The sequence below is a fragment of the Pteropus medius genome, unplaced genomic scaffold (assembly GCF_902729225.1).
Source record: "Pteropus medius unplaced genomic scaffold, Ma_sr-lr_union100, whole genome shotgun sequence".
Classification (NCBI taxonomy): domain Eukaryota; kingdom Metazoa; phylum Chordata; class Mammalia; order Chiroptera; family Pteropodidae; genus Pteropus; species Pteropus medius.
The window spans coordinates 19,890,203-20,034,381 of NW_024340849.1; the positions used below are offsets into that span (position 1 = coordinate 19,890,203).

General features: G+C 37.7%; 2 protein-coding genes across 10 annotated transcripts; one reads left to right on the top strand and one right to left on the bottom strand.

Annotated features, from left to right (window-relative positions):
• Nucleotides 1–20,734: 20,734 nt before the first annotated feature.
• Nucleotides 20,735–37,933, bottom strand: LOC120585790 (basic proline-rich protein-like). Of its 5 annotated transcripts, none has more exons than XM_039842169.1 (2): nt 35,452–37,933; nt 20,735–20,775 (listed from the first exon to the last, which is right to left on the bottom strand). In XM_039842169.1, the coding sequence occupies exon 1, from the start codon at nt 37,673–37,675 to the stop codon at nt 36,779–36,781; it is 897 nt and encodes a 298-aa protein (XP_039698103.1). In that variant the 5' UTR covers nt 37,676–37,933; the 3' UTR covers nt 20,735–20,775; nt 35,452–36,778. The 5 variants fall into 5 exon arrangements, with proteins under 5 accessions (XP_039698103.1, XP_039698129.1, XP_039698112.1 ...); XM_039842195.1 differs by lacking the exon at nt 20,735–20,775 and having other exon boundaries at nt 29,710–35,557; nt 36,667–37,933; XM_039842178.1 differs by lacking the exon at nt 20,735–20,775 and having other exon boundaries at nt 29,710–35,623; nt 36,667–37,933.
• SMAD2 (SMAD family member 2) lies at nt 37,040–111,558 on the top strand. Of its 5 annotated transcripts, none has more exons than XM_039842119.1 (13): nt 37,133–37,181; nt 37,512–37,596; nt 61,884–62,172; nt 64,672–64,740; nt 86,682–86,771; nt 87,783–87,976; nt 88,779–88,913; nt 91,792–91,866; nt 96,936–96,989; nt 98,154–98,366; nt 101,111–101,248; nt 101,434–101,578; nt 105,206–111,558. In XM_039842119.1, exons 3-13 carry the CDS (start codon nt 61,937–61,939, stop codon nt 105,327–105,329), a joined length of 1,473 nt encoding a protein of 490 aa, XP_039698053.1. In that variant the 5' UTR covers nt 37,133–37,181; nt 37,512–37,596; nt 61,884–61,936; the 3' UTR covers nt 105,330–111,558. The 5 variants fall into 5 exon arrangements, with proteins under 5 accessions (XP_039698080.1, XP_039698063.1, XP_039698086.1 ...); XM_039842136.1 differs by having other exon boundaries at nt 98,202–98,366; XM_039842146.1 differs by lacking the exon at nt 64,672–64,740 and having other exon boundaries at nt 37,040–37,181.
• Nucleotides 111,559–144,179: the final 32,621 nt, after the last annotated feature.

A 144,179-nucleotide genomic window follows, 5' to 3' on the forward strand; every position in this document is an offset into this window, starting at 1 on the left:
AAGGGATGAAACGGCAGGTGCCCAGATCCAAGGACCCAGAGGGGGTTTGGATACAGAGTGCACAGGGCCAAGGGCTGGCTCAGGATCCCTCTGATTCCTTTTTTGGGTTTTCATGGTTTTGGCAGTATCGGGACTGGTAACGTTGAAGTGGCTGAATGGGAAACCAAGCTGAGCACACGTCGGAAGCTGGTTGAGCCTAGGCGAAGTACACCGGGTCAGGCATCTGGCTTCCTTTCAGGGCAATGGCCTTGACCTGGCTGGCACCCAGTGCGTGGAATTGGGTGGGCCTGGAAGCAGGGACCGGCAGGGGCTGCCGCAAACCCAGCAGTACCCAGGACAAATCCAGCCCTTCTAGGAGATGGGAGCCGCCACTGCCGCCCCTGGGGACGATAGGTGTGAGCTGGTACTCCTGAAAGCGGCAGTAGCATCATAGAGCCCAAGACTTTCATGAGGGTTCAGATAAGTTTGGTTTAGGGCACAAAGTCCACTGTGGTAAAGGAGGAGCACCAAGACTGAAGGCGGTTCAGAAATGGACGGGAGGTGGCGAGTAAAGCCAATCATCGCGGTCACCTCTGAAGGGAGGATTGCCAGATAACATGCAGACAACACAAAAAATTTAAATTACAGATAAACAAATAAATTTTTTAGTATATATATGGCCCAAACATCACATTTCTATTTTTCTTTGCTAAATCTGGTAACCCTATCTGAAGGGGATTGCAGGTGCTTTTTATTTCCTCCTTCGATGCTTTATTTATTTGCTAAATTATCTCATAAACAGGTATTACTTTGGGATCAGGGGAAAATAATTCTAATCCAAATCCTACCATCTAATATCGGAGAAAGTGGCAGTTCGATCGTTGGGTCAGGCTAAGGGGATGGACAGTGTGGAGACAAGGAGGACGTGGAGTAGCGGGAACCCCCTGCCGGCAATCTGTCTGGGTCCAAGGCCCAGCCTTCCAGCAGCTTCCAGTCTTAACATCCGTACCATCGTGAATCCGTTTCCTTCACATCCAAACTCCTAAAAACTCTGTTTTTCCCTTCCTTCTCCTCTAAATTTATTAACAGCCTCTGTATCTTGAGTCCTGAGGCCTTATAAATCTTTCTTGTTCATCAAGCCTTTCTTGGGAGAGAGGGCCCTCGAAGGGTACCTATAAAATCATATGGATACCGAAATGCGGACTCTTACTCCAAGGTTCAATCCTTGCTCATTTTTTTAGCCTGTTTGAATTCTTAATGAAATTCTGTTTAAATATACATACGTATGTATTAAAAGAAAAGCATCTTCAAATATTTAACATCTAGACCATTGTCAGAGCACCCAGCTGGATCTCACTATTTAGCACTAATTATAAACAATCCAGTCTAGCCTTTGTCTTTAATGGTTTTATAAGTGCAAGGCTTGTCTTCCTAATTAGACGATAAACTGGTCTTCTGCTTCTCTAATCTCTCAGCACCTGCCACAGAGGGGGATCCACGGCAGAAGTTAAATGACATGTCTCCAACCACTTGATTCAAGTCTTCCGTTTGCTCCTCCCTGCCTAAGACCCCGGTCCCAGTCTAGTCTTCCCCCTCCCACCCCATTATAAACAGGCTCAGTTTCCTTACCCATCACCATAACATCTGTATCTCCTGATGGACAGGTTACACTCTTAATTTAGCTGGTACATTACTCAGAATCACACTTCTTAAGCTATTAGGTACACCCAGAATAAACCTCTACTTCTCTCAAAATGGGGGGAAGAGGATGTGAGTCTCTCTGATTTCCTAGTGTTTGTGAGAGTACTAATTAACATGTATTAGTTATTCACAGTATTGTTGTCGATATAAACTTGATAGCAATATCGCCATATAATATCATTTAAAGAAATAAAATATATTTTCCCTAAATACAAAAGCAATGCAAACTTTAAAAATAAATAAAAGAACACACAAGGGCAAAAAACAAAACCGAACTTTAATTCTTTTATATTGTAATCACTTCCTATGTATCTTTCCAATATTTTTCTATTCATAGAGATATATGTATATATCCACCTAAATACGTATACAGATACAGAAAAACATATTTTTATTACAAAACTCAGATATAATTTTGTCTTACTTTCTTCATTAAACAACTATAGTAAATGTTTTTCTGCAACCAGTCCCTTATTATTATACATTCAGGTTATTTCTTATTTTTCTCTCCTGTAAATAATGCTATGATAAAAGTCCCTGTTCAGCCACCTCGTGCCTACGTCTGCTGTATTCCTTTAAGGAACCAGTTCCTAGATAGGAAATAGTTGGTACTGCATGCTTGTAAGGCTTTAAGTATTTATCTAAACTGTTTTTTCAAAGAGGATTGACCTCACACTGGGCCCTTGGGAATCTTGGTGAAAAGGAGGGGGCTTTGCATTCCTATTCCTGCTGTTCACTCATATCTTATTAGGGGGACAACAGCTTTTCCCAGTTCCCCCACCTGCCACCCTGTACTTCAGTATTTCTAGCCACTAAATTCCATGCCAGCCTTTCTTTTAAGTGCCTTCATTCATCCATCCAACAATTATTTTTTGAGCACTTACTATGTATGTGCCAGGCACTGTTCTAGCTGCTGGTGACATCGCAGTGAACAAAATCAAAGGTTGGTACCGACTCTTCCCATCTCATAGAAAATCCCCACATCATTCTCCCTTCACAAAAGTTTTGGTGATTCTGAACCGGATGCCCAGCACCGCATTAGGTGTGTGGGGCACAGGAAGTACAGGGTGGGCCTCTGCCCTCTGGGAACTTTCCAACAATTTGAAGGAGACAAATCACAAACACACACACACACACACACACACACACACACACACACCAGCTAATCTCTGGGTAGAGGATGTGACTGAGTGCTAAATTGTTGAGTACAGGTGGTACAAAGGCTGCGGAAGTTCAGGAGAGGAGCTGTATTTATTAGTAACTTTCTAGGTGCAGCAAGACCTTTGACCTGGGCTCTGGCCCAGTCCCTTCTGGATGCAGATGCTGAGGGCCCGAGAAGGGAAGGCAAAGAGCAAGGCTGTGCACTTTTTGCATGTACCAAAAACACACCCTTGTCTGAGGCAGGGACTTCTTAGAGGCCAAACTCAGCAGGGGGATAAGGCAAGCTAGGAAGCAGGACACTGAAAACATCTCAGAAATGTAAAAGGAGAGTGGTAACAATTTGGGCTCTCCCTACCCCATAGAGCTGAATCCTTGAGTGCAATTCCCTCTAAATCATGCACCCAGTCTGCGGTGGACAGCCCAGCTTTTTTCCCATGAGGCCTGCCAGGTAAAGCCTTTATAATTGCCCATGGTTCTGCTGGAAAAGTCACACATAGGATTTTGGGCTTGATATATGCAAGTGAAAAGAAATCATGGCAACAACAGTCATAACTAAGCTGATCTAGAAGTTTCCAGGGCTGTTCTGCTCCACCTAGATATGAAAGGCCAAGAAAGAGTTATTACCTATTTGATATTTATAAAAATATTTTCTCACCAAAACTTCTAATTTTGTTAATTTTGTTATTAAAAAAAAAAAAAAAAGTTCATTGCTTGCCACGCTAATTTCTCCAGAAGCAACCACTTTTACTCTCTTAGCTGACTTTTTTTTTTTTTTTTTGGTCACTCATCTCTAGATATTATGCTTGTATTGTACTTTTTTGCTGTTTCAGTTTTAGCCATTGTCTAATGATTTCCTATTATGGATGATAAAGACCTAGCTTCTTTCCTCCCACTGCCCTTACTGCATACATGCTCCCTTCCCAGCCCCAGCTTCCCAATCTAACAACACTGTAATTTGGGTCAGAGCAATATTTATTCTTTACATCATTATGGCTCAGTGAAAGTTATCTGCAGCCAAGCCATATACTACACTATGATTACCTCTCTGTACTCTGTTTTCACAAGAATAGTTATCTTGTTTTTTGTTTGTGTAATTGTCTGAGTTTCATAATTCATCCCCAAATTCTTCTGCCAGTTGTCCAAGTCTTCTCTCAAGAGGATCACATGGGTCAGTTTCTCTAGTCGTTTAATCTTCATGAAGCACCTCTCCTAGCGCCTTCTGACCTGCTCCAGCCTGGGCTGGCCGCTCTCTACCACTGGTACCCATCTCTCCTCCCAACGTCTCCCTTCCCCATCATCTGCGTTCCCTTCATCCTTTCAGTTGCCTCTTGGGTTTCCTGCATCTCGAGTCTTCCTCTAGGTTTACTACCTCTTTTTGATGGAGCATATCCTCTAGCAGCTTTCAGAAAACACTGAATGGGAAAGAAATTCTTCGGACTTTGACTATGTAAGAACGTCTTTGTTTTTCTTTTACATTTATGATAAAAATATTTTTTATTATATTATTTGACCAAATATTCTGTTATTTCATTCCACTTCTTTTACATTTTTTTCCGGCCTTATTGTGATATATCTGACATATAACACTGTAAGTTTAAGGTATACAACATGATGATTTAATATACATTTATGTTGCAAAATTATTACCACAATAAGGTTAGTTAACACAGTGGTGTTTTGATTCGTTGTCTGGCTGAATATAGAATTCTCTAGCTTGGAAATAATTTCCTTCCAAAATTTTGAAAATTTTGTTTCATTGCCTTCTTGCTTCTAGTATTGCTGTTGGGAAATTTGTGGGTCCATCTAGACCTTTCCAATCCAGACGATGTCTCTGGTATGGGAAATTTTATTGAATTATTTCTGTGATTTTTCTTTCTTTTCTCCATACTCTCTCTTTCTGGAGTTTCTATGCTCAGTTCTCAGAACTCCTGGACAAGTTTAATTATCTTCTCTTTTCTGTCTAATCTTTCATCTCTTTTACATTTTACTTTGCTTTCTGGGAGATTTCCTCAATATTAGCATCCGAGCTCCTATTAAGTTTTTCAGATTCACTCTCATATTTTTAGTTGTTAAGAACTCTTTGTTTATATGTGCATATACGTAAAATATGTAGTTAGTATATTATGTCTTTATATGTATTTCCTTATATATATTTTATATGCTATATTTATGTAAATGATGGTTTGGGGGTAGGTGGGTATTGGTTCTTATTCTAAGCAGCAATCTCCAAGCAACTTTATTTTTTATTTGTTTTGGTCTCTATTAATGTATTAGAGGATTTCTTTAGATATCTGACAATCCTTAGTTTGTCTGTATATCTATCTACCTATCTATAACGATAACTTGTATAACTTCAACCATATGCCAGGCACCATTCTGAGGAGTTCACAATTACCATCTCGTTTCATCCTTACACCAATCCTATGAGGTAGGGCTATTGTTATCCCCATTTTAGGGGAATCGTTCGTATTTAAGTCCAGGGCACAAAGCATCTCTTTAGAAGTTCTAGGCTATAGGTGAACTTGTCAACTATAAACTTTATCATAGTGGGTTTGGGCCTTTTCCTTGTGGAACTCCTGTGTCAGTGTCTTTAGATCTTTCCTTCGGAGTTGGTCCGATTATCAGAGGAGACTCTGTCAGCTCCTGCCTAAAGGGTGAAGGTCTGGCTGCCAGACTTCTGGGAGCTAAGTCGGGGAGCTGGCACCTGGGAACTTGAGCGGACCCGAGCTAATCTGCTGGCATTGAATCCTAGAACCACTTACCAGCTGGGTGAACATGGACAAGTTACTTAACCTCTCTGTGCCTCAGTTATCCCAGCACGGATGATGATCATAACAGCACCTCATAGGTTACTATGATAAATAAAGAGTTCAATACTATAAAGCACTTGTAACATTTCTTGGCACATAGTAAATGCTCAATAAATGTTAATCTTGCAGTTACACCTGAGTCGGAAATATGGCAGGAACCTCGGGCAACCTCAGGTTGCTCCCGCATAAGAAATACCACCTGTGGTATCTCTTCTAGGCTCCTGGCATTGCTGTTACTATCTTTTCATGACAGTCTTAACTATCAGATCAAGCCCCACCTTTAAAAAGTACTTTTGAAGAATGCACTCCTTCCTGAGAGCTTGGCTACTGGCCCAGGCCCCAAGCATCCCTGGATGGGAATTTTTCTTTTCAAACCATAATGCTATAGAGCATTTGAAGGATTCAGTTGAAAAACCAGTCTTCAAAATAAATGCAAACACAGTGAATTCCCAGTTATTCCAGGGTGGAATCAGTGTCCAGGTCCTGAGATATTACATCCTCTGCCAGCCCTGATGAATTTCTAACTCGTTAACGCGTCACTGCAGGACAGGCCATGCAACTGAAGATTATCTCAAATATGGGAATTTCACTGCTTAATAACAAACTCTTTAGAAAGAAAGAGGTTTTTTGTTGTTGTTGGTTTTTTGTTTTTTTTTTTTCTTTTTGGTCATTTTTGTAAGGAAAAGAGGAACTAAGGCACTTTGCTAAGAGAAGTTTTAAAAGTTGTGAAACCTGTGTAATTACTCTATCTCTGTCTCTCATCAGTGAATAGGTGACTCAGTCTTTCTGTGGATGAGCTTCCTTATCTGTAAAGTGAGAGGGTTGCAGAGAGATGGCAAAATACACATTTGCAACACCACTCTTTCTGCAACCCACCAGAGTAAACAAAGGCCAAAACAAAGACAAAACAATTTTAACCATAATATGACTAGGAAATGACCACAATCTCACACCATAGATTCAAAAATTATTAATTCACTTATTCCTACTCCTCCATTCAACAAATATTTATGGCGTGCCCCTGATGTGCCAGCACTCTTCTAGATGACAGGAGCTTCATTAGCTACATATGAGAAAACTAAGCCCAAAGAAAGAGCAGCAAGGTCTGACACCTTTTACCTCTAATTCAAAACGGGTACAGATTTAGGAATCTAAGTAAGAAAGTTCAGAATGGCTCTGTAGTAAACACTTTAATCTTTCCAGGGAGAGGTCTGGTTTTTGCCCACAGCTTCTGGGAGGTAATCGCTAAAGCCCTTGGAATGTCATGCCTGATAGGAATGTTTTTGTTTGTCCAGGGCTTTGGGTCATTCCAGATAGTCTAACAATGTGATTGGGGGTGGGGTGGGGATGGGGATTGGGGTAACAGAGTATCAGTGTGACCTCCAGAGGGATTGGAGACTGAGAGCAGTCACATGGGCAGTCTACCAGTCTATGTGACAGAGCCCTAATAAGAACTCTGGACACTGGGGCTTGGGTGCTCTGTCCTGGTGGGCAGTATTCTGTATGTATTGTCACACATCATTACTAGGAAAAGTGGCACTGTCCCTCAGTCTACTGGGAGAGGACAACTGGAAGGTCTGTGCTTGGAACTCTCTCGAACTTCTCCCTATGTGCCTCTTCCCTTGGCTCATCTTAATCTGTATCCTTCCACTGTAATAAATCATAACTGTGAGTGTAACAGCTCTGAGTCCATCTAGTGAATTAGAAGTTCTGAGTCCTTCTAATGAATTATCAAACTTAAGGGTGGTCTTGGGGGTCTCAGAACTTGGAATTGCTGTTGCAATTGTTGAAGTGAGCATGGTCTTGTGGATTATTGCTCCAGAATGTTATAGGGTCCCTTAACATGGATATGAAATAAGGGGCAATGAGCAGAACATAGAAGATAAAGGGAATGTGTTGCGCGGGGCCCATTTTCAGGACAAAGAAAGGCCAGGTAGGTGGAACTGAAGGATAACTCTCAAGGCTATGGTCCTGCCCTCTCACTCAATTTCCTAACTGAGAGCAGCCTTCAGGACTGTCTGGTCCCCAAGTGAGAGCACAGCTCAAACCCAAAGAAAGCTCTTCTTTCATGGGATGAGCTACATGCAAAGGGGAGGGAGGACCAGAGGAAACGTGTTTAGACTCTTTTCTATTGCTGCTCGGTGCCGGCTTTCCCACTCAAATTCTAAGTATACTTAACAGAGCACTTAGGGAAAAAAAAAAAAGATAGAACAATTAAAGGTCATTCACAAACAGGATTTCTGGCAAATAATAAGCTGAAATAGAATGTTCCATCCAAAGATAAATAATATGCCTCCCTCACCCCCAAGAATTCTGTGCATTGATATGACAAAGTGAAAAGAGGAAAAGATGGGAAGAAATATGTCAAGCACAAGTTAGATGAAGAATAAAAGAAGAATTATTCTTGAAAACAGGATATATTTTTAGACTATACTCTCCAGAGTGTAAAACCATATAGTTTTACAAAACACACTCAAAAAAGATGATACCACAGGATGATAATAAAATCTAACATCTATTCGATATTTACTGTGTGCCTGACAGTAAATCGTAGTGTTTTACATGTATTTAAAACCCACAACAATATTATCTCCATGTTACATATGAGAACATCAAACAACTTTCCCAAGTTCACTGGTAAGTGCTAGAACTGGGCTTCAACCCCAGATGGGTTGACTCTTCACCTCTATGCTATACTACCTGAAATATTTGAAGAATTTTTACCAAGTTGATGACAATAAAAACCTAAATAAATTCCAAGAAGAAGAAACCATACCGGCTATATTATCTGACTGCAATGAACAATTTTTCACTACTCTATCCTAATAAACGTAAAATCTAAATGAAATGAATAATTTTCAAAAAAATAATTATTAAAAATAAGCAAATAAGAAAAAGACAACTTCAAATTAGCAATAATAAGAAGAAAAGCCATGAGATAAATTGAGAAAGAAAATTGTCAAAGTGCCAGGCTGGAGAGTTTTATGGGTGAATACTTCAAGGAACAGATTAATTTTGATGCTATTTAAATATTCCGGAGCACTACAAAATAAGGAAAACTTTCTATTCTCCTCCCCATCCCCTACGAATCCAGCATGAAAGTGATGCCCAAAACTGATAAATGTGGCAGGTGCACATGCTTATCTGTGTACACACACAACCTGTGCATCAGATGAGGTGCTTTAAGTTGCATGTAATAGAACCTTTTGTAAAAGTGACTTAAATGCCAGGCTATTTATTATCACTTATTATCAAACCTAACAGAAGTCCAGCGGTAGGAGTTTTCCTACCTATGCCGCAGTGCTTACCTGCACTCATCCTGTGTTTTGATATGTTGATGCCCTGTTCTGAATGATTGGGGAGTCTATATTATATCTGTTTTTATATATTTTTACTATCACCCCTGGAAATTTAGTATCTTCTAAAAGTGATATTTCAAATCAGCAGGAAAAATATGGCTTATACCAATATCCACTTCATTTTTTAGAAGAAAATACAGCTGGTTTCCTGCCTCACCTGTCTTAGTGTTCATTACCAATAATTCAAAGATTAAGATGTTAAAGAGAGAAGAAGAAGAAACCATAAGCTTCCTAGAGGAAAGTAGGAATGAATTATTTGTACAGTCCTGCAGTGAGAAAGGCCTTTCTAAGCATAATGTAAAAAGCACAAGCGATAAAGAAAATGTTTGATAAATTTGACCACTTAAAAAACTTGAACATTTTATATGGTAAAAAAGGACATTCTAATAAAGTCAAAAGTCGAAAAAAAAACAACCCAAATATATGAAAACACTGCCAAAACTTATTTACAACACATATGACAGATAACGGGTCAATTTCCCTTATGTAAAAATAAATGAGCTCTTACAAATTAAGGCCTAATGATTAATAAAAATTATATAACATCACTAATACACAGATACAAATAAAACAAGAATGAGATTTATTTGCTCACTAGGTATTACCCAGTGCTGGCTAGGGTATGGGAAAATGGACATACTCATATGTTTGTTACTATAAATTTTTAGGAGGAGAATTTGTCAAATCTATTAAAATTTAAAATATTTATACTTATTGGCAGAATCATTCCTGGCAGCATCATTCATAGCTCCACAAAACTGAAAACAACTCAAACATTTATTTACATGGGATCAATGAAAGAAATTAGAGTACACTTATTAATTCAACAAAATGTTGATTGTCTGCCATCTGATGAAGCTTGTATTGTTGTGGGAGGAATGGCAGAGGAAATAAGTAAACCAATAGCCATACAAGGTTTGTGATAAATGCTTCAAAGGAAATAAACATGAAGAGTTGGCAAAATATGTTCTATAGTCCAAATCTGGCCAGACGCTTTTATTTTTTTTGGTGCGACTTGATAGTTAAGAATGATTCTTACACTTTTAAATCATTGGAAAAAATCAGAAGATGAATAATATTTTATGATGTGAAAATTATATGAAATTTGAATTTCAGTGTCCATAAATGAAGTCTTATTGGAACACAGCCATGTTTATTTGTTTGCATATTGTCCATGGCTGCTTTTGCCACGGCAATGGCAGAGTTGAGTTGTATCTATAGAGACCATCTGTCCCACAAAGCCTAAAATATTTACTATCTGTTCCTTTGCTGGGAAAGTTTACTAATCCTCATTTTATAGGGAATTAATGGAGGAGCCAAAAGAAATGAAAACATATGTCCACACAAAAACTTTTACACAGATATTTATAGCAGCATTATTCATAAGAGCCCCAAAGTGGAAACAATCTAAGCTCACATCAGCTGATAAATGGACAAATAAAATGTAGTAGATCCAGACAATGGAATAGTATACAATAGTATAAAGAGAAATCAACTGTTGCTACACCATGGATGAAGCTTGAAAACATGCTAACTGAAAGAAGTCCATCACAAGAACCACATATAATATGATTTCATTCATATGACATGAGAATAATAAGCGTATCTATAGAGATAGAAAGTAGATAGTGGTTACTTTGGCCAGGGGACTTGGGTAGAAATAGGGAGTGACTGCTAATGAGGGTTATGAAAATGTCTATAGTCCTCATTAGTTTCTTTTGAATTTTTTGACTATGGATATGGTTTTCTAGTTACCTGGATACCAGGTAAAGGAAGCCAAGGAAAACAGATATAATTCTCAGTGTGCTGATCCAGGAAAAGGCACATTTCTGGTGCTGCTGCACCAGTCCTGGACTGTTTACCTCTGCACTTCCTGTGATATAAGAAAAAAAAAATAAAATCTTTATTTTGGTAAGCCACTCTAGTAGGGTTACTGTTGTGTGAAACTAAATATAATTCCCAACTGATACAGTGGGTTCAAAAGCCAGGAAGAGAAAAGAAATGGTCAGATAGCCAGGAGGAGAACCAGAAAAGTATAGCAACTTAGTGACCAAGGGAATAGAGTTTGCACCAAGGAGCACCATTTGCTGACAGTTGTAGAATGGGTCAGACAAGCTTGGCAGACCAGAGCTGTGAGTGAGATGGTGAGGCTGGCAGGACAGTAGAGAAGAGGTCCATGGAATTAAGGAGGTAGAAGTCAACATACTTGTCAGGCTGTTGACATGAATGTTGAAAATGACTGGGATGATGGCGGGGTAAAGGGAAAGAATGAGAGTCAAATGCTAATGAGTTCGCTAGGAGTTTAAGAATGAGTCCAAGAGAGTAGGACTGAGTGCTGCATTTAAAGAGAGTAATTACCAGCACCCAGAGTTTCACCAGCCAGTCTTGTCTTGGTGGTGTCACAGCAACTGTTTTTTTCCATTTTTCCATAGTTGGCCAGATGCTCAAGAACAGTCTCTCACTCTAGTGATTAATAAAGTTGGCCCTAGAAAGCCATTTGCCTATTGACTAACAGTGGGAAATGTGCCTTTTCCTGGATCAGCACACTGAGAATTATATCTGTTTTCCTTGGCTTCCTTTACCTGGTATCCAGGTAACTAGAAAACCATATCCGTAGTCAGAAGGTTGTTTGATGAGCCCAGAATGGAAATGAAAGCATGCCTGCTTAGATCAGTGTGCTTTTTTAGGAATGGTGGTATAGATGAAGCCCCTTCTCCCTCTCATCATCTGGGCTGTGTACACCTCTTTCACCTTGGGCTCCAAGTCTTTCTTCAGTTGTGCAAAACGCCTAGAGCTGCCGAAACTATGGCTCCCTTCATGCTGTGATCTGAGCATAAGGACATCCACTGGTCATCTGGGTAGGTGTGATGTAGATATGTCCCTGTCTTCTCAGCAGCTAATTTCGAAGCCACCTATAGCTAGGTGGTGAGTCTTCTGTAGATGGTTATTCCCATCTGTCATGTATTGATGAGTACCATTTTCACCTTTAGGGAGGGATCGTTATTTAGCCTCATCCTCAAAATCAGAAGGAGGTGGTGTGCATTATTGATACCCCTATAAACCAAAGACAAACATGGATAATCATCACTTCAGTTCTTCCCAGGTCAATATCAGAATTTCAGGTTACAGAACCAACATTACTTCTAATGGTGGCCACACGGTTTTTTCAGAGACTACCCACAGGGGGCCTTGGGCCAAGGTGCCAACCCACCTATGCTAGTGCCTGGTCCTTTCTGCTCAATGGGCATGGGATGGTCTTCTCTGTAGAGCAGGCAAACATTTGCTTGGTGGCTGACGAGTGGACTTTTTGGCTCAAAAAATATGACCATTAAACCCATGTGATAACACTTGTTCTGGGTGTTTTCAAAGTAAGTAGGGAAATGTTTGGAAAAGGTGAGCAAGGTCACAAGCAATATCATTTGTCCATAGACATGACTCTGTGAAGAGTGCCTTGGGTTGGCCAAGCCTCCCACTGTGTGGCCCCACCCTGGTCTGAGTATACCTCTTTTAGACAATATAGCAGCAAGGTGCTTGCCCAGGACAGCTGGGGTATGGACCCCTGGGGCTCCTGGAGCAGTAGAAGGCCCTAGAGAAAGGCAGTCTGAAGATAAGATTTGAGGCAGCAGTCATCAAATTCCTGAAAGGACCACTAGGAAGTCAAGATTTACCTGGATATAAGAGACCTGTACATGCCCTAGAGGCAGAATGACTTCTTTTTGAAGGAGATGTGATGTCTGTGGAGCTTCCCTCAAGCAGAGGTCATGTATCGCTGTCAGGAAGAACATAGAAAGAGTTCTTTAACTGGGAAAAAGCTGAGACCTTAGGACTTTTGAGGTCCTTTCCAACACTGAGGTGCTGGATTCTGTGGCAATTTACTGGACTTGTATGTGGACAGTATCCCATGTTTATGTGTGTGTGTGTGTGTTTATGTGTATTCTGGCCATTATTTGTTAAAATCCTCCCAGCCATAATCTTGAAATGAATAGAAAGAAATGTTTTGGTTGAGTGTAAATGGTCATGACTTTGAAAGTAGATATTAAAGCTTTGGTATACTTGGCATTGAAAATACATAGCTTCCTTGTTTCAGATGTACTAATATGGAACATAGCAAAGAAACAGTAAGCGAAAACATAGCAGGTGTCAAAAGTGTAAACAGCATACCTCCATCTATTTTTAAATGATATATGTATATAAATATATATACTTGTATATTCATTACATAACTCTGGAAAGATACCCAGAAACTTGATAACAGCAATTCGAGCTAAGGAAAAATGAGTGGCTGAGTCTATGAAAGAGAATAACTTTCCACTGAATTTTTTTCAGTATTTTTTTTTACTTTTGAGTAATGTGGTTGGGTTACCTATCAAAACAATAACAGCAGCAACAACAACATTATAATAATAACAACAACAACAATAATAATAATAAACAACCTTAGCTGCCTTACTGAGAAACCCGTTAGTGGCAGGTGCAGAGGGGCTCCAGAGAGGGCAGCCTCTGGGGGTCTCAGGAAGGTAAATGCCCATATTTAAATACCATTCAACCTTGCCCAAGTTTAGAAATCATTTGTGGTGAATTCCATGTGGAACTGGATAAGCTTGAAATTGAGCTGCCCTCAAGTGGATCATAAAAATGAAAACGGGTTTCGTGACTGTGAATAGTAAACAAGTGGTGTTACCTGGGCTTGTGAGCACTTTGCTCTAATTCTTACACTCCTGGATGGGCAGTCCAGACGCCTGGGCTGGGTTTTCATTTTGTCACTAGCTAGTGGTGTGACCTTGGGCAAGACACTTCGTTCCTCCTAGGCTCCTGGAGAAGTAACATGCTCACAAATTCATTATCGAATTCATTCTGTCTGGACCAGAGTTTGTGTGGAAAAACCACTGCAGAGCAATAAAAACCAAAGGCTGGTCTTGAGAAATCAGAGAGCCTATCAAGGAAACCACAACTGAGTTGGACTAAGCCTCGAGAGAATTACCATATCCTGTTTTCTGCCTGAGTCTCGGCAGACTCTTTAGGTTCCAATGAATCACCCAATCTCTGTCCTGCCCTGCTCTAGGCACAGCTCACTGCACAGATGGTGCTGGGATCCCAGCAAGCCTCTTTAGGCGGTAAATCTCTTCCCCAGCGCTAATCCCAGTAAGCATATGCTTAATTAGGCAAGGCTATGTGGGACTTCCACAATACAGATGACTGAAAGTCAGTGCCGGAGATGGCTCATTTTCATCTAAAAAAAAAAAAAAAGAAAGAAAGAAAGAAAAGGAAGAAAGATACACACATGGGTAAGGTGTGACTAAGTTAAAGAGACCGGTTTTTTTAATCTTTGAATTTTTATTGTATACTTGCCTTTACAGAAATTAATTTTAACTAAAACACCACCCCAAATTCTCTTTTGATCTCGTTTAATATGCAAACATATCTTTAAAACTACATGTTATATTTTTTATTTCAAAGGTAATGCATACTTTTATAGAAAGATAATTTTATTTCTAAAATAACATGCTTTTATAAAAATGTAATTTTATTTCAAAGGTAATACATTCTTTTTATAGAAAAAAATTTGGAAAATACAGGGCTACATAATAGAAAAAATAAAACTCATGAAAGACAGAAGAAATAGATACCACGTTAGCAAGGTTGCAAATTACTCAAGTTATACTGAGCTGTGTTAAGAAATTGTTTCATAATGTTATAAAAATTTGTAGATGCTCCGCTATTTCTCATGAGTGCTTCACCCCTGGACGGTGGAAGCCTTAAAAGACTTGCCAATTAATAGTATTCCCATGTCCTCTAGTTTAACATGTACTTTTAATTTACAAATTCAGATTTCTCAGAGAGCAATTCCCCATGTGGTGTCAGTTGCTCGGGGTTTGGAGAGATCTGCTACCTGAGCCTGGTATTAGTGCTGAGCCTGCTATTACTGCCCACCTTTGGATTACGTGCTAGCATCCATTGTCAAGGTCTTTAAGCCCAACGATTCAGCCACATTCACTTTTGCAGGTTCCCTGACCCTCTCAGAACTATTGCATTCCCTACCAGGGCTTTTGGCTTCATGTGGATCTTTTGCTTGTCTAACATCTGCGCATCCTGCCTCAGCCTCTCTCTGCCCATGAAGGAGCCACAGGCAGGGTTTCTCCTATAGTACATACCAGGGAGTGAGCTGCTAGCTCCAATGACCTCAGGCTTCCCCAAATTTATTTGGATGTTTGAGTGCCTGCCTGGCATAAGTGGGTAGGAAAAAAATCAGTCTTTCTCCTGTGCTCTTCCCAGCTGAGCAGGAAAGGTCTGCCTTGGACTCTCCGTTGTCTTTGTATTATATTCTCCTTGTCCCTAAGTCAAGTAGCCTCAGCATTTGGTCATGATAGGTGGAAGTGGAAATTTCTTCCAAGTGGAAGAAATTATATGCCCTGAGTCCTCCTGGATAGCCACTAATCTGGTTAAACAGGAGCTACAGGAATTTAGAAATCCCCTTTCTCCTGACAAAGTCTGTCTCTCAAGACTTGTTCTATGCTGTAAAACCCTATTTTGGATATCAAAAGCAAATTGTTAACTCTTCCTTTTTCTTACAGCATGAACTGTAAGTAAAAACAGTAAGAACTTCTCCTACTCACTATAACCCCCAACACCTCTCATTCCCCTTCACCCAACTAGATGAATTTCATAGGCTGATTAAAGTCAAAAGTATAGAACCATAAGCAAAAAATCACACATTAATATACTTAGAAATATTACTCCAGTTACATAATTTTTATTGTGCATTTTTTTGGCGACTAGTAAGATTGAACATTTTTAAAAACATGTCTCATGTTTATATAAATATAAAATATCTTCTTACTGCTTTAGAATAGTTCTGTATATAGTAAGGCTATTAACTCTTTGTTTTATTTAATGTGTAATTTTTCTATAAAATTTTTTTGGTCTTATAAAATGTTTTATGTAGTAGACATATATTTTTCTTGCATTTCTATTTCTTTCATAATGTTATACTTAGAAAAGTCTGTCCGAAGACCACTTAAAATATTCACTTATTTTAATCACTAAAATTTTATGATTTTATTTTTTCCTTTTAATATATTGAGAATTTATTTTAGGGTATAGTGTAAAGTGAAGCTCTAACTTGACTACTTTTAAGTTGTTATTTTTTCCAGAATCATTTGGTGAATATTCTAGAAACATAAATATTTATATTGCTGTATTTGGTGCAGATGTATTCATTTATGCTTTTCATCACTCAACTTTTTTTTGAATGGCAGGCATATACAACTTCTTATATCCAAATGAGTGATTTCCTCCTGAAGAATCTCTTTAGAAGACTACATAATTATTTTAAAGGTCCTTCCATTGCGGGAAAGTTCTTTGCTGATTTCCGTTGAAAATTGTTTTTGGAAGCAGCTTTTGGGCCACATAGAAAACCAGTCTTGTAACTTAATAATACTTATTTTCAGACCCAAAATTGCATGCTACAGTTCGATTACCCACCTTATTTGCCAGAGAATCTGATTCCAAATGACTCCTTCCTGTTTCCAAAGAGAAAATATACTTTTGAAGCATGCTGAAAATGGAGAAAAGGATGGGCCTCAGTTCTGTTACGTTTGTTTTAACACTAGTCTTATGACTTTATAGTTGCATTTGATCAGGTGAGTGTATGTGTGTACACAAATAAATTTAAATCTTCCTGCTCTGCATATTTGGCTGTAACTATATATTAAAGTCCAATCTGACAAAGAGGAGCATGAGGAAGAGTCATGTGCTCCTGGGAAGAAGATGACCTTCTAAAGATACTGGCCTCTAAACAAACTCAGTGGTCCTTCTCTCTCCCTCCAGGAAAAAACTCATTGGATCCTGATCCTCCTAGATTTAGATTCACCAATGAAAATTGCAAGTGATTCTTGGAACAGGGTAAGCTCTGTATGTCAGTAGAGAAGCCCACGGTTCCGTTTAATTTTTTCTGGGGCCCTACACACTTCTAATAACAACATTGACTAAAGGGAAGAAATGCCAAAATTGATATCCCTCTGGATTTTATACATTTCCCAATTTTCTAATTGCTACAGCTACTGCCAACAAAACACACTGAAAGAATGCCCCATAAGGAGAGGTCTCAGAACACACCACAGGATAGGACTGCAAATTTCAGTGATTACAAACAATTAGAGCGGGCAGCCAACATGTAATTTTCCTTTTAGGCATGGACATAAAATGAAAAACTACTTACTGGGTTGGAATAGATAGAAACAGAGCCATTTCCCTTTGTGTAAAAATCATACTTGATCAAGTGGAGATTAAAGCTAATGTGCTCTCCCCCCATTTGCTTTTAAAATTGAGAAATGTGGAAATTAGTAAAATTAAACTCACAGCTGCATTAGCTGCAAGTAACAAAAACTCCTATTTGATCTCGCTTAAGCGAAAAAGGAGAATGTTTTGGCTTGTGGGAAAAAAGAAAGAGTTGAACATCCAAACGATGGGCAGGGATGCGGTGGAGCCTCCAGGAACGTTTGGCATCGTGGCCCCAAGTATGACTAGAACCACCTCCGTCTCTTCTGCGTTTTGGCGTCTTTCCACACATTGATTCATTCTCTCTAGCTGCTGACTGGCCTTCTCTGTGTTTCAGAGTAAATGTCCGTCCTTAGCTCCCAAGTGTTATTATCTCTGCTACTGGAGAGACACTGCCAGTCATATCGTTTTTAGTTCGAAGTTAAAAATCCTGCTGTAGGAAGTCACTGCACAAACTCAGAAGTACTCTTCAAAATATAAATATTGTAGATTTCAACGATTTCTGCACAGATGGGCATAAAGTGTTGAAGAAGGGGTGCCTTTTCTAGTTTCCACAAAGATGCCATATGGGCTTGTAGTGGCCCTGGGTAGGGTTCTGATTGGCACAGATTGGGTCAGAAGCCCACCCCTGGGGCAATCAACTATGAATGAGGTCATCTAAAAACATAGCAGCCCCTATAGGATCATTATAAGTGGAAGAGGGGCAGTTTTTAGAAAAGGGAGGTACGGTTCCCTAAAGAAAAGCATATCTGAGTGCTGGGCAGGCAAAATATAAATTGTCTACTATACTATTATAGCAGTTTCGTGAGCCTATTGCACATTTTCTCTCTCACCTTTGGAAGAAGTTTTTGCTTCTATTCTCCTTCTTTGCTAAATTTAAACTCTAATAGGGCAAGGACTGAAGCTTTACATGTTACCAGAGCCAGGGCAAATACTATTTGTTAAAATAATACATTGATTCATTTATTAGATGATTAGTCAGAGTATGAAACATGTTCGTTGAATTGACAGACCGATCTTCTTTGTCTTCTATGCTATCCACACAAGATTCTTCGGCCCATGTTGTTTCTCTTGGGAAGAAACCTAGTTTATTGGACTCAGGCAGGCAGCTGGAGTCTAGTTCTTGCTCCACCACCAGTTAGTTAACTTAGGGTGGGCACTTTAACTCCCTGTATCTCTGTGTACTCTTTTGAAAAAATAGGAAAAACCATATGTACCCAGACCTATCTCAGAAAGGTATCGTGAAACCCTAAGAGCAAAATTAATGAATGTGAAAGTGTTGATAACAACAAGCTGTTTTAGAAGATTAAGATTAATCTTCAGGCATTATTTGGTAGTGTGACTCCCCTCATCAGAAAAAAACACGTTCTTTCTATGGGTTTTGCAAGCCAAGTAATATCCCTGATTATAGACTTTTATGCTTCTATCAGTTGGCTCTCATCAGAGAACGGTGATGTAGCCATTCTTACGGGGGAATGAAAAACCATGAATGGTTGAATTTGATAACCCTATATTACATCGCGAGGTTAGTTTAAGGGGAGAAAAATACTTTTCTAGTACCAAACCATATTGTTTCTGCTGTTGTTCTGAATTTACATACATTGAGATACATTTTTCAACTAAATCCTTTGGTCTTTTCTTCATCTTTGTTTATTTTAACTGTGTATCATTTTCTACTATTTAATCATATTAATACTATTAATGGCAATAGTTATCATTTACTGAACGCTATAGGTAATCCTAGTAGCCACTTACTGAATATTTTGATGCATCTAACACTATGCTTAACATGCTACCCCAATTATTTTTTCCAACAACCCCATTCGATAAGCACTATTACTATCTCCATTTAACAAAGTAGGAGGAAAGGCACATAGACAATGTTGGAGCTGGGATGGAAAATTATTTGTATCCAATTCCAAAGCATGTGCTTGTCTGGCTAAGTGATAAAGCAATCCCTGGTAAATTTCTTTTTGGCCATAGCTATCAGCTTGCCACTGTAACAGTAGGTCCCATGTCATTGTCTTTGTAATTTTTACAATTCTCATCATGCTTTGCACAAAGCAGGTACTCTATATGTGCCAGGCATTCTGCTAAATTCTTTATAGGTGTTAACCGATTACTTGACCCTCATAACAAAACCTAGAGATCTGTCTTATTGTTATCTCTATTTTGCAGAAGAAGCTAAAGTTCAGAAAGATCAAAGTGATTTGCCCAAAGTGGCCCATTTAAGCCAGGAACCATGTCTTGAAGTTTTTCCTGCCTCTACTAAGTCCCTGCCCTAAATGGGCTTCCTGAGACTCTGCCTTTGAACTGATAATTTGTGAGGCCTGGGCTTGCTTGTTGAGGATGCCCCACTCTCCCAAAGCCCAAGTCTGTGAGTTTTTGCTTTAGTCTTCTCCCTAAGAGCCTGTTAACCAACCTCCCAAACAGCAATATTTCCCAAACAATCTATTAGACCATATTTAATTAATGCTGTTACTCGAATCTTCTATATCCTTTCTAATATTTTGTCTACTTGATATAGCAGTTTCTAGAAGAGGCAGATTAATGTTCCACATGTTCCAGATTAATGTTTCTTGCATTTGGTGACTATAAATTTGTCAATTTTCCCTTATAAATGTATCAGTTTTTATTTTGTATATTTAAAGGCTTTGTGGTTGGATAAACATAAATTTATAATTATTAAGTAATTTCATTAGATTATTACTTTTATTATTTTGTGGTATATCCTATCCCTATATGGGTATCATGCCTTAAATTTTATTTTGTTTGATATCATGTGTGCTATCCCCACTTTCTTTTGGATAGTATATGTATGGGAAATATTTTCCATCCTTTTATTAACTTTTCTGGATGGTTTTGTTTAGGTGTATTTTATAAGCAATATATAGATGAGTTTTTAATCCAATTTGATAACCCCTGTCTTTTAACATGTGAATTGAATCATTTTCTATATGTTAAAATTATTAATATAATTTAACTTGATTCTATCATCTTACTTCGTGTTTTCTATTTACCATATTTTTCTTTGTTTATCTCCATTAGAGAATTTTGTGTACAGATAAAATTTTCTATAGCCCCTATTTCTAAATCTCCTTTTTGGAAGCCATAGATATTGCTTTTATTCTTTAAAGTGTTTCTTTAAATGTTTAATTTGTACATATTTAAATGTTTAATTTGTACATATTTAATTTTAAGTTTTATAACAAATTATTTAATATTTCTATCCTTCTTTTAAAATGATAAGAACATAAATACACTTTATCTATTGAACACCGTGCCCTCAATCTTCTTATCATTGTTCAGAATATTAATTTACCCTCTCTTTTAGGAACATATATCATCATTTTTATTTTGTTAGTCAATATTAATTAAATTTATGGAAACGTATTTTCCATTCTGTACTCTCCACTTTTTTCTTCTATTCCATGCCTTCTTTCTTTCTTTTTACTTCTTTCGTTTTTCTTTCTCTTCTTCATTTCTTCCTTGTATTAAAAAGTTAAAGTATTCTCTTTTAGTGAGGTAGTAAACTCTCAGGTTATGTATATGTGTCTATTTTGCCATTTCTTAAATGACAATTTAACTGCATATAAATTCTAGCTTGCCAAAAACATTTTCTTGCATTTGGGGGATATTAATCCATTGTCTTTTGGCTTGTATTAAGAAGTAAGAAGCCAGCTATTAGCCTAATTGCCATTTATTTTTAGGTAATTTATCTTTTTCTCTAATAATTCTTAAAGATTTTAAATTTATTTTTTATATTTTGTAGTTTTTACTATAAAGTATCCAAGTGTGAATTTAGTTTATTTTTCTTACTTGGAATGTAGTACTTTTAAACCAAGGACATGTATTGTCCTTTAATTCTAATAAATTTTCAGCTACCACCTCTTCAATTGTTGTTTCTCCTTCATTCTCTCTATTTTTTTCTTCTGGAATTCTTATTAGATGTATTGTGTACTTTCTCAATTTATCTTACATGTCTCTTAACTATCCTTTAAAACTTTTTATGTGTTTTGTGCTTGCATTCTGAGTGAATTGTGATACTATCATCTAATTCACTCCTTTTGCTCTTTAAAAGTGCCTAGTGGCCTACTGAGTTTTTAATTTCAAAATCTGTATTTTTATTTCAAAATTTCCAATTAAATTTGTCATCTATAGCTATTTTTATTTCTGCCTGTTTGTTCTTTTGTCTTTCATTTTATGAATATGATTTTAGCATGTATCATGCTTATATTTAAGTCTTTTTCAGAATAACCTTCAAAATTTATTTCTAATAGACCAAATTTGTATTTTAATTACTGATTTTGATTGTTTTCTTTCTTTGCCTTAGATTTCTTCCTGTGCCTTGCATAATTTTAATTCGCATAACTCACTTTGAGAAGATTTGTTTCTATCTCTCGTCCCTATTTAGTAGATTTGTGATTGCTTCTTATTAGTTTCCCCCACTCTCACCCCAGTATCTCGGTCTAGGTCTTATATATGCAACTGGTGGATTCTGGCCTGATAATGGTACTGAAGATGCTTCAGATCCAGTCATCAGGCCTGTGGGCAGCTTGTTGCAGTTTCTGGCCATGGGACTGTGTTTCTGTCTCCTATCATCCTAAATTTCCCTCCTTCCTTTATAAAAGTTTTAAGCACCCATTTTAGTCAACAAATTTTCTTTTTCAGCTTCTTTTCATCATCAGGAAAGTGATCCTGGCTTTGATACTTTCCCATGTGGAATACATTCGATCTCCATTGTTCTGGAGGAGTTGAACTCTTAGCCACTGCTGCTGCCTCTAGATCAGAAGCCCAGGAAACCATAGCTTCAGCCTTATTTACTGCTTTATGTTTCTATATTGTTTCTGGGTCACGGAGATTTTTATCTTGTTTTTGAACCTGGTTATTTTACTTTATTTTTAATAGTCATCCATTACTGCTATACTTTGGAGTAAAGGCGATGCTTCAGAATTTGCCATCTCCACTGGATATTTTAGCTCCATCATTTCACAGTAAAGAGGTGAAGGGATAGTCCTCAGATTGAATACTAGCGTATGTACTTATTTATTTACACTTTATTCTATAAATGATCTGAGGAATTTTATATAATACTTAAAATAGTGAAATATAAGTAAGTTTTAAGAAAAATGTAATTTACAATAGAATATTAATATTAGGAGGAAAAGATAAAATTCACATATTCACATACACAGATTGTAAGGTCCCACATTTTGGGTGGTATCTTTGGCTCTGAGCTTCCAGGATAGCCAAAGCGAATAAACGCAACAGATTACTTAGTTCTCTCTTTCTACAGTTCTTTGAGAAAAGGAAAGTTTTTTCCTGGCAACAAGTTCTAAGACAAATTTGTCCTGGGTGCATCATAGAGGAGCACTGAGAAAGGAAGTAGATGATGCCTTCAACAACTTTGTTATAACATTAGTTTCCCGATGAAACCCTACGGCATAATGCCCGCTCAGCTAGCATATGGCAGAGTTGAGACTAATTCAGGTATGAGTTTTAGTTAGATATTCTTTAAATCTCACAGTACTGCCTCCTCTCTGGGTCTCTGAAAGATCTCCATGTATGAACCATGCGTTAGATCACTTTGACCAGCATGAGGCAAGAGGTGACTCCTCTTATTGTTTATTTTATTGTTTTTGTTGTTGTTAAAAACAAAACAAAAAAAACAGACAACAACAACCAAAAAAAACAGGAAATCAACTCAAACTAGCTTTATCAAAACAAAAGTTTTACAAAATTTTTATAGACTCATGAAACCAAACTGAATAATTATAGAGAAGGCAGGGTAGCTCTGGCTGTAGAGACAACTGACTCATGGGAACCAAACACCGCCAGGATCCTCTCTCCATCTTATCTTTGTTTCTGTCTTGTGTTGCCCTAACTCCTTCTGCCTGTGAGGCAGTGTAGGTGGTCATAGGCAGCTGCAGCCTCCCATCCTCTTAATCAACAAGGTAAATTATGCTTCATCAATGGATCGAGTTAAAACAAACCTTGGGGAGGATTGACTGATGTGGTTTGGATCATGTGCTCACTGAGGGCCTCGACTAACATTTATTAAGCATTTACTATGTGCCAAGCTTTGTACTAGATCTTCGTGTGAATTATATCATTTAATCTTCAGAATAATCCTGTAGGAAAGGTAGAAGGCAAATAAAAAACAATCACTCTTCTAAGGCCCATGGCCTTGGCCTCTCAGTTTTTGATCCCTCTCCTGAAATGATCTTACCCTCCACCCAACCAAGTCACACCCTCCCATAGTCATACCCTAAACTTTATCTTCAATAACTTTATAATCCTAATTTTAAGTGCCCTGGCTCAAACATTCTTGGATCTCATTGGGTTCTCTAATTCATTGATCTTATCACCTTTCACTGCCTTATGAACACTTTCTTTCCCCTCTCCCCACCATCATGCCTTTAATTCTTTCCCTATCTGGCTTTAAAACTATGGTTTATCATTGTCCTAGTTAGGTTCACTCCAAAGCTGACCCTGAGTCCAGGATTTGAGTGCAAATAGTTTATTTGGAAAACGATCCCAGGAAGTAGGGGTATGGGGAAGTCAGAAAGGGAAGAGAAAGAAGCGAATAAAGAGCATTTATTGAGCAGGTGTGTAGAACAGTCCTTAGTTATTCCCCGCAACCCCCAGCCATCCATCACTGGCTGAAGGTCATTCCTGGGACACTGACATCCCAGTACTGTACACAGGCCAACAGAGAAAGCCCTTGGATGGAGAGTTGCAGGTGCTTGGTGTAAAAAGCTGACAAGATATACTGTTACGAGGAGCACTAATAGTGATGGGGCACTAATGACCATTACAGTCACTTTATCGGATATGCCCCTGCTTGTATCTCCATCCATTGTGTTCTTCTAGTAAAATCTCACTCCTGGTGAACCCCAGTCTCTATCTAATCTGAGCACCTGAATGTGGCTGGACAAAAGCAAGCAAACGTGCTGATTGGTCTCACATTGAAATGTCTACCAACGTCAAGTGAATCTTTACTTAATTCTTTCTCCTACTCTCTGAAACATCAATTTCAGACTTTCTCATTTCATGAAACCTGCAAAAATCCCTTTCTCCTCCTCACATTTGATTCTTCTTGCACCTTATTTCACTAAGAAAACAGATGTTATCAGAAGAGAGCTTCCACATGTTTCCCACTACCACCTACTGATACCTACTTGTACACTCTGCCTTCTCTTCAGCTTTAACAGACCAGTATTTCCCAACCTCTTATTCATTATTACACCTTTTAAGGAGTCTTTTTATATATATTTTTTCCTAATTGCACCCCCCCACACCCATGATATTATAATACAACAGATATATATCTGTTCATGTGCAGCATGAATATCTGAGATTTATACATATAAAGAGCAAGAACCAATTTTCTCCCCAATTGAGAATGTTTGCAACAGGTGAACCATCCATGCTGCCAAGCCCTCCACTGTGTACCAGGTCCCATACTCTCTCACCAATTTAAGAACATCACTCCTAGTTATCTACTCTCTCCTGTACTCCTGCACTACCATTTCTTCCTTTCTATTAGATCTTTCCCTTCAGCCTACAAAAATGTTGTATGTTCTGGCTTATTAAATCTTCTCTTAAACCCACATCTGCAGTCACAAGTCTGTCTCATTTTTGTATTACTCTTTACAAAAAACAAACAAAAAATCCTCGAAATACATGTCTATCTTTGCTGTCTTTATTTTCTCTCCTCGATTCTTTCAACTCATTCTGATCAGACTTTCAGCCCCACAGCTTTACTTAAACTGCCATTGTCATGGTATCAATGTTCTCCACCTTGCCATGTCCAAAGGTCATTTCTCAGCCTTATCTTCCTATTAGCAGCATCAGGCACAGTGGATCTTCCCTCTTCATTGAAACAATCACCACTTGCTTCTGGTTTACTTTTGACCATCTTACTCTCCTTGGCCAAATTTTCTTCATATTTTCTCCAGGTATGTCCTATGGCCTTTTCTTGCTTTTAACCACCCTCTCTCCTTACATGAGTTCAACTTTAATGAGCCCTGTACTTTAAACATCATTTCTCCCCAAAAGAGGTGGGGCCTCTGTCTCCTCTCCTTGAACCTGGACTCTGCAACTGCTTGACCAATAGAACATGGTAGAAGTGACACTGTGCCAATTTCCAGACCCAGGTCTTAAGATGCTGGCATCTTTAACTTTTTCTTTCTTAGGACACTCGCTTTGGGAGCCTTGAGCTGCCATGTAGGCTGTCTGAGGCCTCTGGGCTGTGAAGAGACTGGGCTGCATAAAGAGATTGTGTGGAGGTGTGCTGGCCAACAGACATGTGAGTGGAGATGCCTCCAGGCAATGCCAGCATGAGCTGAATCAACCCACTCTTCAACCTTCAGGTTTCCCAGCTCAAACCCTGGAAATAGCGGAACAGAGACAAGGCATCCCCATTGGGTCCTGCCCCAATTCCTGATACACAGAATTTGTGGCAGTTTTATGCCACTGTGTTTTGAGGTGGCTAGTTACACAACAAATGATAACTGAAACAATCCATTATTGTAATTACTTCTCAACTCCTTTGCCCATCTCTCAATTCTTTATTTTCACATGGTGAAAACTCAATCTTGGCTAATCCAACTCTCCCATTATTCCACACCTGCAACCTCATAGCTGAATGTGCCAGAAATATTCATCTTACTCAGCTTAAGAGGCAGGTCTCTAAAATGGCCCTTGCCAACCAGCCCCTGCACCTCCTTTGCTCACTCTGCTCCTTCTTTGCTATGCCCTAACTGGCCTCCCTGATGTTTCTTTCTCAGGGCCTTGTACTCACTCTTTCCACTGCCTGAGAGCCTCCATTCCCGGATCTTCACCACCTGCATATCTTGGCTCCAATGCTACCCTCTCAATATGGACTTTTCTAACCAACCTACTGAAAATGGCAAATAGCCCTCTACCCCTACTCCAGCATGTCCTGTTCTCCTTCCCCGCTTTATTTCTTGCCACCAAACTTAACACTCCCTGCTATTTACTACCCATTTTCCTTATTTTCTATTGCCCTCCCTTCTGCATCTAGAATGCAGTCCCTGAGAGAAGCGAAATTTTTGTTTCATTTACTGCCATTTGCTGTTTTCTGGTATCAGAATAGTGCCTGACACATAGTACTTAATAGATATTTTGGAATGAGTGACTCTTCATTCTGGGATGTGCTTCTACAGGCAAGTTCCTGCTAAAAACTGCAATAGAAATTCCCCTACACCCGTAAGCCTGGCTCTCCCAGTCTTTGGTAACTCCTTACTGGGGACAGTTCTACCTCCAGCACCTTTAACCACTTGCCTCTTTGTTCTTTCTGGAACCCTTGGGCTACATTGCTCCTATATCTAGGCAAAAGCGCATTTTGATGAAAGTGGTGATTATTTCAAAAAGCTCCCAATTGCAACTCTTGTTCTCCCCTGTGCCCATGCACACATACTCTTTAAGTCCCTTGCATCCCAGGATGCAGCCCCGTCTTGGGAACCCAAGCCCAGAAGTAGAACCAAGGCCCTAAAGAGATACACATTCATTTCCATGGTAGTTGCCAGTGTCCAAGCTCCAGGTCTTAGAAGATCTTTTCATCGCCTTTCCCAGTGCTAAAGAGCAGATATGCAAACTAGACCCTGAAGGTCAGTTAAGAGAGAACAGAGCCCCATCCCTGCTCACATGATCCAGGAGGTTGTCCACAGGTCTGCTGCACTTGGTATAGATTTCCTGGTTTTTACCTCAATTGGAAATGTCCACTGTAGCTCGTTGATCTTAGGCGTTATTTCTATGGGAACTTTTGTTGTTTTTAAGAAAAATTCCTTCTTTGGGGGGTCATTTGAAGATTAAATGAGATAAAAGGTTAAGAATCCTGTGCAATGATAGAACCAGCCATAGAGTTTCACTCTCTCAACCTCCTCCACACCACCTCCCACATTCCCAGTGGAGCTAGAAGTTCATTGAGACAAGGAACCATACCTGCCACCTTTTCGCATTCCTCAAAACCCACAGAAGAGCCTCCCCCACAGTTGTCTCCTCTAACAAAATAGAAGACCCTACGGGGCAAGGACTGTGTCCTATTCCTTCTCTCCCCAGCACAGTGCACACTCTCTAATACAAATAGATTCTCCAGGAGCACTTCGAATGGATAGAAAACTTGGGTCCTTGGCATCTTTGAACAGAAGTCACAAAACGTCATTGGAGAGATAATTGTTTGATTAGCTTGGTAAAATATTTTATATATTGGCAACCAATTCCAATAGCAGCAAGGCTGTATATGTTTACCAGGCCTTCAATATCCATTAATAAAACTTTATTAAAAACTTGGAGAATTTTGTAAACTGATTGGCAGCACACTTAGTGACAGAGAATTAGAAGAGGGGAGAAGTTTTAGAATAAAGGTATGGTCTAGAAAGTAGTAGAGAAACTTATATAGGAATGTTCATAGCAGCCTTATCTGTAATAGTTAAAAAGTGGAAACAACTCAGATGTCCATCAGTTGATGAATGAATAGACAACTGTGGCATATCCATACAATGGAATATTATTTGGTAATGCAAAGTAACGAAGTACTGAGACATGTTACCACATGGATAGACTTTGAAAACATTAGACTAAATGAAAGAAGCCAGTCGCAAAAGGCCACATACTGTATAATTACATTTTTATGAAACATCCAGAATAGGCAAATCTGTGTGAGCAAAAAAAGTATATCAGTGGTTGGCTAGGGCTGAGGTAAGGGAAGAACGGAGAATGAATGCTAATGGTGAGATTTATTTTGGGGGTCATGAAAATATTCTAAAATTAGATTGTGATGGTCATATAGTTGTGTGGATATACTAAAAACCATTGAATTCTAGTTTAAATGGGTGAATTAATTATGTTATGTGAATTATATCTCAATAAAGTTGTTTTTAAAAAGTAGCAGAAAAAATTCATTGCAAGTTATACCTCAATAGGCTGTGAAAAAAAAAAACTTTTCTAAATAATCTTTATTTGTAATAGTTCTACTTGGTGCTTCCTGACAAGTGAAAAACCAAATTGCTAAAATCTGGGCCTTTAAAATCCTCACACATAGGCCAGGAAGCCCCATTCGCCATTGACCAGCTGATGGGTGAGAACTCACAATGATGAGATGCTAAAGATGCCAGCAAAGCTAATGCTGCCTGACGAACTCAGGGGAGGGAGCTGTAAATGAGGTGAGTGGAAAGATATTCCAAGTATGCAGCATAATTAGGAAGGAAACAACAAAATCACATTTGTAGTGTAAAATGTAAACACATATCTGGAAACTGACAGCTTGTAAAAAACACTATAGTTTTTGTGTAGACTTCTCTCTGGCTAGCTGTTGGATTTAGGAAGTCTTCATTTCAGGTACCAGTATGGTTGGTGTAGTTGTAAAGAATGCTGATCTGAGACTTAGGACACCCACTTTCTAGTCCTGGCTCTGTCATTTATTCACCATTCAACAAACAACTATTGTAAACCTATTGTATATCAGGTACTGCATGTAGCCCTGGTGATCCAAAGTTCAAAGACACAGACCTACCTTAGGGATTTTATTTTTCAGAGAAAGGCAATAAAAAAGTATAAGTGCTATGATGAAGGAAGGGACCTATTCTCTCTTGAGGAACGAAGAAAGAAGAGGTAGGAGTGAGGAAGAGGCTTACCGTTGATTGAAGTCTACAGTTTCCTTGTTAAGTGTTTGCTTGTCTTACAAGCATCTCAGCTCCTTGTAGAAAGGGAGACTTTTCTATCTTATTCATTTCCTAAAACAGCTTTATTGAAACACAATCCTCTTACCATACGACTCATCCATTTAAAGTACACAATTCAACAGTTTTTAGTATATTCATAGATTTATACAATCATCATGATAGAATTTTAGAACCTTTTTATTACTGCAGAAAGAAATCCTGTACTCATAAGCAGTCACTCCCCCATCCCACCCTCTTCCACTTTTAGGCCTAGCCAACCACGAATCTGCTTTCTATCCTTACAGATTTGCCTATTCTGGATGTTTAATACAAATGGAATCATATAGTATGTGGTCTTCTGTGACTGGCTTCCTTCCCTTAGCATAATGTTTTCAAGATTTATCTATGTGGTAGCATGTTTCAGAACTTCATTACTTTTCGGGACTGAATAATGTCTCATTGTACGGATATAACGCAATTTGTCCATTCATCAGTTGAAACAAGACATTTGACTTGTTTCCACTTTTGGCTATTATGAATAATACTGCTCTGAGTATTTGCATACAAGATTTTGAATGGATATGTTTTCCCATTTCTCTTGGGTGTATACCTAGGAGTGGAATTGCTGAGTCACATGATTACTCTGTTTAATCTTTTGAGGAACTGCCAGACTGTTTTTCAAAGTGAATGTACCATTTTACATTTCTCCCATCAATTTTTCTACATTCTCTATTCTTGCCAATACTTGTTATTTTCTGTCTTTTTGACCATAGATAATCCAGTGGGTATGAAGTGGTCACATTATTCATTTTTGTATTCTTAGTGCCTCAAAAGAGAACTTGGCACAGGTAAATGCACAATTTTTTTGTTGAGCAAATTTGAGAACACGGTGGAGCTTTGTCATTTGGGGGCTCCCCAGTATCTGACCCCCTTTCCCTTATTTGGGGTAATCTAATGACTACTGGTAAGAAGCGGATCTTAATTACAATATAGAAGCCAAAAATGTCAGCTCCTTACTTTCCCAGCCCTGCCTGCACTACAGCAAGAAACACATGCTAAGCCTGGTAAACCTAACGGATCTGCCTTGGCTTCAAAGAGGGAGCTCTGGCAATGCAAATTAGGTTTGGTGGAGAATCCATTCTGACGGCAATAACATGTACTGCAGTGACATCTGGTTTCCAGGAGCAACAGTGCTGGTAGTGCCAGTGGTGGGTGGTAACAGTGTCCGGTGCCATCGAATTAGAAATGTGAACCTAGGTATCCTGTATTGGATAGTGGTGGCAGTGATGGTCTCCTCCTTCAACATGCTGTTTCGTGATATTTCCTGTGATCCTAGCTGCTGCCCAGACTTCCTTGTCCTTGCTTATTGTCCGAGCCTGTTTCTACAGCCTTCCCAGCAATTGTGTCAGCCACCCAATATCTTTTCAACAGATTCCCTTCTCCTTAAATCAGCAATGTCAGTTTCTTCTGTTGGTTACAACTAAAAATCCTGGCTGTTACAACGAATACTGGATGGGTGGGTGGATGGGTGGATGAATGGATGAATGGGGTTATATGAGTAGGGGTTCATCAGGCACAAATGTATTCCTGGTAGGACAAAAAGCACAGTATAGCCACTGGGGAATGAGAGAGTATGGTACACTGGGAAAATTGCCAGGAGTTCAGGCTGGCTGGGGTATAAGAGTAAGGTGGGGAGTGATGAGGTATAAAGCTAAAAAGATTAGCTTAAGACAGATCATGAAGGATCTTTTAGGTTATGCTGGAGTCTTGATTCTATTGAGAAAAAAAAGAAAAAAGAAGACAACTATCAATTTAATCAAGATAGTAATGTTATCAGATTTGAATTTAGAAAATATGCTATAAAAAAAGAAAAATCCTGGCAGCAGAGAGAATAAATTGGAGGGGACTAAGATTGGATACAGGAAGACCAGTTAAGTAGCTATAGCAATAATTTAGATGAACGATGACAAAGGTCTGAATCAAGGAAGTGAGCTTGAAAAGGAAGCATTGGATCTGAGATACATTATGGAGGTAGAGCCAAGAAGGCTCTACCTCATTTCCATATTTAAGAATTAAGAAAGATCATGGATGACTCCACATTTTTGGCTTAGGTAAGTTAGTAGATGGTGATGCCATTTATGCATGCATTCATCCACCCAACAAAAATTTAATTAGCACTTATTATGTGAGGTGCTGGGTACAATGCAGTGAATAAAACAGACCTGGTCCTACCTTTGTTATGGCAACAATTACTCTATATCAGGCTCAGTTTATGACATCTCAGATTTTCTAGGCCTCACCATCTCTGGGCCCCTCAGCCTCTCGCTCTGTTTCAGCCGCTACCATGAGTGACTTAGTTAAGTCCTTTGTGGACTTAACTGTCCAAAGCCCATCAGCCACATACCCACAATTTCCCTCATCACTTCTGGACTCCAGGGCAGGGCACCTTGCTTTTTGAGTGGCTATCAAAGAATATAGATAACACAACTGGAAAGTGTGGAAATGTTAGTTTCCTGTGGGATAATCTTTGACCAATAGGACACAGATAAAAGTTTCTCTTTCTCATTAAGGCAAAGTCTCTCTCTATAGTCTGTTTTGGGGATGTCCTGTATGGCCAAGTGGTTGCACTTATCAAGAGACTGGCTGTTTTTCTTCAAGACTTGTCATGAAGCAGTGGTTAACACAGTAATGCATCACGGTGCATTGCTTCCCATTTTCTTTGCCTTTTCCCTCACTGTTGCTGCTTTGGGATAATACCTCCTAAGTAAAGCATCATTGCTTACTTAATCCTTGCATCAGGCTCTATTTTCCAGGGAACTAGGCTAAGACACACCTACATAGGAAGGAGATAATGAGTTCGAGTGAATTTGAGTGAAAATTATTTGCCCATTCAAAAATAGTAATTTACTGAGTGCCTCCAAGTGTTTGAATTAGGAATACTATGGTGAACAAAACAGACATGCTTCCTGCTCTTGTTGAGTCTACATTCAGTGGAGAGTGGTAACGAATGATAAATCCCTACAGAAATAAAAGAACACGTTAATTCCAGACAGTGATAAGAGTTTTGAAGAAAAATTTAAAAGGTGATATGATAGTGTGACTGGTATATGTGTGAGGGTACTAATCTGGATTGGGTGGTTAAAGGAGAAAGAATAGGTAGAAGATGGAGGACAGGTCTTTCACAAAAAGTGGCTGAAAGGACAGATCTGGAGACAAACAGTTCTGTCTGGTGCTGGGGATTTAGGTGTGGCTAAGAACTTTACCCCTATTTTCACTGTGATATAACTGGTCAGAACATGTGCATAGAAGGTAATGGGAACAGGGAGATTAAAGACTAGCAAAGGTATGGGTGAGGATGCTGACCAAAGAGAGGCAGAAGAGTTAGTGAGCAGTGCCCAGAACAGAAAAAGTAGCCAATATGTTTATAATCCCTGGCACTAAGTGGCCACAGAACTCTGGAGAAGCCTGGTCATTGGTTTTCTTATCTGTAAAATAAGAGCATTGATCAAGCTCCATGATTGTATGAAGGCAAGGAGGAGCTGATATGAAATCTCTAGGTAGCTATGTAATTTACCCCTTGAAATACACCATTGAAAAAGTCTTTAGGACTCGGTAGTAATTGGCTCTCTCCCACCATTAATTACATTCTGGCCACTCATCAGCTAACACTATTGTCAGACTCCTTCAGCAAAATGTCTTTTTCATAACTGAGGACTGTTTACAGTAAGGACAAACAATTGGGGCTCATTAATTCAATCATTAGGACACTGATTATACATCTATTGTCTACTCCAGTCAATTATGTTAAATAAGCTCTTCAGTCTTCATCAGAACAATTATGCTAATATGCTTGAAATTTCCCAAGAGTATTATACCTTCATACACTTACCCTGCCTAGCAGCGGCCTCACTCAGTCAATATTGTCACACACAGATAATTATAAATAAGGCATAAAGCCCTATTGCTGACATACAACTACCAAATTATACCCTTACAATAGAACTTTAAACAATTCGTGTATTTATTCTTTCAGAGTTAGACATTGGCTTGTTTAGTTTTTTTTTTTTAAATATGTAGATCTTAGATAATATTTAAATGCCTTTATGGGAGTGCTCATTGCATTGGAATTATATTGTAATTTTCCAAGTAATATTTGAGCAATCATTGGATTAGCTATCCAATGATCAATTGATCCAATGATTATTTATGCCTTTAAATATATAGCCAAGAAATATTAATTATCAGATGTCTGGAGAATGATGAGAAATATAACTTGTTTTTGCCAAATATTTTTCTCTCAACCAGAGCCAACATCTCTCAATCTCTTTCTCTTTAAATCTAGAAACTCCTGCCTGTACGGTTTGTATTCTTGAATGATTTTGGCCATAGAACAAGAATTTCCCATCATAATCAACCAATGCTTTTATGATAGGCACATAACAGATACCTGATAAACATTTGCTGGATTCAATTCTTTTTTCTTGTTTATGCTTTATTCTTGTTTCCAGCATTTCCCAGCATATGTTAAAGTTTTCATTTTTAACACAAACTAGCATGTGAATAAGGAATGTGTGTGTGTTTAGAGGCAGATGTATACATCTTCAATATAAGTTCATTTAAAACATGAAATTTCATCGTATTGAGATAAAAATCCAGGTGGTTTCGGATTTTTTCCATTATCATTTACAACAAAAGTAACCTCACACTTTTGTTCTTTAGAATTTTTACTTAGGTTACCTATCTCATTTAATCAGTGTCCTTTCAGATGCAAATAACTGGATCTTATCCTTAAGATATAGTAATGCTCACTGCAACTTAGTTCCACCAGGATGAGTGAATACTGAGATTGGATGCTGCAAAGATAATAGCTAAATTGAGGGCAAATACAAACTGGAAGGATGGGGCAAAGCTGTGTAGAATGTTTGCAGATCTATGACAGACACAGAATTCTTTTGCTACACAAATGCTGGATTTCACCTTACTTTAGTCTTAATATTTTAGTAAGGGTACGGGAGGACGATTGAGAATGAAATGCTGTATAACCTAAATAGGGAGACAAAACATACACACATGAGAAGCTAAAACATTGCTCAAGACTAAAGTAACAGATCAAGGTGTTAATCAAAGTGAAATCATGGTATGTATATCATTCTGACTGTGAAAGGAAACTCATAGGTGAGTGATATCCTTTTGGTTAGAGTAACCAGGAAGGGCTTTCTGGATTTACCAAAGAGATGGACTATGAGTTATGTCTTTTGGAAAAATCAGTATTTATATATATTCTTTAAATTCAAGCTACATAAAAAATATTTTTTTCCACTTATGACTTCCAGATTCCCTTTTCAGAAGTAACCATTACCATTTTTTTGTCTTTTCAGTAAATTTAACTACTTTTAAATTGAGTTGATTTTGCCTTCATTGATTTTGCAATGTCATGAGTAATGAAGAGTTAAACTTGGTATCTATCCATATAAGATCCACTTAATGTAATTTATACAATAAGGACCTACTGATTTTAGGTTTTGAGGTACCCTAGTGGATTTCCAAGTTGATTGTTGCCACGGCAATCCCTGCTTTATCTGCCTTCAGTTTCTGTCTTGACCCATTTTGGTTTAGATGCATTTCTAGCAGAGGGGACCGTAGGCATGCTCCTGTTTCTAAGCCCTTTGGGAACTGCATTGGTAGCCAGATTGCCCCTCCTCCTCTTTCCTCAATCCTACAGATCCTGGAAGGCTTCCTAAATGGAAAAGTTAGGAACCCAAAGTCTGACACTTTCGGAGAGATGGTCTTACTTACCTCAAGTATATCATCCACTGAATTAACATACCTTTCAAAGTACCCAACTCCCATCCTAGCGGCAGATTCTTTGAGAATCCCAATCAGCCTTGCTTTTGTTTCCATTGCTACTCACCTGGATGAACACCCAAATGTACGCTCTGGTCACATAGGAGAAAATATTTGTGTGACCCAGAGTAGCTTTTTATAGGCCATTTCATATTAAACTGGTTGGCTTGTGTTAGCAGGAAGGACCAAAAAACAGAAATAGGCTTCCTACTTCTAAACTGGAGTCTTTGCCCTAGCCCATCCTCCTTAGTGGCTCTGGGAAGTGGAAGCAGAGGCTTAGGAGGTGGAACAGCTCCACCAATTGGCTTTCTGGGTCTTCTCACAAGCTATTTTAAAAAAAGGGGTGAGCAGAGCTGCTTCTAAAATGACAGTGGAAGAAAACCACCCTGGAGGTCAACTTTTGAAGAAAGAATTTCTGCTGAGTAGGTTCATCTTAGCATAAATGCATGAAGGCAACAGAAGGGAAGAAATATTGACAATTATTTTCTTTTAATGTCAAAGCCCTATGTTATTCACTTTGATATTTATTTTAATAATCACACAACATATTTGAGTAGCTATCATTACAGGTGAGTTCCACTTGACAAAGATCACAGATTTGGAACAGAGTTGAATTCAAAACTATTGGCCTACCTCCAGGGTTCATGCTCTGCATCACAACCTCTCGAAGAGAAAAGTACTTCTATGTTTGAGGAGAGAGATGGTGGAAATGAAGATTTTGAAGGGAAATCTGGAAAACCTGTAAGGCTCAAGGAAAGACCAAATCAATCTCCAGAAGGCACCTTCCTCAGGGAAGCCTTCATTTCTGAAAAGAATGCATATTTCAAGAACTCTATTTGAAATGGTCATTTGTTACTTCCTGTTAATTGATTTGTATTTTTAGTGCCCCCTTCCAGCTTGTTTTGAGTTAATGAAATCCATGAAGGAGCCCATGAGATCGGGCGCTGGACAGGGAGCCAAGAAAACCATGTCATGTCTCTGCCACCAACTAACCTGTATGAGACCTAACTCCGCCCCACCCCGCCCCAACTTTAAGTTCTATGGTGCTTCCTGCCTAACAGTTTAATACTTGATGTGACTGATTAGTTGGGTTCAATATTCCAGCAGAGATTTGGGTGTCCCTAAGGTAAAAGCGAAGTTACCCGGGGTCCCCATCAGCTTTGAGCAGCCGGCAGCTTAAGGCCTTGAGGCGCAGATGTGTGAAGTTGGGCCTAAGAACTTCACCCGAACACGGAGAAACGAAGGGGAAGCTAATTCAGCACTTAAGGGGTATCGTGCTTACCTTTTAGACTTCACAAGGATCGTTAAGACAATGCATTATTATCATCATTTTCCCAAAGAGAGAACCAAGATTCAGGTTAAACAAAACTACCTGGCATCCTCTACCCAGGCCCTGTTGTTCGAGGAAGATCCCCGCCCTGGGCTTATTTACATCTCGGACTCAGCCCTGGTTCACCACCACGAGGGCCCCGCCCACTCGCCCGCTCATTCGCTTCTGGGCGCGCCCAGTGTGCGACCGACACCGCGGTTTATGCGGAATCCTCTTTCTGCCTCTGGTTCGTATGGTTTTCCGCGCGGGCCCCAGGCCTCCCTAGGGGATGAGCACGTGTTCAGTCCCGGCTTGCCTAAAAAAGGTGGGCAGGCGGCGGCCACCAACAGGCCCCACCCAATGGCGCTAGAGGGGCCGAGGAGGAGGACGAGGGCCAAGGCAATGAGGAACGCGTGATCGCCGGGGTCCGTTTTCCCGGAGCGGCAGGATACGTGCTTTCCCCTTCCTCCCTTCCCAGAGCCTCTCCTGGGAGCACACCGAAGACGAAGTCAACCGAAACCACGAGGGTCCCACCCCACCTCGTCCTCGGCTGCCGGCCGCCGGCTGCGCCTCGCCTCACGCTCTACGGGGGAGGCGGGACCAATCAGCGAGCGACGTCTCCCTTCCGATTCGAGGCCTTCGACGCGCGGCTCACACCCCGCGCACCTCGCGCGCTGATTGGCTGCAAGCGACGCCGGTCGGGGCGGGGGGGCGGGGCGGGCCTAAGGGAAAGGAGGTGGGGTGGTAGTGGCCGCGACTCGCGGAGCCCCGCTCGCGCCCTGGCCCTTCCCGGGCGCTCGACCTCCTTCTTTTCCTCCTCCGCTCGCCCCATCTTCTGTGCGCGCCGAGCGCTGCGCTCGGCCGGCGTGCCTCGCGCCCTAACGGGCGGCTGGAGGCGCCAATCAGCGGGCGGCAGGGTGCCAGCCCCGGGGCTGCGCCGACGAATCGGCGGGGCTCGCGGCCCGGGCTGGGAGGCGGGTCTACCGCGCGGCCGCGGTGGCGGAGGAACAGCTCCCAGCTAGCAGCCAGCGAGCGCCGAACAAGCCGCCCGGAGGTGGGTGCGCCGCGCCACTGCGGCCGGCGGCGGAGGGCGCAGGGCGGAAGCGGAGGTGGGCGGGCGTGCGCGGCCAGGGAGGGCTCGGCCGTCCGGGCGGCCCTGGGTGGGGGGTATACGGGCGCGCGCCTGAGGGGAGGAGGGGCGGAGGCGGCGGGACGCGCCTCCCCACCCCCTCCTTCCCGCGGGCGGCGGCCGGGCCCGCGCCCCCTCCTCGCGCACCGGGGCTGCGGGACGGGCACTGGCTGCGGGGGCGGGGCGGGAGGCCGGGCGGCCGCGAGAGTGTTTTCAGTTCCGCCTCCAATCTCCCATTCCCCTCTCCCCTCCCAGCCCCTCATCCCATTCGGAAGAGGAAGGAACAAAAGGTCCCGGACCCCCCGGCTCTGACGGGGCGGGACCCGGAGCCTCGGTCCAGGTAAACCTGCGGCACCCGGCGGGCCTTCGGGGCTAGGGGTGTGTTTGTGTTTGGCTCGGGTCAGTGAGGCTTGCCCCATCCCATGGCCACGGGGGCTGGTGGCTGGGGTGTGGCGAGGTCGGGGCAGCGGTGCACCCGGCCCTCGGGTGCTGGAACGCGGGGCTGGGAAGGCCGAAGGGAAGGGGTCGGCTCTCTGAACTGGCCGCCGCCAGGTCCGGGGCGGGGGCCTGCTGAGGCCCTTCCCCTTCACTGCGAGCACACTTGGTAGTTTGTGGTTCTGTTATTCAAAGCCGGAGGGACTGAGCTCTTGTTTCGGGAGTTGTTAGGAAGCCGTGTTAGAAGCGTGCAATACTTTGCTTCCACTTTTTGTGTTTTTGGTCGTGTAACCTTTGTTAACCATTATAGTCTTGGGGTTCTGAATTGCTTGTGTGTGCTCTCACACAGTCATGTACACAGTTAACATTCTGTTGAGATCCTTCTACTCACTTGTGAAAGTTGCTGTGAGTAGAGCCTATTAGTTTTTATCGCAGAGAGCTCTCTAATATCACGTATTTCAAACTTGGTTTTCAAATTTGTAACTTTGTTTTGTTCTCTCCTGGGGGGATACTGTCCTTGGGTTGGGTACTTTTATCTTTTACTTACTTAACCCTTATGTGGTTAATGGTTTCCTTTTGATCCTAAACAAAAGAAAAACAATTCCTAGGTTGATTTTGTTATTCCTTCCTCTTGACCCTTTAAATAGCTAAATACTACCGGTTTTGTTGTCAGCCTTTATTTAAAAAAAAAACATTTTCAGGTAAAACGAATTTGGAAGTAGCATTTTTCCATTAGTCATGTCTTGTTAGTTACAGTTTATAATATCCTAAATTTTGGTGTTTTAAACTTTTAAAATTACACATGTAGTGATTGTTAAATAAATAAATGATCGTGCAGACTTATTTGGAGTAATTCCATCTTTTTAAAACTGGGTCTTGAAATTTGAATTAACTTCCAGAATCCTGAATGATTGTATAATCTTAGTTCCTTTTCATTTTCTCTTTTCCAATTTCATATGAATTGAACCTGTACCACTGATTGTAAGGATGTTTTTCTTGAGCCTAATTATTTCTTGAGATAATAAATTTGCCATTACTCTGAAATTCTGCTATTCTAGTTTGACGCACTTAAAAAAAGGTTTCTCTTACATAGAGGGTGTAAATGACATAGTTAAATGAAGTTTGAGGAGTTTTAAAGTGACTAAATAAGCAAATGTAACAGATAGGAGAAATAATGTAAAGTGGATTTCATAAACATCACAGTTGTAGGATTTTCTTATTTGCCTTACGAAAACCATACAGGATGTCAATAAAATTTTCTCCACCAAAAGGTCATTTAGCAAACATTAATAGTAAATTTAGAAAGTAACACTGATTTTAAAGTTACTTAGTTTTTGCCATAAAATTAGTTGGGATAGTAAATAAGAATAGTTCAGGTCTTGTGGGCCATTCCTAAGGTGAGTGCCCACTTATACTCTTAATGTTACAATTAATTGACTTTAAAGGAGTTCATTGGCTAGTTTTAATTACTGTAACGTGATTGGAAACATCCATTTCTGGTGTTTTAGTAAGAAATTGCTCTTAGAGTTTTGTTTTTATACTTTGTAGCTACATCTTCTAAAGTGAATTCACATTGTAGGTATTCAGCAAAAGTTTTTTTTTTTTTTTAAGGTTATTACTTACCTATACTTACGTAGTCATAAGTGGTCAAATCTCTACACAATCTGTAAAGTTCATGAAATAATAGTCTTGTAAGAAACTGCAGGGTAATTTCCTGTTGTTTGTGGTTTGTCAGACTTGGTATGTGTTTTAACTCTCAAGTAGGAATTTGGGGATGGCATTGTATATTTCAGCAGAAATTCTTTTTAATAGAAACAGATTGTTTCTACAGCAAGGTGGCAACAGGTCTCCATTTCATTTTCCTGTTATGAATTTTAGAACCTTGTTGCTATAGTCTTGTTACTTCACATTGGGAGAAAATATGTAAGTGAAAAACACTCAGTTTAGCTGCATGATCTTAGACATTGAATTTTTACATTTTGCAGATATTTTCAATTGTGGCTTTTATAAAGATCTGCAAGCTTTCCTTATTCTTGTTTGGTTTTGATTGTTAGTTTTGTTTTCTAGAACTCTGAAGTCCTCGTTTTGTAGCAGCTTTTTTATACAGGTGTTTTTGTAATGCATATAAAGCTGTATTTAGTGCAGTCTGGCAGATGGAGGTTTATTCATATTCTTGGGACAAGAGTCATTTTTAGAGGATGGAGAGGGGCATGTCTTAGATTCCTTATCTTTTGATGGGAGTAGAAGAGCCATTTTTAAGCTCTTAGTTCCTGTAAGAGAAAAGATGTTTTTTTCACTAAGGGTATGTCAGAACATGTGAAGTAAGTTTTCAAAATGAAATTCAGGAGAATCTATGCATTTATTCAGATAACTTGTATTTATTGAACAAGTAGCATTTGTGCATTTATTCAGCAAATAAAATAGCCTTTGCTGTGCTGTGTGTCAAGCCTAGAGCAGGCCCTAAAGTATCTAATAGGAAACAAGTATACTTCTGTTCTTTAATGGAATTAGAAAAGTAGAAACTCCTCATATCTCCTGCCCTGTCCTCCAGTGTTTAGAGTAAGAAAATCATGTTAGTGTAAATTGAGGGAGCTCGTAATACATTACTGAGCCAGTTTTCTAAAGTATACTTGCATTGCTTTCTATAATGTAGAGGACAACATTCGAGAAGATATCAAGTGTTACCTCTCAGTGTCTCTGGGAACAGTCTGTATTTGGGGGTGGGGGGACTTTTCACCATTTTTTCACAGTCGATACAAATTGAAGATATGGCTTGTCTTTCAGAAACGTATTTGTTGCAGAGCAGGTGAACACTTGTAGAGCAAAGCTTACTTTGGCCTTTGTTTACCCACTGCTCATTTAGTTATAGAAACTGGTTAGGGAAAGAAGCAAACTTGAATCAGTCAGGTTCCAATGAAAGCATCAGAAATAAAGTGGAAAAAAAAAAACAAAACCAAACAATTAGCTAAATGAAGAATACAGATTGGGCTGCAATATCATGTAGTGGAAAGGCCATGGGTTTTGGAGAGAGAGCTTTGCTAATAGTAGGTTTCTCAGTTACTATATTAGGCAAATTACTTAACTCCTGAACTTTGGTTTTCTGGCTGAAAATGGAGGTAACACCTATCTCTTAAGGTTATTACAGGAATTAAATGATCCTGATTAAGGTACCTAGAACATTGCCTCAGATATAAGAGTCCTCTCAGATGAGGTCTTGTTCTCTTCTATTTGTGGTTTTCAGTTGTTTTCTTTCTAATCCAAATGTTTTGCCTATACTCTTATCCTTGACCTATTATAAAATGCATTTGAGAATCAGACATTAAGCAAAGAAGGCCTGGGGTAGTCAAACATCCAAATCCATATACCTTAAAGCTTTAGTCATAGAAGAGCAATTGAACCTTCAATCAGAACCTGTTGGCATTTATTTCACGTTATTTCTAACAAGGAAAGCTATCTGGCTTCTAAGCCCACAGTAGTTTAGAAACGAGTAGATTGTGGGTAATGTGGGAGCTTAAGGGATGTGTAGTGGGGGTGAGAGGATGGGGAACTGTTAGCCTACTGTCTATTGTAAGTAAAAACAGATAACAGCCTGTAAGGATAATAGAGGTAATCTACAAGACACAAAAACATATATTCAAAGCCTATCTAGCATGTCTGGGACCATTCAGTACAGGACCAGACCTGAAAGTGTAGTAATGAATGTTCATCAATTAGCTTAAGTCATGTTTGGGGAAATCTTTTTAAGAGTGCAGTAATCTACATTACTTACTTTAGATTGTCATTCAGGATGATTAACAACACGTGTTCTTAAAGCGATAGAACATGTGCTGTATGGAATGACTTATTTAATGGAAGAACCAAAGCACCTACCATGACCAAGATGTTTTTCATTTGTTTTGCCATTCAGTGTGCTATGATTCTAGACTGAAATGCCTTTCCATACCACACCTTTTCTTCAGAGTAAGTCATTCTTTTTGTCAGTCTGCAGGGGTGTCATGTAAAACTTTTCACTCAGGCTGTGAGATAGAGTGTGCTCAAGATTTCTGGGACCAACTAGTGTGGACAGTTGGCTGCTAGTCTGTTGAGGGCTTCTTGCCTCTTATATGTGAGTCCTACCCAATATTAGCCTTGATAATTTTTTTGGATCCTCCTTCCTACCTCAGAGTTACTTTTTAAACCATATATTCCATCAGATGATGATTGATGACGTAATATTTAAGAAAATATTTGGCTATTTAAGTAAAAAACAACCAGGATTTTTTTTTTAACTACTACTACAAAAGTAATCCAGCCTTTTTTGTTTAAAAAATGCTCAGTTAGAGGCTTACTGCTTGTCTCTCATCAATTTTGGTCATTTTTCTAGTTTGGTATAATTGTGTATGTTCGTTTAGGACATATTTCGATGTTGATTTTAGATAATATCTCAAGGATAGTTCTTACCTTCAGTTTTAATAATTTCATTGAAATGGAGAATATAATTTTGCCAAGCCAGGTGGATTTAGACAGTGCCTCTGGTTTGGCCAGATAGCCAGTAATGAAATGTTAGGGTAATTCGATGACTTATATATTTGCCTTACATTCTAGAATGTGAGTAGTTTTTTAGCTCAGTGGGTTCTTTTTAGATATGACTAAACTACACTGATAGGACAGGTGTCTGATAAATTAGATCTATCTTTAGGTTTAATAAGAATGATTAATTCTTATTAAAATTTATGAGTATGAAATTATCACAAATATGAAATTGTCACTGATTCTTCCAAGTAGTTCTGTAATTTTTGAAAAACTGGAATTACTTTGGTCTCAGGACTAAAACAATGGAGTGAGTATAGACTAGGTGCAGTCTGTGCAGTATACATGCCCTGAAAAGCTGCATTTTTTTTTTTTTTTTTTTTGGATAACCTACAGTATCCTACCCCTACCTACCTTCCCTTTTTAGTGGGGAGGGCATAGTTTCAGGAATAATACATTACGTTAGTAAGGAAGAGAAATCCTTCCTTACTACCCACTGGAAGTTCAAGTTTTTCATTCAAAACAGACTCTTGATCTGAGGAAGTAACATAGTAAATCTATGATCTTGTAATTTGCCTGTGTTTAAAGTACATTATCATATGCTGCTTCAGCTTGTTCCAAAAATTCTAAAGAGATAAAGTTAAGGTATTGCAAATATTAAGGAAATGCTCCTTAATCACATTCTTTACAAAATGTGAGGCGGTGAATCTGATTTGCAAAGTTCACAGGATGAACTCATAAATGGTGCATTGAAAGCTAGGTCCATGAGCTTTCTTTTTCCCTTGATTTGAATGAACTATGGAAACTTTTTTGTTGAGTGAAGATGCTCTCTCTGTGGCAGTGAATGCAAATTTTCCAAGTTTAGACCAACCTTTGACTTCATAGGCAGGTGGTTAGGCTGTAGTTCATGTAATCTGGCCAATTAAACTTTTCTTTATAAATTGTTTTAAGTATCAGGAGGGTCTAGCTTTGGCTTGAGGTTTGTGCATTGGCCATTTCTGCTTTAAACTGCTAGTTTTCAAACTTAAAGTGTACACACACATCTCTACACACAATAGCAACCATAAGGTTCTTTAAAAAGCAAAACAAAACATGCAGAATCTCAAAACATAAGGAGAATGGGTGGGTTATGAAGCTCTGCCTGCTCAGTTTTCCTCTTATTCTTACCCTTAGGAAGCCTTGGAAGCTCCACCGAAGAATAATACATTTTAGAAGAAAAATATTTGCTATAGACCTGCACTGTCTAATATGGTAGCCTTTGGCCACATGTAGCTATTTAGCTTTTGAGATATGGCTACTGTGACTGAGGGAATGAATGTTGAATTTAACTTTAATTAATTTTAATCTAATAGAAAGTCCTTTTGGACAGTGCTACTGTAGACTTTGTTTTGATTGCACTTTTACACCTTGAGGACTACACACTGGACATGGGTGGGTGTAAGTTACTGCTTCAGCAGAGGGTCAAGCAGACTCTGGGAATTAGAAGGGCAACTGGAGCACTGAATATTCATGGTTCGAGTCTGGGCCTGTGAAGTCTCCTTATAGATGGATGTTTCTTTATAATCTGGGGATGATAAATCAGCATGTAAGTTTATGTTTACAAGCTGATTATAGAACTACAGATTTCACACAACTCATTAAAGGTGAAAGGAACATAACTCAAGTAGAGAACAGGGAGTCTCTTTTCACAGCAGTCCCCATATAATGTGGCTTTCACCAAACGAATGACCTACTTTTAGGGTTAAATTCAGGCTCTTGACATTAGGTGTAGCAGTTCATAAAATTGAACACATGAATGTTTTCTATTTGATTTTACTTAAAAGGCACATTACCCATCGTTCTCCATGGGGCCAACTTAGATTTCCAATTGTCAGTGTCTTTCCTTACTAGCTTATAATCTTGGAAAAAAGCAGTTACAGTGAGAATGGAGAAATTTGTTTTGTTTTTTTTTTTAATGATTAGTAATTTTTTAAAATTTTTTTAAATGCTGTCTGTTGTCCTGATTTATTTGACTAAAACAGTTGTAAAAATCCAGGTCATAAGTAATCTGCTTTTTTCTCCACCTTGTGTGATACATGTTTGAATGTGGATTGCCAGAAACCTAAAACTGATTTTATACTATTTCCAGCAGGACCTTAGGTGTTCTTTACGTGCAGCACCATCACATCTCAAGTATTTTATGTTGTACCATCTAACTTGATTTTTTTCCTTGAAATAATAACTCATATAGATATTTGGGGAATATTTTATATTTGCAGTTTGAAGATAATTTGAGATTACATTTGCTTTCTATATTTAATCACTTCCTTTGTTCAAGATTTGAACTTTATGAAGTGTTTTTTGCCACTCTTCATAGTGTACTTCCCACTGTCCTTTCAGAAGTCATCAGTGAATTCTGAACTGTTATGTTCAGCAGCCTTCTCAATTATTGTACTGCGTTCTTCAAAGTTTGCCATTATTGACTATATCGTATCTAGATTTCTTAAAGCCACACAGACATGTTAGAAGAGACATAGATTAGGCTCTTTTCTCCTCTTATAAATGTTGGATAAAATGTCAGACTTGTTTTATGTGTAGTTAATCTAGAGAGAGAAGAGGAGGGAGAGAGAAAGAAAAGTTCCCAGGAACTAGAAATTTAGAAAAATCAGTGTTAAGGAAAAGCTGGCCTTGGAGAATTTACTAGACAAAGACTCCAGTAGCTGGAGATGAGTTTATAATTCCATTTGGGGAAGGGAAATATAACTCTAGGAACTGTATGCTAAATATAAATTATATGTGTATAATTATATAAATATATATAAATATATAAACTGTTCTGATGTCATTGAAGCATCTATGGCCTCTGGGAAAAACAAGCCTCAAACCTCTCTTTAGAGGAACTGGAAATACGCTAGTCTATACAGATGAACTTAAATATCACATGAAGGCCAACCAAGGTCAGTAAAAAGCAAGACACCAGCTAGACGTAGAATGGTGTGTTGTTTTATTTTTATATAGGTATACATTCTTGTAATTCGAAATTCAAAAGGTACAAAGGATATATGGTCAGCCTGTCCCTTGCCACCCAGTTGCCTTCCCAAAGGCAACTAGCATCATTAGGTGTTCGTGTAATGTTCCAAAGATTTTATGCATGTATGGGCAACTTTGTGCATATATTAGATATTAGTACAAATGGTCGTATATTTTACTTAATAATACATCTTTTAGATTGTTCCATGTCAGTACATAACGCCTTTTTACATTTTCTTTTGATTGCATGATATTTTGTCTGGGTGTCTATCATATATTTCATCAGTCCTCTGCTGATGGACACTTAGGTTATTTCCAGTCTTATGGTATTAAAAACAGTGCTGCAACAAATAACTGTTCATTCATCATTATACACATACATAAGATTTCTAGAAGTAGGTCAAAGGATATTTACATTTGTATATTTTAGTGACTGTATTTTATTCTTTTTTTTTTTTGAATCAGTACTACGTGCACATGGAACAAAATTCAAAAGGAACAAATTAGTAAATAATGAAAAGTAAGTCTGCCTCAGATCTCCTACCTCCTGCTACCCAGTTCCACTTTCCAGAAATGTAACCACTTTACTAGCTTCTAGAGCTCTTGTGTCCAATAAGTAGCTACATGTGGCAGTTGAACACTTGAAATGTAGCTAGTAAATGTAACTAGTCTAAATTTAAAGGGGCTGCGAGTGTAAAATGCATGCTACATTCTTAACGGTACAAAAAACAATGTATAATATCTCAATTTTTAATACCAATTATATATTACATTGAAATAACATTTTGGATATATTGGGGTAGATTGATAAAATTATTAAAATTATAAATGTCACCTATTTTTACTTTTTAAGGTGGCTAACAGAAAATTTACAATTACATGTATGGTTTGCATCCTGGTTCTGTTGGACAGCACTTTTCCAAAGATATAAATATGTATGAATGTATGAGAATTAATCTCATCAGGCAGATTTTTTCTTTTGCACTGTAATATATAGGATTAGAAACCTCTTGTTAAGATGTTGGTTAAAAGAGAGATACCAAGCTGTTCTTAATATTGTCTTATTATTTGTAACCATTTACCGTGATCATTGTGGGTCTCATCAGTGAAATTCATGTGTCCATTGATTGTTACTATGTTTCTTCACTTGGAGAGAATCCTGGCATTAGTCTTGGCTACATGTTTTTGAACCTGCTCCAGTTTGCACTGGTTACCTGTACCCCTCGTACCCCTAGTCAACCTGGGATCCTTCTTCACTACCATCTTACAGGGTTTCTTTACCTCCTTTGTTAGATCTCCTGTTTTTTTTTGTTTTGTTTTGTTTTGTTTTGTTTTGTTTGCTTTCCTTCCTTTTGATAAAACATATTATTTAGGACTTTGCTTGAGAGAGAATGTGTGGGGCAAATACTTGGATATTACATGTCTGAAAATAATATCTTTATTCTATCCCGATTGGGTAATAGAATTCTGAGTTGGAAATAATTTTTCCAGAATTATGAAGGCATTGCCCTGTTGACTTAACTTACAGTGTTACTGTTGAGAAAACTAAAGTCATTCTGATTCTTTTCTGTATTACCTGTTTTTTTTCTCTCTGGAAACTGGGCTCTTTCTTTGTCCTTAGCATTGTGAAGTTTCACAGCCATTGGCCTAAATGTGGGTGTGTTTTAATCCATTGTCCTGGGGTCTTGATGGGCCCTTTAAATCTGGAAATTCCATCTTTCAGTTCAAGGGATATTTCCTGATTTCTTCGATTGGCCACACCCCACTTTCCATTATATCTGACATCTTTTTGGAAATCCTGTTTGGACATTGGACCTCCTGAAGTGGTCCTCCAATTTTCTTCACTTTTCTCTTTTTCATATTTCTTTTTGTTCTTCTTTCTGGAAGGTTTCCTCTACTTTATCTTCCAACCCTTCTGTTGATTCCCTGCCCCCAGTTTCTGCTACCATAAGCTATTAAGCTATTTAAGAGCTGTTAATCAGTGTTCCCTTTGTACAGCATGCTGTTCTTGCTTCAGAGTTTCCATATCTTCTCTTATTTCTCTGGGTATATTGATGATTTTTACAATGTTTTCTTTCTCTTTGTAGTCTCAGATTTCTTGAAATTGCACTTTTCTGTTTTTGTTTGCCATTTTTCCTCAGATAATCAAAGCAATCGTTGGTTAAGAAAGTGGGAGTCTAAAAAACTGGTTGGAAACTATGTTGATGAGGCTTGTCTCCTTTCAGTTTTACTGTAGAGTGTGATCTGAATGGGCTGTTTGTTGGTAAACTCTCAATATTAGTATCTGTACATCTTTCCTCCTGGGTTGGCCAGGTACCCAGAGAGGAGTCTCAGTCTGACTAAATGGGTAAAGGTCTGGCTGCTAGTATTTTGGGAGCCAGAACCCAGGGGGGGAAGAGTTGGGGAGTCTCTGTATTTAGCATACAGTGTGTTCATGTTCATTTACTCCTTCTCTTCTAATGGTACCCAGGCCATTTCCTATCCAAGGAGACTGTTATTCTTCTGGAGAGGGAGGGGAGCAGTTTCTCATCTAAGGATCTAAATGCTTCTCAAATATCTCTCACCCAGTCCTACCTGTTTATTTTATCTCTTTTACCCTCCTGACCCTCAGTTCCAGCTGTGACCAGCTCTGTTACTTAACCTATGTTTCCCTACAGCTAGCTTAGAATTAGTAGTCTGTCTTAGTTCACATTTACTAGTTATCCATCCCTTTTTCTAGTTATCAAAATTTTGCTTGTTTTCTCTTTACCCTTCTCCCTATCCTCGAGATTGTCTTTTCTCTTTTTCTTTTTAAATACCTTTATTATGGTTTTTAATAGGCTGCTATCTTCACCTGTGACCCACTGATTAAAAATTTCCATTAAAATTTTAAGGATAACCCTCTGAAAGAATTGATAAAGAATGTATAACTCCAAAATAGTGGGGATGAGAAAAAAGAAGCAAAGAAAATGCATAGGAATTAGGAAGCACAAAATGAATTGATAGAAAGTAAATATCCCATAAACCCAATATGTAATTTCAGATTAAGCTTGCTGGTTAAAGGAGCATGGAAACGTTTTTTTAAAAAATCCAATTAAATGCTTTTTATTAGTAGACACCTAAAAAGTTGGTGACATAATTTCAAAGAAAAGGAATGTTGAAAGATACATACTAGGCATAATCTGTGTCATAGTCCATTTGGGCTGCTATAACAATTCCATAGACAAGTTTATAAACAAGAGAAATTTATTTCTCACAGTTATGGAGGCTGGAAGTCTAAGTTCAAGATACCAGCGGGTTTGGTGTCTTGCGAGGGCCTGCTTTCTAGTTCATAGATAGTTGTCTTTTTGTTGGATCCTCATATGGCTGAAGGAGGCAAGGGAACTCCCTGGGGTCTCTTTCAGGAGGGCACTGAGCCCATTCATGAGGGCTTCACCCATGACCTAATCACCTGCTAAAGGCCCCACCTCCAGATACTATCACCTTGGGGATTAAGTTTCAACAGAAGAATTTGGGGGAAGTGGCAACACAGATATTCAGTCTATAGCAGTCCATATGGTAAAATTGGCAGAATTACAAAGATAAGTCTACAAATGTATAATCATAAAGATTTTAACATACCTCAGTAATTTAAGAAAAAGAAGATAAAAATATAAGGTTATAAAAGATTGGAAAAGTGCATTTAACAAGCATGCATAAAAGAAGATGTATTCTTTTCAAGTGCCCATGGAATAAAATAAACAGCATAAATTTATTTCTCAACATTTACAAAAGTTGTTTATGTACTAGACCTCAAAGCAAGTGTTAACAAATTCCTAAGAATTTGTACCTTATAAATCACATCCTTGGACCTTAGTGCAATTAAGTGAGCAACATGAAGGCGGATAGCAACAACTACTCCCCGACCCAAAGTTAGATACTGAAAAGCATGTTTCTGAATTTGTGAGATGAAGAATAACTCATAAAAATTAGAAAATGATTAGAACAGAATAATGAAAATACTAATCAAAACTAGGATATGGCAAAAGTCCATTTTCCTATCTGGGAAACTGGGAAACTTAGAACCTTTTTTTTTTTATTAGTAAAGAATTACAGATTGATGAGTTAACTATACAATGTAATGTGCTGGAAAAAGGAAGGAAATAAAGTTGAAAAACAATGAAACAAGAAAGATATAATTGGTCAACTAAATCAAAGGTATTAAGTTGAAAAGACTAAGTTTGCCAAGATAGATAGAGAAAAAGAAAGTACAGATGTATTAGAAATGAAGATGGGATATGACTACAGACAAATTGAAATTTTAAGATTAATAACTGAACAGCTTTTAGCCTTTGAATTTGAAAACAGGTAGAATAGGCAATTTCTAGCAAAATAAATTACCAAAATTGGCTTAAGAATATGAAACTTAAAATTTTAAATTCATATATCTGCACCAAAATAAAATTAATAACCAAAACAAAAAAGCAAAACCTAAATGAAAATCCCAGATAGGCAAGTTCTACAAAACATGAGGAATCAATAATTCCAATCTTAATACAGACTGTTATAGAAAAAAATAATTTGGCAAGTCTACTGTAATCTTGATACCTCTAGGGGACAAGGGTATTATGAGAAGGGAAATATATAGGCCACATCTCAGATGGCAATAGAAATTTTATTTAAAATGTTAGTATTTGCTCAAAACAAAATACCATGACTAATTAGGGTTTATCTCAAGAATGTAAAGATGATTAATGTTAGAAAACCCGTAAATGTTCACCACATTAACACATCATAGAAAAAAGCCATATGATAATCTTGACTAGATTATAATTTTAAACTTTAAATTCATAGTAAGAAACCTGCCTACCAAAATAAAGTAAAAAACCAAAAACAAAAAAACCAAAACCTGAGTGAAAACCCCAAATGGGTGAAGGGGAAAAAAAACATGATAAAATTCAGTACTCATTCTTGACAAAACTTCTTAGAAACTAGGAATATAAGAGGGTGTTGGTTAAAAAAAAAAAAGTATATATGGTATGACTCCAATTATGTGAATTTCTAGAACAGGTAAAATTACTTTGATAGAAATCAGATCAGTAATTGCCTGGGGGTAAGGAGGTAGATTGACTGAAAGGGACACAAGGAAACTTTCTGAGATGATGAAATTATTCTGTTTTGATTGGAATGATGGTTATGTGGATGTATACATTTATCAGAATTCATCAAACTATATACTTAACATCCATTTTATTGTATGTAAGTTATGCCTCAACGTTAATTTTTTTTTAAAAAATATAAAAACCAATACATGTCTATATAACAGCAACAAAATAAAAAAAAAAACTCACTGATTAAAATGACAATACAAACTGCAAAATCCCTAGGATAAAGTAAAACAAAAAGCATGTTTGGTACCTTAATGGAGAAAATCATAAGACCCATATAATTCAAATTATAAGATATACTTATGTTTATGAATAGAAAATAGAATATCATAACTGTCAGTTTTCCTCCACTTGTTTATAAATTCAGTGTCATTCCAGTTAAAATCCTAGCAGGTCAAAGAATTCACTTTATCGGGTACTAAGACATATTCTGTAGGTTTAGTGGTTAAGACATGATGGTATTTGCCTCAGATATAGAGGAGTGGAAGAAATAAAAAAAGAGCCGAGAAACACAAGTAACATTGTAATCAGTAAGGAAAAGATTCAATTTATGGTTCTGGTATACTTTGTTGTTTTTTCTGGGAAAAGGAAGATGCCTACCTCATACAATACAAAAAAATAAATTGCAGGTATGAAAGGCAAACCTTAGACTTTATGACTTTTAAAAGATGACAACATGTGGGAGAATTTTTAAGAAGGTACAAATGTGTATATCATATGATTTAAAATATTGATAAATTTGAGCACATTAAAGTCACTTGCTGGGTAAAGACATGTGGCATGCGTAATTGACAAAAGGTTATTACCCAGAATATATAAATAAATCATTACTATGAATTACGAATAAGATGGTGAATGTGAACAAATGATTCAAAGGAATAGAATCCTGAAAATAAACAATGAAAATATTCATTATTTTCAATTTCAATAAACATGAAAATATTCTCAAACTTCTTAGTAATTAGGGAAGTACAAAACATCAGCAGTCCTTTGTGTTGCACACATCCTTTTGGCAAAAGTTCGAGGGACCAAATCATGTCAAGTGTCGGTGATTTTGAGGAAAATAGGAACTTTCAGTTCCCTGGCAGGAATGACAGTATAACCATGTTGACAGTACTTGGTAAAGTTGTATATGAGCATGTTCTACTATGCAGCTTTTCTTCTCCTTGGTAAATGTCCTAAGGCAGTGCCTTTCATACATTTTTGACACACCTGTGGTGGGAAGTATATTTTACATGTGACAAAAACTGAATTTAAAATATTTGAAATAATTTTAAGTGTACTCTTCTGTTTTTTCTCTATTTTATTATTTGTAATTTTGCTTTTGTTTCTTTTTTCAAAAAGATATTTCTCAAGATCAACTAGTTGATTTCATGTTCACTAATGGTTCATAACCCTCAATTTAGAGAAGTAGGGTGTAACATGATGTCTTTTAATTGAAAAAGAAGGAAAGGAGGAGGAATGGTGAGAGAGAGAGAGAGAGAGTTGTGTGGAGGGAGGGAGGATTAGGTTGCTATGTAAAAATGTATTTCTCAGTGCAGAGCTTTCCTTTTGATCAAGAAGTTTGAAAATTTCTGACCTTGAAGAGTTCTCATATGCCTAAGAAGATACACGCCAACTATTCACGGCAGCTTTTAGGAGTGGAAAATTAGAAACAACCTAAGTAGTCATCAAAAGGGATCTGGATCTTGAACGTTGATAGTCACACAATTAGGATACTGTATGACAACTAAAATAAATGACCTAGAGTTGAGGATTACACATGTGCCAGCATGGATAGTTATAATACTGAGTGAAGAAGGTGAAGTGACATGAACAGTGTTAGAATTTCATATAACTTTATAAAATGTGCAAAACATTATTGTATGGATATAATGTGTGGCAAATCGTTAAATGACTGTGGGGAAGATCAGGATGGTGTTTATCTCTGAGAAGCAAGAGGTAGGGGAATGGGATCAGAAAGATACACATAAAGGACTTTAGCTATATCCATCTATATCCTGTCTTATATTTTATATGTGATCAAATATTGCAAAATGCAAATGAGATGTTTAAACTGCTATCTCACCTCTTAAAACAAATTCCTGATATGTTAGAAACCTGAATGTGAAAAGCGAAACTAAAATGGCTGCAAGAATACATAGGGGGAAATAATCTTTATAACATCGGGGTACTTCTTTGTTCCTCAGATTCCTCATTTGTAAATAATAGTACCTATCTCACTGGATTCTGATAGAGTTAAATGAGTTAATGCTTACTTGTCTCTTAGACTAATGTGTCATAGAGTAAGCACTTAATGTTTCCTACTGTATTTGGGGGCAGAAAGGGATTTCTTTAAAAAGCAAAATTGTGTCAAAGTATTTTAGATTAAAATATAAACTGTGTATTCTAAAAGACAAGAAAATGAAAAAAACAAGGATTCGAAGATTTTTGGAACTACATATTCAGTGATAGAGTTTATATCAGTAAAAACAGCAAAGAACAGCACAACTGATGACTCCTCAAAGAATATGAACTGTAGTTTAATAAAACGTAGAGAATGCTATTTGTAAACCTGTTATAAAGTTATTAATAACTTGAGGATAATCAGACCTCTTAACTGAAACTTTCCAGTGAGTAATCTTAGAATCCCATTTTTACTAAGGTATCACTTGATAAGCTTTCTTATTTAGCTGTGAAGATAAAGTCTTCCAATTCTCTTGAAACATGCATTATGTAAGTATCACTTATTGCTGGAGTTAGGAACAAAATTAGTATATAAACTTATTTTTCAATTCTTGCAGATGTTGAACAAATTCTAACTTCAATACAGAGCTTGCTGCCCCACTATTGAAGAAAATCTGTATATTCTGTAAATGACTCATTCACGTTTCAGTAACAACTTGATCATACATTTTGTTTTCTTATTTTCTTATCCCAGTTTGTCTTCAACTTGGAACATATTGACATCAATTCCTTGATAAATTCAATCTGTATACATTTCAGAACTATTGGCTAAATATGATTCTTTAGTTATTTTAAATGCTCAATACTCAACTGGTTGAAATGTATTAATCAGCATTACTGAAAAATATTATTTTATTGCATTATTTAAAAATTCTCCAGAGATAATTAGCCCTGTGTCAGGCAGCCATGGTCACTAAGACTGATAACTTTAAGTGATCACATAATTTCAAAGTGATCGTAACTGCTGTTCTGAGACATGGGACACTGAAATCATATGGCAGTACTAGATCAATAGGTTATTCAGACGACCTAGAATAGGTTTAAATTTTTCACATTTTTCCATAAAGAAAAGTTTAAGGTTTTGTAGAAAACTTAGATCTCCAAGAATTCACATCTCAACTCATAAGAAACATTTCTTTCTAACAGAAGTATAACAGAGAACCTGTTTATACAGATTCTTCCTAACACTGGGAATCCCTTTCATTTTTACTGATTATACAAAAGTTTAATTTTTATTCATTTTCTTAGGCTGGAGTCTCATGAATGAATTAATTGAACCAAAGGTATAGACACTGTAAGATAGATTGTTGTACTTGTCCAATCAGTTTTTCACGAGGAGCAAGCAGCAGGGCTCTCATGTAATTCACAGAGTTCTAAGGATAAAACTGGTGCGGGGCTGGAACAGGACCCTGGGAATCTTCAGAAACCAAGCCTAGAGACTGGCTGCTCTGCTTTTCTACAGGATTAGTTGTCTCTGCCATGCTTGGGCACACACTCTTATTTGTGCACTGACTACCGTCTCCTTTGAGCCACTGCCTCCTTGTCATATGATGAACACAGCTGCTTATATAAAGGCATGTATAATATTGAACTTGTAACAGACTTCAGATTTGCCTTTCTGTGTTCCAGATAGTGATTAGTGTACCATTACCTGCCACTCAGTTACATCAGTTAGTAACAGTTATCTTTGAATCCTCCTTTTCTCTAAACTGTCCACATATATAGTTGATCAGTAACATAATGTTAATTGTCTCTAAAGCAACTGAAGTAATAGTCCTATCATTAGCACTGACTTCTGTTTTTAACTATTTAACCTGGACTGACTCTCCTGTCTCGTACTACATTGCTTTCTTGTAAACCATTTTCTGGCAATACTTACATTTTTTTTGTAACTCCTAAAAATGTTTCCTCTCTCTAGAAAATTATCTTTCTACCTAGTGTACTCTCTTTTTCTTTTCAAACTTCTGCTCTGGTGTTGTTTTTGTGATACCTCTCCCTTCCAAAGGTTGAATTAATAAACATGTTCTCTGTGGTTCGGATAAGACTGTGTCACATGACGTTGAGGGTTATATATCTCACTTCCCTGCAGCATGCTTTGTGACAGAGAAGGAATTCAACAGAGGCCAAAGGTAGCCAAGCATACCTTTGCTGCCTGGTAGTCCCAAATGTCTACTTTGGTGGATTATTACATGTGTTTGATACAGAGTTTTGTGGATTGCTTAATTTTGTCAAATTGTAGTTTTATATACTGTACTCTTATTTATGTGTATTATTGTAGTCTGCCACTATAGACAGCAGTGCTACTCTCCAGTTCTTATTGTTGTTCTTTACTCAGCTTACTATTCCGTAACTCTGAGCAAACCTCGCTTTCCCATCATTTCTGCTGTATTGCTAAAGGAAGTTACATAATCCTACTTATTGGCTCTGAAAATTTTTTAGTGTCTGAACCACAGCTGGGCTATATCAACGGTGCCAGGGCAGCATTGTTATGTGGAGTTCCATGAGGTGTCTCTAAAAAAGGATTTCCATGGCCGAATTTCTGAAATTTGGCATACCATACATATTGCCTTTTCTGGGAGATGTTTGGGGCAATGTCCTTAATTGAGGTAGGGAGGGCTCATTAACTGTGTTTCCTTTTCAAGGGCGTGAATATAATTATTGATTAGATTGTGACCATTATTTTCTAGGAGACAAAGCAAGGCCTAAGTGTCTGTAGTGGGAAAACCATTTTTGAGAATGATTTTCTAAGGATCCAAAGTCCTTTTTTGGGGAGTTATACTTACTTTTTTTGTTTGTTTGTTTTTTAAGTAAATGGAAAGCTCTACCACAGCAACCTTAACCATTAGTGCACCCCATAAATTTGTGATTGGATGTCATTTGGATGTCATTTGTGATTGGATGTCTCAAATAATAACATTTCCCACAGTCCCCTGGGTTGTGTTCTTCCAGTATTTGCCTAGGTATGCCTGCAGAGGCTACCTGCAATCTGTGCACTTACAACCTCCTCCCTTCTGAAATTTATAGTATGCATTGGCATTTTGAAGTTTCGAGCAATTCTTAAATTCATTTAACTGTGCTTATCGTGGGATTTCTTAATATATTTGTCCTGATACTGTGTTTTTATTTTTTCTTTTGAATTGTAATTTACATTTGATAAAAGGCCTTAAACCTTTGTGTTCAGTTCTGTGAGGTTTATAATCGTGTACTCACATGTAACTACATCGCAAAACATGATAGAAAACAATTTTATCACCTCAAAAAGGTACTTTGTGCTTCTGACCAAGCATTTCTGTATGTGTCTTCTATCCTTTTCTGAGACAGTCATTTTGACTTCTGTCACTAGATTAGTTTTCTCTATTGTCGAAAGTCTTAAGTGGCATCAGTATATATTTTTGTGTCTTTTGCCCAGCATGTTTTTGAGCTTCATACATGGTGTGAAGTGTGTAAGTAGCTTATTTCTGTTTCTGAGCAGTATTCCTTTGTATGAATGTACCTTGGCTGGTTGTTTTTTTAGGTATTCTTGATATATGGGCTGTTTCCAGTTTTTGACTTTAATGCATATGCTACTATGAACATTCTTGTACAAAAATGTTGTATAGGATAGATATATGTTTAACTCTTTAGGAACTTCACAGTTTTTCCAGAGGTGGGGAAATTATAGACTACCTGGGTGAGCCCTAAATGTAATCACAGGTGTCCGTCAGCTAGAGGGAGATGTGACTGCAGAAGGAAAAGGCAATATGACAGTGGAAGCCAAGATTGGAATGATGTGTTTTGAAGATGGAGAGAAATAGAGCACAAGCCAAGGAATACAGGAGTCCGCTAGAAGCTGAAAAAGTTGAGGAAATGAATTCTCCTTGCAGACCCTTTGGAAGGAACCCAGTTCTGAGGAAACCTTGACTTTATGTAATCTGCCGAAACTCATTTACCTAAATCGTTGTTGTTTTGAGGCACTGAGTTGGTGATAATTTGTTAAGGCAGTACAGGAAACTAATATACTCCACCATTTGTAAACCATTCTGGATGGTGTTGCATTGTGGTTTTAATTTTCATTTTCCTGAAGATCATTGACATTAAATGTCTCAGTGGCCATTCCTATATTTCCTTTCATGAAGTATCTGTAATCTGTCCTTTGCCTATTTTTTTAAAAAGCGAGTATCTTTTTCTCTCACTTGCAGTTCTTTATACATTCTGTACAGTAGTGAGTGGGTCAGATACATATATAGTAAATACTTTTCTCCACCTCTGACTTGCCTACTTATTTTTTAACGACATCTTTTGATTAGGCATTTTTAACTTCAATGAGATTGGCTTTATTTATATTTCTTTTGTGGTTAGTACTTTTTTATGTCTTATGGACATTAATGTATTTTTTATTTTCTTCTAAGGGCTTAAGATTCTGCTTTCCTGTTTAAGATGATAGAAGTTAGTGGTTGAGGCTTATTTTCTATGTTGTTGAAAAGTAGATTGGTTTGGTGCCTTGGTAGAAAATGAGTTTACTGTATATCCATAGGTCAATTTCTGGACTTTTTTCTGTTTTACTTATTTATTTTTCTTATACCCCATTCTATACTCTTGATTACTAAGGCATTTTAGTAAGTCTTGAAATAAGTGGGATAAGCCCTCCAATGTCCTTTATCTTTTTTCAAGATGGGTTTGTTTATTTTAGAGTTTGTTTCTATAGGAATTTTAGATCAGTCTATCAATTTCTTTTTTACAAAAATTCTGCTGAAATTTTAGTAGATATTACATTGAGTTTATATATCAAACTGGGAAGACTGGACGGTTAAACAGCATTGAGTCTTCCGATCTATGAATATGATCTCTCTTCATTTCAGCCTTCTTTCATTTGTCTTAGTAATATTTTGCAATTCTTAGTGTAGAAGTCTTGAATATCTTGCTTTGGATTGGTCCATAGGTTTTTTGTTGTTGCAATTTTAACTGATATTTCTTTAGATTTCATTTTCCAATTCTTTGCTTGTATGTATATATACGCTTAATTTTTGCATGTTGACCTTCTACCTTGAAATCTTGCTCTAAATTCACTTATTAGTTTGGAAATTCCACGCGGTTTTCCATGAAGACAAGCAAGTAACGGAGAATGTACTTCCTTCTTTCCAGTCTTTATGCCTTTTATTTCTCTCTCTTTCCTTAGTGTGCTGGGCCATCTAGTGTGTTATTGAATAGAGGTGATGACAGTGGACATCCTTGTCTTATTCCAGATCATAAGAGAATGGGATGTAATGTTTCATCATTATGTTACTAGCTCTAGGGTTTTCATAGATGTCCTTTTTCAGATTGAGGAACTTTCTCTTTTCTATATCTAGTTTGCTTAAAGTTTTTAATCAAGGATATTACATTAACATTGTCAAATGCTTTTTGACATCAGTTAGGATAATCTTAGGGATTCTCTTAGGGATTCCTTTATACTGCAGATGAGGTGCTTGGTATTTTTAATGTTAAACCAGTTTCACCCCTTGGACTAAATCTCACTTGATGATGATGTATTACCTTTTCTATATATGTTACTGGATGTGATTTGCTAATATTTCGATGAGGATTTTTGAATCTAGTAGTGGCAGACCTTTGTTTTGTATTAGGATCTTGGGCCCAAGCCAATTTCTTCCTCCTGCTTCAATATCAGATAGCTTTTCCTTTACTCATCCTCAGCATCAGAGTACCTTTGTCTGGGACTGGTGGTGGCAATGTTTCCTGCCTTGCTGTAGCAGTAGACTGGTTATTATAACATGGAGAAGGGCTCGTTTTTGTATGGGAGGTGGGCAAGTAGGTTTGCCCCCTCCCCCAACAGCACTTTTGCTCTACTTTTCCTCTTGAGGAAGGGGATTTTTCCTTGGGCCCTGAATATTGGAGGCTTTCCTGTATTCTTCCTTCTGGTTGAAGGTTTTTGCTTCAGATGAGATGCCACTGAGGGAGAGGCGCTCACTTCCTTCTCTTGCCTCATGCCAGTCTTTTTCAAGAGAACTCAGTTAAGGCCCTTGGAAAAGCACTTGCGAATGGGTGCAGATTAGATTCCCTTTCTGTCTGCATCTTCCAGAGATTCTTAACTGTCATCCTAGCTGACACTATTTACTTTTATCTTTAATATTTAGTAGGTTGACTATGATTATGTTTCCATTGCATCTGTGTGTTGATATTGGCCATCATTTTTGGAAAGCTGTTGGCCATTATCTCTTTATGTTTTGCTGCCCTGTTCTCTCTTTTATTTTCTTCTGGAACTCCAATTAAACTCCATAAAAGTCAATTGACATTGGGTTTTGGATGTTTGGGGGGTTTTTCCCACACTTTTTCTCTTTATATTTCTATTTGGGTACTTTAATTTGGCTTTCTTAAAATTCACTGCTCATTTCTCTCATTAAGAAATCTTTAATTTCTGATACTGTATTTTTCATTTCTAACATTTCCTTGTGATTGATTTTCTTTTATAGTTTCAGTGTTTATGATGAAATTCTCCATTTCTATGCATGCTGTCTGTCTCTTCTGTCAGATCCTCTTATCAGTTATTTTAAAGTTGGTATCTGGCAGTTCCAACATCTGGGCCCTCTCTGATTTGATTATGTTAATGATTTCATCTTTTGACTGTGATTTGCTACTCCCTCTGTCTTGTAAGTTTTGATTGAATACTGAATAAAAACAGTACAGATCGAAGTAAGTATTATTTATCTCCAGAAAGTGGGCATTTCTTGTTAGTCTGATTGATAGATAGTGGGGCTAAGTCAATAAGATGAATAATTGAGCTAGTTCTGAGCTTTTTTGCAAAATTTCAGTTTGATTTAGTTCAGCTGTTTTGAGAGCAGAGTTGGGACTTGACTTTCTGCAAGATTTGTTGTCTGGTTGTAATTTCAGCTATCTCTTTGTGCTTTATATCAGAGCCATCAGCTTTTCTGAGCTCTGGATGATTTCTCTGCTGTACAGCCCAGCTGTCGGTTCCTTGGTCATTCCGGAGTTCTTTTGTGCCTATTGTGATACCTCTCTACCAGTAATATCTTCGGGGTTTTCTTTCTGCAAATCTTCCCTCCTCCAGCCTTGGTAGTTTTAATATCCAGAGTATCTGGGTAGTTTTTCTCTCAGCTCTCCTGTCCCACCTCAGCCCTTGGCAGCTGAATGTCTGGAGTTTTTTGGAGTGATTTCCCTCATTTCTTCCCCACCCCCATCAGAAGACAGTCTCGTTGCATTTTAGGGAGACCACACGCTTCTTAGGGTATCTCTTGGCTTTCCAGCCCCGTCCTCCATCCAGCCTTTGGCATATTTTGGCAAGCACTTGTGAAGACCCGTGGGAACGAGTGGTTGGGGTAGTGCAGGTTTGCTCTGTGAAATCTAGAATTTAGTATGTCTTGCTGTTAAGATTTGTTAAAGTTTAGCCTGGTTTCTTTTAACCCTTATCTGTGGTGGAATTATTCCTCCTTAGCCACTCCACCAGTGGTCAGGAAAGAGACCATCAGTGGGCCTCCTTTCTGTCCAGGCTCAACACTCTCTGGAAGTTAGTTCCACGTAGGTTATTTTGTATCCTTAACTGTGATTTTTGCGGCTTATCTGGCTTGTTTTTATTAGGGCGAAAGTGGTGGAGGTCATCCTAATTAGAAGTGAAACTTCTCATGGAATGCTTTTTAGTATATTGTCTGGTAAATACCTAATAAAATTTCATTCTAGTTGATTTTCTATAGTATTTCTCAAAGCTAGGTTTCTGAATATTTTTTATCTCAAATCTTAACTCTCCAGTTCTGTCCTCAAGTGGTAAATGATCTTGTCTCATTTTGAGATTAAAGTCGTCACCATTAAAATTTAATTGAGGGGCTTTTGGAGAGTGCGGGAAGAATTTGTGGTAGGTGGATAAAAAACGGCAAATGGAAAACTAAGATAATTAACTCTGGGGAAAAGAAAGTTGTACAAAAAGGGAAACATGATTATATAGTAGTTTTTTACTAATCACATCAAGTACAAAACTACAAGTGGGAGATAATTGTCTTTGAGGTTAGAGGAATGTGAATGGTGGTGGTGTAAATCCTCATTTTCCATAGAAAAATCAATAGATAATACCTAAACTTGATATTTCAAAGGATACCATTATAAGCCGATTACTGTAGTCCCCCTATGTCCACGGGGAATACATTCCAAGACCCCCAGTAATGTCTGAGACTACAGGTAGTACTGAACTCTATATATACTGTGTTTTTTCCTACATATACATGCCTATGATAAAGTTTAATTTATAAATTAGACACAGCAAGAGATTAACAACAATAATTAGTAACAAAATAGAATTATAACAACATACTATAATAGAAGTTATGTGAATGTTGTGTGTCTGTCTCTCTTTCTGATAACCAATCTAATAACCAGAACGGCTAAGTGACTAACGGGCAGGGAGTGTATGCAGTATGGAGATGCTGGACAGGGAGGGGTGGTTCATGTCCTGGGTGGGACAAGGCAGGACAGTGACAAATTTCATCACGCCACTCAGAAGAGTGTGCAATTTAAAACTTATGAATTGTTTATTTCTGGAATCTTCCATCTAATAATATTGGACCGCGGTTGACCGTGGGCAACCGAAACCATGGAAAGTAAAACCGAGGATAAGGGGCGGGAAGGGGGACTACCGTACTGATTTATAAATAGCAAGATTAAATAAAAGTTAAAAGAATTGAACTTGGTGTGAGAAGAGCAACTATATTTGTCTGTACTCACTATGCACATTATTACTTAAATAAAAATGAAAATACATTTTTAAAAAGAGGCTTAATTAAAAGTCTTCTCAGGGGGTGGTGAAAGTGAACCAGACCTTTTCTTCATGGACTTTATTTCTTTATTCTTGTTTACTTCACAGTTGATTTTTTTTTCCCCTTCATATAACTTCAGATTTTACTTTATGAACTAAGTCAGTTATGAAAGTTTAAAACTTTAGAGATGGTGGGCTTGTAAATTTTTTAAAAAATATTTTTATTAAGTGTTTTGAGAATAGATCGAGGTTCTAAAATGAGAAAAGTTTTTTTAGTGAAACTATTTTAATTGTCGGTACTGTTAAAGTAGTATTGATAATGATAAACTGGTCCAGTGATGATAAAAATTTTACTTGCAAAATTATTATGTTTTCCTACTTATTGTCTTTTTGTAAAAGAGTTTGTTTCTATGTTTCATTTAAATTGGTAAAGACATTTTCATGGGTGAAGTAGAGAACTTAAAAGTCTGTTGTAAAAGTAGTAATTTGAATTTCTGTCTCATTTATAATTTGCTTTCCATACCATGTTGAAATTGCTACCTGATTTTTAAGTTAGCCTCTAAATTATCTTTTCTGTATCTTTTCTAGGTTAGATAAAGGAGGATATTTTCTTAGTGTGGATTGCTGCCTTTGGTAAGAGCATGTCGTCCATCTTGCCATTCACTCCACCAGTTGTGAAGAGACTGCTGGGATGGAAGAAATCAGCCAGTGGATCTGGAGGAGCAGGCGGAGGAGAACAGAATGGACAGGAAGAAAAGTGGTGTGAGAAGGCAGTTAAAAGTTTGGTGAAGAAGCTAAAGAAAACAGGACGATTAGATGAGCTTGAGAAAGCCATCACCACTCAAAATTGTAATACTAAGTGTGTCACCATACCAAGGTAAGTGCTGTTAGATCAGAAAAATTGGTGGTCATACTGTTGAAAATTGCTTAAAGGAATCTAAAGGAAAGTTTTGAGATTTCGTTACTTTCAAGTCAGTCACCTGTAACTAGTGATTATTAAAATATGACAGCTTTTTTTAGCTTGATGTATTAATTTGGTTTTCCTAGTTTAAACTTTATTTTTCAAATCATATTCTTAGACAGTGAGGTTTAATCAAGCAAAAAAAAATACTTAGATTGTATTGTTTTAGCTTCATTATTTTATCTTGTCTTCATTGATCTCTGTTGCTTAAGTATGTTATCCTAATTTCTGTGACTGAATGACATTTAAATAAAGAGTCAGTGCTTTTTCTGTCACTAGTGCAGTAGTAATTTTCTCCCCCGCCTTAGTCAAATCTTCAGTCAGTAGGGAGTTCAAAGAGGCTGCTAACTTTGTGATGAATTATATATTTTTTTTATTTGAGTTGCAAGCATTACTTCCAAGAAAAGAACACTATGTGAGGCAGCTTCTCAGATGTTGTTATAGCTAGTCAGACCTTTCTTGAAGACCTATCTCTGTATTGGAAGGATCTATTACTTAAGAGGTTGAAGTTTTATTATTGTAATTTAATCATTTATAAATAAGTACCACTGTCAGAAATACTGCTTTTTAATAATAATAATAATAATAATAATAATAATAATAATAATAATATACCAAGTGGTTAAATGTTTCATTACTTTTTGCGTGCATTACAGGGGTTTTTTTTTAGGAGTGTAAGCACATAGCATTTTTTAAAAGAATTGTTTGCAGTGTCATACACATGGGCTTGCATATAGCACATGAAACCTTTCTACTTGATGTATTTCCAATGAGCTTTGGGAACTATACTCTGAATGCTTGTTGATAATAGATCCAATAACACCAGCCTATCTACTTGCAAATACTAACAGTAGAATGTTTCCTGCTTTGTTTGGTAGATTAATTATTCATTTCTTTTACGTTACTTGTTTCATGTATATCTTAAACGTTGCTTTTCTTCTTGGTTTATTTATTTATTTTTTTTAACAAACGCTAATAAGTGCCTCCTGTGTGCAAGGCAGTGTTTCTAGACACATGGAGATACAGTGATGAACAAAACACAAAAGTTCCTGCCCTCTTGAGGGATAGATGTACATGATAAACAAGTGGACAAATTAATATAATTTGAGATGATAATGAGTACAAAGAAGACAATGACTGCGGGATAAAAAAGCTGCTTTGGATCAGATTGTGATGCTTAAGCTAAGCTGTGAAAAGTATTGTCTAGGCACAGGGAAGAACCAGTGTAAAGACGTTGAGTTGGGAGATACTGTAATGGAGGATTTAAAAGCCCAGTAGAGATGGGCATTTTAGGTCATTGTGGGAGTTTAAATTTTAGTCTAAATGTAATAGAATACAAATAAAGATTTTAAAAATGGATTTCTAAAATTTAAATCACTTTTAAAAGATTCTTTTACATTTTATAGAGATCACTGGCTACTAGAGGAGACAAATGGTGGGGGCATGTGGTGTATGTGTAATGTCTGTGTGGGAAGTAGTAATAGTCATAGTAGCAGCAGTAGTAGAATGGATGGTGGGTCTGGAAGCAGAGAAATCAGGAGAAATCAGGAGACTATTACAATAATCTAAATGAGAGACGCTGCAGGCTGGACTGTGGTGGCTGTGCTAACATGTTTAGAGCATGGACTGGGCCTGTGGAAGTAGAACTGATAGGACTTGCTGATGAATCGGCCAAGAATAAATCAAACTATTTGTTAATTGTTCATGGTGTAGTACCAGCATTTCAGTTCAGTTAACAAATACCTACATATGTGTTAGGCTCTTCCTCATTGGAGTTAAAATACATGCAGCACCTTGAGTTGTTTACTTTCTAGTAAGAGAGATAAACTTTAAAAAATAAAAAGGATAATTTTATAAGGCACAGTAGGTATTATGAAAGATGTTTACTTAGGGAACTATGTCCAGAGGCGGGAAACTGCCTACTTTGTGGCCTGTGAAAAATTTCCTTCTGGAGAAAGATGAGTGCCTGGATTGAACCTTGTTGGATGTAAAGGAGGAATTTAGGAGAAGCCCATTTCATCCAGAGGGGCACTGTGGTATTTAGAGTGTGGCGTTAGGAGAGGACTGGTGTAGTGTTCTAAGTGAGCTTGTGTCCTGGCCGTGTGAAATGGGAGGTGGGACTTGGGAGGAGTGAGTCTGTGCAGGTAGTAAGGAACCATGGCATGCTGTCCTGGGAAGTTCATACTGCACTTGAGTATGATTGGGTGAGGGTGGAGTCATTGAAGAGTCTTAGGTAAAGAAGACTCATAAAACAAATTAATTTTAAGTACAGCATCTGGCTGCAGCGAGGAAAATGGTTGCGAGATGGAGGGAATGGAGGCAGTTAGTCTGTTATCTCCCTCATCAGAGGGATCCAAGAAGACACAGGGCCATGTTTTTGTTCAGCTTCATCTAAGGCTCAAATTGCTATTGCAGTGTGGATATTGACAGAACAGACCCTGAGAGGAAAGCTATGCCACCATATCCTTTAAGGAGACAGACACGGTAGGTAGCAACTACTGATTAAAACTTGTAGACATGGGTGTCTAAACTATGGAGGTCAGTTTAGTCAGATTTTTCCCCCTTGTTTTCCGTTCTTCTTATAGCCTATTAGAGACTTTTTGATATTCTACCACTTTTTCACCATTAAAAAAATATTTTTCACCCTTTCACCTGACTAATGAAAGTGAAGTTGTCCATTATCTTGTTTTTCACTATCAAAAGTTCCCTGAAGCTTAGATTCTTGCTAATTTTATGTTTCTTTATGTTGTAAGAAATGTGGATTTGTTAATATTGGCTGTTGTCTATCAAAAAATTTAAGCTTCTTACACTACAGTTTGGTGCCATGTATTTTATTATTTGCTTTGTTTTAAGTAGAACAGTTACATTGTATCAAATTAGTAGTCATTTCTTAACTACTAAATGTCCTTAAAGATTCAGTCAACTCTTAATTATTTAGACCGTAAAGGGTGGGGAATGAGGTGGAAAAGGTCTGTTAAGGATAAATCCAAACCATAGTTTAAACAAAATTGTTTCAAATGTGATCCAAAATAGATTTAATGTAAGCTCATTTACTTAGAATTGCAAGTTGTTAATAAAATACCTTAAGGTTTTACAAGCCTAAAAGCACATAAGTTCAATTGATGAAGAACATGAAACATAAATTTCTTAATTTAAAAATAAGGCAAATGTTTTCCAACAAAGGATCTGTTTCATTGACTTCAACTCCCCTGGAGCCTGTACCTCCTAATGTTAGAGTGGAAGTAAACTTAGGGCGGAAACAGTCCTGGCTCTTTATCCCTCTAACCTGCCTTCGTATAATTACTCCACTTTCCTAGCTTTGTTTCTGAAAGGATAGAAGCCGTTGTTACACTTATATGTCACTGCTTCCTTCCCACTGTTGGATGTGGTGACATAAAGTGATTCATGGGTAGAACTCCTATTAAGCTGCAATGAACTGAATAAAGTTTCACGAAGCTTTTCCATCTCAAACATTTTCGAGACTGAGGAATGGAAGACTACTCAGTTGTAAAATCAGAATGGCAGTTGATATTTAGGCAGTGAATCAGAAGAAAAATGGCTTTCAATGCATATTTTCTACAGTAAAGCAAAAATTGAAACTGTGGTGGGGATGGAGACTCTAAAAGCAAAGGCTTGTGGTATCTAAAACGGCAATTTCGTGTTCAGGAATGTAGAATTTATTTTCATAAACATAAATTATAAGGGCTTTCCTAAGGTGGTACTTTGACCTTGTAATCACATTTTTGATCTTACATCCTAAGGAACAATCAGGAATATGGTTAAGACTTCTGATGTTCATTTCAGTAGTGTCTATCACGGCAAAGATTTAGGAAAAAAACCAATCTAACCCATGGTTTCCTTAACTCCAATAAAGGAAACTTACCTAACTCATTTTATACCAGAATTGAACATGAATAGGAAAAGAAAAGTTTGTACTAGTCTTAAGAGAATAGATACAAAAAATATAAATGTCAGAAACTATTCAAAACAGAACCACAAAATTATGACTAGGTAAGGTTGATTGAAGGAATGAAAGTTTCAACTACAGAAAATCTATTAATATGAGATACTTCATATTTAAGAACTCTGATATCTCTATGGATCTAGAAAGAGCTTTCTATAAAATTCTGTATTCCTGTTAAATTAGAAATAGGAATTTTCTTAATTTGATAAAACATACTTCTAAAAATGTTAATCATCAAACTTCAGAGAGAAATACAGCAAATTGTTATATAGTGGTTATTTATAGATGACCTAAAAATAAAAATGTCCTATAATTTTTTTCTAATATTTAATATAAAAGAATGTTTTATAGGCAGCACAGTTAAATGTTTAAATGGGACTTTTGGGCAGTACTTAGACTAGTCTTGTCTTTACCTTTTTTTCACTCTGAAGTCAATTTTTCTGTTAAAGAACAGTTGTATATTTACTTCCTTAACATTCTTTTAAAATATATCTGTTTTTGGTTTCGAAAAGTGCATTCCTTAGAAACATTAATATATGTACATGATTCAGAAATGAACCACAGGTTAATACAGTGAAAAAGTGTCTCCCTGCCATCCCTGTTGTGACCTGTCTCGTCACCCAGTGTTCAGAGGTAATTGTATTACTAGCGTCTTATGTATCATTTCAGGATAATGTGTTTCTTTTTAATACCATCATTGACATTTGAATTTTGTTTGCTGTCTTCTAAATTTTTAAACATCAGAGCAATTGAAGTAAACTTCATGTAGATTGTCAACTTTTATTTCTAATTTCATATTCCTACCCTTTTACTTCTCTAGATAACCTAGAGAGAACTAAAGAGAAGTCTTTTTAAACCCAAACCATGATATCCTTCAATTCTTCTTAAACAAGTGCTTTTTCATTATTTCAGAAGAGAGTAAAAATAACTCAGTTATACATTGATATAGATGATGTGTCTGTGTGTATTTTTATGTATATCACAATATGCAAGGAGTACAATGATGGAGGGAACTCTGAATTTAAAGACTGATGACCTATTTTTTAGTCAGCTTTTTAAACTGATGAGTATGGATCCTGGGGCATGTGAATATTCTTTTTACTATTTCCTCATCTGTGAAAGGGGGTGGTACTATCCAAGTACTTTGGCAGTATATTTTTGGGTCTTTTGAAATAATGTGAGGTTTGTAAGCTATACAGCACTGTAGCTATGAATATGATTTATTTGAAATATTCACAGATATTCCATGTCTTCATTTTCCTTCAGTTTTTCTAAGAACTCACATTAAGTCATCGGCATTACATTGTATTGTCTATCCTTGCTTAGAAAAAGTTCTGCCAGGCAACATTGCATTATTCAACATTTATAATTTAATTAATTCACATGTGTAACATTTCTTCATAAAATCAATTAGAACAATGAAACTTTATAAATGCAAATTAGAACTTTGAGTTATGGGTAATAGCTTTTATCTGTCTCAGCATCCAGTTTGTCATTTTCCGTATGTTCTGTGTATAAGTTGTAAAAGCACTTCTGATGCAGTCTGGGGTCCTGTGACACTTTACTAGACCCCTTAACCTTTACCTGGTGCCTACATTACAGTTAAATTTTTTGAGGGAGTTCCTGTTCTAAGTCCCTGGTATTCAAAGCCCTTTCATGTATATGATCTGTCCTTACATAGGACATTTTTATTCTTGTTCCATTAATGTAACATATTGGCTTTAAAGAATACATTTATCAACCTTGCTAAAATAATAGGCATTTAAAAAAGTACAACCATCTTTTGTTTCCCCAGCATCCTTGGTCTGTTTCTAGTTTTATCAGGAACCATTCCAGCTTGCTCAGACCATTCCTGTGTGACTGTCCACATTCTGAGAAGATCATAATTAATCGGGGACAACATTTAACTATACTGTTTACTCTTTCTCCTTCCTGTCTTATAATAGAGTGTTTCCAGGGCTATATCGTCCCCACTGGTGATATAGGTAAGCGTACCACCATTAAAAAGACCTGACATCGACAGTACCACACATGGGCTGTGGAGATGGAAAATAATAATAAAACACAGTTTAGCATATCCTGAAGTCTTGCTTTAAATCTTGTATTTGGGCTAAAATGACTAGATACCACATGTCCCTTATGCTCTGTTCTTTTCATTTTTTTCCCCCTTTTTCGGTTTGGTTATTTTCTATTGACCTAATCTTGAGTTTAGCAATCCTGTTTCATGCCGTGTCCAGTCTCCTGTTGAAAACACCTGAAAAGTTCTTAATTTCAAATACTATATATTTCAGTTTTAGTTACGTCCCTTTGTTATAGATTTCAACTCTCTATTAAAATTCTCCATCTTGAATTTTCTTTAATATATTTGTATTAGTTATTTTAAAGCCCCTGTCTGCTTCTGTAATTGTTCATGCTTGTGATTATCACTCACATGTATCTCATAGGTTGCATATAAGAGAATTACAGCTTCTGCAAATGATGCTTTTTCCAAAGTGTATTTGTGTATTTGGCCTTTTCTATGTCAGGTAGAGAGTCTGATCACCTTAATCTAATCAGGGACTGAGCTGGCTGGCTTAGGGCTTTGGTGCCATTTTAATTTGATTTAGTCTACCACTGGCTCATCCCTTTTCTGCCAATAGGGCTCTCCTGGGATTTTGATGGAAAGCCTCCATCGCCTACTCTCTCCAATATCGCCCTTTCCATAGTTTGAGTTTGGCTCTTGAGACTCCTGTTGCTTGCAGCTTTAAAATCTGGCAGACACCTTAGAGTGGGGAGACTCTTCTGGTTGTCCAAAGTTCTATTGTTATTTTCTTCAGTAGAGTTACTCTTCCCAGACCAAGCCTGATCCTCAGCCTGAACTTGTAATCTTCAAATGACCCCGGAGAAGGAAATGGCAGGCAGTTGTCAATTCATGTAGAAAGGTTTTTCTCAGGTTTTAGTTCATAAGGATCGCATTACTTTAATAACTCTCTATTGTCTTTGAACAAGTTTTTTGTTGTCGATCCCCTACCCCCCAACCCCCACCTCCTAATTGTTGCAGCAGGACCTGCCGTGACCTGCTTATATCTTACCTGGAAGGAAAACTGTGAAATAATAATGTTAAAATGGGAAATCTCCTGGTATTTATTCAGAGACCCCCAAGTCTGAGAACAATAGGTTGCAAGTAACTGACATTCAAAATTGAGGTGTTTGCTATACCATTCATGTAGGATTTGCAGAAAAGATTTCCTGAGACAAGTATTGCTACACTTAACCCATTACTCACCTCTAGGTGATATAAATAAAAGATAAAGTTTGCAGGGGAGTTCCATATGAGAATTAAGTAGTATATGCTTTGGCTTTTCCCCTTTCTTTCATCCATATTGCTAGGCTTCTGGGGAACTTCTAAGTTTGACATGCATGTGCTAAAGTTTGGGAGATAAATAAACGGGTACCTGACTTCTATCAGCTGGAGATTCTCCTGCATCAGAATGAAGAAAGGGCACAGTGGGAATGGCCTGCACCTTTAGAGTTCGATGTTCAAAAATGCAAGGATTTTCCTGTGGGCCAGGTAGACTTTATGGTAGTTGAAGTTGACTTGTCTTGAAAAGATCAAGAGGTCTACCTTGGAAAGTCAAAGTGACCCAGGCAGACTAGCTAGAGAAGTTCCTGCAGCAGGAACTAACTGCAGGTAAGAGTTTGGGCTTCTGGCTTTCACAGGACCCCACCACTCCATAACTATCACTTCAGATTTCAATCAAGTCAGCTCTGTAAGACTGTTCCCTTGTCCTCTAAAACTCCTCTTCCTTCTGTCTGTAACTGACAGGAGTCTTAAATAAGAGCTGGAGAGTCCTTGCGGGGAGGTGGTGTTAATAAAATTAAATGAGAATAAAATTTTGATTTGCATCAGGGCAAATTTTTAATTTCCTAAGAGTGGGTGTGACTTAGAACAGCCATGGGATTTCTTTGAGATTTTTATACAGAAAGGAGGAAAGTAGTTTGAGGGTAATGATATAGGAGAGGGGTGCTCACTCAAACCAGCTTGTTGAATAAACTGTATTCTTTTGAAAATCTGGGAATCCATATTTAGTGGTGCTGGGGATGAGTAGAATATGTGGAGAGAATGGAGGGATGTTACATATATCTACATGGAATACGTGCCATTTTGACAAAACAACATTTTTTTCTAAACGCAAAATATACAACCATATTTGTTAAATTATCTGATGATGCTTTATTTCCAAAGAGACTATTTTATTATAAATAGAGTTTTCTCCTATTACCATCATATTTTTTTTCCTCAGAACTCAGCATTACTTTAGCTCTGCTTTTGGGTTATTAGGAAAACACTCTGAAATGCTAGTTTTGAGGCTCTCATGAAGCTATGATCATGAATAATGCTTACATTAGAACTGAAATATGTAAGACTTTTAATTAACTCCCTTATTCCAGACTTTTTATGAACTTCGCTCTATCTTCATGGCTTTATATGTATGTAAGAGGATATAATTTCTCCCAAACGTGGCTTATTTCTGTCCAAGTTTGTTAGGCCACTTGGGGCGAGGGGGCGAAGAGAGGCTATATTTGTATTAAGGGCAATGTGAAAGTTCAGAATTAGATAGTGAACAAAAATTTATAATGAAAAATAATTTGACTTCAAAAAATTTCCCTGTATTTTTTATATGATGGCTTATATAGTTTGCATTAATAAGTATAAATAATAAATTAGTCTGTGTACATGACCTAAAAATAAACATTTTAATCTCATCATATAAAGCATATTGTCACCTTCAAAGTGCTACACAAAAGAGTTGAATTATTTTGTAGGATGCTAACTTTTAAAATTGTCAGATTAAAAAATTTTTCCTAAAAACCAGTATAAGCATCACAAAAATGTATGATTTAAAAAGTTGAGTTTTTACAGAACTTTTTTCTGTATTGCAATCCTCGTTTTAAGTTTTATGCATTTAATTTAAAAAATTGGAATGACATATACTTACATTTTCTGTTAGAATTTCTTTTGTTTAAGATACTATTTTTTTCATTGTTAAAAACAGACTATATATTAAAATAAAATTTAAAATCCCATAAGCTACATAATTAAAATAAATATTCCTGAGCCTAATGTTAACTTTTTTTTAAGTAAAAGTTTCTGTTTAGAAGGACTTGAAATATTTCAAGCAACTATTTTTAGAATTGATGCTTAAATCTTTTCAGTGGTAGGGACTATTCTCTTTGTATGTGAGATGTTTTGTTATTTTCAAGATGTCTTGTTATTTTTCAAAGGCAATAGAAGCATCTAGCAAGATCTCAAAGTGCTCTTTTCAGCATGATATGTAGAAGTAAAGGTGAAAATTTTTTCAGTCATTACATGCTCCTTCCCCTTCTGCTTCTAAGAAGAGTTATACCGAACCAAAGAAGAATAAGAGTACCAATTTTATTCTTGAAGGACTCTGACTGTGGAAATTCTGTTGTCTGCTCCTGTTTCAGTTTGAGAGTGGCTTTACCAATTTACTTGTCCAAAGAATTTTTTTCCCTGAGAAAATAACTCTTATAGTGAAATCTTTAGTTTTTCTAATTAAGCATATCCAATAAATATTTCCTTTATCTGGGATACTATACCAAAGTTATTGTTTTAGTTTTGTCTTGCTATGTTTTTACTTGTTTCTTTTTAGTAACTATATGCAGCCTTTCTCCTTGCCACTTACTAGCTGTATGACCTTAAGCTTGTTGTTTTATCTCTGTGCTTCCTTAACCTCATTTGTCAAATAGGGATTACAATACCTAATTCATGGTGTTGCTGGAGGATTAAGTGATTTAATGTGTGTAAGGGCTTAGTGCTGTGCCTGATACATAGTAAGTGCTTAATTAATGTGAACTGTATGTGGTATGGATCCTTCCCCAAATTCGATTTTGATTTGAGTCTGATGAAGCCAAACATGTTCCCTGAGGACATGAGAAGGGATTATTGTTCATATAATGATGCTTTCTGGGGATCCCAAGCTGGTCTAAAAATAAGTTGAGGGAACAGTAATAGGAGACGTGGGGCTAGAGTGACAGTTCTTGCACTGTATGTAAGGCTTGTCTGGTTTGAAATTCTCACCAACACCAAAGGACGAGCACCTGGGTTTTCTTACCATCTTGCTCAGATTTGAGATATGAGGGCGTGGCGGGACTTGAAACTATCAGCAGTCAGATATTAAAAGAGGAGTCAGAGCCATCATATAAACTCAAGCAGGATGAATGAAAAGAAAACCAAACTTAGCTCCAACTTAGTCAAACACATGAAAGAGAAAAATCTTGAAAGCAAACCAGTGAAAAAACGTGTTACATACAGGGGAACAATGATATGAATGACAAGTGAGTCTTCTTCAGAAGTAAGGAGGTCAGAAGACTGTAAAATGACATCTCTGAAGTGCTGACATCAAGAAATCAATCATAAATGTGTCTGGTTAATAAAAAAGCTTAAAAATACATGTAGCAAAATTCGATAGAATTAATGGATCAGAATTACAAATTCACAATTATAGTTGGAATTCAGTTAGACCAAAAAATCAGTAAAGACATAAAAGATCTAAATTACACTATTAACCACCTACTTCATATTTATAGAATAACTAAATTCAGCATCAGTATAATACACAGTCTGTTAAAAAGTGTTCAAGTTTCAATAAATTTTAAAAGATTAAAATCAACAGTATGTTCTCTGCCAACAGTAGAATGAAATTAGAAGTCAATACCAATAAGACAGCTATTAAAAAATGGAAATTAAAAAACACAATTCTTTGACCCATGGGTTATTTAGAGAAGGAAACCATGAGAAAAATTAGAATGGATTTCAAACTAAATGGTAATTAAATTATAACATCAACTATGTGGGATGCAGCTAAGACAGTGCTTAAAGGGAAATTTATAACTTTAATTATATTAGAAAAGTTACCTAAGACTTAACCTAAGAAACTAACGGAAAAAAGGATCAAAGAAAATGGAAAGTAAGTAGAAGGAAGCCATGATAAAAATTAGAGCAGAAACTAATGACTAGAAAAGAGGCAGAGGAGATAACAAAGCCAAAGGCTGGTTCTTTAGAAAGATAAATAAAATTGATAAACCCTTATTAGGCTGATGGAGAAAAAGAGAGTGACAGAGCTGACAACCATAAATTACCCACGTCAGAAATGAAAGAGGGATTATCATTCTAGATTTATAGATTTTGAGTTTAATGTATATATTGTAAACAACTTCAAGCCATTGAATTTGTAATGGCCAAATTTTTTAAATGCTACCCCAGCTGATGCAAGAAGAAATGGAAAATTTGGACAGCCCTATATCCTTTAAAGAAACTGAATTCATAATCAATATTTTTCACAAAGAAAACTCCAGGTTGAGGTGGTATTTCCTCAGTCTGATAAAGGATATTTAAGAAACACTGACAGCTAAGAATATACATAATCTTACAATATTGTGTTTTTCTTAAGATAAGAAATAAGGCAAGGATGTCCACTCTTGCATCCTTAATTCGTTACATCAGTGGAAGACCTAGCCAGTGCAGTGAGTCAGGAAAACAAAATATAAAAGGCATAAAGATCTTAAAGAATGGGTCAAAATTCTTGCTCTTTGTAGGCAACTTGGTAATGTAAGAAACCGTAAGGAATCTGCAAAAGCAGCCACTAAAGCAAATGAGTACATTTAGCAAGGCTGTACTTTACAGGCTCAATGTATAAAAATCAGTTGTATTTTTATAAATATTAGCAGCAAACAAATGGATGTGATATTAAAGTAATTTTATGAATAGTAGCATCAATAAAGTTATACCTAGGAATACAGTTTTTTTTAAAGACATAGGATCTCTACACTGAAGTTTCAAAACCTTGATGAGAGAAATAAGACTAAACAAATGGAGAGTTCTGCTTCTCATAGAACCAGACGTGCTTTTACCAGGCTCATCAGTCCCTCAGATAACAATTTAATTTTAAAAACTTAAAAAATTTGTAATTTTTAACAATAAAAATTTGAAAAGGAACCACTAGAGAGTAAACAAAAATAGACATATTTGGGAGGGGATTTGACACTTGGAATAAGGGAATAGCATGGAGTGAATTTTTTGTTTTTATAGCTTTTATCCATGTAGAATGTGCAAGAGGGCTAAAATTTTAATACAAAACCCACAGTTTATCTGTCCTGAAAAACCAGAGGTTGGGGTTTGGACAACTACAACTGCTGAAGAATGGGGAAAATCCTAGCAAGGAGAAAGCTGCAGAAGGGAATCTCCAGGTTCTGCACAATATATGAAGAACAAAGAAAATATGACCCTTTAAGCAGTGACACTGGGGACCAACACGTTGGAACTGTCAAGCAATTGACTTGTGGTTGTGAATTGGAACACTCAGTAGAATTAAGAAATCATTTCTCTCCAAATTTAATCTGATTCAAATCAAACTCTAAAAAAATTTTTTTGTGGAAATGTATACTCTGACCTTAAAATTTACATGGAAATGCATAGGACCTAGAATATTCAAAACGATCTTGAAAAAGAACAACACAGAGGACTTAAATTATATGACTTTAAGGCTTTTCATGAAGCCACAGTTATTAGTACACTGTGATTCTGGCATAAAAGCAAACAGATAAATGGGATAAAACAGATACTTCTATAGTTATTTGATTTTTGACAGATGCCAAAACAATCCAGTAGGGACAGGGAAATCTTTTCAACAAATAATGCTGGAAGAACTGGATGGATATCCATGTGGAAGAACCTTGACCCCACCTTACACCATTCAAAACTTCCAGATGAATTGTAGTTCTCATCTAAACGCTAAAACTTTATAACTTGTATAGGAAAATATATTTGTTACTTGAGGGTGGGCAAAGGAGGTTTTTTTTGTTTGTTTTTGTTTTTGTTTTTAAGGATGTAGAAAGCAGTAGAGGAAGTTGAAAGTTAGACTTCATCAAGTTAAAGCATCTCATCAAAAAACATTGTTAAGAAATGGATAAGCAAATCACAGGGTAGAAAAAAATATTTGCAAAACATTCTGACAGGAGGATTGTATCCACATTTATAAAGAATTTCTATAGCTTAACAGTGAAAACAGAAATAGCCCGATTAAAAAAATGGGCCCACAATTTGGATACATTACAAAAAGATACACAACAGGCCAGTAAGTAAGTGGAAGAAGAGTGTGCAATATTGTTAGTCATCAGGAAAAAGCAAATTGAAACCACAGTGAATTACCAATGCACAACCACCAGGATGGTTATAATTAAACTGACCACACCAAATGTTGGTGAGGCTATGGAACAACCAGAAACATTCATATATTGAGGGAGAGAATATAAAATGATACTTCCCACTCTGGAAAATAGGTCTGGCAATTTCTTATTAAACCAAACATGCATCTACTCAATGACACAAGAATTTCACTTCTAGTTACTTATCCAAGAGAAATTATAGCATATGTTCACAAAAAGACTTGAACTTACTTGAATGTTCATAGCTTTATTCATAATACCCCAAATCTGGCAACAGGTCAGGTGTCCATCAGTAAAAGAATAGCTAATCAAATTGTGGTCTGTTTATATAATGTAAAACAGCACTGAAAAGAATGGACTACTGTCATATAGATTAACATGATGAATCTCAAAATCATTATGCTGGGTCCAAAAAGCCAGTTCTAGAAGAGAATAAATCTACAGTGAAAAAAAATAGATCGGCGATTGCCTTGGGGGATAGAGGCAGGGATCTCGGACTGACTGAGAAAGGAGGGCGAGGTACTTTCTGGATGGATATTCTTGACAGAGTTGAGGGTTACACAATTTATGTGTATGATAAAACTCAGAAAAAGTTTACCATTATGATTTGTTTGACACCATATAAATTTGATTTCAAAACAAATGAACTCTAGTTAATGTATGCATGCTTCAGTGTTGAGATTTGAGGTATCTGCAGTGTAATTTTTAATATATGAAAAAATAAGATGGATTGATAAGTAGAGGAGCAAGGATAGAAGATGGCCCAGAGCCTTGGAGTTTTTCAGGGAAGGAATAGGTAATGCCAGGAAGATATGCTGAGTAAGATTAAGATTGGATAGTTTGAATAATTTTCAGCAGGCTCTGGGTTATAGAGATGGTTCCTAGTTGTCCAGTACCTGGCTGTAGAGTACTTTAGGGCTAGGGAGGAATAGTGGCTTGATGTGGGACAGTTTGTATATAAAAGGTGAGCTCTCGAGGGAGAGTTGCTATTTTTAGAAAGTAGCCCTGGGAAGGGCAGTCTTTCCAGGATAAAGGCCCTAAATGCCAGAGAATCAAGGATACAGAAAATAAGAAAACATAGTCAATCTGTACTCCTGTAAAAGTTTGAAACCACTGATTTAAGCTGTCATTCTGCAGATGTGTACCTTGAAAAATTTAGGCTCTTAAGCCAGCCAGAAATGGACATAAATCCTGGCTTTTTACTTCAAAAGCTCTGTGACCTTTTGAGTTATTTAACTCCTTACATTTATTTCTTTATTTGAAAATATGGTAATGTTAATTCACGTTATAGAGTTGATATGAGTATAAATCAGATAATGTGTAAAGTATTTGCAATCGTGCCAGGTACATAGCAGATGCTTAAAGTAAGTATTGGCAATTTTGCAGTAAGTTTTCTGTAGCCAATAAAAATTTCGTAATTGTTCCCTTGTATCCTTTGGTAATTTTTAGAGTCAAGGTTATTTCTGAAGCTCCTTTCTTGGTGATGGAGGGAAGGTAAAAAACTATCAGGAGGTAGGCATTTTCTTGTTTTTCCTTCCCCATCCCTTAGCTGTGTAGTGGTCATGAAATACAGAGACAGATCTAGCACTTGTAGTTAATTAGAGACTTTTTTTATTACAGTGATCAGCTCTTGATTCCTGAGCTTTTTAAAATATAAACTTTTGGTCTTACTAGTCATATATAAAATGAAAGGACTGTTATGTCCTAAGTAGAAATAATTATGGATGGATAATTATAAATTATTCTGTAGATGCCCTTATTTCTTGAGTACATCGGTAATTATGAGCTGTAACTTCAAGTGAAGTTTCTCTTGTTGATACTATTCTGCTAATTTGTTAACTCCTCTAATTTTACTCAGTGTTCAGCATGCTTTATAATCTTTCCACAGAGACAACCCTAGATTCTTCTTTTGATTTGTAGAAGAAATACACTCTTTTGACTAGAAGGTCATGAAAAATAATAAATTGGTAAAGTGTAGGTTTATTACCTTTCATGGTTTGCTGCCGTAAAGCATGCAAATATGGCAGGAACTGTGAAACTCATTTAATGGTTTGTATGATTCTGTGCTGTGGGTCCTCAAAGTCAGGGTTATTTTCTTGAACTTAGTTATCATTGCTTCTCTTTTATTTCCCGATAATAAGTATATGAATAAATATACATGTCCTTAATTCAAAAAGTATATTAACAAACATAATGTCTGTTTGAACCCAGGATACAAAATATTAATGTAGATGTGTGTATAAAATACCTGTGCATGTATGTAATTGATAAATTGTATACTAGTCCTTAAATTTTACCTTCAGGTTTTAAAGGTCAGTTTATTCTTAGATGCAGAAAAGCTTTAATGTGTTAATTTTACTGATGCTTACTGTAAAAGTGATACTAGGGAAATTCTATAAGGATTTCTACCAAAGTTTACTACCAAGTCATCTGGTTAGTCCAATGATGAACTAATACACTGTATGCTGTACAAATGTTTTTGGCACTTTAGTGTCCTGATGATCTTAATACCTGTTCCAACCTCTCTTCCCCAGTTTTTTTAATTCTACGTAAGCAAGAAGGTTACAGAGTTGATAGGAATAATCTGCCTTTAAGAATTTATGTTCTATACAAAGAACTGCAGAACTTTGCATGAGATTCTAACATGGACATGCTTACTCATTTGTCTGTATTGATGCAGGAACAGCATTGTAGACGATTTATGGTCTGTTATTTCAACAGATTATTTCAACATATTTCAACATATATTTGTAATCTGTGTTAATTCCTTAGTGAACAATATCAAATTTTGATCAGGCAGAATTTATCTGAGACCAATTTTTTTTTTAACCAATTAGCATGGTATTTTTCAGTGCATGGAAATTTTTAGAATGTCCTGAAATCAGATGGTCAAATAAATTTAAGAAATGTTGAACTAATGTGTTGGCGATAGTTTAATACTAATAATAATGATGATGATGATGATGATGCTTTTTGGGGAGACTATATGATAGATTATACCTAGCAAGTATTTTTATTAGTTTATTTTCAGACCTATCCTTTTCTGTTCTTACTTACAAATAGATTGTTGTTCATGCTTTTCAGATTTGAGTAATGTAGACTTTCTTGTGGACTTCTCTTTATACTGTTTAAATGTGTAGAAACATAATTTAGTGTCAACTTACATTTATCAGAAGACTAATTTATATTGAACTCCATAACCAAGGAGATTATAACGTCAGTTTAATGAATGATGCTGTTAGTGTTAATACTGATTTTCTGTTTCTGTTGTGATTGTGGTGTTGAATGCTACCCATGACTGAAGTTCTTTTGAAGTCTGTGTCTTGTGTTGTTAGATTCTCCTACTTTTTTTCTCTAAAACTACTATGAAACATGTATAACACACCCCCATATCAATTGACCTTTTTGGTGTGATGTTATTTACATGCTAAGTCAGTCTTTCAATCAGTTGTTATAATCAGTGCTAATTCTCTAACATTTTTCCTGCATTCATTTCTTTTAATATTTTCTTGGAATTGTGCATACTTGCAATTATAATTTGCCACTTCTTATTAACAGACTGAAAACCTGAGAGTGTCATTTTTCCCCACTGTTATTTAAAATATGATTTAGTGTGACTAGCAACATTGTTATCCAGTTTTTATGCTATAAAAATACTAATTTAGTCATCAGATACCTTGTTTGCTAGGTGGTAGGTATACAAAGACCTTCCTTTAGGAGTTCAAAGTCTTAGAGGAGAAATGAAATGTAGTTAGAATCAATTTTTAAGGAAGGAGGGAAAAGGTGATTAAAACTGCCTGATTTAAATCCCTAAGACTACTAGGCCTTAAAAATTGACCTGGTTTTCTGAGCCTACCTAAAGAATTAGTAATTAAGTCCAAAGATGCCTGGGAAGGGGCTTTTGAAATAAATGCATGTGGAAAAAAATGGGTACCAAAGGCCCCTGTTAGGTAGAGAGGATATTGCGCCAGCAGATAATGAACAAGGTTTAGGCTGGCGTTTTATTGTCTCCTATAGTAATGCCCAAAGTGAACTGAAATGATGAAGCATAGGAAATAACAATTTATACTTATGCTTAGTTCTCTAAGATTAGAAGCAGTTGACCAGACTTGCATTTAATTCTGTGGCGATGTTTTTTGTTTGTTTGTTTCATTTAATTTTGATAAAAGGCAAACATTCATATGGTTTAAAAATCTGTTATATCTATATATTTTTGTATGCACGTGCATGCATGCATACATACAAACAGGACAAACACTGATAAGTCCTTTCTCTCTCCCTACCTCAGGTAACTACTGTGCATGGTGTCTATGTGTGTGTGTCTGTGTCTTTTCCTGCATGCATATACAAGTACTTATAGTTTTATTTGTCTGTTTTTTACACAGAGTAACATACTATAATTGCTTTTTTCACTTAATATATTTTAGAAGTCTTTCCATATCAGTTTATAGGGAGCTCTATCGTATACTAAATTACCATATGAATATTTTGTTGCTACTTCCCCATTCTGATTTTTATTTCATTGTCTGAGTTCTTTTGTGTTTTTCTTGTTTTATTTATGTATTTATTAATTTTGTAAAATTTTCAGATGGTGAAATAGACAATCATGTATGTGCTCAGTAGGATTAGATTTAACAAATGCATATACACTGTATCAAAATATAGAACATTTCAAGTACCCAGATAGTTCTTTTATACTCTGTCGCAGTGGTTCCTCCAGAGGCAGCCACTGTTTGAGTTTTTTCATTTTCAGTTTTTTTTTTGCCTCTTCTAGAACTTTATGTGAATGGAATCATTCAGTATGTTCAGCTTCTCTCAGCCAACTAAATATTTCTCAGATTCATTCATGTCATGTGTATTAGTAATTCTTTTCAAGATCATTTTTGCTATTCAAGATCTTTGCATTTTCGTTTACATTTTAGATAAACTTGTCAATTGCTAAAAAATATCTTGCTGAAATCATGATTGCAATGGATTTGAAAAAAAATAGACCAAATTTTATTAGGGAATTGGGGAAAATAGATATAATATTGAGTAATTTAATCTTTGAATATAGTGGATTTTTTTAAATTAAGTTACATTATAATTTGACATCTATATATTGTATTGTATGATTACCACCCAAAGTCCAGTTTCCTTCAGCTACTATATAATAGTGTATTTCTTTATCTACTTAGGTTTATTTAATATCTTTCAGCAAGGTTTTTAGTTTTTAGTGTACAGGTCTTATACATCTTGCAATAAACCTTTAATCAAAGTATTTCGTTTTTTGACACTTGTAAATGGAATTTAAATTTTTAATTTTCAAATTGTTTACTGCTATTATAATAGAAATATAAATTTTTATAAGTTGCCCTTATATCCTACAACAGTGCTAAATTCACTATTCTGGAAGTTGCTTCAGAGGTTTTCTATGTAAGCAATTATGTCATCATCCAAAAAAAAGTGGACTTTTTGTTCCGGCTTTATTGAGATTGACATATAATATATGTAAGTTGAAGGTCTACAACATGATTTGATACACATATATATTGCAAAATAACTACCACTATAAAGGTAACACCTCCATCTCCTTACATTATTACTTTTGTGTGTGTGTTGATAACTTTTAAGATCTACTGTCTTAACAGCTTTCATATATATAATACCGTATTGTTATAGTCACCATGCTATACATTAATCCTCAGAACTTAATCATCTTATACAGGGAGTTTATATCCTTTGACCAACATATCCTTATTTCCCCCACAACCCAGCCCCTGGCAACTACCATTTTACTCTATTTCTTTGAGTTTGGCTTAAAAAAGCAGTTTTATTTCTTCCTTTTCCAATATTTTTGTCTTTACTTTTTCTTGCCATATTGCATCAAGACCTCTAGTACAGTGGTAATTATAATTATATCATTGTAATTAAAATTGAATCATTAATTTTAAAACATGTCTGTGTTCTAACATAAACGTGTAAGCAATAAATTTCCCTTTTAGCACTACTTTGCCAGAGAGGCGCTTTACATCCAAATATTTAGAACTTTTCTAAGTATCTTTTAGTCATTGGTTTCTAAGTTAATTCTCTTATGGCCAAAGAACATAATCTATAAGATTTCAGAGTTTTAAAATTAATTGATTTTTTTATGGCTCCAGAATGTAGTATCTTTCTCTCTCTCTTTCTTTCTGTGTGTGTGTGTGTGTGGCTGGCTGTCTGTCTGTCTGTCTCTCTCTGTTTCTCTCTTTTACTGTTTCCATGTACAATTGAAGAGGATTCTATAAATGTCAGATATATTGAGGTGTTTGATAGTATTGTGCAGCTCTTCTATGACGTAGAGATTATTATTTTTTTTGGTAGTATATCCAAGGAGTTAACTGAGATTGCTGATTTGTTCATTTCTTCCTTTGATATGTCAGTTTATTTAAAGTACATCTTTTTTTGTAGACATTTTGTGTCTTGTATTCATTCTGACAAGTTTCTGCCTCTTATTGGAATATGTAGTGTATTTATGTATAACATTATTCTTGATATGGTTGGATTTTACTCTTTACACTTTTACTCTGTTTTTTATTGTCATCTGTTTTTTTGTTTCGTTTTTTTTCTTCCTTGGGGTTAATATTTTTTTAGTAGGTCATTTTAATTTTACAAATGCATTTTAGCTGTATCCTTTGCCTTTTGGGAGTTGGGGGTGGCTTTCCTAATGACTATGCATCCTTAGCTTTGCAACAGTGTAGTTGTTTTTAATACACTCAGCTGCTTCTGCTGACATAGAAATTACATCTACGTACTTTTAGACTTATAATTTTTACCATAATTGGTCATCCCCCTTTTGTAGAAATTAAGAGCAGGAAGAATATCTTTTACATTTACCTACACGCTTCTACTTTCTAGTTCTCTTATTTTTTTCTCTCTGATTTAGTTCCCATCTGTTGTCATTTCTCTTTATTATGAAGAAATTTCCTTTAGCATGTCTTTGTGCAAAATCTGCTAGAAATGAAATCTCAGTTTTTATCTGAACATGTGTTTTTGTTTTAACTTCTTTTGTGAAGGGCATTTTTGTTAGTTACAGATTTTAGATTGAGGTGGGTTTTTTTTTTTCTCTCAGCTCTTTAAATATGTTCCGTTGTTTTCTGGCTTCCACTGTTTCTGATGAGAAATTGTTATTCATGTGTTTATGCCTCTACATATATGGATGGTTATGCTCTAGCTGGTATCAAAGTTAAACACAGCTGGACATTGGTTAAAGGTGTTAAAAACAGATTTTATTCAGTAACCATTGCAGTAGGGGAAAGAACTGAGCTCTGTTCCAGTTGGCATTGAGGTGACTAGGAGGACGAGGTGGGCGTAGGTAAGGGAGGATGAATGGATGCTTGAACAGAGTCAAGGAAGTGAAAAACTGCCCAAGAAGGGGATGATCGAGTATGTTGGTATCAGTGTGATTAGACCATCTGTGTCTGCTAAATGCCATTTATTGAAGTTATGCTGGGAGAAGGAAGCCCTATCCTTCCTGATTACATTTCAAAGGACTGGTTTTTGGTCCTTGAAAAAGACACTCCTGAGTCGTAGGAGACACACATACATCTCAGAGAGAGGAAGGATTTACAATTTTAAGTTTTCTAAATAAATGCTCTGGAAAAGGAAGTCAGGGGCCTATGGATAGGTGTTAGCTTGGACAAATGATAAATTCTTTTGGCAGCCTTGAGCTTTTCTAGACAGGAACTCAGAAGTATCTGGGTCATACCAGGGACTCCCTTAGGCTCCTGGAAGCCCTGCTAGAGTTTGGTCGAGTCTCTTAGTGCAGGGGTTTGGATGGAGTTCTTTGTGCCAAGAATTTTTGTAGTGCTCACTACTTTAAAGATTTTCTTTTTATCTTTTGTTTTTAGCATTTTGATAATGACATGCCCAAGTGTGATTCTCTTTGTATTTCATCTGCTTGATATTGGGTTTCATGGAAGTATGAGTTTAGTTTTTCATAAAGTTGAAAGTATTTAAGCCATTATTTCAAATATTTTTTTCTGGTCTGTTCTTGCTTCACCTCTTTCTGGGACTTTACATGTTCCTGAGACTTCATTCAGTTAGACAGTCTTTTTTATTTTGGTTCTTCTGATTAAGATGATTTCTATTGACCCATCTTTAAATTCACTGACTCTTCTGTCTTCTTCAGCCATCAAGTTAATTCTTTATTTCTGATTTTGTAATTTTCAGTTCTGGAATTTCCTTTGATTCATTTTTATAGTTTCTGTTACTCAGCTGAGACTTCCATCTGTTCATTAAGTCCATGAACATACTCATAATATTTACTTTAAAAACCTTGTCTGTTAGTTCATCTTAGTGGTCTGTTTCTACTGGCTGTTTTCTCTTTTGAACTAAGGGCTCACATATTCCTATTCACATGTTTAGTAATTTGTAGTTTTATGCTGGGTATTTGAGGCAAAACATTATAAAGACTCTAAATTCTGTTACCTTCCTCTGAAGGATATTGATTTTTGTACGAGCAGATAGTTCTGGGTGGCCTCAAAGTCCAAACTGTTTGCGTCTGTGTCAGCAACAACTGAAATCTCAGCTCAGTTCCTTTGGACCACCAGGAGCTGGTTTTCAGCAGGTCCCCAATTTCTCCCACCTGGGTAGTTTAGGGATTAGTCAAGGATTTGGGCAGAGTTCACACTTATATTTTGATGTTTTCCCCCTGTGTTGCTTCCTTCTTTACAGAATTTCCCCCTTCTTTTTCCAGTCTCTTGGGCAGCCCCAAATCCAGGCTTTGATTCTGCAGGTCAGTGAAACTGCAGTTTTCTGCTTGTAGTCTAGTTATTCTGCCTTTCTTAGACTGTGGTGTGCGCCTGGGTACAAAGCCACAGAAACGCTCTCCTCCAATGCAGTTGTTCTCTTACAAAGATTAACTCCCATTTTTATCTGTTTTTGGTCTCTCTTCACTGTTAAGTAGTTGATTTTATTATATTTTCAAATATTGTTATGTTTCTGTATTCTTTTGCTAATTGCATGTTTCCATTTTGGAGGATTTATAACTTGTTTCAGAATTTGGCTAAGGCCAGTCCCTACTCTTTGTCAGAGTTTTCCTAGTTATTCTTGTTTATTTTGGTATGCTGTATTTGGAATACTGTTATCTGGATCTTAACATTTTAAAAAAAATCGTTATCAAGGTTGCATATATAAAAAATTGGGGAGAATTAATATCAGTATGGTGTTTTTCTAGGAAGATGTATTTCTCTTTTGCTCGGTTTACTTTTGTGTTCTTTAGTAATAATTCAAATGTTTCTTCGTGTAGTTTTGACATATTTATTATTACATTTATTTTGGTGTTTTGTTTATTTTATTATAAATTTATTCTTTTTAAAAATATTTTTTCTTATGTAACCAAGCAAAAATTTTACTAGCTATAAGCAAATTATTATTTTTAAATAAACCTTCTAATTTGTGAGAGAGATACAATAACTGATAGAACTGAGGCTTACCTATACCCTATGATGGATGGCAATTGGAAAGTGGCTAGTTAGATTTGGGACCTAGGTCTTTCTGCCTCTAGATTGATTGTATGTTTTTAACAACTCCTGTTTATTATTCTCTGATTTATTTCAAGGCTTGAATAAAGCACAACTTAAGCTCTTGTGCTTTTTAAGATTCTGGTTCTTGTATCAGTCCCAGAGTTACTGTTCATTCTAGTCTCATAAGAGCTGAATAGCCTCTTGATTCACTCTTTTGTTAATCATTTTCCTTGAATTATTTTCAAAGAAAGAAGAATTAGCTGTATAGTATTTCTTCTGAAGTTTAAATTCAAATTCATAAGACCCTAAAATTTAGTTGTTTTTAATCATGATTTAAACTATGTGGTGCTATATGTTTCCAGTAGCTATTTGATAAATATCTTAAATAAAAGAACCATTTATGCCATGGTTTTTTAGTTCACCTTTGGGGGTGGGGGGAGAAAAGGCCTGAGTTATCCTCCAGTGTCTTGGCTTTTTCTTTCTTTTATAGTTTGGGAAATGAAAGAGACATCTGCAGCCTAAAAAGCAAGACATTTTGTAATATATCTCAAGGTGCTGGAAAATATCTGAAAATTGATTTTTTTTAACTGTCCAGGATTGCAGTTACTGTAGACCCCAAAGCTTGTCATGAGGTGTTTCTGCTGCCCAGTGGCTGTGCAAGAGGCCCAGTAGCACCGAAACCCAGCACCCCATGTGATGAGTGTGTGCTACCTACCCAGCCAAAGGAAGATGGCACTTTTCACCATTGCTGTTTGAAATGTGGAGTTACCTCCTTTGTTAGCACTATGTACATCTGCAATTTAATCAGTTGTTCGATTTTATTTTCAGAGGTTGTTTCAAAATGTTTCTTCCTTATTGAAATTTTGATGATTTTGTGATATGTAAGAAACGGAATTGAGTTTCAGTGATTACCTTCTGAACTCTCATTTTAAAAATACAACTTATGACCTGAGACACCTTAGCAGTCAAAGTTTCATTCCAGACTGCCTTTTAAGTGTTAAATGTCCTTCCTTCCCTTCTCCCATAGATGAGAAGTGACTGTGAAATAAAATAGTGGCAAGGGAAACAGGGAGAATTATTACCACAAAATTCACCATATGAATTTTTCATATTCTTACTATCTTTTAAGAATTTGGTGTTTTCACATATTTTTAGTCCTCAGAAATTTCTTAAGACTTTTAAGGTGGTGTGATACTTTAGAGTGACTTCAAAACCTACTTCCTTGTCCTAGTAGTAAGAGAACAATAATAATTTTCTATAAAACTGAATATGTAAGTATCTCACACAAATAACTCGAAAAATCTTAACTGTGGATATATATCTATTTTAATTGGAACTTTTCCTATATTAAAAATACCAGTTGACATTTGTGTATAGTAAGTTTTTTTAAAACTGGATTGTAAAATGAAGCACTGTTAGTAAGGCTAATGGCATAGGTATTAGATCTTTTGTTGTGAGTAGAGGAAACTGGAAGGGGCATTATAGGTATGATTTCATTAAGCTAGCATTGGTGTTCACATTTTAAAAACATAATCATAACTTATCTGGAGTCACATGTTCCATTTTATTGGCTTCCTTCATATAGAAAATATAGAAACCAGCACTAAATGCCTGTGAAAAAGTGAAGCAGTGTATATTTTCTGGGTGAAGGAAGTATTCTGTACATTTTCCATGTTTTACATCATGGTATTTTGAATAACCACGCTTCCATGTTCACATCAATTTTTTGTTTTTCAATTTATGCACAGCACTTGCTCTGAAATTTGGGGACTGAGTACACCAAATACGATAGATCAGTGGGATACAACAGGCCTTTACAGCTTCTCTGAACAAACCAGGTGAATATTCTGCCCTCTGTCGAATCTTAGAGATCTTGTGGGAGGGGGGTGTTTTGGAAGACCAGTAGTGGGTTGCTTAGTATAATTTTGCCTAGGATGTTTCCTTAATGTAAAATAAGGCATGGCATTTAAAATACCTGCTTGCCAGTATTAAAAGTATATTAAATGTTTCAGCTGAAGTTTTGATCAATGAAATTCTAATTTTCTTTAAATAATTGCATCCCCTAAAGAATAGGAACTTTGATAACTATATTCACATTTTAGTTTGAGATTAGATTATAATCTGTTGTTGGCCTAATTTTTAAATAGATACATAACCAGTTTTTGCTAAATTTCTTGCTATCATCTAAACCTCATCTCCTTTATACTAATAAATACATAGTTAATTACTGAACACAACGCTAGGCTAACTCATTTTTTACGTTATCTTTTTTTAATCAGTTCATTCTCTTTGAACATATTGGTATTCGTCCATTTCATCTCATCATATTCATCACCATCTGCATTTATGTGTGAGCTATAGAAATAATACCTCAGTACTCAACACAGTCACAACTGGGTAGTAAGTTACATTAGCTTGAGTAAGTTACGTTTACATCATTGTTAGTATTTACCATTCTTCACACTAGTTCCTTTTTTTGATAATTCAGTCACCTACAGAATTAATGTCCTTAAAAGCACCCTTAAATAAGAGTTTGATTTACTAAAGATAAAAGTTGACAAGTTTTTCAAATATAACTATATGATACTCTTTAAAAATCAATTTTTTCACAAATGGTTAACCAGTCACTGACATATGAGTCATTTATGTAGCATGTTTTTAAGAAACATCTGCTAGAGCTACTGTTTACTTTTCTATCAGATCCATTAAATGGTACATTTTTCTTCCTCGTACTCACTAAAACTGTCTGTCATTCCTTTCTTTTAAGCTTTTGTTTTACTTATTTAGTCCAATTGACTATTCCTGTTTTTTAAAGCTTCCACCTTTCTTTTCCCCTTGCTTCCCAATAGGTCTCTTGATGGTCGACTTCAGGTATCTCATCGAAAAGGACTACCACATGTTATATATTGCCGATTATGGCGCTGGCCTGATCTTCACAGTCATCATGAACTCAAAGCAATTGAAAACTGCGAATATGCTTTTAATCTTAAAAAGGATGAAGTATGTGTAAACCCTTACCACTACCAGAGAGTTGAGACACCAGGTAGGAAAGTTAGATTTTTTTCCTTATTTAAATTAAGTGCTTGAACTTAAGTGTGTTAGATACTCATATACCTAATTTACCTAGGGAAATTTTGATGTAAAATTCTAATAAATTACTTTAAATTCAGACTATTACTTTTTAAAGTAATTAAAAATACTTTTTAAAAAAAATTTTATGGAAAAAATGGAAAGATAGTTTCTTGGAATAGCGTACTATTTTACATCAAAGTACACATAGAGGAAATTCTGATTCTACAAATTCAGTCTGCTTAGAACAAAACTGATATACTTCTTTGTCTGCTACATTAACTGTTTTCAGTCATTTTGCTCTCTGAATGGTTTTTTTTAAGTACTTTCATGACATCATTTCCATCTAAGCAGTTTAGTAAAACTCATAGCAAGACTTTTAGTTTACTTATCTATGTACTTGAAACATTTTAAGACTACAGCTGTATTTTTAGAAAATACCCTAAATATAATTTTACAGATCTTTCTGCAACCTTTCCAATGGGGATATATGGACTTTTATGGTAATATAATATTACCAGGATCACCTTGTGCCCAAGAGTGCAAGATTAATTGGGACTTGGCAGTTTAGATTGTGGACTGCATAATAAGTTAAAATCAAAATCAGATTTGTCAGTTTCTTGATAACTTAGATAAAACTGAATAGGTAGGCCCTACATTTAAAAAATTAAGCCAGGCTACATTTTAGTATGTGTGTATGTGAAGTTGTTTAATACAGGTCCTGGCCCCCACGCCTTGCTCCTTGCCATTAACTTGGATTTCTTTTACTTTTTTAGTTTTGCCTCCAGTATTAGTGCCACGGCACACTGAGATCTTAACAGAACTACCGCCTCTGGATGATTATACCCACTCCATTCCAGAAAACACTAATTTCCCAGCGGGAATTGAGCCACAGAGTAATTACATCCCAGGTATTTTTGCCTTATGAATCTCGTAAAAACTGAGATAGTTATAATTTTTTTTTTCATAAACATTGAAGTATTAGTAAACTGTGGTTTGACTTTTTAAAAAATGGTCCTGGATTTTAAATATAAATATCTGATCTGTTGGCTGATTATTTTGTGAAATGAATAAACCTACTACTTTAAATATTTTTTTCTGGAGAAAAGTTTTACTTTATATTTCATTTTCTTTTGCAGTGGCTTTAATCAAAGTACTGTGAGAAGCAGAAAAGAAAAGATCTTAGTAAGTTTGTTTTAGTCGTTGAAGCTAAGAGAGTTGCAGAACGTAAGCTAAGTAAATGATACAGGAAAAAAGCATTTCTGAAATAAATGTCATTAAAAATTGACCAATCATTTTAATAGATCATGTTTAAGAGAAACATAACATTTCTATAGGAGATATAATATTTTAGTTCCACAGACATAGCAACATGTAAGTTGTACTGAAAATCAGAAAACCTCCACTTTAATTCTTTTTCGTCTGTGCCTCAGTAACTCCTGCTGAAAAGTAAATGAATTCAACTGCATGGTTCTCAAATTCCACTCTAATAATTGTATTATGTGATCCAGTAATATTCCACGATACAGTACTGTATACTCTTAATTTTTACTTTTTTTTTTTTTTTTTTTTTTAGGAGAACAAGTAGTGTTTTCTTACTTTGTCTGTCCTCCCCACCTCCCCCTTATTTTTTTCTTAGCAGAAACTAAGCGTGTAATACGAGGATGAGGATTTTTTTAGTGTCCATTTTTTTATAGTGTCAGGGCTTTTTTTCCTTTTGTAATAATCCTCTATTCCACTCTTATTTTTATTTTATTACACTGAAAATGTGCAAGGAACTTAGAGTTTCAGGTACATCAGAAATATTTCTTTAATGTGTCTCGTCTTGGAAATAATGCTTGTTGGTTAAATACAATTTTTAAAACATAAGGATCTTTTTAAAAATAGCTAATTTTAAAGTTAGAAAGTGTCTTCTAATTGTTTTAATGTGCATTTCTTTGATTACTATTTTATTCCAAAAGAAAATTTGAGACTGTTTTTTGGGTTGCTAAGAAACATAAAATTTTTGAGAAGTTAGGAGGAAAGTGCATGGAGTGGGAATAGAGTATGAGGGCCAGGATGAGGGGGAAAAACAAGGCTAAAACAGGACATTTCCTAGGGAGCACAATTTGGCCAGAAGTAGAGTTATGTGTGTGTGGTGTGAGGAGAGGGAGGCATTTTAAGTCTTCGAAGTGGGAATTAGTATTATTCAACAATACTAGGAAACTGAGGCATAAGCAGACAGACAGTCTTATAAGACTGACTATCTGCCCAATAATTATTTGGAAGGAGTTGATCAAAATGTTTAGTGGCTTTCACTTGTGGAGATGTTTGGATTTGTTTTTCCTTCTTTATTTATTTAGATTTGGGTATTTTAGAAAGTAGAAAATCAAAAGTGGATCACACCTATTTGCTTTTCTTGACCAATGGGGTTTACTCAGTTCCAACTCATAGCGAAACCTAAGGGTTCACTTTTTATTCCACATCAAAAGAAATTTTAACATTTTCTCAAATGCTAATCGCTTTATCATTTGTTATTTTATAGACAAATAATAATGGAGAAAAATAAAACAGGATAAAGTATTTAAAAGTTCAGTATTTCTTCCTTCTTAAACCTTTGAGACATGGGTGGTTAAGCGGGCAAAGCTTGTCTCTGTTTAATTTTCTTAGCTTTAACCTCTAAAATAGTACATAATGATATGTATCGCTTTTATTTTTGTCTTCTTTGAATATATGAAGGTATTTTATTCTTAGAGTTTCAGTATTAAATTTTGGGGGTACTGATACCTAAATGAAAAGTTTGATACTTAAGAAGTTGAAATTCGTAATTAGTTTATTGAAGGGAGATTGTGAAAGGTTAATGAAGAAGACCTTTAACCCACATCTTCTCTCTCCCCTTTTTGGTAATTACAAAAATCTTTTTAGGTATGTGTCTGCATTATTTGAATTGCTTAAAACTGTCTAGCAGTATAAATATTAAGCTGTTAATAATCATTTAAACTTATTTTTCATCTTTGCAGGTATAATTGATAAAATCGTATAAATGTTTTTATTTTATAGCTTACTCAGGTGTTCATACACCTCCTAAATATAAATGTTTTCTTCATAAAACAGGTTAGAAATGAAATGCTAGAATATTATTTGTTTTCAAGGAGTATTTTGCCTCAGTTTTGTGCAGTAGCCCGCACAAAATTTAATTTTGTGCTTCACTCAAAATTTACTGGTTAGAAATCTTTGGAGAAATATGATTTTTATGTAGAATTCCAGCTATGTTACCATATTTTGCCCTATAGAACCTAGTGGAAGATGTAAGCCTATACTACATGTAATCTGAAATCTCATGTGTGTGTGTCTGCGCTCACGTGTGTTTATGGGAGTTGGTAGGGGTGTCCTTTAATCATCTAGTACCCATCCATGATGGCCATTAGTTTAAAAGAAAAAAACAAACATTGTCGGTACTAATGTCTTTGAAGCATACTGATTCAGAACCGAGGCATCTTTGAAGTTAAATTTTTGGCTCTTGCCCCAGAAAATATACATACGGAAATGAGCCAGATATGTAAATAATAGCTAAGAAAATATGCCCAAAGAACTTGATTGTATTTCAAGTAGGCTTTAAGGATTTACCTACAAGATTTGGAGCAGAACCCAAATCTTAAGCCGTTAGTATCCAGTACTGCTTTTTATAATAGTATTATATAACATTTATATTTGTTATTCAGAGCAATTCATTGGTTATCTTTGGTGGCTAGGAGAAAAGGTGGTGAGATTAAATTGCAACTGTACGTGATACGTTCTAAACTTTTGTAGAAACTCCACCTCCTGGATATATCAGTGAAGATGGAGAAACAAGTGATCAACAGTTGAACCAAAGTATGGATACAGGTAAAAATGTCTTTCAGAATTCCTTAGTAATTAGATCAACATTTTTGCCTGGTTTGAGACTCACATGAGTTATTCATAACTCTTAGAGAAGTTGGGACACATGTCATAAAATGAATTGACTATCTTGATTTAATTATATTTGGACCATCAAAGAGAAGGGCCCTGTTGTCCATGAAAAATGAACACATGCTGCTTTGCAGAATAATTGTTAGAATTTTCTCTTGTTAGAGTAAATGAAAATTTGAGAACACTCAGAGATTTTTCTTTTTTAAGAATTCTGTGGTTTTTAAAGTTTTGTTATCCCGTAAATACTTATATTTTTGTTAATGAAAGGCCAAAATTAGCCCAGTAACAAATTTTCAGAGGAATTTGGAGATAAGGGATGGGAATCAGCTTTTTAGTGCCCCTGTAACATAGTTCTGAATTACAGTAGATTGTTTACACAAAATACCTTGTACCTGACCTAATTCAACCAATTTCTAATATTTATCAATTCCAAACACAATGGAGAAAAAGGGTTAATATGTAATATTACAAACATCAAAGCTTTAAAAACAGTTGTCATATAATAAAATGTATAGCCCACCAGAACTAATAGGCTGCCAGTTAAATAGCTTTGATGTCATTGTTACTGGCTGTTTTGATATATCCTAAACTGTCAGTATCTTAAGGATTGGGGACCTTAATATCACAACCTGACAAATTACAGTTTATTGTAAATCATTCTTCAGTTACATAAATTATTTTTAAATGAATTAACATTGGCAGTTGGAGGTGGGCTGGCCTTTACAATAATTCTGTTGACTAAATCTTTCCATTATTTAGACTCTCAGGTAAAGAAGCTTCTACTATAGCCAGTCATACCTAAAGTTGTTTGGAGTGGTAGATAACCAAGAAAGACAGATCATTGGAAATAACACCTTGTATATCGTAATGTCTTACTGCAAGTTATATTTGGCTTTCCAGATATGTCTTTCTTACATACCTGTATCTCAAAGAACTGTATCCCTGAATAAACCATGTTCCTGTTTGCCCTGTGATGGACAACTGCTTCTAAAATTTAAAAATGAATGTCATGAAAACATACTCAACATGATTAGTGATCAGAGCAATGCAAATGAAAATCACAGTGACATGCCATTTTACACCGACTGGAATGGTTATAATCAAAAAGGACAATAACAAGTGTTGATGAGGGTATGGAGGAGTTGGAGTCTTCCTATGTTGCTGGCAGGAATGTAAAATGGTTCAGTTGTTTTGGGCAAATTTGCTGTTCTTCAGAAATTATCGAATAACAGTATAACCCAGTAATTTTACTGCTAGGTATATACCCAAGAAGATTGAAAACTGAATTTGTACACATCCATGCTAAACTTGTGCACAATTTTCACATAAACATAATAGTAGAAACAAAGTAGAAACAACCTAGTTGTCCATCTAATGATGAAGGATAAATTAAATTAGGTATATCCATACACTGGAATATTGTTCAACCATATAAATAAATGAAGTACTGATCCATGATACAACATGGATGAACTCAAAAGGCCACAAGAATTCCAGTCAGTGCACAAATGCCTAATCGATAATATAGCTGAAGCATGACAGTGGCAATAAGATGAATATATATTAGTCCTCCCATATATGCAGGAGATATGGTCCAAGATCCCCAGTGGATGCCTGAAATTGCAGATAGTATTGAACCCATAGCATTATGTTTTCTCCTACACATACATACCTATGATAAAGCTTAATTTATAAATTGGACACACACAGTAACAAATTAACAATAAGTAACAATAGAACAATTAGAACAATATACTGTAATAAAAGTCATGTGAATGTGGTCTCTCAAAGTATCTTATTTTTCTGGACTCACCTTTTTAAAGAAAGCACTTTATGGCTTCTCATTGGCTTATTTGAATTGCCAATATCACTACCCTTGCACCTCTGGGCCACTCTTAAGTAAAATATGCATTACTTGAGCACAAGCACTGCAATACTGCGACAGACCATCTGGTAACCTAGATGGCTGTTAAGTCACTAATGAGCGGGTAGCACATATAGTATGGATACACTATATATAGTGTTTTCATTTGGACAAAAGGACGATTCACATCCTAGGTGGGGCAGAGTGGGACAGCATGAGATTTCATCACACTACTGAGAATGACACACAATTTAAAACTTGTGAATAGTTTATTTCTGGAATTTTCCATTAATATTTTCAGATCACAGTTGAATGCAGGTAACTGAAACTGAGAAAAGTGACACCACGAATAAGGAAGGGACTACTCTGCCTCCATATTTATCATTTCCGCTCTTCATACCTTTTCAATAGACATTTGTCCAGTTGTTTTAACACCATTTATTGGAGAGACCTTTTTTCCTCCATTGATTTACCTTGGCTTCTATGTCGAAAATCAAGTGATAACGTATATGTGGGTCTAACTTTTGTTCTGCCCATGAATTCATTTCAGATAATCTGTTTTTCAGTTTTATAATTTCCATTTAAACTCTTTCTCTGATCATTCCAGTATCTGGTTGATATGTAAGTCTGCTTCTGTTGACTCTTATCTCTTGATTATGGGTCAGTTGTTCCTATTTCTTTGCATGTCTCGTGTTGTTTTAGATTGGTTGTATATAAAATACTAGAGAGTACTAGAGAGTAATACTAGAGAGTAATATAGAATTTGTATGCAAAGATACCAACACAAGGATTTCTCTAGATGTTTTAGCTGCAAGTAACAGAAACCACTGATTGAAACTAGCTAAATAGGATATTTTTTACTTCTCATAACAGGAAGTCCCAGACTTCAGTAGCAGCATGAATATATGAATAACTAATAGGTTAATTACCAATTAACCTACCTCTGTTTTAAAAAAATGTTTCTAAAAACTACTTTTAGCTAATAAATTATTAGCTTAATTTAACTTTAAAAAATTTTATATATGATTATAATGAACCTTTTTGTCATCTATAATTTTATCACATCTGACTAAACTATTAATCTAAATGAACTATGACTATATTAGTCACTTCTGAGAAGTATTTGATAGAGGAAAAACAGTTAAATGATGAAAAATTAGGCAGTTTCCTCCATTTCTAATAGTGGCTTTGTTTATTTTATATCAGCTTCAGGAAACAGCAGTGAATTTTAGTTCATTGTTCTAAATATATTTTGACCTTTCTTAGTTGTACCTGTTGTGACTTGCCAACAGATTTTTCAAAATGAGGAACAAAAAAAGAACATAAGAGCTTAATTTTGTTATGGAAGACTGTTCTCTCTTCTAAAAAATAATTATCACCTGTTCTCTATTTTTGATTCATCAGTTTTGTCTGAGAGTTGCCATTTCACCTGTGTTGCCTGGTATTTTATTGTCGTGGTTATAATGGTTTGGAGAGGAGGGTCTGTTTGACCTGTCTTACTCTACATCTACACCATGCTGTATATTTGAAGCTTGTATTTTTAGATAACTTTTCCAAAATGTGTAGAGAATGATGATCAGACAGCAAAACTTATCCTATTATTGTTATGTGATCATTTAACAACATTTACAACAAACGTGTTGTAAAATTTAGTTGCATGGAATTGAGTGAAGTAGTGTCTCATTGTTTTATTCTTCTGTGTCTGTGGTTGTACCTTCCTTTTCTCTTGTATTTGTGCCCCTCCCCCTTATTTTCTTGATTAGATTTATCTTGTTTCCCTAAAACTGGAAGACATGCATAATTTTCTAAGAAAATATAATTTACCAGAACTGATGCGAGAAAATAGAGCTATCTTAGTCAACTTTCATAGAAGAAACAGAAATGTTTTAAACTCTAGAAAATTGTTAACTACAGTTTAACACAGGAATTCTACACAACTATTAACGAAGGTGTTATTAAAATGCTATTTAAATTGTTGCAGAGCATAGACACATAGCTTCTAGATTGTCTTTATGAGGCAGCATTACATTGCACTGGCCAGTTGAGATTATTGTTGCAGAAATTCTAAATAAGCAATGTTGTCTCTCATCCTCAAAGCCAGCATTATACTTAATGGGAAAATACTAGAATATTCCCTTTAAATTAAGAGTGAGACAAGATCTGCTGTCACCACTGTGACACACCCCAAAATGATGGATAAATTATATCACATAAAAGTTTTTTTAAATACGGCTTAATCAAAATTAGGATGAAGAGTTATAAGACAAATAATCAAATATTTGCAACCTATACCATGAAAGGACTAATATCCCTAACACATAAAGAGCCTTCTATAATTTAGTGAGAAAAGTAATCAACACCTTGATAGAAAAATAAACAAAAAAAGAGAACAGACTAAAAGAACAGAAAGGACACACAATAGAAATGAGTCTATAGCTGCTCAGTGTCATAGAGCAATACTGATTAAAACTATACTTGTTAAGATCACATTCTCACCTATCAACAATAACACATGAGCATACCCTCACTATTTTTGTTACTGGGAATGCAAACTGGTACAACCTCTATAGATGACAATATTAACAGAATTATAGAACCACAGCTCTTTGACCTGGCAATTTCTCTTTTAAGAGTCTATGATTATAATTGATTGAAAGTATGCAGAATTTGCAAGATTAGCCTGAGTATTGATCAGTATGGGATCACAATATACCATAACATAATTTTATACAGCTAATATATAGATAAGTAATTAATAAGGAAACGACAACATCTCTGTAGAGTAAGTAGTATAAAAGCAAAGTTCAAAACTATGTTATCATTTGTATGTAAACAGCAGAGGACACAGAACAGAATATATTTGTATGGTTCATAGAATAGTTCTGGAAAGATACACTGGATGCCTTTGAGAAGGGGAACTGGGTGGCTAGAAGCCAAGACTGTTTATACTCTTTTTTACCTTTTATATCTTGAAACCTCAAAAATTACACTCAAAGCAGTTATATATTTTGAATTCTTGAGATATAAATTACCTGTGTGTTATTTGTGATCATTAGTTACAGCTAGTTTTGTTATTATTTGGTCAGAAGTTCTGGAAATACTTGGACATCTATCTTTAAACTGAATCCTTTCGTTTCAGGATCTCCAGCAGAACTATCTCCTACTACTCTTTCCCCTGTTAATCATAGTTTGGGTAAGTTGCAAATACTTTTCCCCCCACTGTTTTTATATCACTTACTTAAATGCTCTCTCTACTCATTTTTCCCATATATGAGAAAGGGATCCCAATCAGTAATCAAGTTCAAGTGATTGTTCATACTAATGCCTTTTAAAAATGATATTGGTAATGTTCCTCAATTTTACTAAAACTCTTTTCTGCTGGCACATAGTGTAAGAAACTAACAACCTTTTTGTTCATGGAAATCAAATTCTTTATTCATGGAAAATTTTATGACCTATTATGGCTAGATTTTTTATGGGTACGTTTGTTATATATTTCGTAATAGCAATTAATACAAGAAGTATGTGTATAAATATATATACACATATATCACAAATATGTTCATGTGGTATGGGGGATATGTATGCATGTATATGTATGTATGTGTATATAAATTCTGTAGTTTATTTTTGGTCTTTATTTTACTTTATAAATTACTTCACAATTTCTCTTCAGTTGACACATTCAGAATTCTAAAAAATTGTCAATTTTTTCATGATATTCCTTATGTATTTTAATCAAAATTATAGAAATCAAATTCATGCGATTTTAGTTTTCCCATGAAATGTAGATTCTTTGGATTCCATATTCTGTTTCTTCCTGCATACTCTCTGTGTTTTATTACTTTTTGTTTCTTGTGTATGCGGGGATTTTGTAACTAGAGTAACTACTTAGCATCTTATGTTAAAATAGACAAATGTCAAAAGTGTGTCATATTTTGTATCCTGTTATTCTTCTTCTTCTGGCTTTTGACTCCATCTTTGCTCCAGTTTTATTCTACTTCATCCTACCAAAAATTAGCTTTATTAAGCAAGTTGATTTGCTTTCCTATGGTAGTTTTATATTTGAACAGGAACTAGAGTAAAACTACTAGGAGATCAAATGATCCACCATAAAGTCTAAAGATGTTTGAAGATTGGATGAGTTCATGATATGGGGGAAATTGAAAATCTGGTTTGATCTATGGAAACTGGAGTTCGTGTTATAGATGTTAAGTCTACTTCCTGAGCTGTGCCAGTTGTAGGCTGGCATAAAGCATGTGAAGATGATGATATTCAATCTATTCTTGGCTCGAATTGTTCACACAACATTTCTTGTTCTTATGGGATTGGGTTTTTCTCCCCCCCCCACCCCCAGATTTGCAGCCAGTTACTTATTCAGAACCTGCATTTTGGTGTTCAATAGCATATTATGAATTAAACCAGAGGGTTGGAGAGACCTTCCATGCATCACAGCCCTCACTCACTGTAGACGGCTTCACAGATCCATCAAATTCAGAGAGATTCTGCTTAGGTTTACTCTCCAATGTCAACCGAAATGCTACAGTAGAAATGACAAGAAGACATATAGGTATGTTTTTGTGTGTGTGTGTGTGTGAAAAACCAATGCCATATGCTCATAATGTGAGCATTATGTGGTTTACCACATCAAGAGATTGTATGCAAAAAAAAAAGCCTGCCTTCTCTCTCAGTTTAAGTGCACAGCTTACTGCTTTTAATAGATCATGGTGATGTGATCCTTCCGTCTGCAAACTCTTCAGTTTATCTTTATTTGTCACTCTTGATACTGGAAAGTCCTTTAATATGTGTTAAAATAACTTTATTGAGCCTCTATATACCAGTTAGAAAATTGTCATGTTTAGATTTTAGGATTATAATTTTAACAAATGATCAGTTTTTTGTTTGTTTACATCTTCTAGTGTGTTCCTTCTTCAGTGAGTTAATATATTAAATCAAATCTTACTATCTATCTGAAGTAAGATACCTAAAACAACTACCATTTATTATTGTCCAAAAAATAATTCAGAGGACTTCAAAATATGGTAGTCCCACTACCCTTTCAGCAAGCTTGTGAGGTCAAAACTATTTTCATAATGGTGCTAGGATGTTATTTGCCTCTTTCACTGCCATTCTCTCACTAGTATACAGTGAAGTATTGAGAGGTTAGATGGCTTATGATCTTGCAAGAGATTAAATGTAGACTCTGGTGAGAAGCAGCCTTCTTCGGTTAAGTCAGATGTTAAAGAGATTTGCAAAAATATAAAACATTGCTACTCTTATCACTAATTTTTTTGCTTTGGAAAATAGAGTTATTTTCATAAACATGTTATTTATATTAATATGTGGTAGGTTTATTATTTTGATTTCTTAAATGAATTAATAAATGTTTTGAATCTCAGTTTTAATATCTAATATGCTAAGTTTCCATAGATATAAGCCACATAAACAAAAACTCTTTGAGGTCATCAGTATACTTTTTGACTATGGGGTAGGTAAAAAAAAAAGTTTTGAGCACCATTGATGTAACTGAACATAGTTCTCAATCACCTTAATGTAACTTCTTTTAGCAGTAGTTTGTTTCTGTTTTTGTTTAATGAACCATTACCTCCTGTGAGAAATAATGCTGATCACGAAAAAGATGTGATTCTGCAGAGAGTTAAGTACTTGAGAGGTCTGTTTCTTGGCTTCGTGTTGAATTTCTCAAATCTCGCTTGACATATAAATTTTGTATAATCCTTCTTAAGGTATGAAGATATCTTGTAGGTAAAGAAGGCTTCTGAATATCCACCCTATTTTAACTAAAATAGTTCTGATTTTTTTCTGTATTTTATTCGGGGTTGTGCATAAAAATTTAATAGGAGGTTTCCTCTACCCTATTCACTTCTCTGCAAATTTTTAGATTGCTGTAATTATTGGATCATCTTTTTACTTTTGATTTCTAGTTCATGGGGTGGTTTTGATCAGAGACTATAGCCGGAAAAATGTCCAATTTTTGGACTTAATGTTTTCATGATGGTCAGTACATGATTTTTTTCTGCAGTCATAAGAACCAGGACATCAGGTTCTACGTTTATGTGTTAAATCTGGCTTATAGGTTGTTTTATTAGTTTCCTTTTACTGCATAATATAACCACACACTTACCAGCCTGAAACTACACAAATTTATTATCTCACAGTCTCTGTGGGGCAGGAGTCCAGATATGGCTTAAGAATCTCATTAAGGCCTAACAAGGGGAAATCAGGATGTCATCTGGGCTGGCTTCTCATCTAGAGCTTAAGGTCTTCTTCCAAGCTGATTGGTTCACTTCCTTGAAGTTGTAGCACTAAGATCCTAATTTCTTGCAGACTGTCAGCTGGAAACTGCTCTCAGCAACTGGAGGCCACCTGCATTCCTTGCCACATGGCCTCCTCCATCTTCATAGTCAGCAGTGGAGCATCTCTTGCGTTGATTCCCTCTCACACTTTGAATCAATTTTACCTAGGACAGCCCAGTCCCTTTTAAAGGATACCACCTGCTTAAGTTAGGCCTACCAAAGATAATCTCCCTTTTGTCGAGGTCATCTAAGGTCTCATTTGAGACCTTAATTACATCTGAAAAATTCCTTAACAGCAGCACCTAGATTAGTGGTGGAATGATAGAGAAGATGTATGCACACCAGGGGTGAGAATCTTAAGTGTTATCTTAGAACTTTGCCTTAATCCTTATTTCTCTATTTTATGTGTATTTGATTTGTCAAATTCTGAAAGAGCTTTGTTAAAATATATAATTTTATATATAAAATATATATATAAAATATATAAAAAATATATAATTTTTTTCCTACCTAATTCTGCTTATATATCTAAGGATTTGATTGTCACAATAATATGTAGTTTTAAATGACTTTAACCTCTTCATGATTTTTATTACCTTTTTTCCTTAACCATAGTGGGATCTATTTATATTTATTATAATGAAGGTATGTTTTTCCAAACATTAGTTAATTGCTTTAAAATTACCTCAATTTTTTTTACTTATTTTAAAATAATAAATAATTTGTATGAAAAGTTGTATTTTACTGTCTATGCACTTTCTATGTTGTTTAAATACTTTTGACAGGCATGTATTATTTTTACAAATCCATAAAATCATTGTTACAAAATACTTGGAAAAATACCCATTGGTATGTTTCAAAGTTAGACCTAGGAGAAGCACAGCTATGGAAAATATCTAAATACCTTATGTCATTTTAGTATTCCTTCAAGAAGACTCTTCCGGAGTCATGCTGAAATAGTAAATGTTATAAAACTAATCCCATATGTATTTTGTTTTAGGAAGAGGCGTGCGCTTATATTACATAGGTGGGGAAGTTTTTGCTGAGTGCCTAAGTGATAGTGCAATCTTTGTGCAGAGCCCCAATTGTAATCAGAGATACGGCTGGCACCCTGCAACAGTGTGTAAAATTCCACCAGGTATGGATACAACAATGTAAATAAACCTATCTTATCAACTTCTTGAGTTTTTGTAGTTGTTGTTAATTTATAGGACTTAGAAGATGATTTGCATGCTCGTAGTCTAATATCTGTAGCCTTTTTAAAATTATTTTCTTACAATGATACTCTTTACACAATTTTCTTTTACTTTTTTTCAATCATAGGCTGTAATCTGAAGATCTTCAACAACCAAGAATTTGCTGCTCTTCTGGCTCAGTCTGTTAATCAGGGTTTTGAAGCCGTGTATCAACTAACTAGAATGTGCACCATAAGAATGAGTTTTGTGAAAGGGTGGGGAGCAGAATACCGGTATGAAATACATATTCACTTCTTAAGTTTCCACAGTATAAATCTTTTTTCTTCCATTCTTTGTGTCCTCTGGAGTTCACATGTATCTATTTTCGTTGAAGTTATGGAGTCAGCAGATCTTTATGTAAAATAACAAAAGAAAATCGGAGGCCTCTAGGTTCAAAACTTGCTAATTCCTGTGCTGGCATTATAGAAGATAGAATTGAAACATGTATGGACATGCACTGTAACATAATGCAGAGTGTTAAATAATGTAAAAAGGATATATTAGAAGGTTTATGTCAGTTCAGGGAAGGAGAAACGTTTTCACTGGGGCTCAGGGAGGCTTCTGGTGGAGATGGCACATGATCTAGGTTCTAAAAGATACATAATAGTCATAGGTTTGAAGGGGTGGGAAGTGATGATCCTGGCAATAAACTAGTTCAGTTTGCTTGGAGTATAGGAAATACAAAAGAATAAGGCTGGGCAAATATGTGGAGACCATCTGAATATAAGGTTAAGAGGTGGAACCTATTACTGAATCTATAGTATTAGAAGGGGATACTTGTTAGGTGCCAAGCACTATGGTGTGTTTTAATTGCCTTTCAACCTGGCTAAGAATTTCTGTTTTCTGTTGTTATCCTTTCTTTATAAGGTTACAATCTTTGTAAATAAATGATTCAAACTAATACTACTTATTTCAAAGTAGGCTTACAAGATATTTGATAATTTGCCCAAGGACACATTGTAAGTGGTGGAGAGCTCTCCTTGACTCTTAACCTCTTTTCTAAATATAGTGGTAATAGTTACATAATTGAGTTTTTTAAAAGCGAATTTGTCATCAGGGGTTAAGGTAGATTACGGTGGATTGGAATTCCATGTCAAAGAAAAGGAAGATATTCTCAGCATATTAAAGAATAGAACTACAAGTAAAATACTTAGTCTTTCTCTAACTCTTTGCTTACTCTCTGAATGTCTGCTTAAGAAGATATTCATATAGTAATGGTATTCCTGTTTTATTGAGTAATTTGGGCCCTTCTTCCCTATCTTAAACAAGTTTTGTAAGGTGTATGACTTTTGAGATGAGATTTGAGGTCTTCTGGTTGAATACTTTTATAAAAATATATAAAATATATAAAAATATATTCTGTGTAATACATTTATATCCCAGAATGAAGACATTATTCTTTTGTCCAAATTATAGTAGTAGAATAATCGTTTTGTATCTTTCTGTAGTGCTGTTTTAATTATTCCCATTTAACATATGATACCTTTAAAGAATGCTGAGTTCCTTTTTTCCTTTGGACTTGAATCGACCAGAGTTGATTTTAAAATTAGATTCAAATGGTACTATCTGATATCAAGTTTTTAGGTCACAGGTCAGATTTTTTTTTTCTTTAGAAGATTGGAATGTTGCAGAACATGTTATAAATTCAGTGGAATTAAATATGAACAGCGTAGGTCAAGGAGAATTACATGTATATCTATAGGTCATCTGCTAAGAGCAGTTTTAATTGGGGGAGAGAGATACTGCCTTCATTCACTGTGGACTCTGCCATTCATTAACCCAGAGATAACTTAAAATCTGTAATTACAAGAAGCAGTAATACACAGTATGTTTTTATGGCTGTGAAGTCAGGTACATCTGTTTTGGATAGTAAAGTAGTTCCCTTGAAAATTTACAGATCAAAATAACATCAGAAACCCGTATATCTGAGAACCGTGTGTAGTTACCAGGAACTTTACCTTAATGACACTGGAGCAGAGAAGGTAGAGTTCTAAAACTATTTTCCCATTTCTTTAATTCCAGCTTGATTCCCAGCATAAAAATCAGGAATGTAATAAACAGGAAATATAGATGTGTAAAGAATTCATATTTTATTGAGAAATAAGTGAATCAGTACCGGAGTGACTAAACAGTTAGGGATGGATAATGCTTCAAGTGCATTTTTGTGCCCAAATAAGTACAGTGACAGCCTTCTTAAATCTATTTCTACCTTTCAGTGACCTGGATTAAGAATTTATTCCTGAAGGTTAAACTAAAGTAGTAATAAAAGGATATGATTGAAAACAAACTGGGAATTATCCAGAATTCAGCAGATGGCAAAATCAAAATTAAAAGAGATCTTGGCAAAAATTACTGCAGAAGGCCTCATCTGAGGGAGAGATGGAAGGCAAGAGAAGCTTTATGTGAAGAAGAAAACACACACACACACAAAAAAATGGAGGGGAAGATGAGAAAGGGTCAGTCTTGCCTGTACCTCATGGATAATGTGGGACAACTTGTGAAGTGTGCCACTGCAATTTTCAGCTGCGTAGACCACTATACAGTATCTAAATCAAAATAAGGCAGATTTGAGACTGTTGTGTTAAATTCCGTGTGTCATGTTTTAGGAATGATCATATATCAAAATGTCTTAGTGTGTGTCTCAGACCCTGAGACAAGGATTCAAGTGCAGAGTTTGTTCAGGAAATGGAGGAAACACTGGTAAGGAAGGAGGAGGTAGGGAAGTGAAGTGGGGGAAGGAAGGCAGCCAATACCATTATTAAGCAATCTAGTATAGTGGGTGGGTCACTAGGTTATTCCCTTAGGAAATCTTTGGAAAAAAGTAAAGAACATACAAAATTATCTCACCCAGAGGGAAAGAAACTGGGCATTTAAATGCCAATTCCTGTGTCATTTGTTGCTCCTGAGGATATTAATTTCCTGGCACTTCCAGCCTGCTACACGTGGACAAAGCAGAGACGTTCTCAGACAGATAAATACAGATGCCTGCAGTTGGAAGTTATATAGAGAACACTGAAAAATCTGAAGGGTATAGTGGGGCATTGACACCATCTGCTGCAGAAAACCACATCCTTGGAATAGTTTTAAATTCTGTTGAGCATGTGTTGCTTGAAGATGAAGTGTTGAGAGTAGCCTTTTTTCATGTTCGAAGGGTTATCACATTGAAGAAGCAAGCAGACTTACTGACTTACTTTATATAGTAAGTAAGACAAAGCTAAATCAGTAGGTGGAAGTGACAGATGTCATTGAACAATTAATGATTCTCAGAGAGTAATCCATTTTGTTGAAATACTAAAGGTGTTTCTTATTAAAAACCTGTGCGATGTTGCTGAAAGGGATGTCGCTCATTGGCCTTGGCAGGGAATGTTGAACTATACAAATCTGTGATAAGCTAGGGTCACAATTCTCCTTTGTTTTGGTATAGTTTAAATTTGAACCCTGTTCCACTTAAACTTCATTTGGTAGTTGAATATCTTATGTGGTTGATTAATAAGTAGAGTGACTGTATGCTTCAATTAGTTTAGGACAGCCCTGGTTTGGTTTGATGTCCTGTTCTCTGGCGTATTATTAACAGTGACTGCGTTCTTTCATACAGGTGTCCCATTTGGGGTGGTAAATAATTTTTTTGAGGGGCAAAAAATGTTTTTTATGTATCTCTTTAAAAGTCATTGGTAATACTTCGTTAGACTGAGGATTAAGCAGTTTTCAAAATCATTAATCAGATATTTAGACTTAATACATGTTCAAAAGAAATTTGGTTTCAGTATATACAACCTTTTATCTAAATTCTTATTTCATGTAGCTAAACTTAGTCATGTTCTTTTCATTTCATAATTATTCTCTTGTATTCTTTTAAACAGAAGGCAGACGGTAACGAGCACTCCTTGCTGGATTGAACTTCATCTGAATGGACCTCTACAGTGGTTGGACAAAGTATTAACTCAGATGGGATCCCCTTCAGTGCGTTGCTCAAGCATGTCATAAAGCTTCATCACCAATCAAATCCCATCAAAAGACAATGTAACAACTCTTCTGTCATAGTATTTGTGTGTGGTCCCCATGGACTGTTTACTATCCAAAAATTCAAGCTAGAAAACAGCACTTGAGGTCTCATCAATTTAAGCACCTTGTGGAATCGATTTCCTATACTCGAATATTAGATGGGAAAATTAGTGTCTAGAAATACCCTTCCATAAAGGAGGAGAAGATTTTAAAGACTTACTGATGTCTTGTTGGGCATAAAACTGAGTGTCCCAAAGGTTTATTAATAACAGTAGTAGTTATGTGTACAGTTAATGTATCATGATCCAGTATCACAGTATTGTGCTGTTTATATACATTTTTAGTTTGCATAAATTAGGCGTGTGTGTGCTGCTTCTTGATTTAGGCAAGCCTTTATAAAGTTACAGTACCTAATCTGTTATTCCCACTTCTCCGTTATTTTTGTGTGTCTTTTTTAATATATAATATATATCAAGATTTTCAAATTATCATTTAGAAGCAGATTTCCCTTGTAGAAAAACTAATTTTTCTGCCTTTTACCAAAAATAAACTCTTGGGGGAAGAAAAGTGGATTAACTTTTGAAATCTTTGACCTTAATGTGTTCAGTGGGTCTTAAACATTCATTCTTGTTTGTTTGTTTATTGCTAAATCTCATTACAAGGAAGCCTTGTAGAAAATCTTTCCAAACCTCTTCTTTATTTCTACTTTTGCCGTGATACCAAAACAGCGTAGCATGACATCCATTGCCATTAAGGTGGCACTGATAATGCCAGCACCAGTTGATTCTGGGGTACAGTAAGAATTCATATGGAGTAAGTTGCTTTTTCTTGCACCAGATTTCAACAGATAATAATTGACTTATGTGACCTCACAGTCTATTAATTTATCCTTACATCTCATAAAAATGCACAGGTGGCAGTATAATTATTTTCAGGGATATGCTACAGTTATTTCAGTATATTGTCCTTTTTTAAAAAGCCAATCTATAGATATAAACACCCTTTTTAAAAAGGTATTTTAAAATATTTCCATAGCAGATCTAGTGCTCTTTGAGTTTCATTTGCTTTAGTTACCATATTGTTATGAATGGACCTTTTGTAAATGTAACTGCTTTTGCAAAACACCTAGAAAAGTGATGCTGAGGTACGATCAGCAGATAAGGGCCGTCTGTTTTTAAATTATGTTGTATTCAATTTATAAAATCTTTGTTTTACATAATTATGAATTCAGAATTTTAAAAATTGGGAGAGAAGCAACTTTTTAAGCTTATAATTACCTAGAGTCTGGGCTGTTCTTAACTAATCGTGAGTATATGGCTGTTAGAACCAACCACATTTTGTTCTGCAGTGGGAGGAGATGCCAGAGTCTCCGTTGGTCGTCTATTCTGCAGCACACAATCCTATGTCTAATTTCAACTCATTGTGTTTAAATATTTCTTGCTTGCATCTCAGTAGAAATGAAAATTAACCCACTCCTCATCCCTTTCTAGTAAATTTTCATGTTTTTGAAGATAAATACCTTAGGTACTTGTTTTTTTGAAACCATATTCATATGTCTCTACAAAGTGTCATTTTTAATACATTCGGCATTTGGTTGTTTTCTATTAGATTTTCCACATTTTCGAATATTCATGTATACATGTATGTAAACTTGGTATAGTAATTTTTTATTCATTCAACAAATATTTATTGTTCACTTGTTATATGTGCCAGGAACTTTCTTAACCTTTGGGTAAAGGTAAACAAGACAGATACGGTCCCCGCCTTTGCTGAGACAGTAGTTACTATAACCCTTAATCAGCTTCTTTTTCTATGAAGGAGATAAACAGGGTACTGTGATAGAGCATAACAGAGGGAAGGCTTCTCTAAGGAAATGATGCTTGAGCTAACAGTTGGCATGAGAAAGGAGCAAGCCACACAGACAGCCAGGGGAGCTAGGCATTCCTGGCAAAGAGAATGGCATCAAATGCAAAGGCTCATTTTAAAGGAAACTCATTATTAGGTTTGAATGCTTTATACGAAACCTCTATACAGATCCAATCTTGAGGATCAGAATGATTCTACAATTTATAATAGTTGAAGGTGGCCTTATTTTGTGATAAACTGTTTCATGTGTCATTCTCAGTAATATTTCTTCTTCTTCAAGCCCTTGCTGTAAAAAGTTTGTCATTTGCACCAGGTCAATACTATTTAATTTAACAACCCTTTCTTTAAATCTGCCTTGGGCAAGTTTTTACCATTGCAGTGTCTGGCTGCTTGCTTCCAGACTTCCTGCTGCCCACTAATTACTACTTCTGCAATCCATGTTATGATTTGAGTAAATGTCCCAGGTATTAGCATTGTCAGATCTGCTAGAGATAAACCAGTGGAGCCTCTGCCCTTCGGAGGTGTTTACTTGTAGTGATGTTAGGGAACAGTTCTGGGGAACAACTTTTAAAGTGGTGGAAGGTCCTGGAAGTTATTCTTGCATTGATATGTTAAGTGAAGCAATGCCAACTATAGCATTTCAGTAGTGGATTACAGCTCTACAGTTATGGTGGGGTTCTTCCATACAATATGAAGCTGGGACTCAACTCTTAGGAAACACCTGTTGTATTGAGCAGTTTAACCTGTCGAGCAGTTACTTCATGGTGCTGACTACAGTTGTGTGACTATGTTCAGTGGTCATGGTTATACATTTGCTTTTTTTAAAAAAAATTGTTTATTTATGGAATTTCTGTACTACGGTAGACCAGGAGTAAGAAACTGTGGATAAGTGGGGGACTACTGTAGTTAACAGAGAGGCAAAATTAACCTGTTTTACATTAGTGATAAAAATGTTTTTAAGCAGTGCCTCCCCAGAGTTTCTTCTTATGAAGATGATGAACCCAAAAAACATTTCTTTGTTTTTCTTCACATTCAGGTAGAAATACACAGCCATTTCCTGGGCTATCCACAATTCAGATTTTTTGGAATATTTCAACGAAAGAGCATCTGCAGTGTCCAAATAGTAATTCCAACCAGCGACTTTTTTCCTTATTTGCTTTTTAATGCTGTTTTTACATTCTTTTTTGTCTACTGTGGCCTAATTATGTTGATCGTTTTCTCCCCCTTTTATAAGATCGTTTACATTCTTCTAAGTGATGAGATGTCCTCTCTGTTGAATTTGTCTTTATTTAAATTAGCAACACTATTTAGAATTTCTCTTTCACGGTGCTGGTAATTTCCTCAGTTTACAACATGAGAACTGAATGACCATGCAATCACATTAAGATGAATGGCAGCTTTCACAGTAGATTCCATAGAGACACACCTTAGGGCTGGCTTAGGAAATAGGAGGCTGGTGTTATGTCCCCACTGACTTTGATCTCACCAGTGGCAGCTTCATTTTTATTCTACGTTGGAGTAATACATAGACTTTGTTTGTTTCATTGCTTTAAAAATAAGTCTGAAAAGTCATAACTACTGGTTAAGATTAGAAAACAACTGGATTTCAGCCCACCTTTTGGAATAACACTGCTTGTGTTCTTGTCTCATCCTGCTTTAAGATACTTTCCTGGCTATGTTTCAATTACACTGATTCTGCATTATGATACACAGTCATTCAGTAACCATTCATCAATGCCTATTCTTTACCCAGCCACTGTGATAGACATTGAGTAACAAAAAGATGACTGAGATTTGGCCCTGACCCTCAAGCTGTGCTTAGTATTGTGAAGATTACTTTCTCTTTTGGAACTTACCACTTTACTGGAAGGATTTCTGCCTAGTTTTTCTTAAAACCTGAATATTCTTGTTCTGTACTCTTATTCTGTATTCCAAGTGTATATTTGCAAATTGTTGAATATCTAGTTTTTATTTTTACCTTAAACCATATCTGGTTTAGCTTGATCAATCTGTCTTTTAAACATTGTCAGATTTTTTCCTTTGTTAAAATTATTTTAATTTTACTTTATTTGTACCTTTATTGTCAGTTTCATCAAGACTAAAACTTTAAAGGTGAAAAACAATCAGCCCGGTCTTGACCTAGTTGAAATCAAATAAAAAGTATATATACCTAGTTGATTTCTCTACCTCTTCCAAAAGCTGTCTAAATATACCTTTAAGACCTTTTTTTTTTTTTAATCCTTTTTTTTTTTTTAATAGCTAAATACTTGGAGCCTTTATTCAGTAACAGGCACCCGCTTGGTCTGGTTGATGGTGAGATATAAGGTAAAACAAGACAGTCTTCACTGTACTTAAAATTTCTTATGTGCAGTCTTTGCTTTCATAGTTTAACATCCCAGTTTCACATTTTGCCCCCTCCAGACTACCCCCTCAGTATCTCTTTAGATAACTAAGTAGTCTGTGGACATAAGCAACACATGACATTTTCTTTTATTCTGATCTAACACATTGATGTTTAGATGTGACAAATTATTGGTGCATTTTCTTTCCTCCATGAGTTTTACTTTGTGAAATCCTTCATCTTCATTGGCTGAATTTTGTTCTTTCTCTCCTTCTCTTGTCAACATATGTCCCTAGTGGTTTTGCTGGTTTCCCTCCTCCTTGCCAACCATGTTTTATCTACATATATCAGAATGTTTCTCTCTCTCTTGTATTTTACTAAAGACCAAACAGGATGGTGCTGTTCATACCCAGGGTCCTAACTTCTTCACCATGAATATTGATGTTCAGATTGGTCAGTCACTTAAAAGGAGAAAGTCCAGTTAAACATCTTTGTGACTAGCAAATAGCATAAATCATCAGATTCTGTTTTATGTTTAGAATTATGAATTATTATGGCAATCGCAGCCTACAATTCTAGCCCTGTTTCTACCTTGGAGCATATTGGATTGTTGTATTTAGTACAATCAGGAGTAATGATGACAGTGTGTGGCTTCTGGAAGTCATCAGAATCATCCTGTTGCGTTCCTATTATATCTTTCTTTCCAGGTTTTCATGAATATTTTGTCTGTTCAGACTACTTTTTATGTTTGGGGATTGAGGGACAAATTATCTCTTGGCATGGAATTCCTATGTTTGTTGCCTCAACCAGGAAATCTGAACTATACTAGAGATAGCCTTGTGGTAGTCTTTATGAAAAGAATTTCTTGTCTAATGTGTTCACATAATTTCTTAAATAGGAACTGTTTTACCTTGGATATTACAGCTAACTTTACATATAGCATAACTGCCTTAAATCTTTTTAGTAGGAAATATATAGTGTGTATGTATGGATTTATATATACATACAAGTACATGCAGAAGAACCTTAGCCATAGGGGTCATTTATCTGCATACACTTAGCAGTGTTGAACGCTTCCGTTGTTTAAATTCCAGATCTCAGTGAAAAGTTCTTAATTTATTTGCAGACATTTTCCTTTCATGGACAGACCATCAGAGTAATATTTTTATTCCACCAGAGTCCTAATTTGGCAGTTCAGTTAATATGCCATTTTTAGGTAGCTTGACAATTAAGAATCATAACTGTAATTCATTAACATCAAATAAATATATCTGCCATATACCCCTTCATTAAATGATTATACATGCAGTGGTCTCTGGAAGGTACTAGCTTAGGATTTACTTCCTCTTTTCTCTTTACTCTTTTCTTTTTTCTTTTTCTTTTTTTTTTTCCTCTTTTTTCTTCTCTTCCTTTTTAATATTTGTGTTTCCCTGCCCCTGCCCTTAATTCTTTTCCCCCTGGTGTCAAATTGCTGCTTAAGATACCCCAGGAAGTACCACTACCAAGTCAAATTCTCCTGTATTTAAGGGTAACGTGAAGATAGTGTAGACCTGACTTTCTTCGTTGCACTCAACAGAAATGGACTTTCTAAACTTTTTAGGGCCATCTCTGATTCACAGAGAATATGACTAGATAGAGTATATTAACCTAAGTTAATTTCATTGACATTTGGTTTGCTACCGTAAGGTCCATAAGACCCCAGATTTCACCATTAGTTGAGATGTAAGGATCTCTTAGAAGAATAATGCCACTGATGATGGGAGTGAGAAGGATTTATTAACTCTACACAAAGGACTTTTAGATTTTTCTCCAAAAAAATTTCCCCAAAATGATGTTCTCCTACCCTCAAAAAAAAAAAAAAAAGGAAAAAGCTCTTCTCCAAAATTTCCAGTTCTTTTTGGTTGGAGGTAGGGATTTACTTCCTGTTTCTTAAAGATGATAATTTACTGAGCAATGAAATCCATAATATATTGATGTAAGGACACAAGTAAAGTTTTAGAATTACAAAAATAACATTTTCCATTTCACACTCTACTGTTCTTCTTTCTCCCTGTGGCTTTAAAGCTTTTGGCTATTTTACAATGTTAGTCACTAGATAACTTGCCACATTTCTAGTTCTATATTAAGTTCTACCCTTTACAATGCTGTAGCATAGTCGGTTCTCAGCATTTGTCTAGAGGAGTAGAAATCTTGCTAAAGTCTCTTTTCCAAAGATTGAATTTTCCTTTTCTGAATAAGTCCCTAAGAAAATGTTTGTCACTTTCATTATTCACTTTCTTGAATTGTTAAAACAAAGAAATATTGTTAAAACGAATATTGATGAGAAAGAATGGGGTCTTTTTCTGCTGAATGTATGTACCTGCTTTAAGAATGTAGTCTTGTGTTGGTTTATATAATTAATATACACAGAATAAATTGGGAGAAATAATTACCACATATGTAGCAAGTAGGTAATAACATGCATGGATATTAAATCTTTTTTTATACCCTATTTCTTGGCAAAGTACTGAACCCAAATTGGTCATATCTTAGACCAACTATACCTCAGGCTTCATTTTTGCTTTTTTGACCCTGACCTTTTAAGGTGTAACTATTTGTATCTTTTTTATTAGTGATAGTGAAGCTGTGACACTAATCATTTTTATACAAGAGGGCAAAACAAGAAAAACTTTAGAGATTAAGATGAAAGTAGTTCTGCACTTGTTGAACTAGATCACAGCATTGTAGGCAAAATAAAAATGGTCATATCTGAGAATATTCTTTTTTGCCGTCTTTTCCCAAGGTCAGACCTTCTGGTGGAACACAGTTAAAAGTAACATAATTCAGGGCCTTTGTAATCTGAGAGAAATATTTCCAGTTGGTCTCTTCAATATTTGAAACAAGAATGTGGGACATAGTTGGCAATAAATGTTTTCACCAAAATATATATATGAAAAATCATATAATGCTAAGTTATTCATTTAGCTCTTAAAATCTCAAAAAGATAGTAAAATACTGTATAACTGGACAAAAACAGAAGAACCTTTAGAGGACTTGTCTGAAAACAGGTTTCAAGGATGAACTTATGCACATGCACTGCTCACAAATTTGCTTAAGTACTACCAACTATTCTTAAAATGCATACTGTTAAGTAAGATATTTATGGACTTCCTAAGAACTAGCCATTGGCAAGTATCCTAAAAATACTGATGCCCACATAGGTAGCCTTATGCTCTTGAAAATGCTTATCTTTTCTCTAGTGATACCGAAGGAGGAGTGAGTGGTGGTTTTAGGATGAGCAGCTGCCCTGGTGTGCCAGGGGTTCCCTGGATGCAGGACTTCCATTGATAAACCCAAGAAAGTTGCAAGTACCCCAGGAGTTGCTGATCACCGTAGGTATTCTTGTGATTTACCCTCACTCCTTTAAACTTTGTAATAGTCGTGATTAAATTCAGCTGCCCTGTGGCTTTCAACATTCTGATACTTAGATATGTGTCCTCCAATCACTTATTACTGTGGATGGAATGTGAGATTTATAACAGTTGCCCTTGGCACCAACCTGATGAGAGACTAACACTAGTGATCCAAGGAAGGTAACTGGTGGTTTAATGAAATAGAGAAGAGTCAAGTACATAGCTAAGTTTTTCAGAACCTGTGCGTATATGTAAGTATAAGTCCTGTCTTTATAGAGTTGAATGTAATCTGAAATTTACATTTTTCACAGTAAGTGAAAATTGAGTGCTTTTATGGATTTCTTCTCTCTTGAGGGAAAATATGGCCTTTGATGCTCTTTCCTCTACTACATTCCCCAGACTATCCTGCTTAAGAAGCCAGAATGTGATATTATATATTTATTCTTTGTAAATGGTGTGTTGAGATTATTAAGTGCATCAGCCAGTGGCAGGTGAACAAACTGGATGTCCTGATCCAGACTGAGCAATGTCCTCAGATTCTGATAGCCTACCCTCAGGTGCTTACCAGCTGGAACACTGACCATGGGAGGTGAGATTTTTCTAATACAGCATTAATTTTGTAATGCAATATGATGGATGCAGAGTCTGTTCTTGTTTCCCTGTGGTAGTCCTCAGAGACTGCGTCCTCTGTGCACTGTGATGTAGATGGTAGATGTGTTCTTTGTAAGCTTTAATCCTATGATTGTCAAAAGTACAATGTGGTTCCTTTTTTTTTTTTTTTTCTTTTTACATAAACATGACCTGAGGCTTTATTACAGCTGGTTTTCAATTTAAAATTGTGAAATACTGATTTCCCCCCACCAAATATTTTAGTCTATTTAAAGTACAAAGAAAAAATAGTCATACTTAAGAAAACATTGCTTAACTGTCCTGTGATTTCTGGTCAATTTTTATATATATATGTGTGTGTGTCTCTGTGCTTTCACTTTTTACCTTGTTTGCTCTCTACCTGTGTTAACAGTACTTTCACCATTGAAAGGTGAACATTTTTCCTAGCATTAAAAAAAAGCCATTTGAGTTGTTTACCATGTTATTATGGGACTTATTTTTAATTGTTCTAATTGATTTTGATTTAAACCGATCTTTTTCTTTTAGAGGGTATTTTATATTTTGCTGTTTGTGCCCTAATGTATATGGAAACAAAAAAAAATTGTGTATATTTCACATAATGGAGGTATGATATGAAGAGTACGTTTTTTTAAATTTGGTGTTATATAAAAATTCCACTTCCCTGGCAGACAGATCTGCACTGCTTAATAACCTTCCACCCCCTCCCAGACACAGCACACACCCCACAGTGCTAGTAAGTTATGCATTTTAGTTTATTTCAGAGCTCGTCTGTGCCAAATTAATAATCTAATACACATGATCTATGCTGTAAACAAAAACAGACTAGAAGGTAAAATTCACATTTACTCTCGAAATGTACTCTTAGGAAAAAAGCAAGTGCTATTTTATAAAAGATTCCACTGAAAAATATTAAGTAAGACATAGTGTACTCATAATTAGTCCTATCATCATGATGAAATATTTAAAAATTTTTTTAGATCAACCAGACTTCCTTTGTGCCTTGCAAGAGCTCAATTCTCTGGATGAATCAATACTTACCTGGGTAGCAGACTGCTTTCTTTAAACAGACATGCTTTAGGATGTAACAAAAGGGACCTCAAAAGTTAAAATACACTACTTTGCTTGGCATTAAACAGTCCAGGGACTATCATGGTTTCATCAACAATTTTGTATTGGTAGAAAACCTATTTAAACAATTCTACTTAAATTGCCACACCATACTAGATAAGCAATCTAAAAGGAATCTTCCATCATTGTACTAACAACATCACTTCAGTTGACAGAATGACTAGCATTCTTTTTCGTTGTCACTTCACCTTGGGAACATTTCTTTCAGCAGCCTGCTAGTGACATTTTATCTGCATTGGGAGATTTTTGTAACAACTCTGGTGTCCATAATGGCACATATTCTTCAAGGGGCTGAAGAATAGGGGAGAAGTATTAAGTTGTATGTTTGGGCTTTCTCCCCACTTGGCAAATCTTTTTTTCTCCCTTGCTTTAAAATAGATCAAAAGCCCCTAAGTGTGGGGAGCAGACATATTAGTATCAGACTGAAGTACTGCAAAACAGTCATTTTGCACCAGATGTGTCTGAGAGCTAGAGTAGAGACAGTCTTCATTTGCTACTTAACGACATATTTGCACTGTGTAGCTGTCCAGGTTGTTTTTTTTAACAGACTTTTGTCCTTTTCATCAAAACATGCAAGATGAACCCAACCTGAAAATTAAGTTCAAAAATACAGGAATACAGAATAAAAAGTCAAAGGCATACATCAAAGCTACTATCTGCTACAGTGAATAGGTATGGAAACAATTTGTTAAATTGATTAAACTGATGGTGATTTTGTAAAAAAGCAGTCATGCCATTTGGCACATAGGAAGGCATAATCTTAAAATTGACCACATCAGTAGGCGTCAAGAACATTGATTGCATCAGACTCACAGGTAACAAGTTTAGTGGCAAACCAACAACAGACTGAATAAAGCATACTCTTTAGAAAGCTACAAGAAAACAGAATGTGTTACTGTGCCCAGTCCAAGCTTCATGACCTTAATCGTTATAGAATACCTGGAGTTCGAGATAGGGATTTGCCACAGATTTTACAGTCTATCTTCAGTAGTTTTGTTAGCTGCCTCTGCACCTACCTTAATGGTATGTAATAATAAGGTTGCTTAAAAAGTTTTTCAAGTAGTTTAGGAAAGATCAGAGGAAAGTGAAGGTGCTTCTGAAATATGTGTGGGAAGAAGATGGACAAAATACGTTTGAGCATGATGTTCAAGGATACATTGAATTGGAATAGACGGAGAGGATTTTTGAAGCCAGTTGAAATGAGGTCTTAGAACTCTTGTTTGTGAGTCTGAATATGCACGGAAGCTGGACATTACTGATCTGCTATGATTGGTGAGTAGAAAACTGACAACCACAAGCTTGGTAGATGCTACTGTGAAGCCCACATTCTAATAATAGGGCCTAGAACTCTAGGAGGTAGAAGCCATAGATAGCTATCTGCAGTGAAATTGTGCTGCTGAGCAAGCAAGCTGGGCAAAGAACGATACCAGCCATAACCTCAACCAAGGATGGGTTGATGGTTTGGGGGACGGGGTTGGGATGGAAACATATATATGTATTTATGTTTAAAACTTAACATCTGCTCACAGCTGGAGATTATTAATCTAGAGAATCCTCTGAAATTTTGTGCAGAATGTTGTGTAAATGTAGATTTTTCTGATGAGAAGTAGCAATTATCAGAGGCCTTAAACCACTGCCCAACAACAGTTCTCCACTGAGACCACCTTTCTTGAACTCAAACTAGAATTCACTCATTTAGTTGAAGTTTTTTTCATGAAAGATCTTCTTTCTAAACTATGTGAGCATACTATTTTAAATGTAAATGCCATATGAATTAAGATTTTAATACAAATGACCCACTTTTAAATGATTGCAGTTTTTAAGTATGTTTGAGCTGCAGTGAGACAATGAAGATTTAAATAAGCCTAGCTTAACATCTGGAATAAAAATATTCTAGATTGCCTTTTTTATTGAAAATATTTTTATCTTGAAAAAAACATATTGGTGTCTTTGTTTTACCCAAGAACCACAAGCTACTTCATTCCAACTTTTAAATTAAGATCTTGAATAATAACATTTGGTATCACCACTTTTTAAAAACATACTTAGTCAATCACAAACACATTTTCTAAGGAATTGAATTTTATAGAGATAATTGAATTTCTTCATCTGTAACAGAATTAGTGGCCTGCAAACCACTGTGGTATTTTATACTATGCTCTAAGTTGTTAAAGGGGAATTTTCTGCTGTAAGTTACATGCATAAAGGAAGTATGAAGCAAAGGGAAATTTGATTTTTAAATTCTAAAATGGCAACCACTGACAAAATGTTATACTCTAAAAGTTTTAACTACTTTTTAACTAAAGCATTATTTTTCTGTCTTATTTCAGTATCTAGGGGCTTAAATATAAATATAAAATCAATATTTTAATAAAACCAAGCTAGATTTAGTAACCTAAATTTGGAGTTCAAAATTTCTAGCACGTCTATATAACATCTCATGTGGTATGATTTTCATTTGCCAAAATGTCAATTTCATTCTATTATGTCCTGCTTCCCCCTTTTCCGGTCTACCCCTATAACCATCTGCAATTAAAAAAAGCCCTAGAATACTACTGTATCTTAGAATATTTAATTGATTTGTTTCTATATTTTTTTAGAACTGAAATCACAAAAGAGATGTCTACAAATTTGGCTTATTACATTCTTTAAAAGATCACCTTTGAAAACGAATTCATATTTTGTGGATCCACTATTTCTAATTTGTATTTGTGTGGGTGTGCTTTTTTCGAATTGGTATTGCCACCGAGGAACAATTAATCTTCAGGTTTTGTAATTTACATAATTAGTGATTGGCTGGAGAGGGGCTATTGAACATAAAATCCTTTCAGATGAAATTGGGAAATGGTACAGGGTCTATATGATTTAGTTTCTGGTTGGGCGTTTCTCAACTGGGAATAGCAATATCTAAAAGGCCATTGAAGCAACAAGAATGCTAAGGGTGGAATGCTTGAAGAAAACAGGCCTGTAATGGTCAGATACTAAAGTTATGGATGATGGAATAAAAACTCAATTGCCTTTTTTAAACAGTTTTTTTTTTCTTTCTATAATGACTGGACAGAATGACATTCTGCTAGTTTTTAGCCTTAGTTATTTCTGATGTCATGGAAAATGTAACTAGTCTCAGAATTGGAGGTCTTCGATTTGGGCCCTGATTCTGCCAATTTATGGTGACTTTAGATAAATCATTTAATCAGTCTGCCTCAAGTTCCTCATTTCCTCAGATTCTCCAAAAGGGGAAGTTAGTTTTCAGGGTGGTTATGAGGATTAAATGAGAGCTCTTGAGAGAGCATTTCACACTCTCAGTAGGTGCTCAGTATTAGATGACTGAATCTGTGGTTTACAGAATGTCAGGAAATGCTAACAGTGACGGTCTTTACTATCAGATCTTCCCCTCAGAAAATTTCGATGGAGATGTCAAATAAATGAAAACCTGTTGTAACAGTTACCTGTTCCCACAAAGTAATGCATATGTGCAACAGTGAACATTCATTTAGTTTATGAGAGCAATGATTCAGGCTGGGCGGCTCTGGGCAGTTCTTCTAGTCATGCCCGGGGAGTCTTACAAGGGGAGTTGGCCTAGACTGGAGCCACTCAGCCCTTTTCCATGTTTCTCTCATCTCCCATTAGCTAGCCCAGGCATGTTTTCACGGAGGTGGCAGAGGGCAACAGCAGCCAAGCCCAATCCCACAAGCCCCTTTCAAGTCTGCATGCTTGTGCTGACCAGCATGCCCCAGAAGCAAGTGACTCGGCTCAGCACAAAGTAGAAAGGAACTGCAAAGTTAAATAGCAAAGGGGGAGGTTTCAAGGATGGGGGAAGAATGGGAGCCCTAAATGCAATCAGCCCCCTATACCCAAGATTTATGTTGTCTGGCAGTTGTACTTTTGGCCAGTAAAAAGGAAAATGTAGAGAAGCCGAGGAGATCCCAAGTAGGGGATCTATTTGGTTGAAGTGTTTTTAATTCATGGAGCATTAAGTAGAAGTCTATTCTAACATATACCATGAAGATGAGTTAAAACCAAAGGAATGTATTTTCTTGTCTACTCTCTAGGTTCATCATTGCTGTTGCTCCTGGCCATTATCACATGACCTGCTTGAACACCCTCTGAACTCTGAGTCTGGCTTGTATAGAACTAGAAGAGTCTACCTCATAAGTGAGGTAAAATGAAGCATTCGATTCAGAGAAACCTTTTCTCTTAATGAACATTCATTAATGCCACTTCCAAAACCTTTCTGGGACTTTTTAAATGTGCAGATACTGTGTATCTGCTTCATGCTGGTCATTTTTAGAAGCATGGAGTGCGTTAGGGAAGTTTTGCCAATAATGATGCTTTAGCAATAATCTGATCGATCATGGTGTGTTGTAACTGACAAATTTTAAAGAAGGAAACACCACAGTTATCTGTGTCCTGTTTCTATATTACATGTATCAAAAATTGTCTGAAGAGTCTGACTCTGTGGAAGAATTTAGGAAGTGAGCATCTCTTTGGCAGCCCTAGAAAGTGGAGTTGACCTCAGCCTTCACCTTCTGTGTGTCCAGTGTTTACTTACCACATTTTTCAGAGAACTCTGAATATATTTCTCCCAGGATACATGTTTAAGTGGGCTTTCCTTCCCCATAGTCATCTTTAATGGTCACATGGTCACATAACTTATTTCGATTATCACATTCATGTAAATACATGAAAATATTTTGTGGTCTCTTACTGGCAGACCAGTGAATAGGACTATTTTTTATTTATTTATTTTTTTTTTACTTTCTAATATATCTATTATTTTTGTAAAATATGAAAACAATAACAAAAAGTCCTATCTGTATTACAAAAACCAGAGTAAAACACTGGTGTAATTTTTTCTGCTTTTACTTTTGATGTCTGTGTATATTCATCAGGACATGTTCAAAGCTCCTCTAACAGTACCTTCAGTTAGAGAAAGCTATCACAAATCTTAAGAAAAATCTTTAAAATTCATTAAGCCATTCAGCAAGCCATGTAATTTTCATTTGATTTGAGCAACACAAAATATCTATGTCAGTCTACTTAAAATTTGATGTTTGAAATTAAATTTAAAACTTTTAGACATCCTTTTCATGCATGTTTTTTATGTACTATAAATGTGAATATATACTTTGATGTATTTGAAACCAAACTTTTTTGTCTTGTCTGTTGCAAGTATCCTAAAATAAAAGTGTGCAATGGAACCAACTAATTTTATTCATCAGCTAGCGGCAAGTCTTCAGATATAATGAGCATAGAGAGTATATTGGATACACATAGTATTAAACAGGCCAAGTTAATAATATTGAAATATTTGTGATTATTTCCTCAGTAATATTTTGATAAATTGTTTAGGCAGTCATTAGGTCAGGATCTATCTTTTCCTATTTTCCAACTTATAAATGTATTATCAAAAGTATTACTATACATTTTATATATCTGAAAATGTCTTAATACTCTTTGGGTATTTTTTTAAAGCTACATGTTTATATAAACATTTTTGTAAAAACCAAAACTTCTGAAAAATAGGTATGGTAAAAAACATGAAATTCCCTTCCCTTTTGGTGATTTTGTCTTTACTACATGTGGAATGGGAGCTAAAATTTTCAAGGGAAGTGATCTTAACCTCCAGATTCCGAGAGGCCCCACTGTGGCATGTCTCTTTACCATCCCTTAGGTGACCCCCCCGCACCCTCTCAAAAACTGATTCTCTTTATCACCATTTCCTCCTGACCTCCTTAGCTCAGTGGCTGAGGGAAAGTTGTCAGAGCTAAGCCATGCGCTCTGAGCCCTAGCTGGTTCTGCAAGACTTCTCCAGCACTCTTCCAGTTACTCTTCCTCAGATTTGCATACTCAATCACCACTTGCCCATTTCTACAGCCTACACAGGCTCAGTAACTCCCACTTTAAAAGACAACAGGACAATTAAAGTTTCTTGCAGCCCACATGACTACTTCCTATCTCTGCTGTTCACTGGCAAGTGTGTCGAGACCAGTTTACATGAGCCACCTCCACTTTCTGTCCCACCTACTTACTGCAGTCACCTCTCCAGTTGCTGCAGTTGCCCATGGGCACTGCCCTTGTCTTTTCCCTCAGTCTTGGAGAGAATGAAGTCCTGTCCAGGGCGAATGCTTGTACCAGTGCTTCCATGCGGTTTCCAAATTGGAGTCACAAGGAGAGCTGTTGAAATGCAGAGTTCATGGCCTCCCCCGAGGGATTCTGATTTAGCAGGTCTGAAATTGGAGCACTGGGATCTGCATTTAAGAAAACCCAGAGTGACTGTCAGCCAGCAAACCACTGTGACTGTTCCTTGTGGGCTTTCAGACCTTACCCTATCAATGTTCTTCTCTTTTCCCACTTCCCACACGTTAAAACTCAGACCGTGCAAATGAAGTTGCAGTATCTTCATTTTATATCATTAATTTAAAATCCCTCATGAGCCCCATCTGGCTTTGGGAGGGTGTGGGAAGAGGTGGATGGCCTTAAACTTGCCAATCAAAGAAAAATTCTCTTATTGAGCCTGTCTCAGGCTTCATATGGCCTCTTTGGAATGAATGCCAGCTTTTGAAAGCCTCTTCCTGTTTTCTTTCATAAGATGGCATCTGGAGGATGGTGGAGTAAAGGTCATCTCTGGGTGACAGGGGAAGCAGATTCTCCAATGCTTGTGCTCAGGTCCTTGGACAGTCCAGCTGCTGGTGTCCCATCCTGTCTGTGTTCACTGCCCTTGCCGAATCTGCTGGTTGATGAGAGTGGTTTCTTGGCTTTTGTGCACATGTTAGTATGACCTGCTTCTGACCACAACTCTGGCATTGCCTTTGGCCTCAAGGTCTCTACCTTCAACAGCCTCCTTTCCCAACCTTATGACTATTTATCTGCTTGGCTCTTGGTGGAGGTGGGAAGAGAGGAGGTTGGAACTTTGAGATGTCCTGAACATCTTGCTCAAGATTTGGGAAGCCAAGAGTATTTTCTCAGACTAGCTAGATAGCTCCCTCTCTCAAAGGTGAGCTAGTGCCTCAACGATGTATTAGGTATGGCCTCTGAGTTACAAGTAGGACTTCTCTGAGTGGCTTGCAGCCTTGTAGTCCATTAACTCACCATGCAATTTCTGTCTCATTCTCCATCTCCACCCTTGCCTGCGCCCCACAAGGTTTGACCCAGAGAGGTAGGAAGTTGCAGTAAAGTCTGTTCTTCTTTATAAACCTACTCATTCTTTCGAAATTTTTTTATCTTCCTACCCTATGGGTCATTCCACATTCTCCCTAATCAAAGGACTCTCTCTACATCAAATCCCAAGTTCCCTCTATGGCTTAGAGTAAAACTCCATATTCCCTCGTCCACACTTTGTGACCAGGGCTCTTAGAATTGAGAACTCTTTTTTTCTTCTCACTTTCAAGACTCTGTCTTCTTCCTAGAGATGCCAGAGAATAAAATAATAAAGACTGAGGGTCACAGCTAAGTAGTAACTTATTATTCTAGTGCACATCCTTTCCTGTTATTAAGCTTCATGGTCTAGCTTTATTGGAAAGACTGGGAGTGGGCATGTACAAGGAAAATGGAATCTTTAATAATATAAAAGTATTGGCCTGATATAGACATTCTTGTCCCAAACTTGCTCTTTCTGGCTTCAGTGTTTGCCTCTCTGGTCCTAGTACCTTTAATGTCCTTTAACAGCCTCATCATTCCTCAAAGCCCAGTTCAGATATCACCTCCACTAAACGTCATTGTCCCCTTTTAGCACTTCCTTTATAATTGTTTATACTGGTGAGAGAGCATTCATCATATTATAAAGAGGCCTATGTATACCTAAGTTCTTTGCTGAATTGTGAGCTTCTTTCTGCCTTGGAAAACTCTCCAGCCTTTGCTCTGCAGTTCCAAATTTATCCATTCCTCAAGACCCAGTTTAAATTTGATCTCCTCTGCAAAGCCTTCCTTAACTACCACTATTGAAAGTTACCTACCCACCGCCCCCATGGCATTAACAGGCAGTAGCAATGGGATGCTTATGAAATACATGCACTCATGAAAGAAACCTTGACGAGTTTGTAAGTATAAAGAGCCTTCAGGAGGAGTGGTTTAGATTTGATTAGCACCACTTAGGTTATAAGTGCCTGAGGTCAGAAGCTAAAATCTGTTTCTCCCAAACATTTCTTTTTTATATATGCTGCCTCTTCATTTCCACATCAACATTTTCTTAAGCATGGCAGGCGTGCGGTAAGTGTTTCTTGATCAACTGATAGGTGCTCAGAAAACCTAGCCTGATTGATTCTCTTGTGAATGCCTCCTTTCTCGAGAGCTCATTAATTTTTAAGTTGTTTCCCTCAAAACACTTGGTATGCTTCTTTCCCCACCCCTACACCCCCCCTTTTTTTTTTCGTGCCATCCACAGGGTCCCATCTTGATCAGCTGCTCTCCTTTTCTCTTTTGTGATTACAGGTTTTTGGCAAACCTTGCAATGCGCGTGTTAGGAGTGGGAGCAGGGGGAGAAGTGGAATTGGGGATCAACCCAGTCCAGTTTGTAGAAGTAAAGTGGTCCCTTTAGGGCCCTGAAGCAATTCTGTGGATTTCAGAGGTAGCTTCTTTCAAAGCAGCATCAAGTAGCTAGTGTGGGATGCTGTAAGCTCTATGGTTCGCACCCTGTCCCTAGAAGCCAAGTGGACAGCAACTAGTTCTTACCTTCATTACTGCACATTTGTGGCTGGGGGCTTACTAAGGTCAGACTGGCCTCACCTGAAGCTGTAGATACGGCAGTGTGGTCCTAATGAATACTCCATGGCCCTCCAGTCCCTGTGGGTGGTAGTGCTCGTTCCAATAGAAAAAACTCTTAAGTCAGTAATTACTGTCTTTAGAGAACCAGACAGACCTACTTGTTCTGGCATGAGAAAACCATCATCTGTATTCTTCAAATCATGTGCAAGATGATGCTGGGTCCAGAGATGGTGCAAGAGTAGGAAGGTTCAACCATGGCTGCTCCAGCTGATGCATGAGGCTATTTTATTTTCGTTTCTAAATCAAACATGTTGATTGATCAACCAGTCTTTTTAAACACCAACTTTTTGCCTAGCATTGTAGGTACTTTAAGAGAAAGACACTCCCTATTTGGGAGGACCTTGATAGGCTGTTATGGATGGAACCAATTTGGATTATAAAGCAGTGTGGAACCAGAAGATCGAAACACAGTCTGTGGCACAGAGTGCTGCAGGGCCTTAGCAGAAGCAATTAGGGTGGGACAAGATAGGCAGGAAGGTAGCATTTGACTTTGAGAACAGCCTGAGCAGAGGCGCAGTGCGGGTGGTGAGCGTGGAGGAAGTGGAGATGGGAGGAGAGTAGGAGGAAGTGAATGGTAGAGAAGAGGGAGGAATGGGTAAGGAAAGAACCCAGGAGATTCTGGAACAGGGAAGTGACATTGGTGGCCACTTAGTGTATTTTCATATGTGTAAAATTTGAGATTCACTTGGTTCTTAGTATTGCTGGGTCAGGTAACTTCTTTATAGGATGAGAAGCCATTCCACAGTCCCTGTTTATCTGGCTGGGGTATTTTCCAGTGGCTCTTCCGTGACTGCTCAATGAATTGGCCTAAGCAGCCAGGATGGCAGGAGCCCTCTGACTTCATGTCTGCAAGGGTATGTGTTTCCACTATATAATTACTAGCATTAAACAGACTATATCAGCCTTCTTTAGGATAACTTTCAGCAAATGGGGTAGAACTCTATTATGCATTTAAATTATACTCAGTCTTCTCTTAAAAAGGTTTCCTACAGCGAGTCCATTCCATTCCATATCTAAGTTTGCTCAGACCATGAGTCAAAAGGAAGTAGGTATTTTATTCTTTTGGCTTGGGGAATTAAGAAGAAATCTCTACCCAAATAACAGGTATGTGGTGGAAAAAAATAACATCTCCCTAAATGCTTAATCATCAGGCAAGGAGAAGGGTAGGGGAGTACTCAGTAACAGGGAAACCTCAAAAGATTTAAAGAGAATTACAGACAGACGAGGCTGAATGTTGGATGCTATCCAGAAAAGCTCTTAAAGGGCTGGAATCACTGCCCTGTTCTTGACTGACCAGGCGGGAAGAGGAGTCTCGGAGGCTTGGCGCAGACTCAAGTACTTATTGTCTTTCTGGTTCTGGGTCATCTTTAGCCCTCTGGGAAGGGGGGCTAGGGTGGGGTGTTCTTCATGAGTGCACATGTCTAGACCTAGACCGGCTAGTCAACTTTACAGTCCCCTGTGGCTTTCCTTAACCTCTTCCTGGTTCAGTTTCCAAATTGGAGGGATGTACAATGCCACCCAGCTCCCACACACTGACCCTGCATGCTTCTGGCCTGGAAATCTGTGACAGCCTTTTTACCACCCACTGACATCTGCCATATGCTTTAGGGAACTGAATAAAGAGGAAAGGTGAGGAGGGGGTGACTAGAGAGACTAGAGTCTTAATTAAGATCTGAAGTATAGAGACTGTCTAGTTCCGTGATTGTGCAGAGCTTCTCCATCCCACCATCTCCCACAAAGATGCCAGGACAGTGATGTTCCTATTAAAAACATTCCTGAGAATTCTTCCTCGAGCACTGCCTTTGCCACCTTTAGTAGTTCTTTACTATGGCCTATATCAGCGGGCAGATTGTTGAAGGCCAGACGAGGGGATTTTACTGGGATGATTTCTTCTCCAAAATTATCCTATGAGAAACGGTAACACACAGAGGTTCTGGAGCAGAAGGGGCTTACATGGTTGTGGAGGATACACCACTTCCCACTGCCACCTGGGCTCTGCCACCACCAGCTCTCTGCAAATGACCATTTGGGTCCCCCCGCTCTCTCTCAGTTTCTGCTCTTTTCCACACAGAAGCTAGAGTGGTCTTTTTATTTTCATTTTATTTTTGAATAGGAAATTGATATAGTATGAAACTGAAAAGTATAGCAGGATGGACATTTCTCTTTTCTCAGAGGCAGTCAATGTTATCAGTTTCTTTTATATCCTTACAAGATATAGTTCATAGATAGCTATATAAGCAATTACATATATCTATCTCCCACCTTAAATGGAACCATACTAGATTCACTGTTCTGTAACTTACTCTTGCCACTTATTATTTCTTAGAAATCATTCCGTATTAGTAAACAACACTCTAATTCCTTTTTTTCCAACTGCATAATATTCTACTGTATGGATCAGCTATAACATAGTTAATTAGTCCCCTGCTGGTGGGCATTTAGATTGGTGTCAGTGTTGCGGTGAGTAATAATTGTACCTACATCATTTTGCATAGACGCAAGTATATCTGCAGGATAAATTCTCTGGTAAAATTGCTGATCAAATTACATTTGCCGTTTAGAGTTATTGCAGTTACCTTCCATAAATTTCTGTCAGGGTTTACTACCGCTAGTTACAAACAAGAATGCCTCTTTTGCCATGTACCCTCATCGACCCAATGTATTATCAAACTTGTTCAATGTTTTTAATCTGAAGGGTGAAAATGGTAAGAGGATTTGATGTTTTAAAGAGGCAAATCAGATTATGTCACTTCTGTGTTCAAGACCATCACCATTTTCCCATCGTTCTTAGAATCCAAACTCCTGGACCTCCAGAAGATTCTCGCGATCTGGCCCTGCCATGTCTCCACCTCTCTCCTCCAGTTCACTGAAGTCTTCCTGGCCTTCTCATTCTTCCTCAGACGCACTCAGCTTGACCGGTCTCTAGCTATTTACATTTCCTATTCCTTTGCCTACCACGTTCTACTTTGTCTTTAGTGTCGCTACTTCACTTCTCACATTGTTTCAGTCTCTGCCCAGAACTCATCACCACAGATCTTAGAAAAGCCAACACTAACCTCAGCCCCTAGAGTAGTCTCCACCCAGAGAGGGGAGACACTTGCTTACAGATAATACCAACCAATAAATGCTAAAAGTTACCATTGTATAGCTATCAAGAGTAATGACTAAGTCATGTAAGAATCATTAAAGAACAAGAAAACCATTGGGTAAAAGTTAATTGGGGATGAGGATATTCATACAGATTATTTCTCAGTTACAAGGGGGAAAATGGTATATCTTTATAGTGGAAAGACATGATAGAAACCTCCTTAATAAAGTGATCGATCACTTGAGTGGGTTTTCTACCAAAATACATAAGCCGAACCTAATCATAATGAAACAGAGAAGCAAGAGGATGGGGAAGTTACTAAGATGGGAGACAGGTAATAATGAGCTTCGTAAACTATCATATGTTTTTGTTTTTGTTTTTGTTTTTTGTTTTAAGTAAATAAACTGGAAAGCCATTAGTGGGTTTTGAGAGTGACATACCTGTATGGAGCCAAGAATAGAAGGCATGTGCAACAATTGAGGCAAGAGATGGTGGTTACTTGTACCAAGGTGTTAATGATGGCAGTGGTGAGAAGTAGTTTGACTACATATATATAATCATTCTGGTTGTGTGTTTAAGAATTTGCTGATGAATTGGGTGTGAAATATGAGGAAAAAGGAGCCAAGAATGTCTCCAATGTTTGCTATGGAGAATGGAGGTACCGTTTACTGAGATGGAGAAGACTGTAGGTAGAATAATTTTGGGAAGGAAATAATCAAGAGATGACTTCTGTTTATGTATATTTTGAAATGCCTGTTTAACATCCCAGAAGCAACTGGATACACAAGTCTGGATATCAGCGACAGATTGGAGCTTTGTAGATTTGGGAATTGTGGATAGAGAGAGTATCTGCAGCCAAGAGTCTGAACTTTCAGCCTCTGATAATCACAGAGTAACTTGTATCAGACTAACTCTTGTGCTGATAATAATTATAAACTCTGGAGGCATGGGAGAGTGACCTAAAACAGACATATACTGGAGGAGTTTCAACTCCTGAGAGAAGGGAGCCACAGTGGATGAGATTCATGTTTATTCAGCTTTTTTTCCCTGAGAGTACTTACTAGCCTTTGCAACGCACAGTGAGAACTCAAGGAGAAAGTAGCAGTCTTACTGAGCTGAGGCTTCCAGAGAATCTGGAAATTGAGGGGGAAACAAAGAGTCAGAGCGGGAGCCCCATAACCTATACATAAGCTCTCCTTGAATCCTTGCCTGACTCCTTAATTGTGCACGTGAGTGTCAAAACTCCAAGATGCCTAGAGGAAAGCAGCAGCTGGAAAGCTGAAAAAAACAGCAGAGATTTTGGCTTCCCATTGCAGCTCAGATCTTTCCAAGTGAGATGTGCTTGGTCTCAGACTTTCCATTGAAACTCCAAAAAGCCCACACTTTAGGAGTAAAGATACATCACAAAGCTAAGGGATTCACTCTACAACTAATGACAAAACTAAAATAGGCCCACCATAACAGAACCTAAAATTAAGCCATATCAGGATTAAGATGATCTGCCAGTAATTTAACAGCTTGTTAGGACAGCACACAATGCTCTTCAGAGTCTCTAACAGAATCTAGAGTCTCTATAAGAAAATAAAATCTAGAATCTCTACAAGAAAGCATTCATAATTTTCAACATATAGTTCAAAATTACAAGAAATTCAAAGAAACAGAAAAATGAGACCCATAGTCAAAGGAAAAATCAGTCAACGGAAGTAGATGCATAGCTAATGCAGGTATTGGGACCAGCAGACAAGGACTCTAAAATAAATTCGAAAAGTCTATTGAAGAGTCAAAAGCAATACTGAATTAATTGGTAAAGAGAGAGGAAGTTTCAGGAGAAATACGGAAATTGTATGAAAAAAAAGGAAACCCTAGAACTGGAGTATATAATATATGCAATCAAAAATTTAAAGGATTGAGTACAATCAAAGAATGGATCAGTAAACCTGAAGACAAGTCACCATCCAAACGAAGCACCCAGAGGAAAAGATATTGAAAAAATTAATAGAGGCTCAATGACCTGTGTCAAAAAGTGTGGCCGGCATGTAATTGGAATTCCAGAAGGAAAAGAGATAATAGGACAGAACGATATTTTAAGACATATTAGCCAAAATATTCCAAGTTTCCTCAAAAACAGCAACCCACAATCCAGAAATATCAGTAAATCCTAAGCAGGATAAATATAAAGAAAACTAGTATGAAGTACACATAATTAAATTGCTAAACCAGCACACCAAAGATAAAGTATTTAAACTAGCAAGAGAAAAAAGACACATTGCATACAGGGGCTAACTCCTCATTAGAAAAATGAAAAAATAGGCAATGAATGAGTCTTTGTAGTGATGAAAGAAAAATCTGTCAACATAGAATTATATATCCTGCAAAAATATATCAAAAATGAATGAAATAAAGAGATTTTCAGATAAAACCTGAGAGAAATTGTTGCCAGCAGACCCACACAAAAAAGGAAGGTTAAGGACATTCTTCAGGTTGAAAGGAAATGATGCCAGATAGAGATGAAGAACACTGGAACTGGTAAGTACGAGGGTGTGTTAGTCTGCTTGCGCTGCCATGACGAAACACCATAGCCTGGATGGCTCATACTACAGAAAGTTCTCTCTCACAGTTCTGGAGGCTGGTAAATCCAAGATGAAGGTGTCAGCAGGGCTAGATTCTGGTGAGGACTGTTCCTGGTTTGTAGATGACCACTTTGTATCCTTGGCAGAAAGAGAAGGCTCTGGTCTCGTCCTCTTTTTTTATAAGTTCACTAGTCTCTTATGAGGGCTCCGCCCTCATGACTTAATCACCCCTCAAAGGCCCGACCTCCGGATGCCATCGTATTGAGGATTAAGGCTTTAATATGGGAATTGGAGGGGTGGGCTCATACATTTAGTCTATAGCAGTGGGTAAATATAATGTCATGGGATGAGCTCTCCAAGGAAGTGGTGTGGATATAGAGAGAAGAGGTACAAGGATTCAGTTTCTGGATACTCCTATATCAAGAGGTTGGGAAAGTAAGGAGGAAAGAACAGCGGCGACTGAGGAGCTTCCAGTGAGAGGAAAATCAGATGAGCATGGTGTTTTAGGGAATGGCCAACCAGTCAAATACTGCTGAAGCTGATAGATCATGTTAGATGAGGTCTAAGAAATCATTGCTGGATTTAGCATCCTGGAGGTCATTGATGGAGTGGTAGAGTGATGAGAGTGGAAGCCTGATCGGAGTTTAAAAGAAGTATAACAATGGCAAAAAAAGAGGTAGATATTAAGAAGTGACCCACACACTATACCAGATCTCTTTCTAGGTAAAATGCATGTAGCATGATTGAATCGTAGCAATGGCCTGCTATACTACCCAGTTCTTTCTCCATCTCCCTCCAGAGGGAGGCTAGCTCTGACCTGCAATAGAGTGGCCCAGGGCTAAGGGGGCTGCCCTTAGGGATTCAGGGAGAAAGTGCCAGAATTCTATTCTGACCTTTTCCCCATTTCCAAGCACCTTTCCAAGGGACCCAGGGCCCTGGGTGACTACAGAGTTTTGTGGTGCACTGCTAGCATGGTGGTGTATACCGAGGCACTGTCCTGCATTAGTAGATGTGAACCTGGGGGACAGTCGCATAAAGTCACATCAGAAGTGGCAGCTCCCTAACCCGATGCTGTCATGGATGGACATCTTCTAAGCTTGGATGCTGGCAGTACTCTCCTGCCTGGGGCCTGTACACTCTTGTTCCCTCCCTGCCCATTGGCCTCAATGGCAGTGATTCAGTTAGGATGCTCTTGGCTGAAAAGAACAGAAACCTAATTTAAAATAGCCTAAATAGTCAAGGAGCTAATGTCTCAAAATAACCTAAGCCCTGTGTTGCCAGGGAGTGAGTTACTCCCTGTCTCTGGGCTCTGCTATCTTCCCCATTAATTCATTAACACATTCATTCATTCAACGAGTATTTATTGGGTGCCTGCTTCATGCCAGACACTGCTCTAGGGGCTGGAGCTACATCGATGAACAAAACAATCACCTCTCTTAGCATTTACATTCTATTTTGGGGAGAGAGACAAAAAAGGGCTCATGATGATAAATGACATGAAAATAAATCAAGCTGGGCAAGGGAGTATAGGGTGGCAGAAATTGCAAGAAGTCTATTTTATGTAGAATGATCAGGGAAGACCTCTCTGATAAGGTGACCTTTGAGCAGAAACCTGTGAAAGCAGGCCATGTGGATATCTGGGAGGACATGAGAAAAGAGCGAGTATGAAGGCCTGGTATGGGAGTTGCTTGGTGAGGTTGGGGACATCAGCATGGCTGAAGTGCAGGCGTGGCGGGAAATGAGGACAGAGGTAGAAGCAATGGGTCAGATCACACAGGACTTTGTAAGCCATGGTGTGTACACTGAATTTTACTCTGCAGTGGAAGCCTCGGAGGATTTTGAGAAGAGGAGTGCCTTGACTTAGTCTTAAAGAATTACTCCATCTTGGAGGAGGGCAAGGGCAGAAGCAGGGAGCCCAGTTACAGGATGTGGAGTCAAGGAATACTCATGGTTTTTGACCTGTGTGTCTTGAAGAATGGAGTTGCCAATAACTAAGAAGACTCGGGGTTAGGAGTAGTAGGTTTGGGGGTTAAAATCAAGAGTTTGTTTTTGGACATGTTTAATTTGTCTAAGTGGAGCTATCGATGAAGCAGCTGGACATACAAATCTGAGGTTTAGGGATGATAATGGAGCTTGAGATGTAAGGGTTGAGACATCAGGGTGCAAGTGGTACTCAATGTTGTGTATCCAATGAGCTCACCAAAGAAGTGAGTACGGATAGAAAGGAGGTGTAAGAATTAAGCCCTAGATTCTCTAAAGTTTAAGGGTTGGAAAGATGAATTAAAACTAGTAAAGAGACTGAGAATGATTAGTGAAATAGGAGAACAAAGAGAGTGTTGTCGTCGAGACTGTTTCAAGGACGACAGAGTGACTGTGTTAAATGCTGCTGGTGGGTCAGAAAGGTGAGAATGGACTGACCATTGTAAGCGAAGTGAGCATTGGAGAGGGAGATGAGATGGAGTGAGTGTTCTTAAAGGTGGAGATGAGGCAGTGTGTTTGATTCTAAAAAGAATGATCCAGCAGAGAAGGGAAAATGGGGCATGTCAGGGAGATAGAAATGATGTCCAGGAGTAGATGAAAGAGATGAAATCTGGTGCACAAATGGTAGGGTTTTTGGATGGAAGCATGGATTGTCCAGGCTAGTGAGAAGAGAGAAGGCAGATCATATGCACCCAGGTACAGCGAAGTTGGTCACTTAGGGGTAAAAGCATTTGAAAGTTCTCTTCTGGTTGCCTCTATTTCCTCTATGAAATAAGAATAGTCATTAATTAACTAGAGTGGAATGAAGATTGGACATTTCAGAAGAGGGGGAAAAGCATAACAGTGGTCTAGCAGTGTGGGGGGAATTGAATAGGCTAAGTAAATGAAGACTCGTCGGGCACATTAAGAGCCATTCAGAGTGAGTGGCATGCCTCTTAGGTGAGACGCTGAGCTTATTTGGTAGACTGTATTATTTTGTGAAAATATTCACCAGCCCTCCCTGGGGCAGAACTCTATTTCCTTGCCCTAATGACATCGGGCTTGGCCATAAGACTTGTGCTGATCAACGAAATGTGAAGGGAAGTGATGGGTGTCACTTCGAAGCAGAAACTTTATGAGGAAAGGTGTGTTCACCATGTCCTCTTTTCTCTCTGCCTCAAGACTGGCCATGTCCCAGACAGAGGCTGTTCCATCAACTTGGATGCAGGAATGAAGACACTGGCACGGAGCAACACACCGACCTGCAGTGGACCTGTTCTCTGTAGGTGAAAAATGAGCCTTAAAAGTATAAGCCCTGAGATCTGGGGGTTGTTTGTTACTGTGGCATAACCCATGCTGACTGATACAATGCTGATAGAAAACTTGTGTGCTTTTCTCTAGCTCCATTCCCTTGCCTATGTGCAGGAGCAGAGAAGATGGACTCTGGATTTAACCAATATTGAGGTTTTGCTAGAGAGGCATGACAAAGGGAACAATGGACAAGGAAATCGAGGGTGTATTTAATGAGGGCTGAGCTGAGTGAGAAGGGAAGTGGGAAAGATGCTAGCTAGATTCATCCTGAAGTTACTCTATATACTTACAGTTACAGGAGGGCTGCCAGAGACAGTTTGGACTAAATGTTTCCTTCTCATGTCCCTGAGGAGAATGTGCCCCTGCATCCAGTTGGAACGCTTGGTCACATTGAGAGTCATCAAACTTTCTTTCTGCAAGAGCTTATTTTAATTTTTCTTTCCAGCAGAGACTCTGGAAATGGTACCTCCCCATTTTCCTCATGTGTTCTATGTCTGCCCACTGGGCCGGTAGGGATTTCTACCTCTTATAGGCTCTCTGTGTGCTTGGGTGAGGATGATCCTTTGAGGTCTGCCCACACTCTCCATGTTCTGATCACTGGCTGCCCATTGCAGACAGGGACAGGGTCCAAATTACATATTTTAGAAGCTGGGAAGGCTGTCTTTCCTACCCTAGGCCCATTTTTCCCTGTATCTTACTGCAAGGAGTTAGAAGGCACCAAGCCTCATGACCACCTTCCCCTTATTAGAGAAGCCAGATGGGCTTGCACAGCCATGGGCTCTGTCCCCAGAGATGACCCGTAAGTTCTGGCACCAGCCTCAGGCCCTCTGCCCAGCCAAGCTTAGGGGAGTAGGAGCAGTCCTGCCTGGATGCCTCTCCCAGCCACCCACTCCTCTGGCCGAAGACAGTGAACAAGAGCCCACATGCTCCTTACTTTTCCTCGGCCCCCGCTTGGGCACAAGCAGTTAAAAAATGCTGTGACAAAGAGTGGGAGTGTGCAGGCAGGCCCCATTTCCCAAGATCACAGGGTGCATGCCTCAGCTAGGCCAAGCCACCCCCTTCTTCCACAGGAATCTGGTCTCTCTCCAGGCTGGATCTGTGGGACTTCCTGTACCCTTATCTGCCTTTGGCAAAGCTCCCACTGAAAATAGGGGCATGGATGAGATGACCCCACAGCCAGGGGGTATGATGAGGCACATCACTCTCCAGAGATGGCTTGATCTGATGACGAGTTTCCCACAGTGGCCCAGTTGAGGCATGAAGAGCAGGGGTATGTTTTACAGAGGGAAAGCTGGTACTCAAAGAGGGGAACATGCGCCCAAGGTCACATGGCTTGTTGGTGGCAAACCAATCCGTGGCATCCAGAATGTTGGTGCCACTGCATTCAGTTAGCTCGGCGGTTCCACTGAAGTGCACGACATCCTCAGGCTTTTCTCTTTGACACCTGCCTTAGCTACCTGGTAAATCCCTCCTAAGGCTCCAGGCTGTACTCTCTCGGGAGTGCTGGGACACCAAGGGTAGGCAGGGCCCTGGACAGAGGCTGCTGTGGAGAACAGGCAGAAAGAGCAGGTAAGTGAGGGTATGAGGGAGGGGCAGCCCCTGCTAGACTTCTCTGGGGTTTCCTAGGCTCTCCTGAAGGCTAGGCCCTGCTTTTGTATTTTATAGGAGGCAAGCGTGTCATTTACTCAGTGACCAAAATTTAACCTCAGGTCCCTTTGAACAGATTCTGGGCTCTTGGGTGAATCTCTTCTCTTTGTCTCAGTTTCTCCATGGGTTTTAGATTCAGTGGTCAACCAGACGATTCTGAAAGGACAGGGCACCTGGCCTGGTTCACGGGGGCCTCATTCTGCCACAGGGTAGGATCACATGTCAGATGTCTGGCTGAGTGGGGAGGGTCAGTAGTTAGAGCTGGCAAGAGGCACTGACTCACTGTCCTTAGGCCTTGGGCAAGTCAGGAAAGCCAGCCTCAGTGTTCCCAGGTGTAAAATGGGTATCAGGCCGTTTGTTTCCGTGGGAGGGCCTGGAGGGCTATAATTATGGAAGGATGCAAAAAGCCCCGGGAGACAGGAATGGGGCTGGGGCATCCTGAGAAAGCTGACAGAACGGCCACGGGTTTTAATTCGTTGGGGGAATTAGGAAATGCCTCAAGAAGGAAGGACTATGGGGGAGGGCGGAGGGGGGAGGGCGAAATGTCAACCCAGGGAGAAAGTGTCTGGCGCCCTTGGGAAGCCATCTTAAAATACGCCAAAGCCCCGTCTCACAATGCAATCAAGTTGTTGCTTCTGTTCATACCAAAAGGGGCTTTTTAAAACACAATTAGGCTCTGTTTTATTATGTGTGACAGACGAGGCCATTAACCATTCCAACTATTAAATCAGACTTCATTAAAAAAAATGGAAGTAACTGTAAATTGCCTTGGGTCACGATCGTTTAGAGCCGAGACATTGCAAAGAAAAAACATTAGGGAGCTCACTACCATGATGAAGTTAATCAATTTGACATCCCTCGGCGGGGCGTGTGCACCCAAAGAACTGCACACACGCCTCTACCCAGAGCAGGGCTCCTGGGGCAGGGTAGGGGCTCCACTTCGTCCCTCTCCGGGGTGCCAGGGAGGCACTGAAAATCAGGGGGAAAGGGAATTTCTTCTCCCAGAGAGGTTTTGTTGGTTTTCTCTTCTGAAAAATTATCTAAATATATCAAATGTAATACCAAGTCATACATAATACTTTTTTTTCAAATGTTTTTGCAACAGAAAGTGACTTCAGAGCTACAAGGAACAGTGCTATGTATGTTTAATATGTGATGTATGATGTTTCCCCTATGCCCAAAAGTAGGACAGGGTGGCATCTATGGACTTGCTAATTTTCAGAGAGTTTGTGTCCTTCCTCAAGGCCTGGAGCCTGATGTTGGCCTCTTGTGGGTCCTGAGAGGGAGGCCTCTGCGTCGGGTGCCTCTTGCTGTCCTCTCCTGTGTGTAGGTGGGAAGGAGGAAAAGCAGACGGTGATAGAGCCAAGGGGATCTACAAAAGCCAGGAGTAGACACAGCCCCTCTGCCCCTTTCCCCCAGGTCCTGCTTTACCTGAGACCCAAACCCCAAACCCCTTTAAGCCAGAGGTGGGGAGCAGGGCCTGGCCCGGGGACAGAGCCAAGGAGGCCCCAGAGCGGGGTGGAGGTGCTGTGTTGTGTCTGGGGTGAGTCCCTGGCCTTGAGATGGTACAGGGCAAGGGCGGGTAGGGTGGGTAGAAAACGCTCAAGGCTGCCCTAGGCACGGGTGGGGGCCACTGGGAGCCATGGCCCTATCTAAGCAGGCATTTCCTGGCTAGATAATTAGTCCAGGTCCTGGCAGACACTGCAGGGTAAGTTCTGGGAGGCAAAGGTAGAGGAACACCAGGTGGCTCTCAGCTGCTGAGAGCTCATTCCTGACACCTTGCCTTCTCTTTCCCCTTTCCTCTCACCCTGCTTATCCAGAGGCACCAAGGCCCACCTGAGCCCAAGCTCACCTTCCTTCTTGGTGTGGCCTGGGAGCCTTCAGAGGCCTGAACAAGGCTCGCCTCCTCCACGAAGCCTCCCAGGCTCTACCTGGGCTGCATTTCTGTGCTTAGGGACCCTCTGGCCCCCTGGAGCTTGCCTTCCTGCTCTGATGGCTCTGTCTGAAAGCTGCTAAATCAAGTAGTTCCCTGCCAACAAGCTTCCCTCCCAGCTCCAACGCTGCCTGCTCTAGCACACCTGCCCTCGTCTTCTGTTTAACTCCTCTAGACAGTTCCCTTCAGCCCATGGGCAAGGCCCTGACCACCTTTGCGGCATCAAATACCCTTCATCTGTCCTACCTACCTCTAGCTTCCCCTCCTGCCTCACTTAGCCTGCTTAGCACCCGTGGCTCCTTCCAGCTGAACTCTGTAGGTAACTTTCTCTTTGCCTGATGGCCTGGTCTTCTCTTTTCTACCCAGGGAATTCATACCAGCCCTAGGCCACCTCCACCTGGAAGCCCTTCTCAGATCTGCTAGAGTTGGTGGGTCACAGTGTCTTCCCTCCCTCCCTCCCTGCCTCCCTTCCCTTCTCTCAACAAATATTTAGTGAGCGGCATCTGTGCCAGGCCCTGTAATAGGAGCTGAGAACTCTGAAGTGAGTAGGACAAGGTCTCTGCCTTCACGAAAGTGACATTTTGGACAAGATGGTCAATACAAGTAAGATCAGGTGGTAATAAGTACCACGAAGAAACATAAAGCAAGGTCAGGGGACTGGGAATGATGGGGGTGTGGTCAGGGCAGGCCTCCAGGACAGAGGAATTTGAGCAGAGACCTGAAGGAAGCCAGGGAGCCGCCCCAGGCCAGGGCTGGGAATTACTCTGTGTCCCACAGCACAGCCCAGTGCCTGGGACAGCTTTGGGGCTTTTAAAACATGTTTTGCCACAAATATAGTTATTCAAGCTTCTCTCTCCTCTTTCCTCGGGAGCCACTATGGGCCAGGACTGTCTCATACTCTCTGAATCTGCCCTGGAGCCCAGCCCGGCATCTGGCAAAGAGGGCAATTGGCACATGCCTGTATGTAGAACAGCAGAATGAATTATACGTGAACAAAGAAGAAATGAATGAACTTCTGGAATTGTGCCAAGCAGTTGGGAGTAGAGAAAGAAGGAAAAATGCATATGGTTTTTGCATTCAAGGAATTTTTAAGCAATTGGGGGGGAAAAAAACATATGCCTTAAAAAGAGATTTTTAAAAAACCTTATTTTAAATACAAAGTTAAAGAACTTTATACCTAAGTGCATCATTATTTGGTATCTTAGAATCAATTCATCCCACCTTTCATCTAGGTCAAACCCTCTCCATGAATGCTCCTATGGTTAAATCTAAGAATGTTCCAGAACACTTCTCTGGGGTGGGATCTTCCCAGGCTGCTCTAGAATTATGAGTCGTTCCTGATACTCTGCAGTTCTTCCTTATTTGTTTTAACCCCTGACTCGACTCCCTGCATGATGTTCTGCCCATCACGGCAGTGTCTTCCTTTTGTCTTCCTAGCAAGCACCATAATAAGTAATTCATTCTCTCTCTGTCTCTCTGTCTCTCGCTCTCTGTCTCTCAGTTGGAGCAAATAAGCCTGCTGTGATAAGGTTGTTTATCATTGTCTGTCTCCCCGCATCAGAAAGGGAGCTACGTGAAGGCAGGGACCATTTTTATTATGTTCACTTTTGTATTCCCATGTTTGCAATAGTGCTGGTTCTCACTATAAATACCTATGGAATGAATGGATGGATGGATGTAGACACTGTATTATTTCCAAAAACTCAATCCATTCTCAAAGGATGGAGATTATTAGCCCTTCACAGAGAAGGGACCTCAGGGAGCTCCTTGATGGTGGGGCCATGTCAACTTGGTTTCTGGATCCCCCTCCCAGTTAGTGTTCAACAAGCATTTGAATGAGGGGCTGGGCAAAAGAGCCAATTATAGTATGTGACAGTGACTGGAAATCTATTACCAGTCCAGTACCAGGTACAAGAGAGCAATGGTCAGATGCCTGTAGAATGGCAGAATGAATGAATGCATCAACCAAGGAAGAAATGAATGGATTTCTGGACTTGTGCCAGACTCTGTAGAGTGTCTGTCCCCAGATGTCCTAATGCTCTTATGCCCTAGTAGAGGTGGACAGGGCCTTAAGTTCCGGCCACAGTGCTCTGCTGCCCAACAGCTGCATCCTGGGCCTCTCATCTCTCAAGCCAGGAACTGACCACCCGGGAGCTTCGAGGGAGCCCACACTGCCAGCATCGGCATTCTTCTCTCCCGACCACGCCCGCACTGAGAGGCAACCTGCGTGCTTAGAGAAAACCTTCGCGGGTCTGGGACTGAGGGTGGCTGGGCTCCGGCAGTACAGAGCCAGGGTTTGAACGTCGGCATTGTCTCCTCGTTTGTAGCATTGCCTTATGTGTTATTTTACTCAAAGATGGGATTCGATCCAGAGGAGAGCCAGGCCTCAGACTTTTCTTTTGGTAAGAAGTCCCACATAAAAGTCTTTAAAAAATGTTAGCCATCTAAATGATTCTCTCCACAGCTACTCACTCCTGTGGATGTGATGGGGTCAGTCACTCCTGGCTAGGTAGTCACATGATCTTGTGCTTGTAGAAGCAGAGAGGCCCATTTGGGTTCAGCTCTGTCTTTGTCCCTGGCACCAGAATGGAGGAGGTATCTCAGCCTTGGCCGGAAAACTGGCTCCTAAGTGCAGGCAAGCACGTGCTTCTTCCCCTCACTGTCCTTCCTGTTCTCTGCTCACCAGGCGCCCTGGAGATCAGGACCGTTGCCAACCATGGTGATTTCAATCCTTCTGTTTTTCCTTCCTGGAGACCGGGACCTTCCCCAAGTCCGTCCATACAGAGCTCCTCCTGGGTATTCCTTGGCTGTTTCCCCCCACAGGCCACTCCCTGGGGAGGAGTGAGTCACTAGAAAAGTCACGATCTCTCTGCAGAGGGGTGGGCCGCAGTGAGGGGCTGGGGGCAGGAGGCTGTCTCCTAGGGGTGGGGGTCCTGCTATTGTTTTCTTTGGCCTTTTGCTCATGGCTCAATAAAAGCAAAGTTCTGTTCTGGCCTGGAGCACGTCTAAGCGATGGCCCTCACTTGGCAGGTCTCTGGTTTTCCCTGGCAGTGGAGGTGCTTTTCACAGCTTTCTGCCCTGAGTGAGCGACTGTCTTTGGAGGAGCAGAAGACTTCGTGTTTCTACCCTGCTGTGGCCAGTTAACAATGCCGACACCAGAACAGGGTGCCCCGGGAATCACCGGTGTGCCCTGGGAGAGCTCTCATACGAGTGTCCTGCCTGTCACCACCTGAGTCTCCATGCCCCAGCTGCTCATCCCTGGGCCCCGACACTTGACTCCGGAGCCCTGACCTGGGAGCCAGAGATGATGGGCTCCAGTGGAAACTCTGCTTTTAACAAGCTGGAGAGTCTTTGCAAATATCATCCCATCCTGCTGCCCCTGCCTTCTAGGGTGGTTAAATGGTGATTAAAAAGAAACCACCGCTCTGTCTTGCCAGCCTCATGGAGCATGAGTCTGTTCGAAGCTCCAACTAGCCAGGCTGAAGACGTGGTTTAGAACGTGCAGCGCACTATGCAGACACATCCTTGTGGCTATTTTTATCTTTAACATTGTAGCTCTGTACTTCTCTGGACAACGCACGGGTTCACTGCATCCCTTCCCCCACTCGCATCTTCGTTTCTTCTTGTCTCTTGAATCAATATGCTCGATCTTGTCCATTGCAAAAGAAAACCTTCCTTCAACTCCTTGCCCCTCTGTTCATTCATAGTCGAGCTCGTCAAAAGAGGTGACTACACATCCTCTTGCTCTTCCTCAGTTCCCTTTGGGCGGATTTCTGACGCTGAACTTCCTTTCCTGGAACTGCCTTATTGAGGTCACCAGTGGCCTCCATGTTGCTAAATCCATCGGGCACAATTAAACATCCATCTGACTAGCCCTCTGAGTCCCTCACGATCGAGCTGCCATCTTCCTCCTGTGAGCTTCAGGGCCCCCTGCTGTGCTGGTTGACCTTCTTCCCTGTGCCCCGCCCCACCTGCCCGGCCACTTCTATTTCCTTCGTATGCTTTTCCACCTCCTCTATCTGACTGCTCAATGCTGGAGGTCTTCAAGGCTCTGTGTTGCGCCCTTGTTTTCCTTGAAATCTTTTTAGTATAGGAAATTTCAAACGTATAGAAAAATAGAAAGAATAGTATAATGAACCCCTATGTACTTATCACTCATCTTCAACAATTACCAACTTACGACTTAAGTATTTATAATAGTCATTCTTTCCTGTTTATTTTTAGGCAAATCCCACCCTTCATATTACTTTACATGTAAACATTTCAGTGTATTTGTCTAAAAGACAAGGACCCTTAAAAACACACCATGAACACACTCAAAGGTCACTTAACAATAACGGGTTATGTCCTTTGGGTTCTCTCTTCTTAGGAATCTTATTTACATCCATGGTCTTAAATAGCTTCCGTAGGCCCCGGCCTCCCAGGCTTACGTCTTCAGTCCAGAACTTTTTTCAGCTCCCACATCTTATTTGTAATTCTTTACTTCACATTTTCGCATGCTGGGCTCAGAGTCATCTCAGATTTAACGTGTCCAAGACAGAACACGTGATTTTCATTCTAACCCTGCTTCTCTGGGCAACCCCATTTTGGTAAGTGGCATCGGCCTCCGTCCAGATACCTGCCCCAGAAGCCTGGGCAGTCCACACTTTCTTTACCCCTACCCCTCACCCGATCCATCACCAGGTCCTGTGAATTCTCCCACCAAAATATACTTAAGATATACTGACAATCCATTTATTTCTTTCCATCTCCACAGCCATGCCAAACCACCACCCTCTCTCGCCAGCACTGTGGAAGCCTCTCAATGGGTTTGCTTCTCTCACTTGCGCCCTCTGCTGACACCCAACTTTACACACAGCTAGTCCAAGCTGGGTATTAAAATATCAGAATCCTTTCCTTTCTATCAGTAAGTAACCACTGCCCTGAGCCAATGCCCACCCAAGGCTCCACCCCCACCACCAACCTCTCAAGTAGATAGGACCTCGGAGACCTTGTTTTCATTTGTGTCTTTATGCTTAAATATTTAAAAATAAATATGGTATTCTGATGACCGAAGACTTCAGATAACTTCACTAGTCACATTTAAGGAAAACTCCAGAGATCATGTTCTCTCATACCCTCCAAAATCAAGAATAATATATTGTTAAAAAAATATATATGTCATCCTATGTTGGAGGAGAGGAGGAGGAGTTAGTGATTGAGAGGGGATATGAGGGGAACTTTGGGGGTATTGATAATATTCTATTCTAGATCTGGTGGTGGTTACATAAATACATTCACTTTGTGAAAATTCATTGGGCCAGGCACTTTTATAATCTGTGTGCTGTTCTACCTGTTATATTTCAATAGAGTTTACTGAAAATATGTCACAGTGAATTTTCCCGTGGCTTTTACTCCAGCTGGAAGGAACCACTTGATCTTACCGCTTCTCCTGTTCGCATTCTCTCCAGAAGGCTTTGCACAGCAGTGGGCCCCTGTGCCATCCACGACTAGATTTGCAGGGGTCATGCCATAGGTCACCACTGGGGGTGCTGTTAGACCCCAAACATTCAGGGAATGGATGGGGTAGAACAGCAACCTTTTCCCTTTACTCTCCCGCTTCTGCCTCCACAAGATCAACTCCTCTTTACTATTCAGCCACTGTGAATTTCTTACCCACGAGTTAGGAGTTTATGGAGCTACTGAGAGCCAGGAGAAAAATTTACGTTCTGGCTATTCTTCACTTCCCCGTGAGTCTCACTGGGGGAGATTCCTAAAGATTCCAACCATTAAAATAATGTCATGAAAAAAATGCTCCATCTCACTGCTAATGAGGGAAAATGCAAATTAAAATCCCAGTGAGATGCCATTTCGCACCCATTAGCTTGGCAAGAATTTAAAAGTCTGATCATACCAAGTGTAGGGAAGGATGTGGTGAGTTCAGATGTCTACAGGTGGGAGTATAAATTGATAGAAGCATTTTGAGGAAAGCTTGGCAATAGCCAGAAGAGGCGAAGATGCTCCTGCCCCTAACCCAGGCACCAACATCTACATCTACACTGTAGAGGTCCGCAGGAGCCTCATCAGTACAAGAGTCTTCTTTCAAGAACATTTGTAACATAAAAAAGAAACGAGATAAATTTAAAAAATTGTGACCTACCCATATAGCAGTTAAAATGAATGAACTAGAGCCACATGTAATTAACGTGGATACAAAGACATAACAACCCTTAAAAGGAACCAACTATGTTGACCCTTGATCTTGGACTTCCAGCCTCCAGAACTGAGAGACAATACATTTCTGTTAAGTCCCCTAGCCTGCGGTGCTTTGCTATAGCAGTCCTAGCACACTAATCCAGGGACTAATATTACCACTTTATGACTCAGAAACTGAAGCCCCCTAAGAGCCGTGTCTTGCTTAAGGTCACGCAGCTACTAAGAAAACTGAGCTAACATTTGGTTTCTCTGACAGTATCCCAGGCTGATTTGACACTTTATATGAGGGAGTCAGTGATTTCATAGAGGCTGAGAATAAAAACATATTGCAATTTATTCTTCCATTAAGCGTGACAGGTTGCAACTGCCTTCTGGGTGGTCTGTTCCTGAGCTCGATCTAGATGGTGTTTGGGAAAAACAATACTTTCCCTTATCACCTGTACGAGATCATATAACAAGCCAGATTAATGTCATGGGACCCGTCATAAAGACTGCAGCCTTCAGACACACTGTCAGCATGCTGGGTAATTATAACAAGTCTGGCATGTTTGGCTGCTTAATTTATGGCACCTATGGCATTTTGGCATAGCCTTGGCCTTCTGATCCAGGCGTCCTTTCTGCTTTATATCCTTGGGTGGAGATGATTCTAAACTCCTTTTTCTTTTGGAGGAGGAGCATTTCTCTCCTCCCCGTGACTCTGCCAGGCTGGTTCCCACACTGTGCTGTCAGGCTTGGGTTGGAGTTTTGAAGTTGAGCAATGGGGATTGTGTAGAAGTGAGAAGGATGGCGTCCACCAGTCAGGAGATTTGAGACACGGGTCTAGCTCCATCTCTCCATCCTTAGCTGTGTGGCCTTGGCCAAGCCATTTCTCTTCCTGGGCCCCAGTTTTCCCACCATAAAATTGAGGAGACTGGACAGAAAGATTAGCTCTTTCCAACCTGAGAAGACACTTGAGACTGGCAAAGATGATAACAGAGGCCAAGAGTGGGGCCGGCTCACCAGTGTTTTTAAACTCTCATCTAAAATGGTGGTTTTTCTTCTCAAGTATGAGCCCGAACAGGAGGCAAGTGTCAAGCATCTGTCAGCTCAGCTTAGTCCTGTTATTTCGCCTATGCTCACCAGACCCTCTGACCAGCAGAGCTATGCATCTTAGGTGAAAAATACAGGAAATACGAATTAATTCTTAATTTGTACAATTTAATTGGCAAGCAATTCTTAAAACAGAAATCCATTGGGGGGGATACTTATTAAAAGCTGTCTTTGACTATGAAGATGTGGAGACCACAGGGCGAGGGGTTCTCCAGACCGCCACCTGCCCTAAAAGCCTATGCTACCAGCCCTACCCTGGAGGGGTGGCCTACCCCCCTTCTTGGTGATCTAGGTGGATAGTCATCCCAGCATCTGTGACCCATCTCTAAGGTTATCAATGGCTGTGCTCCATAACATCCCTCCCTCCCCTGGTCATGGCACATCTCTCCTTTTCAGAATATTATTTAAGGCCATCCGATACAAGAGGGTTTCTGTCTCTAACTTACTGGGAGTTGCCAAGATCATCCTTGGCAATTTTTGTCTTTATCTTCATGTCGAGAATGACTTTTGTATATGTCTTTGTGTCAGAGGTGGCATGCCTTCCCTTTAATTTGTGAAACTCCTCGAGCATCAAGACATCATTACTGCCGTCCAGAGGTTCTTCCAGCCCATGCCAGGACCTCTACTTCTGGCACTGAGATGTCAGGTTCAGTGAGGAAGAGTCTCAGAGTAAATCAATGATGGCCCGCACAGCTGGTGAGGGGCAGAGTTGGAAAGCTAACCCAAGCCTGACCAACTTCCCAGACAGTGTTCCCTCCTCTATAATAGCATTGTGCCTCACCACAGTCCACTTAGCTCAGGGGGCCTGTAAAAGATGGATTCAGGGGTCAGGGTAGGGTTTAAGGGGCCTAATAACAAAGTGTAACCTTAGTGGTGAAAGAGAATTGCTTTTTTCAGCTTGGAAGATGTTCAGAGGAGCA

What these genes read in the sequence shown, in the direction of transcription:
- SMAD2 (XM_039842129.1), top strand. Translation starts at nt 61,937, where the DNA reads ATGTCGTCCATCTTGCCATTCACTCCACCAGTTGTGAAGAGACTGCTG. An exon ending in AAGTGTGTCACCATACCAAG is followed by an intron (nt 62,173 to 64,671) that starts GTAAGTGCTGTT and finishes TTGCTATTGCAG; the next exon opens with TGTGGATATTGACAGAACAG. An exon ending in ACAGAGTAATTACATCCCAG is followed by an intron (nt 88,914 to 91,791) that starts GTATTTTTGCCT and finishes AAACTTTTGTAG; the next exon opens with AAACTCCACCTCCTGGATAT.
- LOC120585790 (XM_039842169.1), bottom strand. Translation starts at nt 37,675, where the DNA reads ATGGGGCAAGCCTCACTGACCCGAGCCAAACACAAACACACCCCTAGC.